The following is a 144179-nucleotide window of genomic DNA, read 5'->3' as shown; positions in this document are numbered from 1 at the left end:
GTGAGTGGTCTCAGCATGGTGGTGGCTGGTCCTGGAGGTCTTCGGCTGCCGGAGCCCTGGTCGGGGCGGGGAGGAAAGCTCAACCCGCTCCCCTCCAAGGGACTCCGGGAAGGAACACCCAGGCGTGGGGGCAGAGACTGCACTGTTCTCGTCCGGGATCTGGATTTTATAGTCTCTGAGTCTTGGCCGCTGATGGGATTACACGGCGCCAGGGGGCCAGGTGGTGGGTGTGACCCCCGCCTACTGGAATTTGGAGGATCTGGGTGGAGGATGCTCGGCCCAAATCCGAGTAGGCTTGGAGATCTCGGCCCCGGAACCCGCGTGACTTTGTCCCTCTGCCAGTACCTTCATGTGTGCGGAGAGTGGTCTCAGCACGGTGGTGGCTGGTCCTGGAGGTCTTTAGCACTCTCTGCACACATGAAGGTACTGGCAGAGGGACAAAGTCACGTGGGTTCCAGGGCCGAGATCTCCAAGCCTACTCGGATTTGGGCCGAGCATCCTCCACCCAGATCCTCCAAATTCCAGTAGGCAGGGGTCACACCCACCAACTGGCCCCCTGGCGCCGTGTAATCCCATTAGCAGCCAAGACTCAGAGACTATAAAAACCAGCTCCCGGCAGAAGAACAATGCAGTCTCCTGCCCCCACGCCTGACTGTCCTCGCCGCTGGGGCCCCTTGGAGGGAAGCGGGTTGAGCTTTCCTCCCCGCCCCGACCAGGGCTCCGGCAGCCAAAGACCTCCAGGACCAGCAGCCAAAGATGTCCATTTTTCTTTTTTTTTTTTAATTTCTTCATTGAATCACCATAAATTACAGAGTTGCAAAGTTACTCATGCTTGAGTTTCAGGCCTACAATGTTCTGTAGGTGTTAAATATACAAATCCCTTCACCAGTGTCCAATTTCCCACACCAATGTCCTCAGTTTTTCTACCCCATCCTCCATCCTCTGTGAAAGGCACTTCTTTCTCTTTTATTTTTTTCCCCTTTTAAGCACTGTGGTTTACAATAATGTTACAGATAGGGCATTATGCATGTTTACCTCCTTTTAGCACCTAATCTTGGTCCAGAGTGACCACTTTTAATAAAAAGCACCCTCCATCTTGACAGCATAGAAAGAGTCCAGTGTCACATCTCCAGAAGAATATGACACAACCAAATCTTCCCCAGGTAGATTGGTCCAGACTGAGAACTCTGGACCTTCTCGGAATAGTGGTAAACCAATTCCCTTTCTTCCTCAAGACAGAGCAGCCCAGTCACACCTGACACCCTCTGACATAGAAACGACCTAGGCACAGAACTGAGCCTCATCAAACTACTAAGCCACCAAATTGTTCTAGATCTCTAGCTCCTAGACCATGTGGTGCTTGGTCTGGTTCAAGAGTTGTCATGGCAATTTGAGGCCATTGCTCAAGCATATTACAGCTTACATTTCCAAATCTCATACAGAAAGGGCAATTGTGATATGAACTGTTGTTAGCTACATGTTTGGAACACGCATCTTAGTTACAAGTAATAATTGAAAGTATTAGTTATCATATAACTCTAAATAAAAATGATGTCTCCAAATTTTATAATACTCTCTGCCCAGTAGGATCATATCAAATCTATAGAAAAGTTATGTAGAAGCCCACCAAGATCAATGAACCTAAACAGTTACACAGAAGGCTCAACTAGCACTAACCAGCATGGTAGGTCCTCAGACAATGACTTAAGTAACATCGCTGTGAGACATAACAATTATCACAAATTGACTATTACTGATTTAAGATTTTATCATTCCATTTTCCTTTGTGTTATAACAAACAATATGAAGTAAATTTGCTTGTGCCTGCAAAGGGGCAGGCTGGGGTGGTGGGTGGGCAACTGGGGGCATAGTGGAGGGAAGGTCACAGTGGTGATACAATTAGTGTTAGAACATTTAATACCTAAAATAACTGTATTATGAACAACTTGGCAAATCACAACATTATAATAAAAAAACTTGATTTGAAAAGATAAAGCTGCCAAGAGTTATATCTTCATGGAGAAAAATGGCTCTAAAATTTAGCCAGTTTTTAATAGACAATTTTGAAATGTACATTTGTGTTGGAGAGTTTAAGTACTTAAGTATCATTGGTCTGACCGAGACAAGAAGGCACGAATCTCACCATGCCGTTTTCAACACCGGAGAAGAATTGTTCCTCGGAACATGCGATAAAAGAGGTGTTGGAGGCGTTGGTGTCCTTGTCAACACAAACTTGGCCAAGAGCATTGATTCATTCGAATGCCTAACAACCCAAATCGGACGTTTACATTTGAATAGATGTGGCTCACTGCCTGCAGTTTCTATCTTTGTTGTCTACGCACCAACATCTCATTATGATGAAAGAGAAATCGAGAAGTTCTACATGGAGCTAGAGAAGTTCTATAAAGAAGACCACACCTTCTACAAGATCATTGTGGGTGATTTTAATGCCAAGATAGGACCGAGAAGATCAGCTGAAGAACTTCACATCGGGACCCATGGCCTAGAATGGAACGAACAGGGTGAGAGACTGTCTGAGTTCATCATGTCGACCAAGACCATTCATAGTAACTCACAGTTCCAGAAGGCAGAATCTAAACGATGGACATGGGAGTCTCCCGGTGGACGATTCCACAACGAAATAGACCACATCATATTCAATCGACGGTTTTGCCTGACTGATGTCGCTGTTGTCCCAAAATTTCGAACGGGATCGGACCACCGTCTCCTTCGTGCAAAATTCTACTTCACAGAGCGGGGAGAAAGGGCTGCAAAGTTCAAAAAGAGAACTCCCAGAATGACCACCAACTGGGAACTCTTTGGTACTATTGCGGCAACATGGGAAGATGCCATTGTTGACAACATTGACGAGGAATACGATCGACTGCTTCAGCACCTCCATGAATGTGCGAGGAACGCCAAGAGAGAGATAGCCACAAAAAGTCGCCTATCTTCGAAAACTCTTGAGCTAATTCGCCAGTGTGGTTTGGCGCATGCCTCAGGCAACCGCAAGCTAACGTCCGAGCTCACAAAGCAGTGCAGAGATGCGATCAAGGAAGACATAGAAAAGTAAGAAGGAAGATTAAAAAAGTTGTTGATACATATAAAAATAGTTTAAGAGAGAAAAATAATAATAGCATACACTATATAGCTTGGTATATGTGCTTACTACTTCATAGAACTGCTAAAACAGTATACAACAAACAATAAAAATTGGTTGGTGACTTAAACAATAAAAATTTATTATAAAACAATCCTGGAGAATAGAAATCTGATATCAAGGAGTCATTGGGTCTCTTTCCTTCTGAACGGTGCATGAAAATCTGTTACACTCCTTTCCCCTAGGATATTTGTGATTATTGGCATTTCTTGATTTGTAGAAATATTCCAAATCTTTGCCTTGATATATACATGGTATTCTATCTGTGTGTGTGTCTTTAAATATTCCTTTACTATTCCTCATCATATTGAGTTAAGGTCCACCCTAATGAATTCATCTTAATTTCATTCCCTTTGTAATGATCCCATCTCTAAATAAGTATGCATTATGTGAGTACTGGGGATTAGGAATTCAACATGTAAATTTGGAAGGCAAGAGAAAAAAATCTCAACCTTTACACTTGGACTAAGATAAACTAAAATAATTGTATTAGAAGAGAATGAAGAAGAAAAGATGATTTGTGCGTGCACATGTGCACATGTGTAACAGTGTACAAGTGAAGAAATAGATAATTTAAAGTTTTAAATCCAAATATTCCATAAGAGAAAAGAGTATTTGAATAAGGAAAGTTTAATATGGAGGATTATTAAGCAAAATAGGGAACTGAAGTAATGAGGAGTTGGCTAGTAAGGGGTTGAGAACTTCTTGGAGTGGAGCAACAACACAATGCTGCACGCTGCTGACCCAGCACCACTTACGGTCTCCCAAGCCCACCAGGAGTGATCCCTGAACACAGGGCCTGGGTTAAGCCTGAGCACCAATGGGTGTGACCACACACACACACACAAACACACACACATACACAAGATAGAGAAAATTCTAAAGAATGCAAAAATAGCATATATAAGGTATAGCCACCATTGCCAAGGCTGATACAGTGTACCCCAGAAAGGACACTCCTTCCACTCAGAATCTCAGACTGCTGGGAAGACAAAGGTGTGGCTCACTGAACAATGGGTAAGCTGGGCTGAGGTGTTGTGCCATGAAATATGCTCTCTGCCAATGCTGGAGGAGCTGTCCATGGAGGGAAGTGTCTTCTCAGTATCAAGGAAGCTCTGGCCTGTAGTTACTACAGGTGGTTGCCAGCTGTCCTTAAAAAAATTTTTTTTAATAAAAAAGTAAACAGAGCTGACATCTGAAAAAGAAAAAAAAGAATTGAACAGGTAGAGACTCAAACCAGGAGTCAGAGAGATAGTACAAAGGATAGGGTGCTTTCCTTGCACACAGCTGACCCAAGTTCATATGGTCTCCTGAGCCTGCCAGGAGTGACCACTGAATTCAGTCAGAAGTAAGCCCGGAGCACTGCTAGGTATGATCTGCCCCAAGTAATAGACCTTAAGCCACAGCACAGTTCTGAGAAAATTTAAGCAAATTTAAGCCCAATCTCTAGAGAGGCTCCATATCCAATGTTGCCCTGGACTCACACATCAGGCCTGTATAGCCTGTGTAGCAACTGACGACTCTGTGGTCAGATCATGATGATGCAGAGGTGGGACATAGGCAAGTGTCCATCAGTTCTGGTCCTAGCAGGCGATTTTGACAGGACACAGACACAAAGAATATTCTTTGCTGTGTTGTATGTGCAAGCAATAGTGTAGTCATCTTCCAGGATTCATGAAAAGGAGGATAGATATATAGATAATCCTAGCATAGGTATATAAAACATATCATTTAGTAGCACTGACTGTAGCACTGTCCTCCCATTGTTCATTGATTTGCTCGAATGGGCACTAGTAAAGTCTCCATTGTGAGACTTGTTGTTACTATTTTTAGCATATCAAATACACCACAGGGAGCGTGCCAGGCTCTCCCATGCGGGCAGAATACTCTCTGTAGCTTGCCGGGCTCTCTGAGAGGGATGAAGGCATCGAACCTGGGTCAGCTGCATGCAAGGCAAAAGCCCTACCTGCTGTGCTATTGTTCCAAAAAAAAATGTGTTGCAGAATGCCTCTTTCTTCATGATCACAAATTAGTAAAACCATTATTTTTCATTACTTACTACATATAATAGAACTCTCATAAATTTTCTATCATTTTTCTGATTTTTAGGTATGTTCTTAAATAGTGCCCATTTTAAGTAAGTAATGTTCTTGTTGCCTTCAGCAAATCCAAGAATTGATTAGCTGATTTATTTTTCATCATTGCTCGAGCGGGCCCAGTAACGTCTCCATTGGAGACTTTGTTGTTACTGTGTCTGGCATATCGAATACTCTCGGTAGCTTGCCAGGCTCTCCAAGAGGGGCGGAGGAATCGAACTCGGGTCGGCCATGTTGGCCGCGTGCAAGGCAGACGCCCTACCCGCTGTGCTTTTCTACAATATCTTTCTCAATCATGGTTTGCCCTAGGCCTTTGAAAACACACATCTGTAGACGTTTGTATCTTTTACAAAAAGGAACAGCCTTTGCAAAACAAACAAACAAATAAATAAATAAATAATGGCCTTTTTCTGTTTCGGTTTTTGTGTCCTGGCTTCCCCCTTTGAAATCTTATCCATGGGAAACTTAGAGCATTTTGCCCTAAGAACAAGATATTTATATTCTTTTTCAGTCATTTTGGTTTGGGGGCACACCCATTGGTTCTCAGGGCTTACTTCTGGCTCAGCACTCAGGAATCACTCCTCTCAGGGCTCAGGGTGCCAAGGATTGATCCCAGGTTTGCTGTGTGCAAGACAAACTGCCCACTCTACTATCTCTCTGACTCCAATATTCAAACGATGGAGCTGAAAAATCCTAAAAGAATTTGAGGAATTGCCACCGGCACCATATAATCTCACCAATAGTTAAGATCTAGAGACTGAAATAAAGCTCCCAGAAGAAACCAACACAGAACGTCCTGGAGCGCACAGACGCAAATGTGGCTGCTGCAACCTCTTATACTCGAGCCCACTGATGTACCAAAAGTAGCACACATTTGTCTGGGTTTAACATACATCCTTGTAATCTCTTATGCAAGGGCTTAAATGGCTTCAGGATGAAATACAACAATCTTGATACACTTTCCTCTTATGGTGGTGGGAAGGTGCACGGTGGTGGGATTGGTGTTTAAACATTATTTGTAGTGAACTATTCTGAATAACTTTATAAAAATAGAATAAATTTGAGGGACTGTGGGTAGGGCATTTGTCTTGCTCATGACCAAGCTGGGTAGGATCCCCAGAACCCTTTAATGGTTCCCGGAGCCCACCAGGAGTGATCACTGAACACAGAACAAGGAGTGAACCCTGAACACCGCAATGTGTGTCCCAAACACAAAAGAAAGCGCGTGTGCATGCGCGCAATAGAAAGAGAGAAAGAGAGAGAGAGAGAGAGAGACTTTTAATATCTTTTAGGGTCCCTCAACTCCATAATATTTTTCTCATTTGCAAAACACAACATATTAAATATTGGTGATATTTTTTGTTTACTTGCTTGGCTTTCCAATTAACCTTCAAGAAATTTTTCTAGATCTCCCTTCTATTTGATTAGTTCCTGCCACACTTTCCCTTCACCTCCTACCTTGACCAATTTTACACATCTCCATAGTTGATGTGTAAATCTGGCTGAAGCATGTGTTCAAGAACTAGAGTCATTTTAAACTTACAGTGAATCATGGATAATAACAGCACAGGCCCTGAGGTCAGACCTCCATGGGTTCACATCCTGGCTTTACTACTTACTAGCTGAATGATTTCAGCCAAGTTTGTTAACCACACCTCACCTGAAAAGAAAAACCATAATAATAACTATCCACCCAAAGAGTCTTGCAAAGATTGAATGACAAAAATTCATGAAAACTGTGTAGAAAACTTCAACTGACCAACTAGCTATAGAAATAATTTTTAATAGTACCAGACATTAATACCTAAATTACAAGGAGTGGGCCTGGTGGAAAAGAAGAAAGAACTTTGCATTCTTTAAAGGAAAAAGAGTTGGTCTCTTTATTTAGGAATAAGCACTGGGAACTTTTCCAGACACCTGCAAAGTGACCAAATTCTAGTTCTTAGATTTGTCCAGACCTGGACGGAGTTAAGAGAACCGTGACTCAGCAGAGTGACGCGACTCTGCCAAGTCAGAATGTCACCATTACCAAATCTCAGCAGGAAACAGAATCCAGGGTGCCTGGAATCCAAGAATTCCAAGTAATTAAAATCAAGAGCAAAGGACCAGGAGTTCAACATAACATGTTTGTAACGTGTGTAACTGAAATGGTTCGTCTGCTTACAGGCACCATAAATAGTTCTGTCATTTCCCAATTTCCAGCTCTCACATTTTAAAAAGGCTTTGCTAAGATCAAAACAATAAAAACAGAAAGATCAGAAGATGATCTATGACAGGATGCTAAGCAACGATGAATGACCTTTCAATACACACACTCACTTAGTCACTGCTCTCAGATGGTCAGCCTTTCAAGTTGGAATTACAAATAATTCCTTCCGTCAGCAAGGCACAAACAACCCACTTATCAAAAATTGTCAAATAAATCCATCACTCATTAGAGGTTACAAGGCATTTGTAAATGTGGCCGACTTCCCAAAGTAACAAGCCCCCCAACGCCCTTGACTGTCTCTCAGGAGGAGAAAAAGGAAACGATTGAACAGTTGCCGGAGACTTGGAGATTTCCAGAGACTGATGTGGCAGCCAAGGGGTCGACAGAAGCCAGGGAGGCCAGCTGCATGCTGCAGGCTCAGCACTTGGCCAACACACATAGAGACTGTTTATTCTCAGGACCCACCTGTCAGGCTGCCTGTGCAGGTGCTGACTGAACAGTGGCTTTGCCCTTCTGGCCCCTCTATTATTCCTAAAGAGAGAAGGCAAAAAAAAAAAGAAAAGGAAGAACAAGAACAGTCACCTCGAGTCAAGGACTCATTGAACCTGTAACTAGAAACAGTCTTAAGGACCATCAAACCCACCCTTCTACATTTAGTTCAGTGACCCCCTGGGAAGATTTCAGGATTGGCCTGAGATTCAGAAAGGCAGAACCAGACAGACTCTAGACTTCCTAAGGCCAGTCATCTACTGGACACTGTTAGAGAGAGCAAAGCCAAGGAAGAGGCAACCCACCTATGGTTCAGTATGAAGGGCCTATTATATATTGCATGCTCTGAAAAAGACAGTGCCCACCTATCAATCAGCTAAAATATTATGTGGTGAATTATCAGATAATATTTTGCCAATTTCTATCAATAATTGATAATTTATCAATTAATAATTGATTAATTACCATTTAACAATTACAAAGGCAATTTTGAAATCATTAACTCACACTTGTAAAGCCCCCCAAAAATCATTAAATGGAAACAAACTATCAAATCTTTAGATCCATTTATAGAATATTTTTTTAATTCTCATATCTTCTGAAAGAGAAAGTTTCTAATTTGGATATTCCATAACAAATGTTAACATAACCAGTCCAACCAAAAGCATTCCAGAGAAAGTACTTGCCATTAGAAATTGCCTTACATAGACTTCTTGCCTGAAACACATTTTCAAAATCCTCCTACTCATAGGTCCCTAATGCATTTTTCTTCTTGTGAAAGTCTCATAAGATTATATGATATAATCATTCCCTTTTCCCAATCACCACTCCCTCATCTAGAGGGAAGTTTTATTGTATGTCTACTAAAGCTCAGGGTCAAATCCAATCATTCAGATCCAGTTTTCCCTCTACTAGTCTTAAGTGAGTTATTTAAAGTCTTCATTTTTTCCTCTAAAATTTTATGGAAATAAAATTTATTCTTAAGACTAATACGAAGAGTAAATTAAAATAATACAACCAAATATCTGAACATTTATTATGTGCCTAGCATTTGCTAGACTTTAGGAATCCAGTAAGGGTGAATGATAATAGAGGTCCTCATTACAAAGCTTAGAAGAGGAGAAAGCTGTAACCCCAAAGTATGACAGAAATAAAAACAACTTGTGTCCCTAGGGGCAAAACAAATGAAAAGGAAGAAGGAAGTCTTGCAAATTTGCAGAAGTGCGCTAAAGCAGAGGGAACAAAAGATCTCCATTTCCTTCCTCATGATGCTTTCAATAGGAGAGTCAGTACTCTGGTGCGACCCAATGCTATGGATGGATTGTAACAGAATCCCAGGATCACATGCCAACTCGTCCCAGGAAGGTGATCAAGAATACCGCCAAAATGGAACATCTTTTTGTTATTTTATTAAAGCACCATGATTTACAAAGTTATTCATAGTTGGATTTCAGACATACTATGTTCTTGCACCAATTCCACAACCAGTGTCTTCTTCCTTCCACCGGAGGTTCCCTCCTATTCAACCCCTCCATCCACAGCCCACCACCTTGACGTGCATGTTCTTTTAAGTTGGGTTGTTAAAGTCTGGATCACTTGTTTTCACTTTTTGATTCTGGTTTGCATATTTAGCTATACCATTGCTTCACAGCACCTACGGAGTTGAATCCTTGACCCCTGCTGCCCCTAGTTTCCCGTCTATGTCTTCTTCCTCCCACAATTTCTCTCCTCTATCCTCTTCCCTATACTCTGGGGGTGAGGGTGAGCTAGGCATCCCCTCTTCAAATATTGCTTTCCCATGCCCGGTTCTTCTATATACCACATATAAGTGAGATCATCCTGTGTCTGTCCTTCTCAAAGAGGAACATCTTGATGAGCTGATACCTGGTCCTGTGTCACAAAAAAAAAACAGGTCTCCCAGTCCTGCCTGGCCCTTAGTGGAGGGGTTATGCACCTAAAGGATATATGCTGGGGTAACCTACAATTCCTTTTTTTTTCTTGACTTGAGGTGGATGCAACAGGAAAAATGACATGTGTCCAGAGCATGAAGGAGGGTGGGGATGATAGGGTCATTTGGGGGCCTCCCAGGCTATTTGCTTTGGGAAAGGGAGTCCAAGCAGAATTATAAGGAACTCTGTCAGGGCTTCAAGGAAAACCTCACCAGGAGGGGCTTGTCAAAAGAGAAAATTCCAGTGGGTTTTTTTTAATTTTTGACCTATTCCACTTTGTTTTTAAAAACTATTAGATTTAACTTTTAAAAATAAAATATAACCAAATGAAAGAGAACTTTTATTCAACTGCTGGGGAAGCAGGGGGTGAGAAGCTGGGAGCTTATTTAGAGCCAAATATCTTGCCATGTCTCTTTCTGTTTCTAATTTCTCAGCTTTAGGACCAGGAAATGTGTCCATCCCTTAGAAGACCCCATTCGAGAGAATTCCCTGGCAGCCAGCTTGCAGGCGCTGACTTTGGAGGTCAACCAGGCTTCTGCAGCTGCTCTCCAAGGCCCACAGGCATCGAGCGAGGAAAGGTCAGGCAAAGAGGGAGGCTTGTGGCATTGCCTTATGTTGGCATGGCTCTGGGTACAGATAACGTCCAGCCGTCCAGCAGGGGCAAATCCTCTGAGCCCAGATCCCAGAACATGTGTTTTCCCAATGGTTCCTGTCAACTCCTTTTCAACTGGCAGGATGCATGTTTCTGATGACTGGAAGACAGCCAGTGCTGGGTCAACTGTGTGTGTGTGTGTGTGTGTGTATGTGTGTGTGTGTGTGTGTGTGTGTAAGGGGGAGGGAGCAACCTGAAATAAAGCAGACCCAATGCTGATCTTTTACAAATGTCAGGTTATAAGACATGGAGGTGAATCACAAAACACACAAAACTTGCCTTGCATGCAGCCAATCTAGTTCCAACTCCAGTAATCCATATGTTTCCCGCCCCCCCCCCCCCCCAGAACACCAACAGTGTTCCCTGAGCACAGAGCCAGGAGTAAATCCTGAACACCACTGGGTGAGGCCCAAAATTTCAAAGGAGGGGGAAGAGAAGAACATATAAGTTGTCATTTCGATGAATGGCGGATGACTGAGTGTCAATTTGCATGACTATAAGAAATTTCTTCTGTAAGCAATTGTGCTGCAAATAAAACAGACTTGCTTAAGATAATTTGGCCATAATAAAAGAAAACAACAAAAAGTAAAAGAAGAACATTCCAAAGAACACTAGGAAACAAGAAAAATGGTAAAATACAAAACATTTGAATGTGAATCAATATTCTATATGTATAATTTTCGTTTACAGCCTCGTTCCTGACGCCCCATTCGCTCTCAACGGAACGAACATCTCTGAATGCAACAGCTATGTGTACCTAGGTCGAGAGGTCAACATGACAAATGACCTGGCACCCGAGCTGCGCAGGAGGAAGAGAGCGGCTTGGAACGCCTTCAAGAACGTCGAAGAAATAGCTAAGAGGACGAAGAACCTCCGGCTCCGGGCACATCTCTTTGATTCCACTGTTCTTCCTGCATTAACATATGCCTCAGACACCTGGGCCCTACGCAAACAAGATGAGAACGCTATTCAGGTCTCCCAAAGAAGAATAGAAAGAGCTATGCTTGGAATATCACGTTTCACTCAAATGAGAGAAAGAATCCGGAGTTCTGACATCCGTCGACGATCAAGGATCAGGGACGCTGTCTCATTTGCCAAAGTGTCGAAAATCAGATGGGCTGGTCACATAATGAGATTTAAAGATGACCGTTGGACTAGAGCTGTTACTGATTGGATTCCATGGGATGTCAAGAGACCGCGTGGCCGCCCACCTACCAAATGGTCAGACTTCTTCGTCAAGATCATGAACGATCGGTTTGAGGCCCTTCATGTTCCCGGAGTGAACAGATGCCATTGGGCTACACTAGCACGCGACAGGGACAAATGGAGACGTTACTGGCGCCCGCTCGAGCAAATCGACGACTAACAGGAAGTTAAGTGATTAAGTGATTAATTTTCATTGAGATAGCATTAGTTTTTGAGTTAGAATGTTTGCATTTTGGGAGCCAGAGCAATAGTACAGTGGGTAGGGAGTTTGTCTTGCACATGGCCAACCTAGGTTCAATCCCTGGCCTTCCCCTAGGTCCCCCAAGCACTGCCAGGTGTAATTCTTGAGTACATAGCCAGGAGTAACCCCTGAGCATAGCTGGGTGTGACCCAAAAAGCAAAAAAAGTAGGGCTGGAGCGATAGCACAGCGGGTAGGGCGTTCACCTTACAAGCGGCCAACATGGCCGACCCGAGTTCGATTCCTCTGCCCCTCTCGGAGAGCCCGGCAAGCTACTGAGAGTATTCGATATGCCAGACACAGTAACAACAAAGTCTCCAATGGAGATGTTACTGGGCCCGCTCGAGCAAATCGACGATCAACGGGAGGCCCTTTACCTTACCTTACCTTACAAGTTTGCATTTTTTTAGGGGTCACCACCAAAGTGGCCAACATCTGTTTCCCATGGTCCATAGACCCTTTCCCACTTATACCCCTATTTTTTGTATATTTTGTGTGTCTGCTTTGTTCTACACAAAGTAATGCTCTTCTCTCCTGGGCTGTGCCTGAGCAAATGTTATCTGGCTATTCCATTAGCTCATAGTATCATACCTTGTGGTTTTTGATCATTAAGCTTACTGCAAGTCTAAAATCAGAGAGTATAAAGCCAGAAAACATATCTCTGTACTAGGAAATTATAACACCAGTATACAAATGATATTGAACTGTCGACATGTTGTTCTCTCTCATATGGAAAAGCTACCTTAAAACCAATCTGTTATGTGGGAAATATCTGTTGTGTAATAATTACAATGGAACTGATTACAATAAATATTTTGCAACAAAGCTACGCTACCAGACAAGACAATCATTTGTGGGGTGGTGTGGAGGGTTGAGCACCATACTTTCATGAGATTTTCCTTGCAGGCATCCCTGTTAAGAATCTGAGAGTGGGTGGAGCGATAGCACAGTGGGTAGGGTGTTTGCCTTGCATGCGGCTGACCTGGGTTCGATTCCCAGCATCTCATATGGTCCCCTGAACACCGCCATGAGTAATTCCTGAGTGCAGAGACAGGAGTAACCCCTGTGCATTGCCGGGTGTGACCGAAAAAAGAAAAAAAAAGAATCTGAGAATGATTTAGTGGTTAGTGGCTCTGGGTGGTGAAGGGAAGGGTAGGGATAGAGAAACGCATTAAGTACCTTTGCCATAACAGGAGCTTGCTCTCTAGAAGACATGGCCAGAAGTGAATGCAAGGATGATTCACTATACTCAGATCAATTAATGACATATTCTATATCCACAAAAGCAAAGATCAGGATCATAGGGTCATATCTATGGATGCAGAGAAGACTTTTGACAAGATTCTACACCAATTCATCATTTTTAAAAAATGAAAATAAAATAGGCATTGAAGAAGGAAAATACCTCAAAATATAAACACCATCTACAACAAACCCACAAACAACATTATACTGAATGGTGAAAAACAGACAGGCTTTCCTCTACAATCAGGTGTGAGGTAAGGATGTCTGCTTTCTCCACTTTTGTTCAAACAGTTTTTGAAAGACTTTGCCAAAGCACTCAACAAAAAAAATGAAATTAAAGGAATCCAAAATGAGGGGGGAAGTGCTGAACTATACTATTTGTAGATAATAAAACATTAAAAAAACCCTAAGACTTCACAGTAAAACTCTTTTTTGAAAGAATAAACCAATACATTAAGGCAGCAGGCTAACACAAGAAAATCTTTGGCAGTTCTGTATGTAAAGAAGTGTTTTTAAAAAGACAACTCCATTCAAAATAGTTTCTAGTAACCAGAGCAAGAGTATAGCCAAAATAGGCCACTTGCCTTGCACACTGCCAGCCTGGGCTCAATCTCCAGCTCCACATATGTTCCCCTGAGCTCCACCAGAAGTGACCCCTTAGTGCAGAGCCAGGAATAAAGTCTGAGCACTGCTGAGTGTGGTCCAAAACCACAAACCATAGGGGAAAAAAAAGGTTTTTAGAAACATCAAATATGCAGTACCTAGGAATCAACAAGAGCTATGACAAAAACTAAGTAACTACTGAAAATAATAGAAAAGAACCACAGTAAATGGAAAAATAGCCCATGTTCATGGAATGGAAGAATTAACATTGTTAAAATAACCATCCTATCCAAAGGTCTATATATATTCAATGCAGTCCCCCTTAAAATTCTTCAAGTACTTAGAAAAAAATCTACTGAGCTTTATATAGAACTATAAGTCTCCTTAAATGATTATTCTGGGTTAAGGCACTCTGAGAAAAAATACATATATATTTAATATATACATACATTTTATATTTTATGTCTTTATATTTATATTTAAATGTATAAACATATTGTAGGTATTGCATTCCCTGACTTTAAGCTATGCTATAAAATTTAATTATAATTATGCTATAACAATCAAAACAACGAAAAAAAAATGGCTCACAAAAAAAATGGAACAGAATACACATGGCTGCTTCTTCCTAAAGGAAGCATAAAATGAGACCCACCGGACTCGGCACCAGGCTGTTTTCACTCAGAACACCCCAGAGGGGGGGTAGGCGAGAGCCCTCCCTGCCCCAAGGGACCCAGCCCCAGCAGCCAACCTCCACAACCAACCACCACCCTGCTCCAGGCCGCTCCCTACCCGCTCAGGCTGAGCCTCACATATGAGTGAAAATATTCTTGGACTATGTGGCCGCAAAAGCGGCTGCACAACACATCATAAGACACTCCCTACCCATTCTCCATAATTACTACACCATATTTGATGGATGGGGTTCAGACAGTAGGCAATAAATCATAGAGGGAAATATATATGTGTATACACATATTTTCAGATATATATACCAAAGCTCACATCACCCAAACTTTAACAACATGTTAGTGATATCCTATAGAATGTCTTAATGGCTCCTGCAAAAATAGAACAATCTTCATACTGTTTCCTATATGAACACTTTTTTGTAAGCATGTTCAGCAGTTCTTCATAACAGACAATACACAATATATTATTTCAGTTGTGTTTTGGGACAGGGATTGGGGCTTGGGATGGAAACATCCCGAATTTGGTGGTGGGAAGGTGTAATGGTGGTGGGATTGGTGTTTGAATAATAAATGTAATCAAATGTTGTGAACTGTCACTGTCACTGTCACTGTCCTCCCGTTCTTCATCGATTTGCTTGAGTGCGCCCAGTAACATTGTGAAACTTGTTGTTACTGTGTTTGGCATATCGAATACGTCACTGGTAGCTTGCCAGGCTTTGCTGTTCGGGCTAGATACTCTCAGTAGCTTGCCGGGCTCTCTGAGAGGGACAGAGGAATCGAATTTGGGTCGACCAGGTCAGCCTCATGCAAGGCAAACGCCCTACCTGCTGTGCTATCGCTCCAGCCCATTGTGAACTAACTTATAAAATTAAAAAATTAAAAAGAAAAAATTGGAAGAGAATTAAAAATCCAGAGATAAACACACACTCATTGACAGCTCCTCTGTGACAAAGGATCAGGTCCTTGAAGTGGGGCAAGGAAGTCTCTTTCATCAACTGTTGGGGAAACTGAATAGCTAAATGTAAAAACAGTAGAAAGTAGAACAATATTCACCAAAAAGTTCATTCAAAATGAATTTAAAGACCTTGATATTACCATATGACAATCAATATTGAGCAAAACTCTCCAGGATATGAGCCTCAGAAGTGTCATCAGTTATTTGATTCCAGAGTCAAATGCAACAAAACCAAAAATAAGCAGATTGGACTACATCTAAGTAATACAGTGTTGAATAGCAAAAGAAACTGAAATAAAAGACATCGGCAGTTAAGATAAAGAAGGGACCAGTATGACGATAATACTTGGAAATGATTATGCTGGATAAGAACTGAGTGTTGAAAGAAAGTAAAGGGATATACGTGATAATCTGTCAGTGCCTGTATTGCAAACCATAATCTCCAAAGAAGAGACAGGAGAGAAGAAAAAAAAGAAAAGCGCAAAAGTGCCTGCTGTGGTGGATGCAGGTGAGTTGTGGAGGCGGAGGGGGGGGAGGGGAAGGGTGATTGGGAGGGAAACTGAGTGGACCAAAAGATAAGAACTTTAAAAGAAAAAAATCTATTTGTGGCTCTTCCCATCATGTTATCAATCTATAGTGCTGTATTTTCTAGGATAAATTAAGGACTATAACAAGTAGTACCTACATATCAGTTACTTTAACACACACCAAAAAAGGGCTCGTCTATTTCATGTAAATTCCAAAACATGTGTTTCCTATCATTGAGCAACTGTCCTCCAATAAATGATTCAGAGTCAGAGGGCAGTCCACCACACCATCTCTGCAATCTTCAGGATCTAGCCTCAAAAAGGAGTGGTCTCCATTCCAGCCAGACATTTAAAAGGTGGAAGGGGAGAAGCATAATGAGAAGATACTGGCGCCAGAACAATAGTACAGCATGTAGGGTGCTGGCCTTGCACACCCAGGTTCGATCGCTGGCATCTCATATGGTTTCCCCAGCACCGCCAGGAACAATTCCTGAGTGCAGAGCCAGGAGTAACCCCTGGGTGTGTCCCAAAAAGAAAAAAAAAGAGGAGATACTGACCTAGTTAGCATCGTTTCCATTCACCTTCTGTTCACTAAACCAATTTCAACGCACCCTGAACTGGAATGGAGACTGTGAAATTCAGTTTTAGTCATGTACCCAGGAGAAGAGAAGATGCAAGAAATAGCTATGTTTGTCACTCACCGTTACACTAGCCTCTGTCTTCACCTCGTTCACTTGTTGAATGATTGTTAAAGACTTTCTTTTGGGCTTCTCACTCATCACCAATACCTCTACTATGAATTGAATCATGTCCCCGTAGAATTTGCATTCACACAGAACCTCAAACAAATATGACCATATTTGACAAATATGACCAATAGGGCAAATTAGAGTAACAAGTATATTGTCCTCAAATCCCTAAAACTCCCCTTTTTCAATTCAATTTAAATTTTATTAAGCATCTGTTTTGAACAGAGAAATTTAGATGCTCAATATGAGAAGGAAAACAACTAAAGTAATGAGATATCAGTGACAATATGCAACTAAAGCAAGGACTCAATCACTTAGAAAGGAAAAACTGCCCTTTAGCTTAAATATGAACACATTTATGTTCTGAATGGAGTGAATTCAAACCCAGTCGGGAAGGAGTGGAAAGAAATGAGGTATATCTGATTAAGCAAACATGACAACACTGACACCTAGTGGGAACTTTGTGATAAAGCATATCAAGTAGCTATCCAGAAATACTGCATATAGAATACAAGCTCTGAAATCTACCATTAATAAACATTTTTTTCATAGATGAACGGTATTTCATTCTGTAAGTGTTATGTTATAGAGAAAGAAAGAGAGAGTTCAGGCAGTCCTGTAGGTTCATGCTTTCATTCGGCACTTGGCTACTGTGAGCAATGCTACAGTAAACGTGAATGTGCATATATCTTTTCAAATTGGTGTCTTTATTTTCGTGAGATAAATGTTCATGGTATTTTTGGATTGTAGCCAATTTATATTGGCTACACCAATTTAAATACTCACCAACAATAAGCCTGGGTTCCTCTATCTCCACATCCTGGCCAACACTTGTTTTTCTAGTTTTTTTGACAATAGCCATTCCCACAGGCAATCAGTGATGTCTTAGAGTGGTTTTGATATACATTTCTCTGATCATTAGTGCTGCTATACATCCTTTCAAGTACCCATGCACCACCTGTGCCTATTCATAGCCTATACCCATTTGCTACCAGTTTCTTGGAGGGGTTGGTTTGTTTTGTTCACTGTTGTTTTCTAATGAGTTCTTTTTTTCTGTTTGACTTTTAGGCATTGATAGATCTTTGGATATTCACTCCTTATATGATTTACAAATATTTTCCCATTCTGCCATTCTGTAGGCTGCTTATCAATTTCATATCACAATGATATCTTTTGCTGTGCAGACATTTTTGTGCTTGATGTTGTTTCCCCTTAATTACTTTTGTTGCCTTTGCTTTTGGAACCAGAGCCATAAAAGTATCACTAATGATTATTATCTAGCAATGTTTGTTATTTAGCAATTTCGTAGATGTACCATTTTAATGGCTATGTCCTCTTATTAACTAGAATTATAAGCTCCTTGGCATTAGGAGAACTCTGATTAATACACCTTTAAACCTCTTCAACAAACAACCTGATAGTTCCAGGTAGTAAGCAAATAACCACTGACTCACAGAAATATATTTACATTAATTCTTTAAGTGGGATGGGATGGGGGCTGGAGCAATAGCACAGCGGGTGGGGCATTTGCCTTGAATACGTTCGGCCTGGGTTCAATTCCCAGCATCCCATATGGTTCCCCGAGCTCCGCGAGGAGTAATTCCTGAGTGCATGAGCCAGGAGTAACCCCTGCGCATCGCCGGGAGTGACCCAAAAAGCAAAAAAAAAAAAATGGGATGAGATAATTATTCAGATAGTACATACTTGAAATTCTATTAGTTTCAAAAGTATTTTATGTATATTTTCCATGTATAAATAAAATGATTGACATGATTTATATCCAGATATTAACAAAGTCATCATTTCTATATAATGGACTATTGGGTCTGTGTGTGTCTTTGTCTGTGTGAGCTTTGTTTTTATTTTAGTTTTCACTTTTTTGATTTTGGAGCCAAATCCAGCAGTGCTTGGGGCTTACTCCTGGCTCTGTGTTCAGGGATCACTCCTGGTGAGACTTGGAGGATATTGACCTTAATCAAACCCTAGTCAGTCACATGCAAGATAAGTGCCTTAAGCCCTGAACTATCTCTCCAGTCCTATGTGACTGATTTTTAACTAAAAGAGTTTCAAAAAGGAGACCGAAGAGATAGTACAGCAGGTTAGGCACTTGCCTTGAATGCAGCTGACTGGAGTTCAATCCCCAATACCCCATGTGATCCCCCAAAACCCCACCAGGAGTGAACCCTAAACACAGAGCCAGGAGCAAGCCCTGAGCACTGCCAAGTATGATCAAAAGAAAAGGGGGAAAAAAGGAGTTTCAAAGACTCACTAGGTGGCAGGTATGAGGTGCTGAATTCTCACTTACATCTTTCCATCAGCTACTCAAGGTGTCAAGAGTCCAGTAACAATCTCACTTGGAAACGAGCTAATAGAAGCTTCTCAAATCCAGAATTGTACTTGTTAATACCTTCTGTCCACCGTCTTCTAGTTTGGTCTTAAGTTGCTGGACTGAAGGCATCTCCTTCCAGTGAAATTATAAAATTCCTTCCTGTTTCCTTTGCGTGTCAGCAGAGGATTGCCTGAGAGATATGAAGGTAGTTTGACTTTTATTTGAACACTCCCCCCAATAGAAGGTTAACAGTGCTGGTAGTGCTGTGATAATAAACAGTGAGGTGCAATGACAATGAGGGCATTCTGGTGCAAAGTCTGCCACACCAGGGTGTGATTGCCAGGGTTGACTAGGCTGATGCATCTGGCTCATGGTGGATGGGGGTGTTCTCTTCATCCCTCACCATTCCCTCTGTGTCCCTCCTAAAGCTGCATGCCTTGCTCTTAGAGAGATCCTGGTAGCTGTTCCAAGTTCAACTTCCCCTGATAGAACTTCAAAAAAACATTCAAGAGCAATGTGCCACGTGGGGGCGCCCGGTTCAATATCATCTACCATCATGAAACTTATGATAGAAGAAAATGTATTTTAAAAGCAAGTCTTGCCCCCGCTCCACCAAAACCATGAGTTCCCCCCCCCCACGAGCAGCTCTCCAGCATGGCCATGGCTCCAGAGGCACACGGACTTAATTCGGAACCCAGCAGCTTTTGACAGAAATGTCAATGGACTATGCATTAAGCTATGGTGCCATGCCCCCCACCCCGGGAAGGGAAAGAGTGTCTGTCTCTTCCACCTCTTCCCCCCACCCGCCCCAGGGCAGGGTGGCCGCTGCCTCAGAACTTATTGGACAGCCAGGTATGAGCCGCCAGTGACAGGGCAACTGCGGCCTCATGGGATGGGGACAGAACCAGCATGTCCTTCCTGCCCCCACCAAGACCACAAGTTGCCCCCCATGAGCGGCTCTCTGGCACAGCCATGGACCCAGAGGCACACAAACCAGTCTCGGAACTATGCAGCTTTTGGCAGAAATCTCTCCAGACGAAATTAGTAAAATATCACTGTCACTGTCACTATCACTGTCATCCCGTTGTTCATCGATTTGCTCGAGCGGGCCCAGTAATGTCTCCATTGTAAGACTTGTTGTTACTGTTTTTGGCATATGAAATACGCCAAGGGGAGCTTTCCAGTTTCTGTCATGTGGGCAGAATACTCTCGGTAGCTTGCCAGGTTCTCCGAGAGGGGCTAAGGAATCGAAACCAGGCCAGACACATGCAAGACAAACACCCTACCTGCTGTGCTATCGCTGGGCTGGGATGGAGCCATAAACAGTCACAACAAGTCTCACAATGGAGACGTTGCTGGTGCCTGCTCGAGCAAATCGATGAACAATGGGAGGACAGTGATACAGTGCTACTATATATATATACATAAAGCATACAAGGCTCAACCTTTAAGAACATGTTAGTGATCTCTTACAGAAGGACTGAATAGCCCCTGGGTGAAATACAACAATCTCCTCACCCTTTCCTCTAAAGATACTTTTCTGTAGCATTTTCAGTGGTTTTTCATAACAAACAATACAAAATATATTATTTTGGTTCTGCTTTGGGGCAGGGATTTGGGTTCTGGATGGAAACATATGAAATATGGTGGTGGGAAGGTGTAATGGTGGTGGGATTGGTGTTTGAATATTAAATCTAATGAAAAATTGTGAACTACTTTATAAAATAAAAATAAATAAATAAATAAATAAAGGCAAGTCTTTTGATAAATGCATTTTTATGTGGTCCCCTGAGCACTGCCAGGGGTAATTCCTGAGTGCAGAGCCAGGAGTAAGCCCTGTGCATCACCAGGTGTGACCCAAAAAGAAAAAAATAAAATCTGAAAATAAATTGCAAGATATTTCAATCTGAGTCCAGCCAAGCATCAGGGTGCTGAGAATATTCTTTTTTCAGCATTTCTTTTTGTTCTTTGGTAATCCTACCTACCTCTGGGACATCTGGCATAGAATAGCTACAGAAATCTGTACAAGTATTATTAAAGTCTTTTCTTAATCTGTTTATAAAAGATATTCCTTAGGGCCAAAGGGATAGAACAGATGTTAACACACTTTCCTCACATACACACCTAACTCAGATCATTCCTGGGCACCATATTTAATCCCCAGGACACCATTAGGATGACCTCTGAGCATAAAGCCAGGAATAAGCTTTGAGCACAACCAGTTGTGACACTCCACCCTCATCCCCCCAAAATAACCAAGCTGCTAGTATTTTTCATTGAAAGTTTTAATGGGCTCAAAGTCAGGAATCTTGCACAATAGTTTTCAAACCTTTTAGACCTGCAGCCTGGCACTAATATTTAGTCCTAACCAGTAAAAACCATTGATATAAGCCCACGGGTGTAACTCAGAAGTAGAGTCCTTGCTTTATATGCGTGGCACTCTGGGTACTAGATCCTCACCCAGTCAAAAAATAATATTTTTTTCAGTGAAAATCACTAAGAGAATCTGATTTTTTTATCATTTCACAAGCATCTTTTCAGTGTCTACTATGTGACAAGTCCTAAGGACACTATTTTGTTTTCTTTAACATTTCATAAACTCTTTAATGAAATTGAGGGACGAGAGCCAGAGCAATAGAACAGCAGGTAGGGTTTTTGTCTTGCATGCATCAGATCGGGGTTTTATCCCAAGAATCCCATATGGTCCTCTGAGCACCACTAGAAGTGATCCCTGAATGTAGAGCCAGGAAGAACCCTTGAGTATCATCGGGTGTGATCCCCTCAAAGGACAATCAGAAAAAATGAAATTGAGGGAGGAGCACACACAATTTGAAAGAACCAAAGAGGGGAAAGACCCAAAAAGACAGGTTTGGGGGCCTAGGAGTTGGGCACAAGGTGAAAAGGGCAGTGTTTCTCCTCTTCCTTGCAGCATTGCCCCAAACATCCCCGTGGCAGGGGACAAGTTCTTCATTTCATTTTGTTTTGTTTTTATTGAGGCCATACAGCGTTCATGGAATGTCTTCTAGACCCCACTTCCAGAGAGGGTCTGGTTGCAAAGGGAAAAGATCTAGGAGAGTGAGTTGGAACTTCCATCCTTACTCCTCACCTCTGAAAGAGCAAAAGGATTAGGTAATGAATCAGTCTTGAGGGTCAATAATTGAATAATTATTCAATCATACCTACATAGGGCAAGGCTCAGGGTTGGTGAGCACGTAGGAGCTGGGGAGTGGCACCTGGACAAGACATACCTTCTCCCCAGATTTCACCTTATGCACCTTTCAGCTGGCTGTCCCTGAGTTAGGCCTTGCTATAATCAATAGATGAACGGGCATGTTCTGTAAGTCACACTAGCAAACGAATGGGAAAGAAGGAGGGAGTCATAGGAATCCCTAGTTCATGCTGAGTTCAACAGGAGACAAGCTAAACTTACAATTGGTGTCTGAAGCAGAGGAAGAAGAGGTAGGCACCTCTGGTAGCACTGAGCCCTGTGTCTGCTGGACCAGGAGCTTTCTCTGGGCAGAGAGTGTCAAACCAAGCTGAACTGTAAGATTGAACTGTCAGTGAACCCAGCATTGTTTAGTGGAGTGTGAGTAGGGAGAGGGTTGGGGAGGAGTCACAAAAATGCAACACAAATATTGAATGGTATTCAGAACCTTCTTAATCTGATAAAGCACTGAACACTGTACACTTTATACAAGAAAATTTCTAAAAATATTATTAATAATAATAATAATAATAGAATTTCTTTGTATATATTTCTGGAGGGAACAATACCTGAAACAATTTTCCTAGCAAGAAATTTCTTCAGCCATATCAAAACTTTACACTTTTGCACACAATTACAAAATATGAGCAAATTTTGCAAATGGCGAGGGAAAGGAGACAATTCAAAATAGCAAACCTGATGGGTTATAATCAATGTTGATCCAAAAAGAGAAAACTTGCAATCATGTTAAGTATTGTGGAAATGTATATAACCCCAGTATATTGCCTGAAGACTCAGGCAGTGTATTTAATTTTTTTTAACAAAAATTATTTTGCTTCCCTTTCTGCCTATTGACACAGAAGGAAGGAGGAAGAGGAGTATTTTCCCTTTCCTTGATGAAAATCTGGGCCATTTTCATGAGACATTGGGATTCTCTTAAATCATGAAAAGTGCCCCCAACTCCACTAATCACTTCTTTACTAATCATAGTAAAGATAAAGATCTCAATGCCCGAGAACAGATGACTGGTTAAAGAAACTTTGGTACATCTACACAATGGAGTATTATGTAGCTGTTAGAAAGGATGAAGACATGAAATTTACATACAAGTGATACTACGTGAAAAGTATCATGCTAAGCGAAATGAGTCAGAAAGAGAGGGACAGACATAGAAAGATTGCATTCAACTGGGGAACATAAAGTAACAAAATAGGAGACTAACACCCAAGAATAGCCAAGATAAGTACCAGGAGGTTTACTCCATGGCTTGGAGGCCAGCCGCACACTCTAGGGGTAAAGGCAGCTCAGATAGAGAAGGGAGCACCAAATAAAGGGTGTTGGGAAGATCTGCCCAGGATGGGAGATGCATGCTGAAAGTAGACTATAGACTGAACATGTTTGCCACTCAATTCCTCTTTTGCAAACCACAGCACCCAAAAGGAGAGAGAGAACAAAAGGGAATGCCCTGCCACAGAGGCAGGGTGGGATGGGGGAAGGAGGGTGGGAGGGATACTGGGATCAGTGGTGGTGGAGAATGGGCTCTGGTGGAGGGATGGGTACTCGATCAATGTATAACTGAAACCCAAGTACAAAAACTTGTAAGTCCACAACTGTACCTCATGGTGTTACACTAATAAAAGTTTTTAAAAAAAGAATAAGATCTCATAAAACACTGACCAGTTCTATTTGATCATTTAAATGTCAATCTTCCTTAACAATAATCTCTCTCAACGTCAATAGTCTAAACTCACCAATTAAGAGACACAGAGTGGCAAAATGGATTCAGAGACAGAACCCAACATTCTGCTGCCTACAAGAAACTCATGTGAACAGTCAGAGAAAACATAGACTCAAAGTTAAAGGATGGAAAACAATCCTGCAAGCAAACAGCTCCCTCAAAAAAGCTAAGGTGGCTATGCTAGTATCTGACAACATAAACTTCAGGTTGAAAAAGATTAGAAGGGACAGCAAAGGCCATTTTCTATTCATCAAGGGATACATACAGCAGGAAGAAATCACACACTTAAATGTATATGCACCTAATGAGGGAACAGATAAATATTTAAAACAACTGCTAACAGATTTTTAGGAGGATATTGCTAGCAACACAATAGTAGCTGAGACTTCAGCATCACCTGATCACCTCTGGATAGATTAAGAAGAACAAAACTCAGCAAGGAAACAATGGCTTTGAAGGAAGAAATAGGAGAGAGCTTATAGACCTATACAGGGCTTTACACCCCAAAAGGAAAGAATACACATTCTTCTCCAGTGCACACGAAACATTTTCCAAAATAGACGATGTGCTAGGACACAAAACGTACCTCAATAGAATCAGGAAGATAGAAATAGCATCAACAATTTTTTCAAACCATGATGCACTGAAGATAGAAGCAAATCACAGACAGACACAAAGAACCAAATCAAACACCTGGAAATTAAACAACTCAGTATTGAACAATGAGTGGGTCAGGAAGGAAGTCAAGGAAGAAATCAAAAGATACCTGGAAACAAATGAGAATGAAGACACGAGCTACCAGAACCTCTGGGACACAGCTAAAGCCATGTTAAGGGGAAAATTTATAGCTCTACAAGCATTTCTCAGGAAGGAAGAAAGGGCCCACATAAACAACTTGACTTCACAGCTCAAGATCTTAGAAAAGGACCAATCAAAGGAGCCCAAACCAGGAAGAAGGAAAGAGATCATAATACTTAGAGCAGAAATCAATGACATGGAAACCCAAAAAACAAACCAAAAGATCAATGAATCCAAGAATTGGTTCTTTGTGAAAATAAACAAACAAGAGAGATAAACCACTAGCAAGCTTCATAAAGAGAGAGAGAAACTTCTGCACCTCCAAAGAAACAGTGACCAAAATACAAAGACAGTCTACAGAATTGGAAAGGGTATTTGCCTAATACCCATCTGACAAGGGGTTGATATCAAGCATATACAAAGCACTGGTTGAACTCCACAAGAAGAAAACATCCTACCCCATCAAAAAATGGGGCGGAGAAATGAACAGAAACTCTCTCAAAGAAGAAATCTGAATGGCTAAAAGGCACATGAGAAAATGCTCTACATCACTAATCATCAGGGAGATGCAGATCAAAACAACAATGAGATACCATCTCACACCACAGAGACTGGCCCACATCCAAAAGACCAAAAGCAACCGGTGTTGGTACAGATGTGGCGAGAAAGGAACCCTCCTTCACTGCTGGTGGGAATGCCGACTGGTTCAGCCCTTTTGGAAAAACAGTATGGACAATTCTCAAAAAATTAGAAATTGAGCTCTCATTTGACCCAGAAATACCACTTCTGGGAATATATCCTGGAGAGAAAAAAAGTAATCGAAATGACATCTGCACTCCTATGTTCATTGCTGCACTATTCACAATAGCCAAGATTTGGAAAAAACCCTAGTGCCCGAGAACAGATGACTGGTTAAAGAAAGTTTGGTACATCTACACAATGGAATACTATGCAACTGTTAGAAAAGATGAAGTCATGAAATTTACATACAAGTGGTTCTACATGGAAAGTATCATGCTAAGTGAAATGAGCCAGAAATAGAGGGACAGACATAGAAAGACTGCACTCCTCTGGAGAATATAAAGTAACAGAATGGGAGTCAAACACCCAAAAATAGTTGAGATAAGTACCAGGAGGTCTGCTCCACAGCTTGGAAGCTGGCAGCACATGCCGGGGGAAAAGGCAACTCAGATAAAAAGGGAACACCAAGTAAAGGAGGACTTGCTCGGGATGTGAGATGCCTGCTGAAAGTAGACCATAGACAGAACACAATGGCTACTCAATACCTCTATTGCAAACTACAATACCCTAAAGGAAAGAGAGAGCAAAAGGGAATGCCCTGCCACCGAGGTGGGGTGGGGCGGGAGGGATAGGGTGAAGAAGTAGGAGGGCTACTGGGATCATTAGTGGTGGAGAATGGGTACTGGTGGAGGTATCATTGTATAACTGAAACCCAAGCACGAAAGTTTGTGAGTCTACAAGTGTACCTCATGTTGTTTCACTAATAAAAAAAAAAAAATCTTGGGTCCTGGTGGCTCAGCAGTTAAGTGCATACCTTGCATGAATAAGAACTGGGTTTAGTCACCAATACTGAAAACTAAAGATAAAGGAAAAGAAAACAGAATCACACAAGATGAGTTGTTTCTAATTTAAGATTATATCTACGTGACATGTTTATGTGCATGTCTGTAAGTGTACATATTTCCCAGGAATCAGTATTGCCTAAATCTATGTTTGCAGACTCTTAAACTTAATGCTGTGACTGAGAAATAATTGTACATATGTTTCTAGAGCTAATTCTTAATTGCTGATTTAGACATCACCTGTGAACTTTCAGTTCTTTTTGTCTTGTTTTTGGGCCACACTCAGCAGAGCTCAGGACTTACTCCTGGCTCTACACTCAGAAATCACTCCTGGAAGGCTCAGGTGACATATGGGATGCCAGGGATCCAACTTGGGTGGACCGTGTGCAAGGCAAGCACCCTACCTGCTCTACTATCGCTCTGGTTCCTGTGGACTTTCGGTTCTAGTAAATGAGTATTTATTACTCTCACACAGCTCCCACCTTCTAATATAGATGCATATATTTTATTTTAGCTCTCTTGGCTACTTTGTTTCTTCATCTCATCTTCTAATAAGAGGCTCCTAGCACCTCTAACATTCGCCTTTGTCTTTTTTCCCTTTCATCCTAAATTCTGATACTCGGCCTTATTTTTGCGTTTGTGAGATTGACTAAAGGATTTTTTTCACCCACCTAAGTCCCTGATTTTCTAAAACAGAGTGTCCTTCTATTCAATTCTGACACTTACTACCTAACTTTAGCAGCAGATTTCATAGGTACCAGGGTTTGGTCCCACAAGGTTGGTCCCACATTTTACGCATCAGTTGTAATAATCGGATCTCCAGGTTAGCTGTTCTCTGCTAGACTTAGCTACAAAGTCAGAGGCTCCCACAAACACTCAGTTCTTAAGTTTTGATAATTTGCTGGAGATGGTCGGACTTCTTCATCAAGACACTGAAAGAACGGTTTGATGCTCTTCATGTTCCTGGAGCAAGCACATACCATTGGGCCACACTAGCACACGACAGGGACAAATGAAGACATTACTGGCACCCACTCAAGAAAATCGATGAGCAGCAGATAACAAGTGATACAAGTGATACAAGTGATTCAGCTCAAGAAAACATGGCATTTCTTGTATCAATTAATTATACAGGAGACAAGAAAGAGTCCACTGAAGAGGTCCAGAGGGTTCCCAGAACAGGAGTTTGTCCACCTGAAAACGGGATGATCATACTCCTAGCTTGTGGGTGTATTCACCAATTTAAATGCCCCACAATCCCATCTTTAAAAGGATTTTTATAGAGGTTTTGTCACATGAGTATGATTGTAACAGGTAGTGATTAGCTTAATCTCTAGACTCACTCATCTCCCTAGAGAAAAGGGGTTGGCATGAAATTTTCAGCATTGTAATCAGAGCTGGTTTTTCTGACCACCAAACCCCATCCATATACTCTCTTGGGGACCCACCAACATTCACTATATCACCACATAAGGACATTACTGTAACCCTGATCACTGAGGAAATTCGGAAAGTTTTAGGAATGTTATGCTAGGAACTGAAAAAAAAAACAGTATCTTTCTTACTAAACACACTGATCAAGTTTGTATCCTGTATTATAACCATATTTTAGTCTTATTTGCTTTGTTTGTCAGTTAATTTTCTATTGAAATATGATTGACATTATTTTAGTTTCAGATAGAGGCAACTGTGTACACCAAGGCCATAAATGTAAACACTATCTTAAATGTAATTTTTAATTTTTAATTAAAAATAAATGCTTTGGGTGGAGAGAGTACAAAGGGTAAGGTGCTTGCCTTGCCCAACTCAGATTCAATTCTCAGCACCCCATATGGCCTCCTGAGCACGACCAGGAGTAATTTCTCGGTGCAGATCCAGGAGTAACCATGAGTTACTCAATAAACCCCTGAGTTACTCAATAACCCCGGGTGTAACCCAATAAACAATAAATATACTTTGTTACTAAAAAGTGCTATCTACCAAAAATTTATAGATATAAACACTATAACTACCTTCATCATCTTAGGAATTTAATCTTTTTTTTAAAATGCATTATCTGAAGGATGCAAGACATGTGGGTACAAGAAAACCAGGTGCACCTCATACCAGAAAGACTGGCAACAGCCTGTGTTGTTGATGATGTGGAACCACATAAAAGAAGAACCTAGAAGAAATGGATAAATTTTTGAATTTATATAACCTTCCAAGCCTGAATCAAGATGAAACAGAGAAACTGAAGAGACTAATTACTATCAAAGAAATTGAAAGGTAATTAAAATTCTCCACAAAAACAAATGCCCATACGGGTAGGGCGTTCGCCTTACAAGCGGCCAACATGGCCGACCCGAGTTCGATTCCTCCGCCCCTCTCGGAGAGCCCGGCAAGCTACCGAGAGTATTCGATATGCCAGACACAGTAACAACAAAGTCTCCAATGGAGACGTTACTGGGCCCGCTCGAGCAAATCGACGATCAACGGGAGGGCCTTTACCTTTACCTTTACCATCCAAACCTTAAAGAAGACCTTCTCCCAATCTTTTTCAGGCTCTTTCAGAAAGCTGAAGAAACAGGGATCCTCCAAAATAGCTTTTATGAGTAAAACATCATCCTGATACCAAAATCAGAAAGTTCACAAGCAAACAAACAAACAAAAACAGAAAACTACAGATCAATAGCTCTGATAATACAGGTATAAAGATCTTCAAAAAATTTTTAACAAACTGAATCCAACAACAAATCAAAAATATCATGCATCATGACCAAGTATGATTCATCCTGGGAATGCAAGGATAGTTTAATATACACAGGTCAATCAATGTAGCACATCACATAAATACAAGAAAAAATAAAAATTACATGATGATATAAATAAATGCAGAGAAAGCATTTGACAAGATTCAACAACCATTCATGATAAAATCTCTCTCATCAATGTGGGGGTCAAAGGAACTTTCCTCAACATAATAAAGCCATTTGCCACAATGAATATAATATTCACAATAAACATCATATTCAATTACCAAAAAAGTAAGGCTTTCTCTCTAAGATCAAGCATAATATAAGTGTTCCCACTCTCATCACTACTATTCAATACAGTATTGACATTCTTTGCCATGATGATTAATTAGGCAAGAGAGACGGTAAGGGCAACCAGATCAGAAAAGAAGTTAAACTACTTGCAGACATAATACTTAACCTTAGAAACTCCTAAAGACTCTAGCAGAAAAACTTCTAGAAGTAGTAAGCTTGTACAGCAAAGAGGCAGCCTATAAAACCAATGCTCAAAAATCCATAGCTTTTCTTTATGCAAATAATTAAATAGAGGAGAGAGAAATTTACAAAACAATCCCATTTACAATTATGCCCCCAGAAAATCAAATGCCTAGAAATCAGTTTAACAAAAGAAACAAAAGAAAGACATACAAAGAAAGCTATAATACCCTACTAAAATAAAGAGGACACAAGGAAATGAGAACAACTTCTCTGTTTATGGATTGGAAAGAATAATGTTGCCAAAATAAGAATCTTCCCGAAACATTATATAGATTCAATGCAATCACTATTTAAAAAATACCTGTGACATTTTTAAAACCATAAATCAAACAATGTTGATATTTATATGGAGTAATAAAAACTCCCAAGTAGATTAATACCCAAGATATATAAGGCACTTTACCAAAAAATAAAATCCAATCCCATCAAAACATGAGAAGAAATAAACAGATACTTTTTCAAAGAAGAAATTCAGGAGCTGGAGAGATAGTACAGTAGATAGGGCGTTTGCCTTGCACTCAACCAACTTGGGTTCGATTCCCAGCATCTCATATGGTCCCCTGAGCAATGCCAGAAGTAATTCCTGAGTGCAGAGCCAGGAGTAACCCCTGTGCATCGCTCAGGATGCACAGGGTGGGATGTCAACTGGTCTAGCCTTTTTAGAAAACGATATGGACATTTCTCAAAAAACTAGAAGAAGAATAAAAAGGAGAAGGAGAAGGAGAAGGAGGAGGAGGAGGAGGGAGGAGGAGGAGGAGGAGGAGGAGGAAGAAGAAAAAGAGGAGGAGGAATTGGAGGAATAGGAGGAATAGGAGGAGGAGGAGGAGGAGGAGGAGAAGAAGAAGGAGAAGGAGAAGGAGAAGGAGAAGGAGAAGGAGAAGGAGGAGGAGAAGGAGAAGGAGGAGGAGGAGGAGGAGGAGGAGGAGGAGGAGAAGAAGAAGAAGAAGAAGAAGAAGAAGAAGAAGAAGAAGAAGAAGAAGAAGAAGAAGAAGAAGAAGAAGAAGAAGAAGAAGATTCAAATTGCCAAATGGCCAAAAGGCACATGAAAAAATGCTCTACAAGAAGTAAAGTGCCTCCCATAGAGAGAGGCTGGAGTGGTGGGGAGGGTGTTGAGGGATGGTGGGAGGGAAACAGGGGACATTGGTGGTGGGAAATGTACACTGGTGGAGGAATGGGTGCTAGATCATTGTATGACTGGAACCCAATTATGAACAGTTTTGTAATGGTCTATCTTACAGTAAATCAACTAAAAGTAATTTTTTAAGTAATGTGGAGTTCATGCCCAATTGAATCAGCTTAATTAATGGCTGAATAAAAAGCAGTACTCCTACATTTAAAAAAGTGTTCTACATCACTAATCATTAGGGAGATGCAAATCAAAACAACAATGATATATTATCTCACACCACAGAGACTTGCACACAACAAAAAGAATAAGAACAACCAGTGCTGGCATGGATGCAGGGAGAAAGGAATGCATTCATTGTTGGTGGGATGTCAACTGGTCTAGCCTTTTTAGAAAACGATATGGACATTTCTCAAAAAACTAGAAATTGGTCTTTCATTTGACCCAGCACTAGCACTTCTGGGAATATACCCTAGGGTTCCAAAAATAAACAGCAGACATACCATCTGCATTTCTAATTTCATTGCAACACTATTCGCAATAGTCAGAATCTGGAAACAACCCAAGTGCCCGAGAACAGACAACCGGATAAAGAAACTATGATACATCTACACAACAGAATACTATGCATCTGTTAGTAAAAATGAGGTCATGAAATTTACTTATAAATGGATGGACATGGAGAGTATCATGCTGCGTGAAATGAGTCAGGAGAGGGACAGATATAGAATGGTTGCACTCATTTGTGGGATATGAAAAAAGTATGAGATTAATATCCAAGGCCAGGAAAAACAGGGGCCAAGAGGATGGGTCAATGGTTGGAAGCTTCCACAAGTTGAGTTGGTGAGGGTGAGGGGCTAATGGGAAGTCAGAATAGAAAAGGGAATAGTAGGAAAAATAATAGAAATGGTGACTCTGTACAAGATGATCACTCTGGACAAGAACAGAGTGTTGAAAGTAGGTAAAGGAATAACTGTTTATCTCACTGTGATTCAATAAACAAATTTTTTCACAAACCCTCAAATAGCCAAAGCAGTTGTAGGGGGAAAAATATGGGCAAATTCTCTTTTCCCAACTTCAAATTATATAATAAAGCTGTAGTACTTAAAACAGTCTGATTCTGGAAATAAGGAAATAAAATCCCAGACCAATAGAACAGAATAAGAGTCCAGAACCAGATCCTCAGGTATATAAATAAAATCTCAGGTAAATAAAATCTCAGGTATATAAATAAAATCTCAGGTAAATAAAATCTCAGACCAATAGAACAGAATAAGAGTCCAGAACCAGATCCTCAGGTACATAAATAAAATCTCAGGTAAATAAAATCTCAGGTATATAAATAAAATCTCAGGTAAATAAAATCTCAGACCAATAGAACAGAATAAGAGTCCAGAACCAGATCCTCAGGTATATGGACAGTTAATTTTCAATACAAAAAATATATAAAACAAAGTTAAGGAAACTTCTTCAACAAATGATGGAAAAACTGGTCAGTCGCACACACACACACACACACACACACACACACACACACACACAAATATAACTCAGACTACTTTCTAATACCATGCACAAAAGACAAATCAAAATGTATTAAAGACTCATCTATACGATGAAATACTATGAAGCTTTTAGAAAAGATGAAGTCATGAAATTTGCATATAAGTGAATCAACATGGAAAGTATCATGTTAAGTGAAATGAGCCAGAAAGAGAGGGACAGGCATAGAAAGATTGCACACATCTGTGGAATATAAAGTAACAGAATGGGAGACTAACACCCAAGAGTAGTAGAGATAAGGACCAGGAGGTCTGCTCCACAGCTTGGAAGCTGGCAGCACATGCTGGGGGGAAAGGCAGCTCAGATAGATAAGGGGCCACCAAGTAAAGGATGTTGGGAGGACCAATTTGGGTTGAAAGATGTGTGCCGAAAGTAGACTATAGACCAAACATGATGACCACTCAATACCTCTATTGCAAATCACAACACCCAAAAGGAGAGAGAACTAAAGGGAATGCCCTGCCCCACAGGTGGGGTGGGGTGATGTGGGATGGAGAGGGGGTGATGGGAGGGATTCTGGGAACACTGGTGAAGGAGAATGGGCACTGGTGGAGGAATGGGTAAATGATCGTTTTGTATGACTGAAGTGCAAACAAAAAAATTCCTAAGTTTGTAACTGTACCTCACAGTGATTCGATCACGATCACAACGATCATGACCATCCTGTTATTCATCAATTGCCTCGAGCAGGCCCCAGTAAAGTCTCCTTCATCCTAGCCCTGAGATATTTTAAAAAGTGCCATATTCAAGGCTCTTTCAGAGTTAGGAGAATAAGACCCATCATTGTTACTGGTATTTGGCATATTGGGTACGCCACGGGGAGTTTGCCAGACTCTGCCATGTGGGCAGGTTACATTCGGTAGCCTGCCAGTTTGTCCAAAGTAGGAATGAGATAATAAGATGTTGTGCAGCTGCAAATGCGGCCGCGCGCGCTTCCGGGAGCTGGGTTTTATAGTCTCTAAGTCTTGGCCGTTGATGGGATTACATGGCGCCAGGGGGCCAGTTGGTGGGTGTGACCCCCGCCTACTGGGATTTGGCGGATCTGGGTGGAGGATGCTCAGCCCCGATTCTAGTAGGCTTGGAGATCTCAGCCCCAGGAACCGCATGCCGGTACCTTCATGCATGTGGAGAGTGGTCTCAGCATGGTGGTGGCTGGTTCTGGAGGTCTTCGGCTGCTGGAGCCTTGGTCAGGGCGGGGAGGGAAACTCAAACCGCTCCCCTCCAAGGGGCCCCGGCGAGGACAGCCAGGCGTGGGGGTAGGAGACTCTGTGATTCACTAATGAAAAACTAAAAAATTTTAAAAATGAAACTTAAAAAAATGTATTAAAGTCTTCAATATTACACTTAACTCCATAAATTATACTGAGAAAAACATAGGTATACTTCATGACAATGAATCTAGACACATCTTCAGTGATTTGATCATGCAATGGAAACAAAGATAAGCAAATGGGACTATATCAAATGAAGAAATGTGTGCACCACAAGGGAAACAATGCCAGAACTACATGACACTCACAGACTTGGAGAGAATATTTACCCACCACTCATCTGACAAATGGCTAACACTCAAGATATATAAAATTGGTTTTTTTTAATCTCTTTAGGAGTTCAAAATTCATTTTGTTGCTGCTCTCATTCTCAATGTGACCTTGAGCAGTCACCAGCAAGGTCTCTTCCTTCACTGTGCTCTTCCTCTTTCCTCATCTGTTGCCTATAGATGCATCCGGACACACCCTCTCCACCGTTACAAGAAGAAATTTTAGAACTTGTCTGGGCATAGAAAGCACTCATTATCCACCCAGTTGGAAAATAGGGTGTAGCTATAATAGGCACACTCTGCTTCTTTGTGCTAAACAGAAACTGTTTTCCACATAATGTGAGCAGAGCACCTGAGGTTCAAGAACTCCAAAAATTTAAAAATACATTTTAGGTGCCTGTTTCCACTTCTTAGTGGCACAACTTTCAGTGTGGTTGTTAGATGGAATCCTTAATAAATACCATTTCAGTATCTATAATACAAGACATAATAAAGATACAGAATGTTAGGGAAAACACTGTTTTAGAAGCATCAAAGAAGAAAAATCTGCCTCTCTCTTCCTTCCAAGACCCTTGCCATTTTATCTGTTAGCTATAGAAGCCAACTAAAGAACTTTTGAGGACTCTTTTAGTAGAAATGAGAAGGCATTAGAGGTATAATATCACCCATGTTTGGTAAATTAAAACAACGTGGGACTTTCAAAGGCTCTTTAATTCGTTTACTTCTGATCAGCAATGTTGAACATCACCCCATCATTCAGTAATCTATCATGTCTCACGTGATCATGTAGATATGACCCACTTAACTTTTTTCTATGCTTAATGTATATTTACATTTTTTTTAATTTGAAGCACTGTGATTTACAATACTGTTAATGATAGGGTTCATGAGTACAACGTTCTAACTACCAGACAACACACCCTCTGCCAGAAAGATTGTCTCTGGAGTCCCTCCCAGTCATTCCCCACAACCCCACCCACTCATCTCCTCCCCACCCTGCATTAGCCACATTCTGTAAACCAGTTGTCAAGTTCTATTGTCTTTGATCTCTTGTTATTCCTTTAACTATATTTCTTTATATACAACCTATGAGCATAAGCACTGTCAAACACTGTCCTCCCGTTGTTCATCGATTTGCTCGAGCAGGCCCAGTAACTTCTCCATTTTGAGACTTGTTGTTACTGTGTTTGGCATATTGAATATGTCAACGGGGAGCTTGCCAGGCTTTGCCATGTGGGCGAGATACTCTCGGTAGCTTTCCGGGCTCTCCGAGAGGGGTGGAGGAATCGAACCCGGCTTGGCCAGACTGACTGCGCACAAAGCAAACGCCCTACCGCTGTGCTATCTCTCCAGCCCATATGAGCATGATCATTTTTTTTCTGTCCCTTTCTAACTTCACTCAGCATGAATCCCTCCAGTTGCATCCACACAGAGTAAAATTGTGGTGCCATTGTGTATATATTCCACAATTTCTTTAACAGGTCATCTGTTCGGGGACACTCTGGGGAAGTGAGCAGATATTGGCTGGTTCGTTTCCAGATCTTGGCTACTGTGAATAGTGCTGCAATAGACAGAGGACTGCACAGATCTTTTGCCCTAATACTTTTGGGGTATATGCCAAGAATTGGAACTCTACCTTAAACTTTAGAGGACACATATTCCCAGATCAATTTTTTAGTAATAGGTATTAGATATGCCAAACACAGTAACAAGTCTCACAATGGAGACATTACTGAGCCCGCTTGAGCAAATCGATGAACAACGGGAGAACAGTGCTACATTGCTACAGGTACCCGATAATAGTTATTGTGTTCCAGCATTTGTACCACAAACATACAAAACTTTGAACTCAGGAAATAGAGCTGCTCTTTATCCTCTACTTTCTACTAAGGCACAATAGCTATCTGCAACTTTTTTTTTTTTTTTGCTTTTGCTTTGGGGTCACACCCAGCGATGCTCAGGGGTTACTCCTGGCTCTGCACTCAGGAATCACTCCTGGCAGTGCTTGGGGAACCATAGGGGATGCTGAAATCGAACCTGGGTGGGCTGCTTGCAAGGCAAACACTCTACCCACTGTGCTATCGCTCCAGCCCCACTATCTGCAACTTTTAAAAAATTTTTCAGTTTTCAGGAGACTACAGTTTATTATAAGCAACTATCAGACTCCTATCCAGTATGTCAAATTATTTCTCATTCATCACCTCCTAGACCAAGAGAGGGAGAGGAGAGAGAGAGAGAGAGAGAGAGAGAGAGAGAGAGCTCCAAGGGTCAGAGGGCAAGCCTTCCATGTAGAGGACCAGCACTGCATGGTCCTCTGAGCATTGCTGGGAGATGTTGGTGTCACCAGCACTGTCAGGCAGAACACATTGCATTGCTAAACCTGAACGCTGATGCTTGGTCCGAGTGCGACAGTGGAAGTAAGAGAGGCAGGCACCTCTACAGAGACCCTAACTGAGCAGACGTCATAAAGTCGATCTTATTGGTCTTCCGATTGATCGGTTTTCAAACCCTTTTGTGTATTGGGCATAACCAATCAGGCAACAGAAGCAGTGATCTGTGCAGTACGTAAGCACAAGTCAGGAGTTACAAACACTCTTGTCCTGCAAGAAACTGCTCCAGATGGAAAGTGCCTGGGGGACTGAGCCGCTGGAGAATTTCCGCATTTGGCTTGCTCACTTATTCACAAAACCCAAGTACCCAGGAACCCAGAAGTTAGATGTCTTGTAACTCTAAGATGCCGTGAGCATTGTTCAGAAAGTCCCACACACACAAAACTTACCTCCTTGGGGCTGGAGCGATAGCACAGCAGGTAGGGCATTTACCTTGCACGTGGCCCACCCGAGTTTGATTCCCAGCATCCCATCTGGTTCCCCGAGCACCTCCAGGAGTGATTCCTGATTGCATGAGCCAGCAGTAACCCCTGTGCATTGCCAAAAATGCATAGCTAAAAAGTCAAAAAACTAAAAAAAAAAAAAAACCCAACTTACCTCCTTTCTGAAGCTGTTCTCTTATATTCCATCTTGCTGGAATATAAGAGAACAGGTGTCCTACAGACAGCAGAAACAAAATATCTCTTTTCTGTCTTTCTTAGCATCAGAGTTACACACTTTGATTATAAAATCTGTGCCTTGTTTTTGTTTTTGTTTTTGCTTTTTGGGTCACACCTGGCGATGCACAGGGGTTACTCCTGACTGCACTCAGGAGTTACTCCTGGTGGTGCTCAGGGGGATCATATGGGATGCTGGGAATCAAACCCGGGTCGGCCGCCTGCAAGGCAAACGCCCTACCCGCTGTGCTATCTCTCCAGCCCAGTCTGTGCCTTGTTAATCTGAGTATTTTTATATTATAGGGCTGGAGCGATAGCACAGCGGTAGGGCGGTTGCCTTGCACGCAGCCAACATGGCCGACCCGAGTTCGATTCCTCCACCCCTCTCGGAGAGCCCGGCAAGCTACAGAGAGTATCTCGCCCGCACGGCAGGGCCTGGCAAGCTCCCCGTGACGTATTCAATATGCCAGACACAGTAACAACAAAGTCTCCAATGGAGACGTTACTGGGTCCGCTCGAGCAAATCGACGATCAACGGGAGGGCCTTTACCTTACCTTTTATTACCATGTCCAGCTTGTAATAACTCAGTGACACTAGGTAACACTAAGTGAATTCATTAAGTGAATGGGTTTATTATCTGATTGTTTTACATGTAAGTTGATTAATTAAATATATGACTCAAAATGTTGACTCACCGAAGGGGGTAGGGTGAGTTACACTTCCTCATTCTAAGAAAAAAAAAAGCAGAATCAACACTTTAACTCACATATTTTACATATTAAATCACATATATATGGAATTTTGAAGTCCAAACTACACTTTGTAATACACTTCTAACTCAGGACTTTAGGTATGGGTTGAACCTATGTTATAAGAATAAGAATAACCATGTAGTGAGAAAAATTTAAATAAAAAACCTAGGAGATACACTACAAAGAAAACTCAAGCAATGTTGCACAAAAGGAGCCAGGCACAAAAGAGTGCTTGTCTCCCAGTTCCATGAACACTCCATCAAAGATGTTAGAAATCAGGACACCATCTTTTTTTTTTCTTTTTTTATTTTATGGAATCACCATGAGATACACTTACAAGCTTTAATGTTTGAGTTACAATCATACAATGATCAAACACCCATCCCTCCACCAGTGCACATTCCCCACCACCAATATTCCAAGTATACGCCCTATTTCCCACCCTCCCCATTCCTCCATGGCAGACAATTTCCCCCCATACTCTCTCTCTACTTTGGGGCATTATGGTTTGCAATACAGATACTGAGAGGTTATCATCTACTTTCAGCACACATCTCCCATCCAGACCGATCCCTACAACTATCAATTTCTTAATGATCCCTTCTCTATTCCAGCTGCCTTCTCCCCCAGCTCATGACGCAGGCTTCCAACTAAGGAACAATATTCCTGGCCCTTGTGTCTACTGTCCTTGGGTGTCAATCTCATGTTATGTTATTTTATACTCCACAAAATAGTGCAGTCCTTCTATATCTGTCCCTCTCTTTCTAATTCGTTTCATTTAGCATGATACAATCCATGTCTATCCACTTATAAGCAAATTTCATGACTTCATGTCGCCTAACAACTGCATAGTATTCCGTTGTGTAGATGTACCAAAGCTTCTTTAACCAGTCGTCTGTTCTAAGCAGTCAGGTTGTTTCCAGATTCTGGCTATTGTGAACAGTGTTGCAATGAACACACAAGTATAGATATCATTTCTACTGTGCTTTTTTTTTGCACCCTCAGAATATATTCTCAGAAGTGGTATTGCAGGTTCATATGGAAACTCAATTTCTAGTTTTTGAAGAAATGTCCATATTGTTTTCCAGAAAGGCTGGACTAGTGGGCATTCCCACCAACAGTGAAAGAGCATCCCTTTTTCCCCACATCCACACCAGCATTGGTTGCTTTTGTTCTTTTGAATGTGTGCCAGTCTCTGTGATGTAAGATGATATCTCATTGTTGTTTTTATTTGCATCTCCCTAATGGCTAGCAATGTGGAGCATTTTTGTCATGTGCCTTTTGGCCATTTGTATTTTTTTAGGAAGCTTCTGTTCATTTTTCTCCCCATTTTTTGATGGGGTTAGAGGTTTTTTTCTTGTACAATTCTACTAGAGGACACCATCTTTCACACTCACCATTGATAGAGGTGATATTAACAGAAGGGGAGCTAAGAAGATTCTAGGGAATTGTTATCTCATGTAAGAGGAACTCTGTGATCTTGGACTCCAGGCTCAATGGGACCCACGAGCAGAAATCCTCTGCCTGCTTCCACCAATCTCCTGCAACCCAGGGATTAAACCCAGAAGCACCGTCCTACATTGTCCTACCTGTTTCCACCAATCTCCGGTGACCCAGGGATTACACACAGAAGACCCACCCTACCAGTACCAGATAAATACCTCATCGGCAGACCTCCACTATCTCCACTACCTCCACTACCCAGCCGCCGCCATGCTCCAGGCTACTTTCCGGACACATCATAAGACACTTAATACCATCTTCCAAGATTACCGCACCATATTTGATGGGGTTCAAATATGGTTTGAACCATGGGAACACCTGCAAGGGTGATTAGAGGCTGCCCTAAAAGCCTCTTTCCCTCACTGAGAGCCTGGCAAGCTACTGAGAGTATCTCGCCCACACAGCAGAGCCTGGCAAGCTATTCGTGGCATATTCGGTACGCCAAAACCATGGGTCTCATTCCCCTGACCCTGAAAAAAGCCACCAATATGGCAGCGTTAAGATGGATGAGGAAGAAGAGGCTGATAAAATCTCAAGGCCAAATTAGGCTGCAAAAATGAAGGACAAAAATGACTGTACTTTCAATGCATGTACACTGTCATCAGACGGATCCATCGAGGACCTGATGGTGCAAGTGGGAAAGATCAAGTACTACATCATTGGTCTGACCAAGACGAGAAGGCTTCAATCACATCATGCCGTTTCCGACACTGGAGAAGAACTATTCCTCAGAACATGCGACAAAAGAGCCGTCGGAGGTGTCGATGTCCTTGTCAACACACTTGGCCATGAGCATTAATTCATTTGAATGCCTAACAACCTGAACCGATTACAACTTGAATAGATGTGGTTCACTGCCAGCAGTTTCTGTCTTCATTGTCTATGCACCAATATCCAATTATGATGAAGAAGAAATTGAGAAGTTCTACATGGAGCTGGAGAAGTTCTAGAAAGAAGACCACACCTTCTACAAGATTATCGTGGGTGATTTTAATGCCAAGATAGGACCAAGAAGATCAACCAAAGAACTCCACATGGCCTAGAATGGAACAAACAGGGTCAGAGACTATCTGAGTTCATCATGTCAGCCAAGACCATCCATGGTAACTCACAGTTCCAGAAGGCCAAATCTAAACGTTGGCCATGGGAGTCTCCTGGTGGATGTTTCCACAACGAAACTGATCACATCATATTCAATCAACAGTTTTGTCGATGTCGCTGTTTTCCCTAAATTCCAAACAGAATCAGACCACCATCTCCTTTGTGCAAAATTCTACTTCACAGAGCGGGGAGAAAGGGCTGCAAAGTTTAAAAAGAGAACTCCCAGAACGACCACCAACTGGGAGCTCTTTGGCACTAATGCGGCAACATGGGAAGATGCCATTGTTGACAACATTGACAAGGAATACGATCAACTGGTTCAGCACCTCCATGATTGTGCGAGGAACACCAAGAGAGAGATAGCCACAAAAAAACGCCTGTCGTTGAAAAATCTTGAGCTCATTCGCCAATGTGGCTTGGCGCAAGCCTCAGGTAACCGCAAGTGAACCTCTGAGCTTGCAAAACAGTGCAGAGATGCGATAAAGGAAGACCTCAAAGAGAGAAGAGCAGCAGTGCTGGCAGATGTGGCAGAAGCTGGGGAAAGCATTAGAAATGCCCGCCTGTCCTTCACCAACTACAAGACCAAGATGACTGCCCTCCAACGTCCTGATGGATCTATCACATCTTCCAGAAAGGCAATGGAGAAGATTATCCATGACTTCTACTCAGATCTCTTCAATAGCAAAGTCCACCTGCCCACATACCAAACTCCGTAGGATGGATATGTCGTTCACAACATTCTCCCTTTTGAAATCCAACCAACTCCACTTCACTGATGACATCGTTCTAATAACACCAAACATTAGCCAAGCAGCACAAATGCTGGCCGACTTTGACCGTGAGTGTGGAAAGGTCAGACTGCAGCTGAATCTCACGAAGACAATGTTTATGAGAAACGGTCTCGTTCCTGGCATCCCATTCACTCTCAACGGAATAAACATCTCCGAATGCAACAGTTATGTGTACCTAGGTTAAGAAGTCAACATGACAAATGACCTGGCACCTGAGTTGCACAGGAGGAAGAGAGCAGCTTGGAATGCCTTCAAGAGCATCAAAGAAATAGCTAAGAGGACGAAAAAACTCTGACTCCGGGCACATCTCTTCAATTCCACTGTCTACCTGCATTAACATACGCCTCAGAGACCTGGACCCTATGAAAACAGAATGAGAATGGTATTCAGGTCTCCCAAAGAGGAACCAAAAGAGCTATGCTTGGAGTATCATGCTTCACTCAAGTGAGAGAAAGAATCCTGAGTTCTTACCTCCATTGACAATCAAGAATCAGAGATGCTGTCTCATTTGCAAAGGCGTCAAAAATCAGATGGGCTGGACACATAATGCAATTTGGAGGCGACCATTGGACTAGAGCTGTTGCCGACTAGATTCCAAGGATATCAAAAGATCGCATGGCCGCCCACCTACGAGATGGTCAGACTTCTTCATCAAGACCCTGAACGATCGGTTTGAGGCTCTTAGTGTTCCTGGAGCAAGCAGATGCTATTGGGCTACAATAGCACCTGACAGGGACAAATGGAGACATTACTGGTGCTGCCTCAAGCAAATCAATGAGTAACGGGATGTCAAGTGATCAAGTCATCTCATTTGTGTGTTTGTTCATTTTTGCAGTGTAGTTGATCAAACTCATACTATATGCAGAGCATATAGTCTACATTGAGTCAAATGTCCATGCTTATAAATGGAAAAGTTAATAAAGAGAAGTTTACCATCACCACCATCCCTTAACCTGCATATACATTACATAGTTGTGTTCTATATGTGAAAACTCACCAGCTCAATATTCATTATTTTTGCTCATGAATATAAATGGGTAGAAATGGGACTCCGTGGCAAGCTGTGAGGCGGATGAGAGCCCTCCCCATCCCAAGGGACCCAGCCCTGGCAGCCCACCTCCAATACCCAACCACTTCCACACTCCAGACCACTTTCAGGACACTCAGGCTGAGCCTCACGCATGAATAAAGTCCCACGGAACCCAGATAATGCGGAACTTTGTGATCTTGGACTCTGGAACTTTGTGACCTTGGACTCTGGACTCAATACACTATAAGACACTTCCTACCCATTTTCCACTAATTACTACACCAGATCTGATGGGGTTCAGACAGTAGGCAACAAACCATAGAGAGAAATATATAAATATAAGCCTCTCGGAGAGCCCAGCAAGCTACCGAGAGCATCTCACCCACACGGGCAAGCCTGGCAAGCTCCCCATGGTGTATTCAATATGCCAAATACAGTAACGACAACAGGTCTTACTCTCCTAACCCTGAAAGAGCCTCCAATTGTTTGGAAAAGACAAGTAAGAAGAAGCTGCTAAAATTTCAGGGCTGGGAGGAATAGAGACATTACTGGTGCCTGCTCGAATAATTCGACGATCAATGGGATGACAGTGATACAGTGAATATAAAGAGCACAGTAGCACTGTAGCACTGTCCTCCTTTTGTTCATCGATTTGCTCAAGCAGACATCAGTAACGTCTCCATTGTGAGACTTCTTGTTACTGTTTTTGGCATATTGAATACGCCACGGGGAGCTTGCCAGGTTCTGCTGTGTGGGTAGGATACTCTCAGTAGCTTGCCAGTCTCTCCAAGAGAGATGGAGGAATTGAACCTGGGTCAGCCGCATGCAAGGCAAATGCCCTACCCGCTGTGTTATTGCTCCAGCCCAATGAATATAAGTAAGGTAAAGGTAAAGGCCCTCCCGTTGATCGTCGATTTGCTCGAGCGGGCCCAGTAACGTCTCCATTGGAGACTTTGTTGTTACTGTGTCTGGCATATCGAATACTCTCGGTAGCTTGCCGGGCTCTCCGAGAGGGGCGGAGGAATCGAACTCGGGTCGGCCATGTTGGCCGCTTGTAAGGCAAGCGCCCTACCCGCTGTGCTATCGTATATAATTAAGGTTACTGAAATATAAGTAAATATATATATAAAATAAAACATACAAATAAAATTCACTGTATCACTGTCATCCTGTTGTTCATCGATTACCTCGAGCAGGCACCAGTAACGTCTCCTTCATCCTAGCCCTGAGATTTTAGAAAGTGCCACATTCGAGGCTCTTTCAGGGTCAGAAGAATGAGACCATCATTGTTACTGGTTTTTGGCATATTGAATACGCCACGGGGACTTTGCCAGACTCTGCCATGTGGGCAGGATACTTTTGGTAGCCTGCCAGGTTCTCCAGAGTAAGAACTAGATAATAAGATGCCGCAAAGCCTCGAATGCGGCTGCATGCTCCGGGGAGCTGGGTTTTATAGTCTCTGGATCTTGGCCGTTGATGGGATTACACAGCACCCGGGGCAGTTGGTGGGTGTAACGCCTACATACTGGAAGATGGGGGATCTGGGTGGAGGAGGCCCAGTCCCAATCCGAGCAGGCTTGGAGATCTCAGCCCCGGGTCCCGCACACCTGGGTTCTTCTGCCAATTCCTTCATTCGTGAGGCTCGTCCAAACAAACGTGTGGAGAGAAGTCTTAAGCATGGCTGTGGCTGAAACCAGAGTCTCCTGCCTCCGCGCCTGGCTGTCCTCACTGGGGCCACTCGAAGGAGGGTGGGTTGAGTTTTCCTCCCCACCCCGAGCAGAGCCCCAGCAGCTGAAGACAAATATAATTAAAAGCTAAAAAAAAATAATGGAGTCTGGGGCTAAAGTAATGTAGAGTGCTTGCCTTGCATGTGACCTACCTGAGTTTGATCCCTGGCATCCCATATGGTCCCTCAAGCCCACCAAGAGTGATTCCTGAGCATAGAGCCAGGAGTAACCCCTGAGTACCGCCATCTGTGGCCCAAAGGCAAATAAATAAATAACCAGGCCAAAAAGAAAGCTCAAAACTAGTTTTTGGTTTGGTGATGGTTTTTGTTTATTTGTTTGTTTATTTGTTTGGCTTTGTTTGTTTTGGGGTTTTCTGGTTTGGTTTTAAGACAACACCCTGCAGTACTCAGGGGTTCCTTCTGACTCTGCACTTAGGAATCACTTTTGGCATGCTCAAGGGATCATACAGAATGCTGGGGATTGAACCCAGGTAGGCCACATGCATGGCAATTTGCTATTACTACCCACTTTGCTATTACTCCAGTCTACCCAAAACTCACTCAATTCTTTAGCATAATCAAAATACTTTTTACTATAAAATGATAAAACAGGACAGAGAGGTTATATGAAGATTAAGATACTTACCTTACAAATATCCAGCACTCTAAGTGGTCCCCTGAGGCCTTCCAGGTGAGATCCCAGAGCACAGAGCCAGGAGTAAGCCCTGAGCACAGCCAGGTGTGTCTCAAAACAAAAATGCGGGAAAAAAACTAAAAATTAACTAAGAAATCAATGTGGGATTGATGAAGCATTACTTCTCTGAGCTGACAGAGGTGTTACTGCAGCCCATCTGTGCTGTGATCTGCCAGGAGCATCTCCCAGAAGGAGATTCAGATCCTTTCTGCCCTACACAAGAGCATCTTTTCTCAGTGTTGCTTGGAGAAAAGGAAGAGCAGAGACGGTTGAATTTTCAAATTTAGTTGCCAAACTACCAATTTACTAAATTTAGATGCAAATCTCTGTATGACATTACTGGGGCCTGCTCGAGGCAATCGACAAATAACAGGATGGTTGTGAATGTGATTGTGAGATGCAAATATTTGGGGGGGGGCTTTGTTTATTTTTTATTTGGGGGTTGGTTTGGGGGCCAAACCTGGCAGTATTCAGGAAGTACTTCTGTCTCTGCATGCACAAATCACTTCTGCTGTTTCTCAGGGGTCGATGAAATGCCAGAGATCAAACCTGGGTTGGTGCAAGCAAGGCAAGCTCCTTACCCGCTGTACTGTCTCTACGCACCCCGAGATTATTTTCATTATAAAACCCCATATTTACTGCCAGTGGTCCGGCTCACCTTTTAAATTTAAATGTAAAATATGTTCAAAACTAAATAAAGGTTACATGTCATATTGGGCACACACACCTAACTGTGGTACCACCCACCCAACAGTGCTGTCTGGGGAGGGGGCAGGAGTCGCAGTCATTAGAGATGATGCTCCCTGGGGCAGCGAGTTGGGTGTCACACACTTGGTCAGGCACCGTGGGTTCCAAACAGTAACACCGCAGTGCAGGCACTGAGAATGGGGCTAAACTGGGGGGTCACAAGGCAGGAACTTTGGTCTCAGAGCCATCCCAGCCTTCTAAAATGTTCTTACGTGAACAGTTGTTCACTGCAAATTGGATGTACTTGATGTTCTTTTCTCAAGCCCATGGGATGCTGCAGAAAATTCTACCATGGAATGGGGTAGAGTTTTACGCAGAATAGAGCCCAGAGGGGCGTTCCTATCTGACCCATTTTAGAGACGAGCAATCAATCATCTCCATGCCCGCTTTAGTAACCAGGGTCTCCGGGTCTCCCAGGTACTCAGCTCCAGACCTGGCATGTCGCCTTCATCAAGTGTCAATAAACAGACCTTAAGTCAACTACTCAAGGTCGCCCTCGCTTCCGGGTTTGTGGCTTTGTTTTGAAGTCCACCCGTTCAGGAAGGTGACCAGGTGGCTCGGGTGGGGTGGTGAGTGGACGCTGAGCCACCCCTAGCTTCCGTTGGGGGCGCCCAGGGTCTTCCAGGATGAGTGTAGCGCCTCGCCCTTCCGAGGACCAGCCTCGCCCTCTTACTCAGAGCTGAACCGTTTTTGCAGATCCGCGCTATTGCTGGCTGTTTAAAAGGGGTGGCGGCTGTGCTCGTCTGGAGCTGGGACTGCTGGGCATACCTGGAGGGCAGGGCAAGTGACAGGACTTGAAGCACCACCACCCCCCCCCCCCCCCACACACACACACACACACACACCCGCTGGCTAGTTGGCTGAGCGCAGACGAGAATCCAGAAAACCCTGCAGACAGCCGGGCCGGGGACCGACAGCGGCGCGTCCGCCCCCGCGCCTTCTCCCAGCCCAGATGCAATGCTGCCCAGCGGCCACCTGGCCAGCCAGCCTGCCCCGCCGCTGAGCTAGACCGAGCAGGCCCGGGGCTGAGCGTGCTCCTGCCTGCCCAAGGCGCTCGGCGGCGCAGGGCGGAGACAGCGCGCACCCACCGCGCCACCGCGCCCGCCTGGGGGCGGCCGTCGAGCCTCTGCCGGAGGTCGCGGGACGGAGCCTCCTCTGACAGCTGCTGCCGCGCCCCCTCGACGCCGGCGCCGGCCACCCGCCGTGTACTCCCCCACCACCACCCCCCGGCTCGCCCCGGGTGGCCACTGCTGGGTCCCCAGGGGCGCCGTCCTCCACGCGCCCGGGTGCGCGGCTGCACGCTTCAGATCCGGGGAAGGAAGGTAGGTGCTAAGGCGCTGGACGGCTGCAGAAGGCGGGGAGGGGAGCTGTCGGGGCCCCGCTGATCCCGACGACCCTCACCCTCTTCCCTTCTGCAGCCCTTGCTGCAGAACCCAGAAAGAAATCTGCTGGGTTTCGAATACGGTGCTCTGCAAGGGCCCTGCGCTTCTGGCCGCGCAAAGGGGACGCTGCCTTTGTCGGGTAAAGGACAGATTGGTCTCCGCGCAGACGCGCCCGGCCGGGCACCCGGATCCTGCAAGCTGGCAGGAGACTAGAAGACCGTGGGCTGTGAGAACTCTCAGGATCTCCCAGGGAAAGCGACTGGAGCTAATTCACCCCATCCTTTTGTCCCACGTAGAACGTTCTGTCTTCTCTTTTTTCGGTCTTTCTTGCACTTTCTATAAAGCACCCGAGTAGGTGCTTCACCGAGCTCAGGCCAATCGGCCGGGCACACTTTGCTTCTCGCTCTGGTCTCCGTAGCTGCGCGTTCCGAGTGGAAGTTTGTTGCTCTCTTCAACAAGTAACTGCTTGCTGCAGTTGAGTTTATTTTAAAATGAAGGCTCAGAAGGAGAGGAGAGGAATGTAGGGAAACCAGAATGTCTAATTTTAGCCTGAATTTCGTTGTGCGGTGGAGGCAATCACCTTCTATTATTGCCTGTATGAAAAGTATCTTGATTGCCCAGGTTCGGAAAAAGAATAGACTTTTGTGTTTGATTGCTCAGGAAATAAGCAAGTAAGAAGTCACCTTAAGGTTAGATTCTTTGCTTTCAAAATGTGTTAAAGAGCCTCAGATCAAAGCATTTTAGAAATGATAATGATCCTAAAGTTCAGTGGTCCAATGTGATGTCACCAGTTTGACTATGAGTAGGTATTTTGTTTGTCTCTTCCTTCTTCAGAAAGGTGGGTGTAGATTGAAATGCCTGTGATGGTTATTAAGATTTTAGTTCACGTGACTTAAAGAGTCCGTTTCCTATGGGCATTGCAACATTATCGAGCACACGTTCAGGTGTGGTGAATAAGAGTTTGGAATAGACCTAAATTTCTGTCTGGGTGCTATAATCTCAGCTTCTGTGTGACTTCCAACAAGTTACCTAACCTTTCTGAGTTTGTGTTTCCTCGTATCTCAATAGGGTTGCTGAGAGGATGAAGGTAACAGAGGATAGTAGTAAACACACACCACATCTTACAGTAAGCCAATCCATAATAAAAGATGATGAGAGTGAAGCTTGAGGCTGATAATGACAGTCAATCAAGAGGTAGCACTGTAGCACTGTCCTCCCGTTGTTCATCGATTTGTTCAAGCGGGCACCAGTATAGTCTCCATTGTGAGACATGTTGTTACTGTTTTTAGCTGGAAATAATCTCTGCACTGTATTCAAAACCCAGCAGATGAAATAACCCTTATTGGTAGTGAGCCTCACTGCCCAGCAAAAGAGCTCTCTGTGCACTGAAATCCTCTAAGCCATAAAAATAACATTAGGAGCAACTTCTGAACTCTGGAATTTTATTTGAGCATATAAAATCTGTCCTAAACCTGTTCGGATATGCTGTGTTCACTCTGTTTATGTTGTGGTCCCATTAGGCATACAAATTTGAGCACAATAAAACACAAAAATGGCGTGATGCTGGCATTTTAATTATTGCATATTATTTAAAAAATGCTCAGATGTCAGCACAGTTCCTGACTTAAATTGATCTGGGTTGATTGTAGACAGGAACTGAGTCTTACAGCTTATTGTTCAATTGTCTATTTGGACTTCTACATGCCAGCATCAGTTGGAGTGTGATATAAATTCAGGGCCTGTAGCTCCATCCTACACCTGCTAAATAAAGCCTGAGCGTTTCTCCAGGGAACATATCCTGAGCACTTTTCTTCAGTCTCCTTTCCCTTTCATTGTTGTTGCTGCAGTGACCTGAGTCATACCCATGGTTAAAGTGCTCATGCACTCTTGGTCAAACACAGGTTATGATGCTACTATTATGATATCAGGAACCACAACCAGAGTGCTGCCCAGACTGCATGCAGTTTACAGGGTGGTGCTGGGAACCAAACTCTCAGCCTAGGGCTTGCAAAAGACACGTGATCTCGCACAAACTCATTCCCAGACCCCCTGTACACCTACAGTTAGAGAAGCCTTTGCTTAGGCATTGGGCGGGATGCTGATGTTTCTCCAGGAGCAGACCCAAGAAAACATGGATTTCTCATAAATTTGGTGTTTACATGGTAAAAGGAGAAACATTTGATATCACTTAAATGGTTGCTTTCTAATCAAAAAGTCAAAAGATAGTGTGATTTGCTCTTCATTTAAAGGTAAAAGAAGGTCATAGAGATATGATAAGATTTAGGCACTTGCCTTGCCTGAGGCTAACCTGAGTTCTATCCCTGACATCATGTGGCCCCCAAACTCCACCAGGAGCAAACCCTGGAACACAAAGCTTGGTTGAAATGTCTGTGATGGTTATTAAGAGTTTAGCTCATGTGGCTTAGAGCTTGTTTCCTATGGGCTTGCAACATTATAGCCCTGAATTCCACTAGGGGTATCCACCAAATACCCTCCGAAATGAAAAAAATCTAAAAATAGAAGAGCATTATCCAGGGATGTAACTTATTGGTAGTGAGCCTGCCTTGCATATGAAGCCCTGGATTTGATCCCTAGATTCTCATACGGTCCCCTGAACACTACCAGGAAGAATCCCTAAGCAGGAAGAAGCCCTGATCACTATCAGGTATGCCCAAAACCCAAAATTAATTTTAAAAGTTTAAAAATAAGAGAGTAGGCCAGGGATATAGTTTATCGCCTGCATTGCAGGTGAGGCCTTGAAGTTGACCCCAACAATGCAAATTAATAATAATGATAATAATAATAATAATATAAAATTAAAGCGAGGTTTATGGAAGGTGGGAGTTGGGAGATGCCATGGCAGGGACTGAACTCAGAGCCTGGAACATAAAAGGTATGCACGCTAACCCTTAGAACAACTCCCCAACCCACCCCCCATTCCTACACTCACACTACTGTTTTTGCTTGAGGGGTGCAATGTCACAACTCTTCAAAGTATACATCACTGCACCACAAACACCATCCAAGCATCCATCTCTCTCTATCCCACTCCACAGGACTTTTTGTCTTTTAAGATGCTAAGTATCAAAGGGATATACATGATAACCTTTCAGTACCTGTATTGTAAACCATGATCCCCAGAAGGAGACAGAGAGAGAAAGAGAGAGAGAGAGAGAGAGAAAGAGAGAAGGAAGGAAGGAAGGGAGGGAGGGAGGGAGGGAGGGAGGGAAGTAAGGAAGGAAGGAAGGAAGGATGGAAGGAAGGAAGGAAGGAAGGAAGGAAGGAAGGAGGGAGGGAGGGAGGGAGGGAGGGAGGAAGGGGAAGAAGAGGAAGAAGAAGGAAATGAAAGAGAAAGAAAGAAAGAAAGAAAGAAAGAAAGAAAGAAAGAAAGAAGTGGGGAAAGTAGTTATCAGGAGGATAACTGTGACACTGGTGGAGGGAAATGTACACTATTGAAGGGAGGTGTTGGAATAATGTATGACTGAAACCCAATCATGAACAACTTTCTTTGTAATTGTGTTTCTCACAGTGATCCAATTAAAGAAAATTCCATACACACACGCACACACACATAAAGGATGCTGACTATCAGCAGGTTATGAAGAGAACACTCCACAAACAGAAGCAGGAAAAGTAAGCTGCTCAGTGTCTGCCAGAAAGCCTCCAGTTCCAGCTCCTCTTCTAATTCACATCTTCTCATTCAGTGACCACGTGCCTTTGCCACCATGTTGTCCTCCAGCGACTTTGTTTCGGCCTCTTGGGAGCTTGTGATACGAGTAGACAACTCTCACGGAGAGGAACCGAACCCTGTCTCACTGAGAGTGTCTGGAGACCTGCACGTGGGAGGAGTGATGCTCAAGTTAGTAGAAAAGATCAGTAAGTTACTGGCTCTTTGTGATTTCTCTATATTTGGGGGGTCTGGGAGCTACCCATCAGTACTAGGGGAGCACCCCTGGCAGTGCTTGAGGTCTAACCAGAGCCTACTACATGACAAGTATGCATGCTTCTGAATCACCACCCCCGCCCTTCCAGGCCAAGTTTTCTCTCAATTTTGTTTTTGTTTGGGGATCACACCCAGCAATGCTCAGGGGTTACTCTTGGCTCTGCACTCAGGAATCACTCCTGCTGGTGCTCAGGAGACTATATGGGATATCAGGGATCAAACCCAGTTAGACCACATGCAGGCAAACACCTTAACCACTGTACTCTGTCTCCAGCCCCTGGTTTTTCTCAATTTTAAACCTTTGCAACGGCTGGTCTAGGTCATATGATCAGCAGTTTTCTGATAAAATTTCCTTTGGTGGTGCCCTTCTTTGAGAAAGAAGAGAAATAGAGTCTCTGAAAGACTCAAAAACCTTGGAAAGTTAGACTCTTCCTTGGCTGACTGAAACTTTCCAGTTGATATAATGCCATATCCCCACAAGAACTAACCCATTGCACTGAACAGTAACTCTTGGCCTCATTCTGACTAAGGTCCCCTTCTGCCTTGATTTCTTCCTGTACCCTCCCCCACTCCTTCCAATCCATTGGCCCTCTAATTTCATACCATGCCCCTATCCCTGTTTATGCTGTTTTCACCCCTAACCTTCTTGGAAGGTGAAAACATAGCCTGGTGGCCCACAGTGGGCCCTCTTTTCCCCGGGGTTGAGAATAGTAACTATAGGTGCCAGGACATTGGGTGCCAGGGCATTGGGTTACAGTGTTGATTTTGCTCAGTAAAACAAGTAGCTTGGTGCTATTGTGTCTTTCAATTATTTACCATTTCCTACTCATCCTGTTTAAACAAAATAGAAAGACCAAGATATCACACTTTATTCTGGAATTACCCACATCCCAGTTTGGCGTCCATAATTTCTCTTACTTTATGAAACATTCTCTCTCTCTTTCTCTCTCTCTCAAATCTTGATCTTGAATACAGGAAGTCAAATGTGCCTGATCTTCCTAGACCCATGCCATGGGGACTAGAACTTGAAAATGTTACCATGAATAAGATATGTTTCTGCACCTGACCCAGAGTTTAGATAGAAGGTTTCAGTCTCTGTGTTCTACCTGAGCCACTTTAGAGACTCTGAAGAGAAGTCAAGGATGCTTGAGCCTGGGGTTGCTGCTCAGGATGAGCAGCTTCCTTCTGATTTCACTCAAATTGACTCTAGGAGGCATATTCCAGAGTGTGCTTCATCGCATCTGTCATTTGTGCAGACATATCCCAAGACTGGTCAGATTTTGCCCTTTGGTGGGAACAGAAGCGCTGCTGGCTTCTGAAAACACACTGGACACTGGACAAGTATGGAGTCCAGGCGGATGCAAAGCTACTCTTCACCCCTCAGCATAAGATGCTTCGCCTCCGCCTGCCAAATGTGAAGACGGTGAGATTGCGAGTCAGCTTCTCTGCCGTGGTTTTTAAAGCTGTCAGTGATATCTGCAAAACCCTAAGTGAGTACCTTGAGAGGGATGGCATCAAGGGAGTGTGTGTGTGGGGGGGGGGGGGTGCTGTGCTCTTTGAACTTCCAGCATATGAAGACAAAAAAAAATTTATGTTTGTGTTTGGTCCACATCCAGCAATGCTCAGGGCTTACTCCTGGCTCTGCACTCAGAAATTACTCCCGGCAGTTCTCAGGGATGGGATGCTGGGGAATCAAACCTGGGTCAGCCTCATGCAAGGCAAAAGCCTTACCCACTATACTGTGACTCCAGCCCCAGGACAAAGAAATTATGCATGCTTTCTGCCAGTGTCAAGCTGTGGTCTTGACAGAACACTTCTTGGGAAGTATGCATTTCTTTTGGAGGCAGAGGAGGGAGAACCTTCCCAGCAGGATACAAGGACCACCTAACAGTGTTCAGAGACCATCAACAGTATTCAGGGACCAGATGCTCAAAATCAGGACCAACATTCAAGGCATATACTCTAGCGCTTGGAGCTATCACTCCAACCGAAAAAAAGGTCCCAAGCTCAGCATAGGGACCTTTATCCATTTAAGTAAAAGTTGAACCAAATGGAACATTACTGAAATAATGAAATAATGTGTGGCCACAGAACTAGTAGAGAGGGTAAGGTGCTTGCCTGCAGCCAGCCAACTGGGGTTCAATCCCTGAGATCTGAGCACTGCTGGCTATGGTCCAAATTTTCCCCCACTATAATAAATAAACAATGTAACTGTTTCCCACCAAATTTTTTCTTTATCCTTAGATATTAGAAGATCAGAAGAACTTTCCTTGTTAAAACCTTCTGATGACTATTTTAAAAAGAAGAAGAAGAAAGACAAAAATAATAAAGAGCCCATCATTGAAGACGTGTTGAACCTGGAGTGTTCTTCAATAAGTTCAGGTTCACCGGGTGAGATTTGTGACCAATGTTTTGTTGTACCTATTCATGAATATGGACTGTTTTAAATTCTCATATCCCCCAAAGTTTCCCTTCCTTCTGTTCCTCCTTTTCTGTCCCTTTCTCCTTCTCTCCCCCAAACAATGTCTAAAATTGCAGGATTCCTCTGATTAAGAAAGGTTTTAGACTCATTTTATAAACTATCATTTTTAACAGGATATGTCTACTAGCAATTCTTTTCATTGTATGTAATATGTGCTGATGAATGCAAAATTTGAGTAGAACAGGAATGAAGTCAGTGAGAAAAGAGACTCCTTGAGTCACTCACATAAAATAAAATCTTTGTCTGATTTTATCTACATGTGACTTTACTGAATTTAATATAAATTTTGAATTGGCCATGCAGGGGCAGGTAAAAATTTTGCAAAAGTATTATTTGTTTAATATAAAAATAAATTAATCTATGGTTTGCTTGCAACATTGAGCAAGTATAGTATTTAGCAATATAAAAAAGGAATTATTTTTACTTCCCTTATGCAAATAAGATCTAGATCATTTGTAAACCACTCATAAGCTGAATTCTTTATTTTTATTTTTATTTTGTTGAATCATCGTGAGATAGTTACGATGTTCTTGTTTCATGTTTGGGTTACAATGACACAATGATCAAATACCCATCCCTCCACCAGCGCACAGTCCCCACCACCAACATCCCCGGTATACCCCCCTACTACCCCCCTTTTCCACCCTCCCCCTGCCTCCATGGCAGATAATATTCCCCATACTCTCTCTCTACTTTTGGGTTTTATGGTTTGCAATACAGACACTGAGAGGTTATCATGTTTGGTCCTTTATCTACTTTCAGTACACATCTCTCATACAGACCAGTTCCTGAAGCCATCATTTTCTTAGTGATCCCGTCTCTATTCCAGCTGCCTTCTCCCCTTTGCTCATGAGGCAGGTTTCCAGCTATGGAGCAATCTTCCTGTCCCGTGTATCTACTATCCTTAGCAGTCAGCCTCATGTTATGTTGTTTTATCCTCCACAAATGAGTGCAGTCCTTCTATGTCTGTCCCTCTCTTTCTCAATCATTTCACTTAGTATGATACTTTCCATATCTATCCGTTTATAAGCAAAGTTCATGACTTCATCTCTCCTAATAGCTGCATAGTATTCCATTGTGTAGATGTACCAAAGTTTCTTTAACCAGTCATCTGTTCTAAGGCACTTGGGTTGTTTCCAGGTTTTGGCTATTGTGAACAGTGCTGCAATGAACATATAGGTACAGATGTCATTTCTACTGTGCTTTTTTGCATCCTTGGGATATATACCCTGAAGTGATATTGTGGGGTCATATGGAAGCTCAATTTCTAGTTTTTGAAGGACTGTCCATATTGTTTTCCAGAAAGGCTTTCACTATTGATGGGAATGCCCACTAGTCCAGCCTTTCTGGAAAACATGAGCTGAATTCTTACAAGTGGAAAATACTGCTGATTTGTTCCAAGTGTATATTTGCACTCAATTTACGAGGTCTTCAGTTCTCTAATAACTCACATCTTAAAAGGAAAAGATTCAATAATTGATAAGGAGATAATTCCTACTATTTGTCAATGTTAGCTTTGAAATTTTTACATTGTTTTCATATCAAAACTTTCAGGAGATAAATATTGAGGCTAGAGCATTGCCTGTGTACAATTTCTCTCCCATAGATCATCACTCATCTAATGAGTTTTAATGTTACGCACATTCACATTAAAAACCCATTTCACTGAACAGAAACTTTCTCAAAGAAGAAATCTGAATGGCAAAAAAGCACATGAGAAAATGCTCTACATCATTAATCATCAGGGAGATGCAGATCAAAATCACAATGAGATTCCATCTCACACCTCAGAGACTGGCCCACATTCAAAAGAACAAAAGCAACCAATGCTGGCGTGGATGTGGCGAGAAAGGGACACTCCTTCACTGTTGGTGGGAATGTCCACTGGTTCAGCCCTTCTGGAAAACAGTATGGACGATTCTCAAAAAATTAGAAATTGAGCTCCCATTTGACCCAGCAATACCACTCCTGGGAATATATCCCAGAGAGGCAAAAATGTATAGTCGAAGTGACATCTGCACTTGTTTGTTCATTGCAGCACTCTTTACAATAGCCAGAAACTGGAAGAAACCTGAATGCCCACGAACAGATGACTGGTTAAAGAAACTTTGGTACATCTACACAATGGAGTACTATGTAGCTCTTAGAAAAGATGAAGTCATGAAATTTACATACAAGTGGTACAATATGGAAAGTATCATGCTAAGTGAAATGAGTCAGAAAGAGAGGGATAGACATAGAAAGATTGCATTCATCTGGGGGATATAAAGTAACAAAGTATGAGATTAATACCCAAGAATAGCTGAGATCAGCACCAGGAGGATTACTCCATAACTTAGAGGCCAGCCGGGTATCCTAGAGGAAAGGGCAGTTCAGATAGAGAAGGGAGCACCAAATAAAGGATGTTTGGAGGATCCTCCCAGGAGGGGAGATGCATGTCGAAAGTAGACTATGGACTGAACATGTTTGCCACTCAATACCTCTTTTGCAGACCACAACACCCAAAAGGAGAGAGAGAACACAGGGGATTGCCCTGCCACAGAGACAGGGGGGATGGGGGGATGGGGGTGGGGGGATATTATCCATGGTGGTGGAAAATGGGCACTGGTGGAGGGATGGGTATCTGATCATTGTATAATCGAAACCCAAGCACAAAAAATTGTAAATCTACAACTGTAAAAAAATAAAATAAAATAAAGGGAAAAAATTTTTAAAAAAACCATTTCACTGTAAGCAATGTTAGGACTTATTTTCCCAATATTTTACCCCCAAATCTTAGAGTGCCTTCTTTCTTTGCCTTGCAGTTAGTCCCGGTTTATACAGTAAAACCATGACTCCCACATATGACCCTGTCAACGGAACACCAGCATCATCCACCATGACGTGGTTCAGTGATAGTCCCTTGACAGAACAGAACTGCAGCATCCTTGCATTCAGCCAACCCCCCCAGTCTCCAGAAGCTCTTGCTGAAATGTACCAGCCTCGGTCTCTCATTGACAAAGCCAAGCTTAATGCTGGGTAAGAACATGAACCCATTGGCCTTCTCTGAACTGATGTTGATCAAATAATGGTGATGCCACAGAGATGGGAGAGTGGAGTGTTTAGTGTTTAAGTCGGCATGCCCAAGGATTGTATTCTATCAGCAGAAGACAGTGCACATTGTAGCGACAAAAGGAGAAACCCACAACCTTTGATGGTTTCAGTACATTGAACACCTGACAGCATGTATGTGTTCAGGTAGCAGCTCAGTGGGTCACCCTACATGAATACTACTCTTTACCTCTATATGTATTCAAAGTATACTTTATTACAGTAGAGCAGATAATACATGAGTTAGCTCCCATGCGTCAGTGAAGAGATCCCAGGTGGCCCTTTTTGTGAACTCCACTTCTCTCTGGGTGTTCTAATACACAAGTCCTTCAGCTTGGTTTGGTGTGGACTCAGAAAATATACTCAGAATATTTCTCAAACCACCATTTTTTCCATGCCTTGTTGTTCACCAAATAAAGAGAAATTTATTATATATGTTCAACTCTGAGAATGTACCTCAGCTGTCTAAGTCTCTCCTGTATTCTTCCTGTTTTTCATGCCCACTAGCCCCAAGACCCTTACCTTCTCACCCTGTGGTCCATCCCTGGCTTGACCTTTTAATCCCAACCACATACTGTCTCCTTCTCAGATATCACCACTCAACCCCAGTCACTTCCTTGAAGTTCATTCTAACAGTTTGGTCATTCCCTCATTATGATAATTGTTAATCTGCCCCTGAACTGCCAGTTCCTTTAGGATAGAGAATACAGTTAGGTTATCCTTATTCTCCTGTGTGGCTTTATTTAAGAGGCTTGTAAGCCTTTCACATGCACAGTATTCTATAGTCTTCATCTGTCCTCATTTTGTTACTTTTCATCTCTACCTCTTCACCAAATACCATTCTCTAATTTTAATTTTTCAACTCTACATCTGGTCCTGGAGCCAAGAATGTACATGGAGATATTTACATTTGAATTTAAACCTTTAGCATGTCAACATGTGGCTACTGGTACTCTCTTGGGCAGGCCAAATAGAATATTCCATCAGAAAGTACTAGGCAATCAGGTAGAGTGAACTTTGCTTGGGCCCCCAAGTTGTAAAGAAGAGGGCATGTGGATATTCAGTAAACACAGATTATTCTCATTCTGGTCCCACCACCAAGCATGTTACCTCTAATACCAACTAATGTCACTGAGATTTTGTTTCTTTATCTGTAAAATGGAGAACTGTCCTGGTTCCTACTCGGGGTTACTTTTTTTTTTTTTGCTTTTTTGGGGGGTTATATCCAGCGATGCTCAGGGGTTACTCCTGGCTCTGCACTCAGGAATTACTCCTGGCGGTGCTTGGGGGACCACAGGATGCTGGGGAACGAACCCAGGTAGACCACATGCAAGGCAAACACCCTATACACTGTACTACCACTCTGGCCCCCCTACTCTGGGTTACTTTAATGTGTCTATGAAAAAATAATATATACAGTAGTCCTTACGACAATCCATAAGTTCTTGGAAAGTGACTTTAACAAAATTTGTGTTTTACCCAAAACAGGGGGAGCGATAGCACAGCGGGTAAGGCGTTTGCCTTGCATGCAGCCAACATGGCTGACCTGAGTTCAATTCCTCCGCCCCTCTCGGAGAGCCCAGCAAGCTACCAAGAGTATCTCGCCCGCACGGCAAAGCCTGGCAAGCTACCCGTGATGTATTCAATATGCCAAAGACAATAACAATTAAGTCTCACAATGGAGACATTACTGGGCCCACTTGAGCAAATCGATGAACAATGGGAGAACCGTGACTGTGACCATACCCAAAACAATGCATACCAAAACCAAGTCCTCAGATTAAGTTGTGTTCATTATTGGTTAGGATTTTATTTTCTTATCAACACTGAAAAAAAAAAACCAATGTTTTCTGAGGAACTTCTCTATGTGAAAAAGCAAAGCACTTAGAAGTTGTGAAAGCTACAAGATAAAATGTAAATGAAAGCTGTGATTAAGCTCTCTTCCCTAATTGGTTGTTGGTTATATTGCTTACTGGAATTTCTTATGGGTATAAGGTGTGTTACATGTATAAAACTGAGTGACTTTTATAACTTATTCTGTTGCTTTCTAGCTGGCTGGACTCCTCACGTTCCCTTATGGAACAAGGCATCCAGGAGGACGAACAGCTTCTGTTACGATTTAAATACTACACCTTCTTTGACTTGAATCCCAAAGTAAGAAAATTTTACTCTTTTCCTAAGCTGTGTGCATGGAAGTGGATTATGCGTCATTTCTTTATGGTGGTCAGAATTAATTTTAATAACCTTCAATTTAGCTCTGCAGGCTCAGAGCAATAAATATTTTCTGGCCTCTGGAATTTCATCTTTTGGTCTTGGGAGGCTCTAGTAAGCTGCCCCGGAGTTATCAGCATCTCTTCAGGTCTTTTGCCCACCTTGGGCACATTAGGTGGGCTCTGTCTATCTCCGTTCACAGGAATGAGGGACAAAGGAAAAGAGAGGCTCAGAGGCCACAAACTTTAATATGCAGAAGCGAAAGAGTTGTCCAGGAAGGTTATGCACAGTTTCTCATGAACAAGCCAGGACCCCAGGTTGGCCTGGTCAGACTTGTCACTTCAGGGCTAATGAAGTCCTTTGTCATGAGAAATGGACACTGCTATAGGATTAAGCACTTCATTAGGTTGCCAACTCGCCATCTGCAGTTTATTAGGATAACTGAGTGGTGAAATAGGACCCCTGAGCTTCTGCACCTTCCTGGCTCCTAATTCACCCTTCTGCAGAGTTATGTGTCGGCCTTCAGTGGCCAAGTGTAGAAACTCTAACAGGGTTTCCAGACCAGTGCCACTGGGGTGGGGGGTGAAGGGGCTTCTCCATTGCTGTATAGTTTGTTCACAGTCTCCTGCTTGGTCATCATTCCACTTACACTGAGCCCTTGCTTGAAGGATATGACCCTGCTTCCTTTCAATGCAAATCCTGTAGTAGAATCTCTGTTCCTTCTGTCTTGACCTTAGTTCAGGCTCTTCTTAGTTCCCTCCACTTCCCTAGCTGGCATCTTCTTCAAAGAAAACCTCACCCCTTGTCATTTCTAAGGAGCTTCTGTGTGGTCGTTGGCTTAGACACTATTGACTGCCCAAGAACCTCACTTGAGTTCCAAGTGAATAATTTCTACTGAATCATGACCAAAAAAAAATGTTGACTCTGCTAAACCCTTCAGGAGAAATTACTGTCATGCTCCTCCTAAATAATTGTCTTTGTTCTAAGGCACTGTGAATTATGTTGTGCTCCAGATATTTTTTTCTGTATGGCTTTACTAGGTTCAAATTCATACATTTCCTATGATTTCATATTAAGTTTCATTCCTAATTCAACTTTCTTCTTTTCTTGCTGCATTCCTAGTTTAACTTAGGTTATCTTGTGCACTAACCATTCCTTTAAACCACCTCCACTTTTTTTCTGAAATTAGATTAGACATAAGCCATACAATTCTGGGCATATTCTATTTGCAAAGTCACTAGTTTGGTCCCAACCTTTCTACTCAGAGTGGCCCTGTTGTTTATTTACAGTAATACTGAATGAAGCCATTCTGTGGAACTTATAATTACCAAAATCTTTTTCAAAATGTGTAGAATAGTATTTGTGTTTACTAAATTGATAATAAGATCTAGTCATATGGCTCATAACTACATACTTTTTTATTTAATTTTTATTAGTGAAAAACCATGAGGTACAGTTGTAGACTTACAAATTTTGTGCTTGGGTTTCAATTATACAATGATTAAATACCCATCCCTCCACCAGTGCCCATTTTCCACCACCACCAGTCCCAGTATCCCTCCCACCCCCCAACCCCCCACCCCACCCTGCCTCTGTGGCAGGGCATTCCCTTTTGTTCTCTCTCTCCTTTCGGGTGTTGTGGTTTGCAAAAGAGGCATTGAGTGGCAATCATGTTTGGTCTATAGTCTACTTTCAGCATGCTTCTCCCATCATAACTACATGGTTTTTAACAAAATGGAACTTGTTGGCATCCTTTGAAAATAGCAACAAGGATACAATAGGGGAAAATCTGTGATTCAGTAGTTACCAATCCACATGTCCTCTGTATTAGGGTAACTTCTTGCCTACATTAATTATTGAAGATAATGCTCAATTTCCACTAGAATTGGGTGCAAATAGAGATGTAGATTCTCCTCAACCAAGTCATGATTCCCCTGTGTTTGACCCCTAAGTCCAAGAACCCAGCCCTGAACCTTGGCCCTTTTCCAAGTCAAGTCAAACAGTTCTTTGAAAGACTATTGGTAGGGCAGAAGTCACCTACATTTACAAATGGATGCTGACAAAAAACTGACAGAGAACAAAGATGTGACAAACAACCACAGATGAAGCCCAGTGCTCATGGAGGGCCCAGGGCTCTCTGGGAGACCAGCAGAGCTTCTCTCTGTAGACTTGCTCACATTCCCACTGAGGACCTGGAACTTCACCCTGATGTTTCCCTAGTAGCTGAGGGACAACTTTCAGTAGGGTTCAGGTCTCTCGTTAAAACCAATGTGTCAAAAAAAGAAAAAACTATGACAATGATACTTGGAAGTGATCACTCTGGACAAGAACTGAGTGCTGAAAGGAGGTAAAAGTTATACATGACAATCTTTCAGTACCTATATTGAAAACTGCAATGCCCAAAAGAAAGAGAGAGAGAGAGAGAGAGAGAGAGAGAGAGAGAGAGAGAGAGAGAGAAGCAGCTTGTGTGTATGAGACACGGAGGGAGGGAGGGAGAGAGAGAGAGAGTTATCTGCCATAGAGGCAGGCTGTTTGAATTGTTTGAATGGTAGGGGGAGGGAAAGTGTGGAACAAGGGTGGTGGGAAAGGTAAAGGGATGGGTGTTGGAACATTGTATGACTGAAACCTCATAATAAACAACTTTGTAACTGTGTATCTCATGGAGATTCAAAGAAAAAAGAAAAAAAGAAAGAAAGAAAAACAAATGAGGCGGAAGAAATGGTATGCAGGCTAAGGCACTTGCTTTGCATGTGACTGACCTGGGTTCATTCCTTGGCATCTCATATGGTCTCCTGAGTGTGGAGAAGAGTAATTCTTGAAGGCAGAGCCAGGAAGGAAGGGAGGAAGGAAGGAGGGAGGGAGGGAAGAAGGGAGGGAAGAAGGGAGGGAAGGAAGGAAGGAAGGAAGGAAGGAAGGAAGGAAGGAAGGAAGGGAGGGAGGGAGGGAGGGAGGGAGGGAGGGAGGGAGGGAGGGAGGGAGGAAGAGGGAGGGATGGACGGACGGACGGATGGACGGACGGACAGATGGACGGAGGGACTGAGGGGGAGGGAGGGAGAAAAGTCAATTATCCACCCCTGAAAATTTTATCAGGGATATATTAGTGGCTTCCTATTCAAAGATTCCAGACATAAGGGCTGGAGCGATAGTATAGTGGGGAGGGCATTTGCCTTGCACACAGCCAACCCGGGTTCAATTCCCAGCATCCCATATGGTCCCCTGAGCACTGCCAGGAGTAATTCCTGAGTGCATAAGCCAGGATTAACTGCTGTGCATCGCCAGGTGTGACCCAAAAAGCCAAAGATTCCAGACATAACACATTAACAATATAAACATCAAGTGTACATGGATATAGTTCGGTATCTGTCTAAAAAGTGGGGAGAGAAAACTAAAATGTATAAGAGTCTTAAATATATTTTTAATTATAAAAATAAAAATATTTTTTAAATTTTGCAAATGCAAAAATTCTTTGGACTGGAGATATAGTATAACAGGTAGGGCACTTGTCTTGCACAGAGCTGACCCAGGTTTGAGCCCTGGCACCCTGGGTCCCTCAAACCCACCAGCATCGATCCCTGAGCACCAAGCCGGAAATAAGCCCTGACCACTGCCAGGTGTGACCCCAAAAGAAAACAAAAAATAAAAGTCAACAATAAAAAGGATGTGAGAAAATAGTTCATAGAAAGAGAAAGAGAGCAACATGGCTCTTAGCCTTCTATTGTTCTAGTGAGAATTGGGGCAAATCAGCTTTCTCATGCACTGTTTGGAGCCAAAGTACAAGTCATTTAGCCTCCTTGGAAGGCATTTTGGCAATATCTATCAGAATTACAATTCTAAATACCTTTGAGTAAGCAAATCCACCCCATGGTACTTATCCCAGCTATGCTCACATGTGTGAGTTGCTATCTCTATCCCTAAGAACAAAGGCTACATTATTTGTTTTAGGAGGCGATTGGAAACCACCTAAACATTCATCACAGGGAATTAGTTAAGTGCATTATAATCTGTCCAGATAGTGTTAAAATTAGGAAGAATAGTGAAACTACTTTCTTTTTATGTAGAACATACTTGTGATGATATTATTGAATGAAAAAGAACAAGATCTAAGATGATCCAAAGGAAAATGACACTGTCTCATGAGCAACAAGAAGGGGAGGGTGGCTCACTTTGGAATATACATTTTTGTGTCCCTTTTGAATCTATGCAAAAGGAAGATCCTCACTGCTTTTGCTGTTGCTCCTCTACAAAAATATTCAAAGCAATATGAATCTTTTAAATTGTATGATTATAATTACAGTAGTTTGTAGTGTTTTATAAACACTTATAGAGAAAAAGGCACTTTTTTTTGTTTGTATCACACATTTCAATGCTCAGGGGTTACTCCTGGCTCTTCCCTCAAGAATTACTCCTCCCCACACTCAGGAGACCATATGAGATGCCAGGGAATGAACCTAGGTCAGTCGTATGAAAAGCAAGTGCCTTAGCCTGCATACTATCTCTTTGGCCTCGTTTGGTTTTCTTTCTTTCTTTTTTTCTTTTTTCTTTGAATCACTATGAGATACACAGTTACAAAGTTGTTTATGATGGGTTTTCTGTCATACAATGTTCCAACACCCTTCCCTTTACCAAGGTACCTTTCCCACCACCCTTGTCCCCCACTTTCCCTCACCACCCCACTCATCCCAGCCTGACTCTATGGCAGATACCTCTTCTCTCTCCCTCCCTCCCTCCTTCACTCCTTCTCTCTCTCTCTCTCTCTCTCTCTCTCTCTCTCTCTGTCTCTCTCACACAAGCTGCTTCTCTCTCTTTTCTTTTGGGCAATGCATTTTTCAATATAGGTGCTGAAAGATTGTCATTTATAACCTTTATCTCCTTTCAGCACTCAGCTCTTGTCCAGAGTGATCATTTCCAACTGTCATTTTCATAGTTTTTTTTTCCCTTTTTTGACACATCTGTTTTAACAAAAGACCTGAACCCTACTGAAAGTTGTCCCTCAGCTACTAGGGAAATACCAGGGTGAGGTTCCAGGTCCTCAGTAGGAATGTGAGCAAGTCTACAGAGAGAAGTTCTGCTGGTCTCCCAAAGAGCCCTGGGCCCTCTATGAGCACTGGGCTTCATCTGTAGCTGTTCGTCACATCTTTGTTCTCCATTAGATTTTTTGCCAGCATCCATTTATAAATGTAGGTGACTTCTGCCCTACCAATAGTCTTTCAAAGAACTGTTTTATGGGGCTAGAGCAATAGCACAGTGGTTTAGGCATTTGCCTTGCACACGGCCAACCCAGGTTTGATTCCCAGCATCCCATATGGTCCCCTGAGCACCTCCAGGAGTAAGCCCTGTGCATCACCAAATGTGACGCCCCCTGCCCCCAAAAAAAAGAACTATTTGCTTTGACTTGGAAAAGAGGTGTGTTTAAGCGTGGAAACTCTTACATGTTTTAAAGATGCAATGACTGTGTCTAAGAGAGAAAAGCTTTACTGGACAACTTCACTTACTCTCACTCAAAATCCTCCAGAGTTAAGAGTGTGAACAGCCAGGGCCAGAGGGATAGTACAGTGAGTCGAGCATTTGCCTTGCATGTGGCTGATGCGGGTTCAGTCCCTGCCATCTCATATGGTCACCTGAGCTCACTCCGAGTAATTCCTGAGTGCGGAGGCAGGAATAACTCCTAAGTACCACAGGCCGTGGACCAAAAACTAAAACAAAATTTTTAAAAAGGGCATTCATGACCATGACTCACCAGCAGACAAAGAGACAGACAAATAGACGCAATAGTTTGTCAGCTCAATTCAAATTTCAACAGCTGCACAGATTACTTGGATTTTTTTTTCTTAAAACTGCGAGTTAAAGGGGCCGGAGTGATAGTACAGCAGGTAGGATGTTTACCTTACACGCGGCCAACCTGGGTTCAATCCCCAGCATCCCATATGGTCCCTCGAGTACCGCCAAGAGTAATTCCTGAGTGTAGAGCCAGGAGTAACCCCTGAGTATCGCTGGGTGTGACCCAAAAAGAAAGAAAAAAAAACCTGTGAGTTAAAGCAGGAGCAGCAGTGAGGCTGGGGTCAATTGCTTGTCTTCTGGTGTATTTTGTGTGCACGATTCACTTGCTTTTCTGCACCACTGGTGACCTTTCTCACGTATCTTACAGAAACAATGTTGGCTGGTCTCAGTTTACTTCCAGTTTTCATAGCCCCTATTCAGCTGTCATGTCTTTTGCTTGCAGTGTAACTTGCAGGCCCCCATATTCACCTGTTCTAAGTGCACAGTATAATATTCTTAATACATTTCTCATGGTTTTACAGCTCTCAAAACAATCCGATTTGAAAATACTTTATCACCCAAGAGTTTCCTCAGACCCAGTCAGTCCTGCCTCCAGTTCCAGATTCATAAAACTGCTGGTCTGTGCTCTCTCTCTTAACATTTGCCTTTTGGAGAAATGTCATAGAGGAGGCATCTTACAGTATGCAGTCTCTCATGCTCTGTTCTATTTGCCCAGCTTGAAGTTGTTTGAGGCTTATTTTGCGCTGCTGCAGGATCAGTGCTGTGATCTTCCTGATGAAGTGTAGCTCACTGGCTGGGTGGGCCATGTTTCATTTCTCCACTTGCCCACTCAGGGACATTAGGTAATTTCCAATTTGAGGGCTATGATGAGGACAGAGCAGAGGGGTGCTGCTATGAATACTCTCCGGTGTGTTGTGTTTTCTGCTGGATGATTTGGGAACCACCTCCTGAGGTAGTCCCTTGACACTTGACAAGAGTTAACAAAATATGGGCTGGGATGATAGTACAGAAGGTAGGGCATTTGCCTTGCATATGGCCAACCTGGGTTCAATCTCCAGCACCATGGTTGGTCCCCTGAGACCCTCCAGGAGTGATCCCTGAGCACAGAGCTAGGAGTAAACCCTAAGCACAGCCAGGTGTGGCCAAAATCTAAAAAATTGCCTTTGAGTTCAGAGCAATAGTATAGCAGGTAGAGCATTTGCCTTGTATGTGGCCAACCTGGATTAAGTCTATGGTCCCCCAAGCCCCCCTAGGAATGATCTCTAAGTGCAGAGCCAGGAGTAAGCCCTGACCACAGCCATATGTGGCTAAAAAACTAAAAAAAATTACCCTTGAGATCACAGCAATAGTATAACAGGTAGAGCATTTGCTTTGCATGTGGCCAAACTGGATTAATTCCCCCAACACCCCATATGGTCCTCCAAACTCCCCTAGGAACGATTCCTAAGTGCAGAGCCAGGAGTAAGCCCTGAGCACAATCCAATAACAAAACAAAAGGGAAAAACTGAGTTCACAAAATAAGAACAGATTTTCTCTACATTTTCCATTATTCGATCTTCTTAATATCCCCTCACTTGGCTATGCATGTGCCTTTTTTTGCCAGCAGCTTTCAAATGTCTGAGAAACATGAAATTTCTACCTACTGGTCACCTTGTCCACTTATCTTACAGAAGCAATATTTGCTGGTCTCAGTTTACTTCCAGTTTTCATAATCCCTATCCTATTTTTCCTTAGTATGCATAAGGTTACAGTGGAAGGAAAAATAAACTAATGCTAATCCACTTCTGATCAAGTCCATCTTTCTATTCCTCCTCCACATTTTCTTGAACATACTGGTAAAAAGATGCTCACTGTAAAATAAAAATCAATTAAGCCTAGAAGTTGGGCTGGAGTGATAGCACAGAGGGTAGCGCATTTGCCTTACAAGCAGCCAACATGGCCGGCCTGAGTTCGATTCCTCCGCCCCTCTCGCAGAGCCCGGCAAGCTACCAAGAGTCTCTCGCCCCCACGGCAAAGCCTGGCAAGCTACCCGTGACGTATTCGATATGCCAAACACAGTAACAGTTGTCAAAATGGAGACATTACTGGACCCACTCGAGCAAATCGATGAACAATGAGAGGACAGTGACAGTGACATAGAAGTTATTTTATAAATACAGACTTTGGGTTTTGCAAGAAGCAAAGTTCTAGAGCAAGATGCTGGCCATGATCATGCAACAATGTGAGCAGACCTCACAGCCCCGGACTGCACACCTTGCAGGGGAGGTGGGGGGATGAGGGGGGGTGCCGAGAACGAGAAGGAGAAAGCGAATTTTATGTTCGACATACCGTACCACAGTCAGCGCTCCTCTTTTTTGGGGGGGTGCACACCCAGAAATGTTCAGGGGTTACTCCTCGCACTACACTTAGAAATAATCATTCCTGGTAGTCCTTGAGGGACCATATCAGATGCCAGGGATCAAACTCAGGTCAGCTGCATGCCAAGTAAACACCTTACCGACTGTGCTATCATTTCAGTCCCAAAGCTCATTTCAAAAAGTCAAACTTACTGGGGACATTGGCATTGGAAAATGTGCACTGGTGGAGGGGGTAGGTGTTCAATCATTGTATGACTGGAACTCAAACATCAAAGCTTTGTAACTGGAGTTCACAGTGACTCAATATTAAAAAAAAAAAAGTTTTAGAAAAAAATAAGTAGAATAAAAAGTCAAACTTATAGGACTGAAAGATAGTACAGGAATGCCGGAGTTTGCCTTCCACGAGGATGACCCCAGTTCAAATCCCCAGCACCATATATGCTCCCAAGCATCACCAGGAGTCACTCCTGAGCACTGTCAGGGACAAGCCCTGAGCACTGCTGGGTGTGGTCCAACAGCCCCTAAACAAAGAGAACAAACAATTTCTACAGTTTTTTATTAAGATGGTGCTGAGTTTGAGCTCAGAATGGGCTCTTCTTTATACTTCTGTTCATAAACCACTACTATTTTTTCCTATCCATAGAAGTGTGCTCAAAGAGAGGGGAGGAGACCATAGAAATAGTACAGAGCTTAAAGCACTTGGCATGCATGCAGGGGACCCCAGTTCAAATCCCAGGCTCCATGTATGGTTCCTCGGGTACTACCAGGGGTCACCCCTGAGCACAGAACCAGGAAAAGCTCCTGAGCACTGTCTAATGTGGCCCACCCTTCCCCTCAAAATAAAAGAGAAAATAATTGACTCTAAGATGAGTTAGCATGGCTCCTTAAAGAGACCCTAGAAATATTTTGCAAAAGGAAGTTCTGAATTTGTAAGCAAAATGCACTGGGGCAGTTGGAAAGATCAAGTGTTTCTTTTCGTTCCCTGATCCCAAGTTGACTGAGGAACAGGGAAGGACTTCTGTTATTCCAGAATTTTTGCAGTGAGAAATAGAATTCCACCCCCCTCTCACCTATGCACACTGCACACTGTTTCTTTCCCTAGTATGACGCCGTCCGAATAAACCAACTCTATGAGCAAGCACGGTGGGCCATTGTCTTGGAAGAAATTGACTGCACAGAAGAAGAGATGCTGATCTTTGCGGCACTGCAGGTACATGGTCTTCATTGCCTCTACTCCACCAGGAAACAGAACCACCTATTTTGTTTCCTTCCTACTGCCTTGTGTTTAAAAGAACTAAGCAGGGGGCAGAGAGATGGTGTCCTAGGTGGGGTGCTCACCTTGCATGAAGCCAACCCAGGTTCAATCCCCAGCATCCCGGATGGACCTCCAAGCCCTGCCAGGATGAACCCTGAGTGCAGAGCCAGGAGCAAAACCTGAGAACTGCCAGTTGTAGCCCAAAACACCAAAACGAATATTTTTAAAAAATTGAAAGAACAAAATAAAAACTAAGCAGAGGAAAAACATTTCCATCGAAATGCATCTCAGGAGCTGGAGCTATAGCACAGCAGGTAAGGCATTTGCCTTGCACATGGCTGACCCTGGTTGGTTTCCCAGCATCCCATATGGTCCCCTGAGCACCGGCAGGAGTAATTCCTGAGTGCATGAGCCAGGAGTAACCCCTATAGCAACAATGGGTGTGACCCAAAAATTAAAAAAAAGCATCTCACATGGCCAGAACAATTATATAGAGGGTAGGGTGTTTGCCTTGCATGTGGTTGACCCGGGTTGAATCCCCAGCATCCCATATGGTCCCCTGAGCACCACCAGGAGTAATTCCTGAGTGAAGAGCCAGGAATAAGCCCTGAACACCACCAGGTGTGGGCCCAAAACAACAACAAATATTTATTTTGTAGTTGAATCTTATTGCAGTGATTATCACATATTCCCTGTCTTGCTTCTTTTCTCTTCCCATGGCAAGCTCAACCTGGGAATGAGCAGAACTGAGTTTGAGCTTAACTAACCCTGAGTCTCCAAACGTGTCCAACTAAAGTGCTTCCTCTCAGGCAGGATATCTTCTTCAGGGAGAAGGTTGATATTACAGGAAAATATTTTCACAGAAGAAATAGCTAAAACAGACTTTCTCCACCCACTTTGCAACCTTATCCTGCTAGTCTCCCCAGTCTCAGACAGTGGTCCCCCACTTACACAGTTTTCACCTGTGGTCCTGCCTTTGGAATTTCCTGAGAACCTACGGGTTGCAAAACACTGGGCTGATTCGTGTGTGTTTATGCTGTTTCTAAAACCTGTTTCATTGTAGTACCACATCAGCAAACTGTCCATGTCAGCAGAAACACAGGATTTCACCCAAGAGCCTGAGGTTGATGAAGTGGAAGCGGCGCTCTCTAACTTGGAAGTGGCCCTGGAAGGCGGCAAAGCAGACAGTGCTTTGGTAAGAACATATCCTCTCACTCGGGATTATTATTCAGTTCTCCAGACAGACAGACAAGAGCTTCTTTAAAAATTAATAATAAAGAGAATTTTTCAGGGCCAGAGAGATAGTACAGTGGGTAGGGCATTTACCTTACATGCAGCTGGCCTAGTTTCAATCCCTGGTATTGCATATGATCCTCCTAGCTTGTCAGGAGTGATTCCTGAGCACAGAATCAGGAGTAACTCCTGAGCATCACTGTTGTGACCAAAGATTTAGAGAAAGGGAGAAAGAGAGAGAGAGAAAGAGAAATTTTTACATAATTTGTAGAAAAGGAAAATACTCCCTTCATCTGACAAATTTAACCCTAGAAAGAGCTGGTTAGATCTGTAAAATGTTTCCATTATTACAAATGATCATTCTTGGACTGAAGAGATATTACAGTAGGAAAGACACTTGCCTTGCACATAGTTAACCAGGATTTTATCCCTGGCACCACATATAGTTCTGTGAGCCTATCGGGAGCAAGCCCTGAGTGCACAACCAGGAGGAAGCCCTGAGCAGAGTCAAGTATGATCCCCCCACCCCCCACCCCCAAAAAAATCATTCTTAGTGTGTTGCTTCTAGGATAAGTTGTATGGTGTGAAGGAAAGACTACTAAGGACTCAATTTTTCTAGTATAGAATGGGTCCCTTAAGAAAGAAGTACCAAGACTGAGAGATAGTACAGTGGTTAATGCACATGCCAGGTGCATCTGATCTGGGTTCAAATTCTGGCATCACATGGTCTCCTGAGCACTGCTGGGTGCATCCCTGAAGACACCCCAGCACTACTGGGGTAACCTGAGTATCCATAGTACTGCATCCTCAGGCCCAAACATTGAAACAGATTTAATAAGGTCAGACTGACTAATAATTACTGATAGGGACCTCAGGCCTCCTGAGCACTGCTTGGTGAAAGAAGGGATGAAGGAAGGAAGGAAGGAAGGAAGGAAGGAAGGAAGGAAGGGAGGGAGGGAGGGAGGGAGGGAGGGAGGGAGGGAATGGAGGGCAGGAGGGACCATAGATACAACCATAGATACACCTTGACCCTCTTACCTACTTTCTCCCCTAAACGAACACAATGAGAAAGTGATTCTCTTCTTATATACAAACATTTCCCTCCTCCCTTCCTCAAAATATAGTTGTGGGGGCACAGAGGGAGGGAGGGAGGGAGGGAGGGAGGGAGGGAGGGAGGGAGGGAGGGAGGAACTAAGTCAGATCAGAATTTAAAGCACTTACCTTGCCTGCAGTCAATTTCAGTTCAATTCCTATGAGTCCCCTGAGTATGCTGGCAGTGACCCTTGAGCACAAAGCCAGTAGTAGCCCCTGTGCACCACCAGATGTGGCCCCCAAAACAAAAAGGAACCAGTTCATTGCTTGATGTAGCCATGAAAACAAAGAAACTTTAAAGAATCAATGTTTTACAATGCCCCAGGTCGTACATCTTCAAACTGGGCACAGTTGGTTGAAGTGAGGCTCTTTTTCTGGGACATTGTGAAATATTCTTAGCCCTTTGATTTGAGAAATACATGAAAACTCTCACATAACACCTAAAGGAATATAACTATTACATTATCCTTTATTCCTTATCTATGAAATGTGACTGAACGTGGGCTTTATCACTTGAATGCCCCTCCTGTTTGACTCATTCTCTGGGTACCACCCTTTATTGAATTTTAAAAAGTACTGTATGAATAGTAGTAGATAAAAATGGGTCACTATGTTCTGAATAATTTAGTATGTATTCTCTTATGATTAAATTCCTTATAGAAGGAAAAGAATGTCATATAAAACCAGATACCCCATTCAAACTTAATCCCAAGACTCTGTGAAGGTCCAAAACCCTCTTACCTGGGCTGGAATGATAGCACAGTGGGTAGGGTGTTTGCCTTGTACGCAGCTGGCCTGGGTTCAATTCCCAGCATCCCATATAGTCCCCTGAGCACCACCAGGAGTAATTCCTGAGTGCAGAGCCAGGAGTAACGCCTGTGCATCGCTGAGTGTGACCCAAAAAGAAAAAAAAAACTCTCTTCCTCCCCTAAATTGACACAATGAGAGAGTGATTCTCTTCTTATTTCCCTCCTTCCTTCCTCAAAATATAGTTGTGGGGGTGTAGAGTTTTCGCCACACCCAGTGGTGTTTGGGGGCTCCTCTCAGCTCTGTACTCAGGGGCCACACCCACTGCCATCAAGAGACCATGCAGTACCGGGGATCAAAACTGGACCTGCAGGTTGGAAGCATGCACTCTAGCTCTTGGAGAGATCTCCCCAGCAGTCCCCATGAATATTTAGAGACTGTACTCAACAAACACCAACCAACACTGCAGAATTTACTTTAAACCAGATTCCTTTTGCGACTGTAATTAGAGAAAAGGGATCAGCAAAAGTTCCTCACTCTGCAGTAAATGTTGTGTTAAGTTTTGCTTGAGCATAAATGATCAGAGTTTCTTCACCAAAAGGTTGAACTTATGGAGCCAGAGTGATTGTACAGCAGGTTCGGCATCTGCCTTGTATGTGGCCGACCGAGACTCAATCCCCAGCATTTCATATTCTCATATGGTCCCCTGAGCACTACGAGGAGTAATTACTGAGTGCAGAGCCAGGAGTAACCCCTGAGGTTCACCAGGTGTCACCCCAAAATTTTTTTAAATTGTAACTCAGTAGACACAGGGAGTGCTTGATCAATTGTTTTCATCTCTTTTTCATTTGTGTAATATATAATGCATAGATACACCTGGACACATGATAACTCAATTCAAAAAATGCTTCAATTAGAGACTGAAGCAATACTACAATGGATAGGGTGTTTGCTTCGCAAATGATTGACTCTTGTTTGATTCTAGCAACCCATAATTAGTCCTCTGAAAACTGCCAGGAGTACTTCCTGTGCACAGAGCCTGAAGTAAGCCCTGAGCATTGCTGAGTGTGACCCAAAAACTAAAAAAAAAAGCATCACATCACAATCAATAAAGACAACTCTGCCAACTAGACATGTGGCTAGTGGTGACTGGGGAGCTTGGTTTTATATCTTTTGTTTGTTTGGTTTTGGTCCACACCCATCAGGGCTTACTCGTGATTCTGCATTCATAGACTGAACCAGGGTAGACTGAGTAAGGCAAGCACTTTACCTGCTGTGCTATCTCTCCCGCCCAGTTTTATCTCATTTTAATAAGCTCAGATGTAACCAACTGCCCCTCACAAATGACAACAGTTTGAACATTTTCTGTTTTTTTCTTTAGGAGGACATTACTGACATTCCTACACTTGCAGATAATCTCAGATTATTTAGGTAAGCCACCCTGAAAGAGGAAAGAATCTTTGCAGGTAAAAAGACTCAAGGAGTTTCCACTGCACATCCCTTAGACACATTCCTGGTTCCAAGGTGAAGTATGAGCTTTGAGATCTGACAATGAATCGAATCGTAGCTCCATGGCATATACTAACTGGGTGACCTTGGGTAATGTCCTTATATTTCTGAACCTCAGTTTCTTAATCTACAAAATGAATTGATACCACCTCTTGGGAAGGATTAAATTAATTAATACATGTAAAGCAGTTAGCAGGTGTCTGGCTCATAGTCTACGCTCAAGCACCTGGGCTAGAGAGATGATAGTACAGGGATTAAGGTAAGTGTCTCGCATGCAACTGACCCTGGTTTGATTACTGGTCACCACCATATGGTCATTTGAGCATCCCCAGGAGTGATCCTCGAGATGGGAGAAGGCCCTGAACATAGCCAGTGTGGCAGAAAAAGAAAAACAAAAAGAAATGGTTCATCCTCAGTGATGAATGAATATGCCAGGCTGAGCTTCTCTGAAAGTTCATCTAGGAAACTCAGGATTCTTGATGCCATGTGGCAGCTCTTTCACAGTTTAACTGTCACTTACCTCTTGTCCTTTGATCCTAGACTTGGAGGGTTTCTTCTTAGCTTATCTACCTTATCCTGTTCAAGTGTTGCTAGTACACTTAACTCAGGTCAATCTGAAACTACTGAAAGCCAAGGAAGATTGTTTCTCTGTTTAGTAGAAAGAAAGGACTGTCACAGTGCCAAGGGGTGTGAGAATGAAAGGAACAAGGCTCCTTTGAAGTTTTATGACTTGATTAAGGCACTTTATGGTTTGTTGACTTTTCCTAACAAACCAACTCTTGGCTGGGTGAGTTGACTTGAAAAGAAACACAGTTGCTTTTGATAGTACATGATACAGAGAAAAAGTCAGAAAGAATGAACAATGGTTTAGTTATTAAACCAGAAACAATCTCCCCAAGGTACTTATCATTGAGTATCTACTGGGGTTGGTTGGTTGGTTGGTTGGTTGGTTGGTTGGTTGGTTGTTTGGTTGGTTGGTTGATTTTCAGGTGGAATGGGAAGATATGGGCTGGAACAATAGAGGCATTAGTTTAATTTCTGTCACTTTTGTAATTGTAATAACATGCTGCAATAATCAGCGCTACAAAAAATGGAATAATCTAAAAATCTAAATCTACAAAATATCTTTTTTGGAAGGAGGCCACACCCCATAATGCTCAAGTCCTATTTGTGACTCTGTGCTCCTGGTTCCTCCCAACAGTGCTTGAGAGACCATGTGGTGCTGGGGCTCAAACCCAAGCCTCCCACATGCGAACTATGTAGTCGGTCTGTTGCATTCTCTCTCTAGCCCACTGGAAATATCCTTTATAGGGACTGGGGAAATAGTCTGGGAGTCAGGACTGTATGTCTTGTATGCCCTGGCCCCAGAACCTCTGACTCTTATTCTATAAATAAGACCTAAATGGGGACTGAGAGATTTCAGATTGTAGGAAACAAAGAGGGGAACTAGTTAGAAATGAAGTTTCCGCTGCACAGAGGATGGGAGCTATGGATAGAGATTTGCAAAGCTGGAGCGAGCCAGAGCAATAGTACAGTGGGTAGGATGTTTGCCTTGCACACAGCCAACACGGGTTCGATCCCCAGCACCCTAAATGGCCCCCTGAGCACCACCAGAAATAATTCCTGAGTGGAGAGCAGGAGTAATCCCTGAGCACTGCCATATGTTGCCAAAAAATGACACAGAGAGAGAGAAGGGGGGGGAGAGAGAGAGAGAGAGAGAGAGAGAGAGGAGAGAGAGAGAGAGAGAGATTCTCAAGGGTTAGGCAATCTATGGTTACAGTAGCAGAAGTTGAACCCAATCCTCACAGGGGGAAGGTATGCTCTCCACCACTGAGCCACATCTTGGGGTCTAGAATTCTAATCCTCATACAAGGAGAGGAAATAAAGATTTAGAGTCTACATAAGGCAGGGAGCTAGGAGAGAAGCTCTCACCAAAGGCAGAAGTTTCCTGTTCATAAATATCCTGGTTCATAAGTAACTATGAACGTATTCTAGTTCCTATTCATAATTAACTAGACATAAAAAAAAATAAAGTCTAGTTACAGTGCTTGCCAGGGTCACACCCACCTGACTTTAGTGCAGTTGGATACTGCACCTGGCTAGAAACACAGGCAGAAGAGCTGCCAAGATCCCACCTGGCTTATGTGGGATTCAGGGATTTGAACTCATAACCCTACACTTGCAAGGCCAATGCTATAAACCACTACATGATTCTGCCAGGCCAGTGGTTTTTGGTTTGACTTTTTATTGTTGCCTTTTATATGATGCCAGGTATCAAACTCGGGGCCTCATACATTCAAGATTTGAATTGTATCCCCAGCCTCTAGTTTTGTCTTAAACAAGCATTCCAGACTTGAGACCACGCTATGGTGTCGAGCACTCATGATTAGAAGCCTCCAGTTGCTTTCAAGTGAACAAATGCACTTACTTTTTTAGAGGATACCTCGGGCCCCAAAGCAATGCTCAGAGGCCCCAGGGCCACTTCCAGTAATACTTGTCAGCTGGGTAGGATGGTTCGATGCTAGGATCCAGAGATTCAGCATTCCTTAGGTTCAGCCGGGACACAAGAGCCACACACAGCTAAACAGGGCTTGGGATTAAACTCTGGTTCCTGCATTTGTGCCCCTGAGTCCTGTCTCCCCAGCTCCAATACCCTTAATCTTAAAGAGAACTTGTTTCGTTTGGGGGCTACAGGCAGTGGTGTGTGGGAGCTACTCCCAGTGTGCTCAAGAGTCCCTCATGATGGCCCTGAGGGAAACTGGGGTGCTGAGGATTGACCCCCAGCTCCCACATGCAAATCATACCTTCACTTTGGGCAATCTCTCTGACTCCAGAGAGAGTTTTATTTTTAATTGATTGAAGTTCTGTGACTTATAATACTGTTAATGATGGTTTTGGTGCAACCATCACCAGTGTACCTCCCTTCCTCCCAAGGTCCCCAAGTTCCCTCCTTTTAAATCCCCCCACCCCTAGCCACCAGGCTCAGTAGTGTGGATCATTTCGCCCACCATGTTGTATTTGGCCCTTTGTTGCTATCCTGATAGTATCTTTAAGTCACACATATGAGAGACATCATTCTGTATCTGTTCCTTTCCCTTTGGCTGGCTTCACTCAGCATGATATCCTCAAGTTCCATCCATGCTGTGGCAAGTCGCATGATTTTGTTATTTCCAATGAGAGGTTTTTGAAAACTCTGGAAATGTTTCCATCACAAGTGTCACCAATAATGACACTGGCTGATTAGGACACACACAGTATTATCTGTGCACCTGTAACACTTGGAAACAGAGTTATTCTGTGTATCGTGCACTGTGAGAATCAGTGTGTTTTCAACCTGATGCTGCAAATTCATGCTAATTAAGCCATAACCAAGTGTGAGCCATCAGTGGCAGGTGCTTGCATCAATGTGTTAGTCTAGTGTGTCTCCAACTCTTGGAAGCCACCTAAGGAAGCTTACTTAAGTTCCAGGCGTCTACATCTTCCTCTGCACCTGATGGTCCCACTCAGAGCTGAAGCCCTGCTTGGGGATCTCCAAGAAGCTTCCTCCATGCAAAAGAGCCCCTTTATCTTGCTGTTTCTAGGGGGCGGAGTTGGTGCTAGCCATTCTAACTGATGTGTGAGACAAGTGGTTTCAAATTGCATTTCCCTGGTGGTTGGTGATGCTCAGGCATCTTCTTCATGTACTTCTTAGCCATCTCTATGGACACCATACCCCACCTCACCCACATTTTCTGTGGAATAATGTCTCTTCAAATATCAGTGGTTTCTCATAAAGATCAAGAAGTACTGACAGCCTAAAGATTTCTCACTTTTATCTGTTTTACGTCTGATAACATTAAGATTGTCTATATAGACCGGTATTATTTTCTTAGGGGAGTGGTGTTTGGGGATACACCTGACTGTGTTCAGGACTTGCTCCTGGCTCTGTGCCCAGGGATTGTTCCTGGTAGTGCTCAACTGGTAGTGCCAGGGATCAAATGAGGATCAGTGGCAAATGTCTCAACCCCTGTCCTATCTCTATAGCCCCTAGATGACTTTTATGCAAAGAGTAAAGTAAAGTAAAGGCCCTCCTGTTGATCATCGATTTGCTCGAGCGGGCCCAGTAACGTCACCATTGGAGACTTTGTTGTTACTGTTTTGGCATATCGAATACATCACGGGGAGCTTGCCAGACCCTGCTGTGCAGGCGAGATACTCTTAGTAGCTTGCCAGGCTCTCCGAGAGCGGCGGAGGAATCGAACTCGGGTCGGCCATGTTGGCTGCATGCAAGGCAAACACCCTACCGCTGTGCTATCGCTCCAGCCCTTATACAAAGAAATAGACTGAAATGACTAATATCACCAGATCCATAATATCTCTCACATATACAACCAAAATAATGTATTGACTATTTGTGCTGTGTGGAGTGTTTTCTTCTTTCTAGCCTCACAAAAGCCGTCAGTTGGAAAACTCACCACTCAGCATCACACAGAGGTAGCTCATGCCAGGCTGCTGAGACTGTGGTGTCCTTCTGGGGCCATGTGTGTAGGCAGAAGCATGACCAAAGTGTGGTCTGGGTGGTCTCACTCCTGAGTGTCTGCATTGAACTTCTCTGTTACTTATCAGAACCCTATTTGTAGTTTTTAGAAACAGGCTTGCTATTGGAAAATCATTGTTAAAAACAAAGCAGGTGGGGCTGGGGGGAGGGAAACTGAGGGCAAGGGTGGAGGCAAGTTGAGGGAAGTTGACACCTGTGGTGGGACTGGTGCTAGAATATAGAATCTCTAAAACTCAACCATGAATCAATCACTTTGTAAATTAGCGTGTTAACAGTAAATAAATTCGACGTTGATAGAGAGAGCCTCTAGAAAAGAGGATTTCAACTACCAGTCCTCAGACCCATGCCTGAAAGTTTGAACACTTTTGGTCACTGCCTTGGTTATAACTGCCTTGTCTTGGGAAGGTCTGAATCTAGGTGTCAGTCGGCAGATGTAGAACACTAGGGAACGTTGCTCTAGGACCTCATAACCCACTATGATGTTTTCTACAGTTTGGGATGGTTGTTTAAACCCTATTTTTCATTTGCAGGCCCAAGAAGCTAATATTAAAAACATTCAAACAATATTGGTTCGTCTTTAAAGACACATCCATTGCCTACTTTAAAAATAAGGAGCTTGAACAAGGAGAACCCATAGAGAAACTAAATCTTAGAGGTAAGGCAGTCCTACAACTTTCCACGGCTTCCCTTGGCCAAGCATGCAGATCAAAACCAAGACTCCTATTCGAAGCAATGTTTGCTTCAAAGGAAACTATAAATTACTGATGTCAAAACAGAACCTTCCTATAATCCCTTCTCCCCAGTTACTTTATGTCTTTGAAGGGGTCTTCATTTGTATCATTATAATACACAGGTCTGGTGAGATGCTGAAAAATCTTCTGAATTTCAGAACAGCTAGGGATTGTTGTCATCGTTGTGATTGTGGTTGTGGTCTTTGGACCTCACTGGCAATGCTAGGGCCCTGCTCCTAGTGCTATGCCCAGTAGTGACCCCTGGCCATGCTTGGGGGACCATATGTGGTGCCAGACATTCAAACTGGAGTTTGAAGAGGTGCAAAGCTAGTACTGTCTCTCAATCCCCAGAATATTTATGCTTAACTCAGTGTTTCTTTATCACATGCTTTAATTTATGATAATGACTGCTGGTAACTCAGTTAAAGGAAACATTGACCAGTATATTCCGTTCCCTTATCTTTGCGGCAATCAGAGGATTCCCTCTACTTTGATTTGTTTTCAAGTTAATATTCATAATCAGTATGGATTAGAGTAGTCAAATAAACCTGAAAATTCAATTCAATTGATAAATTTAAGGAAATTGCCAAAGCAATTGTTCATCCTTTTCATGTTCATTGTTCATGTGGTATTGCCTAGTAATCTTTTAATTAGTGTTTTCGACTCACTCCTTTATTTTTTTAAATTTTTTAAAAACTTTTTTAATTTTTTTATTAGTGAAACACCATGAGGTAGTTATAAACTTACAAATTTTTGTGCTTGGGTTTCAGTTATACAATGATCAAGTACCCATCCCTCCACCGGTGCCCATCCTCCACCACCACGGGTCCCAGCATCCCTCCCACTCCCCCCACCCCACCCCCCCGTCCCACTCTGCCTCTGTGGCAGGGCATTCCCCCTTGTTCTCTCTCTCTTCTTTTGGGTACTGTGGTTTGCAAGAAAGGCATTGCTCACTCCTTTATTTTTAAGAAGAAAACCAAATCAGGGGGACTTAAGTTCAAAGTCTTCATTGGCACACCTGACATATAGGTTACAGTTCTCAAAACTCAGTTTTGTTCTCTTTTAGGCTGTGAAGTTGTGCCAGATGTGAATGTATCAGGGAGAAAATTTGGGATCAAATTATTAATCCCTGTTGCTGATGGCATGAATGAAGTTTGTCTCAGATGTGACCATGTAAGTAAGACCACAAAAAAATGTTGTCTCACCTTTTATTTATCTTGATGATCAAAAAGTAAAATTAAATCCCAAAAACAAATAAGGTGCTTTCCCAAATTAGAGCACTAGTGTGTCAGTCAATTATTGCTCTGCAACACAAAGCACAAAATCATAATAGCAAACACATGTTGTTTCTGCAGGAAATTTATGTTGCTCAGCAGGGACTGTTGACGGTTAAGTGATCTGAAGGAAGACCTGTTTTAAGCCATAGGTTAACCCAGCTTGCATACTTGCTGCAGGTTAAGCTCATTGTATTTAGTCTAGGTCCTCTCTAAATACCTTCTTGGGAAGGTTCGTCTACTGATGGCAGAAGTGAGGGAAGGCAACTGAAGCATGTACGACCCCCTCACACTTTGGCTTGCAATTGCCTCCCCAGCATTTCCACACACATTCTACTGACCAAAGCAAGTCCAGTGCTTGGGCCCAGAAACAAAAGGGAAGAAAGCATGCTCTGCTCGGAAGGACTGTAAAATTAAATGGCAATGGTCTGGGTATGCAGAGAAGGCTGGGGTCAGTTATTCAATGAGGCACACCTGCTCTGGCTATGAATTCCACTCTCCCCACTGCAGGCCTCCAGCGTCTGTCTTCTCCCTTCACTCCCAATGATAAAAGATGGCCACAGGTCTCAGAGAGATAGTTTGATGGGGAAGATGCTTGCCTTGCTTGTGGCTGACCCAGGTTCCATTTCCGACACCACATATGGACCCCCAAACCCACCAAGGGTAATTCCTAAATACAGAGCCAGGAGTATGCCCTGAGCACCAAACAAACAAATACAAAAATAGACATAAAGAATAGTAGGAGTCACCCTGTCTGGGTCAGATTCCACCAATTTACAAGATATGCTGTGGGGCTGGAGTGATTGCACAGCAGGTAGAGCATTTGCCTTGCAAGCGGCCGACCCGAATTCAATTCCCAGCATCCCATATGGTCCCCCGAGCAGTGCCAGGAGTAATTCCTGAGTGCATGAGCCAGGAGTAACCCCTGTGCATTGCTGAGTGTGTCCCAAAAAGGAAAAAAAAAATTAAAAGATATGCCATGAAAGTCAGCTGATCTGCTAAGGATGGGACTGGGAGAAATAATACAAAATGTTCCACTCATTTTCTGCTGTCATAGAGATTAGATGTGGCATGAGAATGAAAATGCATATCAGGAATGACGTCTAGGAGTTTAGGGCACACTGTCTGTGTCCAGGACACTGCTTTGTACCCTTGGTTGATCTTTAAGTGCAAAGTTCTTAGTGCACAATTTGCCAACGCATGTATTTCTATTGTCTAGCTCCTTAGCATCTGGAAATTCACAAAAGACTCAGAATTTTTGGTTGGGTATTAAATTAGGAAGTTAGCACCTGCCCAGAATATGTGCCAGTTCACATCTACCTTTGCTGGGAGTGCAAGAGGTTTGTTTCATACAGATCAAAGCGCTAGTCCTTCTCTGTCCCCAGCAGAGTGTGGCTGTGCCTTTCAACTGGCTTCTCCGCCGTCTGCTATTTGTTGCAGGAGGATCAGTATGCCCAGTGGATGGCTGCCTGCATCTTGGCCTCAAAGGGCAAGACCATGGCAGACAGCTCCTACCAGCCAGAGGTCCTCAACATCCTCTCCTTTCTAAAGATGAAAAACCGGAACTCCACATCTCAGGTGACATCCAGTCTCGAAAACCTGGACATTAACCCAGAATGCTTTGTGTCGCCCCGGTGTGCCAAGAAACACAAGTCTAAACAGGTACTGCTAATCGTGCTGGGGATGATTATTGAATTTGGTGAACTCTGTGCTCTCTGAAATATGATGAAGAATTAAAATGGTTATGAAATCATGAAAAACTATCACTAAAAATCAGCTTATTAAAATAGGCAAAGGGATATACATGATAACCTTTTAGTATCTGTACCGCAAACCATAATGCCCAAAAGGAAAGAAAGTGAGAGAGGGAGGGAGAGAAAGAGAGAGAGAGAGAGAGAGAGAAGAAAAGTGCCTGCTATAGAGGCAGACTGCAGATGGGGGTGGGAGGAGGGAAACTGGGGGTATTAGTGGTGGGAAATGTACTTGGGTAAAGGGTAAAGGGATGGGTGTTGGAGAGTGTTGGAACATGGTATGATTATGATTGAAACCAAATCATGGACAACTTTGTAACTGTGTGTCTCACAGTGGTTTAATTTAAAAAAAAATTAACAACTGGGGGGATAAAGGTAAAGGTAAAGGCCCTCCCGTTGATCGTCGATTTGCTCGAGCGGGCCCAGTAACGTCTCCATTGGAGACTTTGTTGTTACTGTGTCTGGCATATCGAATACTCTCGGTAGCTTGCCGGGCTCTCCGAGAGGGGCGGAGGAATCGAACTCGGGTCGGCCATGTTGGCCACGTGTAAGGCAAACGCCCTACCCGCTGTGCTGATACTAAACTATTAAGTGGTTACAAAATCATGAAAAATCAGCTGAAGGGGGATTGGATTATTATCAGATGACATTATTGTTGATTTGGTTAAGGGTGAGCAAACCGCCTCCTGAACCTGGCAACATATGGAATTTTACTTTTAATTGAAATGATCCCCCCCAAAAGAAAACATTTAGTTCCTACATATTAACAACTTTAAATTGTGTGCCATAAGAGCAGGTTAAAAGTCACATAAATGAACTGATTCAATCAGAGCCATTATGCACAAACACTCCATGGACCTCTAAAATTCTAGAGGCTCTAGAATTCAGAGCTAAAGGAATAAAATCCTAAAATTCTACAGTTCTAGAATTTAGAACTCTTCATCCACATGAAACTTAGAAGCCTTGATGTTGGCTGCTCTTGGTCCTGATTCACCTCACTTGCATAGAAAGAGGATATTTTCATGTTAGTGGGGAAAATCATCTTTCATAAAAAAAAAAAAGAATGAGTGAATCAAGGAATTAATGAATGGCCATGCATCAGCTCTCCAGAACTGCAGTTGTGGTCGTGCTCACGGGATGGTCCCAGAATCATCAGTGCCTTCTAAGGAGGGTGGTTGTGTCTCTGTTTCTGCAGCTGGCAGCCCGGATTCTGGAAGCCCACCAGAACGTGGCCCAGATGCCACTGGTCGAAGCCAAGTTACGATTCATCCAAGCGTGGCAGTCTCTACCCGAGTTCGGCCTCACCTACTACCTCGTCAGGTGATGAAAATGTTCCCTCTCACAGGGCTGGAGCAATACCACATCAGGTAGGGCATTTGCCCTGCATGCAGCTGGCCCAGGTTTGATTCCCAGAATCCCATATGGTCCGCCGAGCACCGCCAGGAGTAATTCCTGAGTGCATGAGCCAGGAGTATCCCCTGTGCATCGCTGGGTGTGACCCAAGAAGAAAAACATAATAATAATAAATTTTAAAAATGTTCCCTCTCCCTTTCCTTGGGGCCCAGTCTCTTCTCGATTCATCTGGAATGGAAAACACTTTTCATTTTAGAAAACCAGTCTTTCTTTCACAAAGGACCAGATCCTTTTTGTCTGTGCACAAAAATCCTCCAGACCTCAGCTCTTAATGCCAGAACCCTTGCAAGCTAGCTAAAGACAGGTTTTACTTTCCAAAGATTTGGTCCTAGGGGCCAGAGAGATAGTTCAGCATGTAGATCACTTGCACACAGCTCACCTAGGTTCAATCCTCAGCACCTCACATGGTCTGCAGAACCCAGCCAGGAGTGGTCCCTAAATACAGAGCCAGGATCAAACCCTGAGTATTGCTAGGTATGACCCAAAACAAAAATCATGTTATTTGATTAATAAGCAGATTCTGTCAACAGTCCTTGAGCTCTGAGCCAGGAATAGTTCCCAACCATCATCACATTTTAGCCCCAAAACAAAACAAATCATAGTTGACAAATGAATACACCATACTATAGGAATCAGATGCTTTTTTGTTGTTGTTTTTTGTTTCATAGTACCAGAAATCAAACCCAGCCTCTCACACATTTGAAGCATGGGTTTTGCCACTAAGCATCACCTCCAGCTCTAGCTATTCCTTTTAATTAATGGGAGCTTTTTTATTTCTGTTTCAGATTTAAAGGAAGTAAGAAAGATGACATTCTAGGAGTTTCCTATAACAGATTGATAAGAATTGACGCTGTCACTGGAATTCCAATTACAACCTGGAGATTCACCAACATGAAACAGTGGAATGTAAACTGGGAAATCCGGCAGGTAAACTGAATGTCTAGGGTGGTGAGTGTCGAGTCTAGAAATAAATGTGGGCTCCCTCAGCAGCACAGAGTTTTCTGATCTAAAAAAGGGTGCTCGTATCTTTAGAAGTAAGAAACCAGAAGAAGGTGGTAATTGCTAAAATGACTGCTTACTCTTCTGGGCAGTTTCCTGACAAGTACAGGCCCAATGTTCTAAACTGATCCCACAACTCAGTTTAGTCTCCCGACTTTTCCAGAGAGACAGACACAGAAATTGCCGAGCAATTTCATTTCCTTGAGCCAGCATAGAATTCTCTCAAATGTAGGCTCTGAATTACTTAGACTCTCCCTGAGATGTAACTCAATCAAAAGGGACCTCCAATGACTGACTTCCGGGAGATCTACCCATTGAGGCTCTAGAGGCCTGCCTCCCCCTTGCTCCCCTTCCTCCCTAGAGTGCCTTCCATCCCAAAGGGAGAAGAACACTGTAGTGTGGCAAGTGCAGGACCCAGGTCCCCCATCTGAGTTCGGTCTAAGGGTCTGTCTCTTAGTCCTCACCGGCCTACCCATGATGTTGGTCTGTAGGATAGGAAGGTTGGAAACAACTGGTCTACCCGCTCGGTTCTGGGGGTCTGTGGCCTTACCTCTTATCCACAGGTAAGAGAAGATTGGTGTGAATGCTCATATATCCCAAGTGACTCTAAAGAATTTGCAGGTGACTTGTTTTGGTCTTTCAAGCATACCCAGCAAAGCTCAGAGAAATCCCCAACTCTCTGTTCACCTCTGAGGCACTAGGTAGTGTGAGGGATTTAACTCAGGCTTCCCATTTGCACAGCATTGGTTCCAGACCCTGAGCTAAGGCTCTCTCTCTGTCACTCTCTCCTCTCTCCTGTCTCTCTCTGTCTCTCTCTCCCTCTCTGTCTATCATTCTCTCCTCTCTCTCCCTTTCTCTCCCTCTTTCTCTCTCCCTATCTCTCTCTTCTCCCTTCCCTGCTCTCTTCTCTTTCTCCCTCTCTGTTTCTCTCTCTCCCTCTCTCTCCTTCTGTCTCTTCTCTCCTCTCTCTCTCACTTTCTCTCTCTCTGACTTCAGGATTCTGCAAGTGGTACAGAGTCTCTTCTCCCTCTGCAAGAAGCCCTTCATGTAAGGGATGGTCACTGCTCCTCCCCTTTTCCAAGAAATGTGGATCCCTCTCAGCAGTCTGATTACCCATATAGGCACTTGTGGGTATAATGAAGGTCCAGGATTAAACAAGCTCCTAAATTGTGGCTCTGAAACCTATATTCGTGTCACACAGAGAGTTTTAAGATACCCCATCTCAAGTGCTATCACTCCAGCCCTCTGGAAGGTATAACTTTTAACTGGAAAATATGGCTGTAAGAAATTTGAGGGGATGGAGCGATTGTACAGCGAGTAGGGCATTTCCCCTTGCACGCGGCCAATCTGGGTTCAATTCTCAGCATCCATATGGCCCCCTGAGCACCGCCAGGAGTAATTCCTGAGTACAGAGCCAGGAGTGACCCCTGTGCATTTCCGGGTGTGACCCAAAATACAGAAAAAAAATTTTGAGTCGGGATTTTGATCGTCCGTTTAAAATTCTGCAAAACACCCTGCCACTGGACCCGGGGAGCAGGTGGGAAATCTCCCATCTCAGCAAAGCGCAGAAAAGAATCTCCTAGAATAGAGATGTTTTGCCAGGTGCGCTTTTACAGTACTGCCACCAGAGGGCGCCGACAGCGCGCGCATAGGTGTTCCCCGGCGGGTTCGGGGCGGCCAGGGGCTCCCTGACCACGCGGCCACCAGCTCCCGGACGGGTCCCCCGCGGAGCCCAGCTCAGCCGTGCCTGCCTCTTGCAGGTGGCCATCGAGTTCGACCAGAACGTCTCCATCGCCTTCACCTGCCTGAGCGCCGACTGCAAGGTGGTGCACGAGTACATCGGGGGCTACATCTTCCTGTCCACGCGCTCCAAGGACCAGAATGAAACGCTGGATGAGGACCTGTTCCACAAGCTGACCGGAGGCCAGGAGTGAAGCTGAGCCCACCTGCCGGGGCCTGTTCGGAGAGGCCGAGCCAATAGGCACCGTGATCCGGGACGGCCAGGACCGGGTTCCCGCCCAGTGTGGACCCCACAGCTCCGTTTCCCCCCGGACCCCCGCCCCTAGATCCTCGCCTGACTTCAAGCACACCCACGGGGACACCGTTTTCTTACTTTGCTTGAAAAGGGGGGCGCCGATGCCTCTTCTGTCAAGTGGGGGTGCAGAGAAAGCCCAGCCCTCTGAGCATCCCGAGGCCCCACAGGACCGTGCTCTCTGCTCTGTGGCTGGACGCTGGAAGAGAAGCAGAGGCCGGGAGGGCGCTGGGTCCACCAACGCTGGTCGCAAGGACAAGCGGTCTCCTCTTCACAGCCCCGCTTCCTTCTGTTTCCTCTGACACACACTTTCTTACCGGAGACCCAAGTCTGGGGCACAGCAGCGCGCAGAGGTGGGGTTACCTGCTACCAGTTGGTAGGAAGGGGTCCCCGGCTCGCCCCTCCCCCCATGTCATCAACCCACAATGCCATTTATCCAGCTGACCCCCTGACCCATCCTGGTCTCAGACATGGTTCCTTGGCCGTTACTGTCACCTACACAGTAACATTTCTGAAATTCTGAGTCACTTGGATGTCCCTGAATACATGGATAACAAGGAAATTCAGTCTCCTCCACTCAAGTCCACTTCTCCCTGCCTCTCCTGGGATGGGTCAGGGACAGACCCTGTTCACTTAAAAAAAAAAAAAAAAAAAAAAAAAAGGTCTTCCCATCATTTAGGCCTCCAGTGAGCAGGGGAGGCAGGAGACCCATGTTCAAGGTCCGAGGTTTTCCCTCAGGTTTCCGTGTTCTCCTCCAGGGACAGGGAAGGTGGCTCGGGGCCAGAGCATTTACCTTGCTTGCATGAAGCCTTGGGTTTCAACCCCAGCACCAAAAACAAAACAAATAGCACAACAAATAAAGCCCAGTGTGCTCCTGGCAACTGGAGCGATAGCACAGAAGGTGGGGTGTTTGCCTTGCTCGGGGCTGACCCAGGTTCAATTCCCAGCATCCCATGTGGTCCCGTGAGTACTGCCAGGAGTAATTCCTGAGTGCAGAGCCAGGAGTAACTAAACCCTGTGCATTGCAAGGTGTGACCCGAAAAGAAAAAAAAAAAGCTGATAGGGGGGCTGGAGAAGTAGTTTAAGAATCAAGGCATTTGGGGCTGGAGCAATAGCACAGCAGGTAGGGCACTTGCCTTGCACGCTGCAGACCCAGGTTTGATTCCCAGCATCCCATATGGTCCCCCGAGCACTGCCAGGAGAGATTTCTGAGTGCATGAACCAGGAGTAACTCCTGTGCACCGCTGGGTGTGACCCAAAAAAGAAAAAAAAAAGAATCAAGGCATTTGCCTTGCATACAGCTGACCAGTTTGGTCCCCTGCACTGCACGTGGTCCACTGAGTTCAGAGCCAGAAGTGATCTCCAAGCACCACTGGGTGTCACACACACACACACACACACACACACACACACACACACACACACCATAAACTTTGTTCTTCTCTTTGCTAGATCACCCCTGCCTTGAGACTTACATGTGGACCCATCAACAGTTGCCTCGGGTCACTTTGTTTGGGTTTGTCAGCGTCAAGAACAGGGGTTTAAGCATCTACAGAAAGCAGTGAGAGCTGGAGGGAAAGAGCAGGTGGGGTCCATGAAAGTTTTACAAACGTTCTCCTCCTGCCATCTGGTGGAGTCAGAGAAAGGTTCCCTTTCCTTTGGGGGGATTCTTTTAGGATACTGAGTTCCGAGGCGTGACACAGCTGCTGTGTCTCTTTCCTGACAAACCCTTTTGAGAAGAGACATTTCTGCAGTGTCGGGAACCACTTAAAGACAGTCCTGGACAGGGGCCGCCAGCATCCCCCACCCCACTCCCAACCCCTGCCAGCCCCAGCCTGAAGCTGTGCTGGAAATTCCCCCTTTCAGCAGACACTTTCAGGAGGAGGGTTAACAATCACACACACACACACACACACACACACACACACACACACACACACACACATACCAGGCCCCAGGTACCAGCTGAGAGTTCGCTTCGTGCTCTGAGGTCCTTCGGTCATGGGGGAGCCAAGCAGTATTCCCATCACAAAGAATTTAGTGTGGAATCTTTTTTGAGGGTTGAAGCCACACCTGGAGGTGCTCAGGGCTTATTTCTGGCACTGTGCTCAGAGGTTCCTCCTGGCAGGCTCTGGGAAACATACGGGGTTGACCATGTGTAAGGCAAATCCTCTATCCACTGTACTATCAGTTCAGCCTCATTCATGTGAAACATTTTATATAGAAAACATCCCTGAGTGCCCTGTGTTCAACTCAATGTCAGGCATTTCTGCATAGCGCAGGGCTCCATTATTTTGGATCTCATAAGGGCCCAGCCCTAAAAATATGTCCCTTGGGGTCACACTGTACCTATACCAAGTGTTAGTCTCTGCTGAATGCATGAAAACTCAGCCCCTTCTTTAGCTTTCCACAATTGTCTGACATTTTCATGAAAACGCTCCAAAGTTGGAGCCAGAGTAGTAGTCCAGCAGAGAGGGTGTGTGCCTTGCACACCCAAGTTTAGTCCCTGGCAACCATATGGTTCCCTGAGTCCACCAAGAGTGATCCCTGAGCACAGATCCAGGAGTAAGTCCTGAGTACCACTAGTGTGGCGCCAAAACAGAAAAAGAAAAAGAAAAAAGAAAATGCTCCAAGGAGGTGACGCTTTGACCAAACATTCAGCAGAACAATTCTTCCACACTCCAAAGGAATAATCTTGGGTGCCAAGGAAGGCTTAAATGCTGCTATTCCAAAAAGCAATTTAAGGACTTTGTGTTGATTTTTGGTTTGTTTCATTTATTTACATTGGTGCAAAAGGTCATCTGACTTCTATGATGAAATTATAACCTAATTTGTGCCTTTCAGCCCATTTGCTACTTAATCTACCCGCAGTGGGGAAGTGCATATTTTTTTACTGTGTTACATGACTTTTTTCATTAAAAATGTCTATGGATTTGCATACCATCTTTAGCTTCCTTCTCTAAAGGGGGGAATCTTTTCTCTATTATGCAAAAAGAGGCAACTTGTTGGTGTAGCATGTGCTTCTCCTCATGAGTCCAAGATTCTGGCTTTTTCTCCTACGAGAGATTGACCTGGCCAGAGAGGTAACACAGCAGGTAAGGTTTTGCATGCTTCTAACCCTGGTATGATCCCTGGCACTGCGTATGGTCCCCAAGAGTGACCACTGAGTACCACCAGGTGTGCCCTCCCCCCAAAATATTGTGAATGAAACCACTGACTTAAAACCCTCAGTTACCCTGAGTCCAACTTTTTTCTCATGGACTGCACTGTCACAGTCGGCCTTATTGTGAGCTTGCTTGTTCCCTTTCCACACCTACCTTGAGGAGAGCAGGGAAAGAAGCAGCAGAAAATAAAGTTACCCAAAGGTCAAAGAAGGCCTTGGACGGTGGCCAAATGCTGAAGATTCGGAATTGAGTGAATGTGAGATGGTCTCCACGAGTTGCTTCATGTACTTCTTTCATCCACACATAGGGGGCAGGCTCGGTCTGCTTTCTTCTTGGAGTTCTCTCATCCACACATAGGGGGCATGCGGCCGGCCGGCTTCTCTCCTAACACAGTAAATTCAGTACGTCTTACCTGAGTAAGCAATAGCTCCAGGATTCAAAGACAAGTTTGTCTACGCCCCAGAGACCAGAGCTGGAGCAATAGCACCTCAGGTAGGGCATTTGCCTTGAAAGCGCTGACCCAGGTTCGATTCCTAGCATCCCATATGGTCCCATGAGCATCGCCAGGACTAATTCCTGAGTGCACAGCCACGAGTAAACCCTGTGCATCGCAAGGTGAGACCCAAAAAGCAAAAGCAAACAAACAAAAAACCCAGAGACCACTAAACTTAAAGTAGCAGAACTATCTTTTCATTTCCAGCTCTGCTCAGCCTAGAAATACCTCCACCGCTGTTGGAAAGGCCCCAGGCTGTCCAGGAGGGAATGGGTATGTGTGTTGGGGGCATGAGGTAGAAAGAGGGGTATATATTGGAGAGGTCTGGGGGCAGAGGCATGAATTGCCTGTTGAGTAATGTGGGTTTTGATGCTTCTTGTTGTTGTCATTGTTGTTGTTGCTTTATGGATCACACCTGGCGATGCTCAGGGGTTACTCCTGGCTTTGAACTCAGGAGTCATGCCTAGCAGGGTCGGGGGACCATATAGGATGCCGGAGATCGAACCCAGGTCAGCCGTGTAGAAGGCAAACGCCCTACTCTCTGTACTATCGCTATAGCCCAAGTAAGGTAGTTTTGATCCTGGTGAGCAAGTTTTAGTTTAAGTCCCAGAATCCCCAAAGTAAGCAAATGTGCCTCCTTTGAAAACAGTTCTTTCTGTTGCCAGCCCTAAGAGGAATCTTGCCATATTTATCTTCTGCAATTTTGCTCACTTATCAGTCAAGATTGCCCGTAGGAGCACGCAGCCTCTCTCTCAACATAAACATGTTTTGCTAATTTTCCCACGTGGAATCTGGCCTCCTCCCTGGTCCCCTCACTATCACCCTAAAATCTCTGAGTGAAGAGCATCCTTTTTTCCTAGTTTTGCCCCTCTTGCCTCAATCCTGGTCCTTCCCAGGGTCCTTGAGTCATGGAAGGTGAAGGTCAGACTCTGGCCTTTGTGAATGTCTGTCCCCGTTGTCTTTCTCAAGAGCTTGATTCTGGCTGCAGCCCACTGGAAACTCTGAGATTTCTCAAAACTCCTGCCTGAGCTCTCTCTTTGCCCCTCACAAATGCCCATCCTGGGGACGACGGTGTCGACCTTTTTTTTTTTTTTTTGCTTTTTGGGGTCACATCGGCAATGCTCAGAGGTTATTCCTCTTGGATCTTTACTCAGGAATTACTCCTGGAGGTAGTTGGGGGACCATATGGGATGCTGGGGATCAAACCCAGGTTGGCTGGGTGCAAGGCAAACACTATATCCACTGTATTATTGCTCCAGCCCCAAGAGTTAGCCTTCTTGAGAGCAGAAGCCTTCCTTCTAAATAAAGGGTCAGAGCTGGTTAAGGAGCCGGAACTGAGTTCCAGGGATGCCAGTTCGAGTAACAGCTGATTCAGACTTTGGAAAATGCCTCCAGGACACCTCCAGAAACATCCCCAAGGCTAGCTTCCGCGTGCCAAGTCCATGTGCCATGGAAACTCAATTGCAACAGAAAAGCCCCAATAAAATACACACAAACAGTATGGGATGAAGATGAGTCTTGTTTTCTTTCTTTTTTTAATACAATTTTTTCTTTTTTTTTCTTTTTATTTCATTTTTTTAAATTATTGAATCACTGTGAGACCACAAATACAAAGCTGTTCATGATTGGGTTTTAGTCATACAATGTTCCAACACCCACCAGTGTACATTTTCCACCACCAACTCGGGTTGTTCCAATTTCTGGCTATTGTGAACAGTGCTGCAATGAACACAGAAGTGCAGATGGTGTTTCTGCTTTGTGTTTTTGAGCTCCTGGGTATATTCCCAGAAGTGGCATTGTTGGGTCATATTGACCTCAATTTTTAGTTTTTTTAGGAATACCACATTGCTTTCCTAAAAGGTTGGACCAGTCAACATTCCCACCAACAATGAATGAGAGTCCCTTTCTCCCTGCATCCATGCCAGTACTGTCTATCAGCAGGAAAAATGAAGTTACGAAATTCTATGAATGGAGAGGGGTCTTTCTACACTCACCTATGCTCTTGGCTTACAAGTTTGGAAACTATGCATCCAATAATACAGCCTGAGTTCTGTCTACAGACCTTGAAGACCCAGGCCCGATGTGTTCAGTTGTTACAAAGAGAAAATGATCCTTAAGGGGTGGTCCAGGCTCCCAGATGCTGCCCTGGACCTGAACAGCCAGTGAAGGTTGGGAGGGGAGGTCCGAGGTGACTCCGATATCCTTAAGGGGCAGGAGTATGCCCTGGGGAGGAGAAAGAGCCCTTGAAGAGGAGCCCAATAGGGTGCAAAACTCCCAGATGGTGTCTTTAAATGCAGGAGCTAAGTCATCAGGGGCCTCAAACCATGAGAGTTTACCAAAAATGATAGAAAAGGTGTGGGCTGGAGAGATGGTATAGCAAGTAGGGTATTTGGCTTGCACGATGCTGAACCAGGTTCGATTCTCAGCTCCCCATATAGTCCCTGAACACTGCCAGGTGAGGGAATGAAGGAGGGAGGGAGGGAGGGAGGGAGGGAGGGAGGGAGGGAGGGAGGGAGGGAGAAGAGAAAAGGAGAAAGGGAGAGAGGGAGAAAGGGAGAAAGGGAGAAAGGGGGAGGGAGGGAGGAGAGAGGTGAGAAAAGAAGAGAGAGGGAGAGAAAGGAAGGGAGGGTGGAGTGAGGGGTGAGAGAGGTAAGAGAAGAAAAGGAGGGATGGAGGGAGGGAGGGAGGAAGGGAGGGAGGAAGGGAGGGAAAGGAGAGACTGAGAAGGAAGGAAATAGAGGAGGCAGGAGGGAAGAAGTGGGGAAAGGAAGGAAGAAATAAATGAGAAAAAAAGAAAGAGGTTAAGACTGAACCAAAAGCCAGAACTCAACACAGGCACAAGGGCTGACAATGGGAAGCTGGATTGTGTTGGATATTAACCCTATTTTAGACTTTATCAATGAATTTCCCCTTTTCCTCCTCCCAGAGAAACTTAAAGAGTGCTCTTGTGAGTACCTCAATCCCCTGAGTTTATCTTTAACCTGTACTTTGTGCTTTACCTCTCATTGTTATATTCCCTAGATCAGTCTTAGTTACTTACAAGCCAAAATGTCTGATGATTCTGGACTTTGTATTTCACGTGAATTACTTGCTTTTCTATTTTCCCCAAAGTCTTTTCATATTTTACTGTAGAGCAATGATCTTTGCACAAACACGGAAAGACTGTTAATGCTGTGCTCCTAATATTTGGGATTTGATTGACTTTGGGATATATCGACACATCTTGGACATTTGTCACAATTACTTGACTCAGGTTTTGGTTGCAACAGTTCCTAATACAAAGGGAGGTCCTGCCATGGGACTGGGATGGACTTAGGGCTAGCAGCAAAGTGAATGCAGCATCAAAATGGGATAATCTAGAAAGCATAAAGGCATGGTCTTGATGCAACAAGCTGTTAGGACTTAAGAGAAAGGAAGGACCCCCATGGGAAGGACAAGCTGGACCGGCCTGAGGACCTAATCTGGAATTTGCAGTAAAAGCCTTGCTTGCCCTCAAACCCCAGAAAACTAAGTGTTGGAAACTACATCCAAATGACTGCAATTATTAATAAAAAGTAAAATTAATTGCTTAATATGTACAACTAAAGGAAAAGAGAAAAGCAATATAGATTTCCCTGAGAGACAAAGCATCTCCTTGAGTTAATCACCCAAGAGAATTGCCTCCACCGAAACGTTTTACCTCTGTAAATGATCAATCATACCTATGTGCAGTTTGATACTTCAAACCCCTTTAGATGTTCTGTAAGTATGCTAACAGCTCTGCATTAAACAGATAATTTTCACCATCAGTCTGTGGTTCCCTTCCACCCTCCAACCCCTGTCTCTTTGTTCCTCTACTGGGGAGGCCCGGGGGGGACAGTTCTTACAACACCCCTACCACAACCACAACTACACACACACACACACACACACACACACACACACACAGGCTTGGTCCTTGAACTTGGCGTGGACTAATGAAGAAAATTCTATCTGGGCCAGAGAGACAGGAAAGGAGATAAGAGATAAGACATTTCTCTGGCATGCAGCCAATCTTGGTTCAATCCCCAGCACTGCATTTGGTCCCCAGAGAACTGACAGGAGTGATCTCTGAGCACATAGCCAGGAGTAAGACCTGAACACCACTGGGTGTGACCCACAAACCCCCCAAAAAATTTTTTTTAGTTTAACCAAGAAAAACAAGCTCCATTTGTATTTGCTGTGATGGTTAGGAAAGAGCAAAGATGCTCTCGTAGCCTGTGCTGTGGAAGGTTCCGGAGCCAGGATGATTAATAGTGGGGGATTCCAGAGTACAGAAAGGCCTGGGGCTGGAGGTCTATGAGGTGTTTACAATAGGGCACCTTTCTTGGATCACTGGGCTACCACTGACTTACTGGAAAGTTCTCAAAAGTCAGAGGCTTCAAACCAGGAAAGGTTCCAGAAAAAAAAAAAAAGCATAGAAAAGGTGTGGGCTGGAGAGATGACACAGCAGGTGACACCTGCCTTGCAAGTCGCTGAACCAGGTTCAATGGGCAGGCCAGCCTAATGATCCAGTAGAATCTGAAATAAAGCAGTAAATTGAGAACCCCAGAGAGCTGAGCACAGATTTTGCAAGTGGGAGTCCCTGGCTGAATCCCCAGGACTGTCTGGTCCTCTGGGCACTGCCAGTTGGTGCCCCTGAGTACTGTACTAGGAATAGCCTCCTCCGAGCATACTGTGTGACCCCCAAATCTAAGGTTAAAAAAGAAACAAATCCAGAGTGGGTTTTACCCTCTCACAGTCACAAAGCCCACAATACCAGATTCAAAATAGGAAACACATACCTGGAGACCAAGAGTTCAACTCCCGGGCATTAAGCCCACAGGGCCTGGAGAGCTATACAGGAACTAAAGCACTTGCCTTGTACACAGCTGGCTCTGGTTTGATCCCTGGCACCACATATAGTCCCCTGAGCACCCCCTGGAGTGACCCCTGAGCACAGAGCCAGAAAAAAACCCTTGAGCACTGATGGGCATGACCCAAAGACATAACCCTCTTGACCCAAGACCTTTAGATTGTCCTGATTCATGATTTCCCTAAGGAGACCATTCCCAGAACATTGGTTGGTAGGCAGTTTTGTCCTACAATGACTTTACATTTGATATGAAATGTCGAAATAGTGAGAATTTTCATAAGAAAATGCTTTAGACACCACTTGCTGACCCACTTGTTCAGTAGGATATTAATTTACAAATCTGGGTCAGAGGTGAACTTCAGCAGGGAATGGAGGAGTCTGCCAACAACATTCCCCATGGAGAAAACATTAAGCCGTGACCAGGAATAATCCCACCCAGGCCCTGCCCATGACTGCTTGGCCCAACTCTTGCCTTGGCTGTGAGTGATCCAGGCCAGTTCCAGGGAGGTTTTTTTTGGGGGGGTGGGGACACTTTTCCTCAGGGGCCGAGCTCTGGCTTTGAAAGCTGAGTGAAGTATTTTTATTTGACCTTTCCTTCCCTTTCTAGATGGTACTTGGACTCAGATAGGCATCAGGAGAGCAAAGGGCAGCTAAACATTTGGCCAGAAGCTGTGATAACCTATTGCTTCTAAAGCAAACCAAGTTCCCTCAAGAAGAGGGGTAACAAAAGCAAGGACTTTCAGGGGGAGGCAATGTACCTGGACATAGTCGGTCAGATAGGAGTTCACAGAGCACAGGCATGTGTGAACCTGTGTCTCAAAAAGATGTGAACACTGGACTAGGAGAAGGTGCAGGAGGAAAGGCGCAAACTAGGCATGGATCTGTTCTGACTTTAACGACAAGATCCCCAAGCAGCATCGCCAGGCATCCCTGGTACCCCCCAAGCTCTGCAGGAATGACCCAGGTCATCATTATTACCAGGGTACCAAAGCAGCACCACATCCTAGAACCCTAACCATGGCCCCTGAACCTTCTGAGCATCACCTGTAGCCCCCAAATGTAAATACCTGTCTAATATATCTGGAAACAGTGTGGCCCATGGGTCAACAGCTGCCCATTCAAGCAAGAGTTCCACCAATTCTAATTCATCCAACTCAGTTAAACATACACATATTTTTAATGCTTATCATGTATATAATTCACAGGATTTAATTTATGTATCGGCTATCTTAATTAGAGTTAGTTATGAATGTATTACAACTTAGCTACAAGTAACAGAAAATTAAAATTAGTAACTCAAACAAGAGCAAACTTTCTCTCTTCTACCCAAAACTCCTATCACAAGTCTAAAGCTGTCAAGCATTCTATACCACATCAACGGTCCAACCTTTTGTTGTTTTAGTTAGTTAGTTAGTTCATTTTGGGGCAACTCCTGGCAGTGCCCAGGGTTACTTCTGACTCTGCACTCAGGAATCATTCTTGGTGGTGCTCAGGGACCATATGGGATGCCCAGGGATCAAACCCAGGTAGGTAACGTGCAAGGCAAGTGCCATACCCTCTGTATTATCACCCCAGCCCCAACTTTTGCTATTTTGTGCCTCTCTGGACATACTACTTCTACTCACAAAGTCACCTCTTGGTCCAACATGGCAGCTTTAGCTCCAGCATCAAATCACAAGCCTTTTTCAGTTAGCTCAGCAGAAAGTTATTAAAATTAGCCATTGACACCACTTAAAGTCAGGTCCTTTATTTGATAAAGAAGGTGCGAATAAGGCCAGAAAAACAGTACAACAGGTAAGGCATTATTTGCCTGGCACGTCAGATTCAGGTTCAGTTCCAGTCACCTCAGGTGGTCTCCCAACCACTGTAAAAGTGGTCACTGAACACAGAACCAAGAGCAAGCCCTAACACCACCAGGTGTGTCCCCCTCCAAAAAAAAAAAGGTGGATGTGGACATAGATATTGGAAGACAAGTAGCCCCTCTGCCATAAGCTCTTCCTATGTGCTAGTCACTCTATTCACTGCTAAGGGTACAATAACAGAGTTTATGATCAAGCAAAAGATAGCTGTATGAATGAATAACTAGTGAAATATAAATATTAATCCTAGTTTATAAAAAAAAAGACCTTAGGGAAATAAAACTAAATAAAAATGAGGAGGGGTAATGAATCTTGTTCAGACCATAGGGAAACTGAGTCAGCGTCTCCCTGAGGAGGACACATGTAGACTTGGCCTTGAAGGTGAGTGAATTTGCTGAATGGGGAGAAGGACAGAAGCGAAGTCAAGCCTGGCAGCGAGGCAAGCAGAGCGAGGGCCAGTGTGTGCTCTTGTCCTTGAGTTGCCAGAATCAGACTTGCAATTTATTTTATTGTGTGCTTGTTTTAGGACCACACCCAGCAGTGCTCAGAGCTCACTCCTAGCTCTGGGCTCAGGTATCACTCCTGAGAGGACTTGGGAGTGTTGGGAATTGAACCTTGGTAGGCCAAGTGCAAAGCCAGCGACCCTAGCCCTGTACTATCTCTCCGGCCCCACAGACTTGCATTTTAGAAGTACAGGCCTGGGGGGCTGGAGCAATAGCACAGTGGGTAGGATGTTTGCCTTGCACGCGGCCGACCCAAATTTGATTCCCAACATCCCACATGGCCCCCTGAGCACTGCTAGGAGTAATTCCTGAGTGCAGATCCAGGAGTAAACCCAGTGCATTGCCAGGTGTGACCCCAAAAAAAAGCAAAAAAAAAAAAAAGAAGAAGAAGTACATGCCTGGGAGTAGATGGAAACTGGATGTCAGGGACCGCACTGGAAGTGGGACAGTGCATTTAGAGGCAATGGTGTTAGCCTGGTTAAAAGCAGCTAAAGACTCAGAGTGTGACCCAAGAGTGGCCGAGATTAGTACCAGGAATTTTGCTCCATGGCTTGGAGGCCAGCCACACATGCTAGGGGAAAAGGAAGCTCAGATAGAGAAGGGAGGACCAAATAAAGGGTGTTGGGAGGATCCTCCCAGGATGGGAGATGCATGCTGAAAGTAGACTATAGACCAAACATGATTGCCACTCAATGACTCTTTTGCAAACCACAACACCCAAAAGGAGAGAGAGAACAAAGGGGAATGCCCTGTCACAGAGCCAGGGTGGGAGGGGAGGATGGGGGGTGGGAGGGATACTGGGACCCGTGGTGGTGGAAAATGGGCACTGGTGGAGGGATAGGTACTTGATCGTTGTATAACTGAAACCCAAGCACAAAAAATTTGTAAGTCTACAACTGTACCTCATGGTGTTTCACTAATAAAAATTTAAAAAAAAGAAAAGACTCGGAGTGTGAGCCAATGCTCTATGGGCTGGAGCACATGCTTTGCCCAGAGAAGATTCCTGGCACCCTATGGTCCCCTAGCAGTACTGAGAGTGACCCCCAAGCAGTTAGGAGCAGTTCCTGAGCACTGTTAGCTGTCTCTCCCAAAATAAAGGAAGACTGTACCAAAGCCTCTTGAAAGATAGAAGGGAGATTGGAGAGCTGCCTCACGACAAAAAGCAGCAGATTTTACAACCGTGGCCAACACCATAATTTACCTACCCAAACCATTTTTCCTTCTTCCTTGATAACACAACTTGACTTTGACTGGATCTATGTGTCTATGCAGTGTTAGATCTTTATTCCATACTAGTGGTTTTCAGCTGTTAGTTCACAGAACAGCAGTGGTCCACAGAAATTTCCAACAGAAATTCCCATGTAAAAGTTATTGCCAAGGGGCTGGAGTGATAGTACAGCGGGTTGGGCATTTGCCTTGCACACGGCTGACCCGGGATCGATTCCCAGCATCCCATATGGTCCCCGGGGCACTGCCAGGGGTAATTCCTGAGTGTATGAGCCAGGAGTAACCCCTGTGCATTGCCGGGTGTGACCCAAAAAGCAAAAAAAAAAAAAAAAAGTTATTGCCAGTCCACGGAGAGAGTTTATCAGGTAGGGTAAGCACTTCCAGGACCCCTGAGCACCTTCAGGTGTGGACCCTAAGCAAAAATAAAACAAAGCAAAAAAGTTATTGTCACTTACAACTAATAATTTTTAACTGCTGCTTCATGAACCTGTAATGAAATGGAGGTATTGTGGTGTTGGAAGCAGAGATAATGAAATGGGTAAGGCGTTTGCCTTGCACGACATAGCTAACAAGGGTTTGATCCCCAGCATCTAATATGGTTCCCCAAGCACCATCAGAAGTGATCCCTGAGTGCAGAGCCAGGAGTAACGCTTAAGCTTTGCTGGACATGGTCACAAAACAAAACAAAAACAAAATGACACCACCTACCTACTCTTTGAAAGTATTTTTTCCAGATAATGTTTTTATTGAACCAACTCTAGGATTCAGTGGTCCAAATAGCTTCCAAGTCATACAAGCAGGTATTTTCTATTTTCTCAATACTTCTTTAAAAAAGGAAGTGGTGGGGGCCGGAGTGATAGCACAGCGGATAGGGCATTTGCCTTGCATGCATCCCAGGTTCGATCCCTGACATCACATATGGTCCCCCGAGCACCGCCAGGAGTAATTCCTGAGTGCAGAGCCAGGAGTAACCCCTGAGCATCGCAGGGTATTACGCAAAAAGCAAAATAAATAAATAAATAAAAAGGAAGTGGTGTCAGAGTTCTAATCTTGTGTTCTTACTCAGACTTCTTAAAAACGATAGCATGGTGTCGCCCATCTCAAAGGAATGTAGGCAGCAAGAATAGGTGAGCAACTTCCTAAAATGTAGACTATATCTCTCATAGATTCCATCCATTTCTGGCATAATGAATCATCACAAATTTTGTTAATCATGACCTTGCAACTTATATTATGTTCAACATAGACAGAAAAAAATACTGTTCAAAATGGCTCTTCAAAACCATCTCTAACATTGCAGTTCTCTAAATTGACTCTTGAGTTGAAAGTAGGTAAAGAGATATACATGATTACCTTTCAGTATCTGTATTGCAAACCATAATGCCCAAAAGGAAAGAGAGAGAGAAAGAGAGAAGGAAGAAGAGAAGAGAGAGAGAGAGAGAGAGAGAGAGAGAGAGAGGAGAGAAGAAAGGTGCCCACCATAGAGGCAGGTTGGGGGGGAGTGGCAGGTAGGAGGGTAACTGGGGTCATTGGTGGTGGGAAATGTACACTGGTGATGAGACTGGTGTTGGAACATTGTATAACTGGAACCCAATCATGAAAAACCTCATAAGAGTGTATCTAACTTTGATTCAAAAAAAAATTAAAAGAGATAAATAAAATGACTCTTGATAATTTTCTTTCCCAACCATCATCAACACCTACCCTCAACTGATGAACTCTCTTCTTCCTGACTCAGCTGAGCAAGGTCACTAAAGGGAAGAGTTTCTTCTTTCCCTTTGACATCTGTCCTCACAATGTCCTTCTTTCCTCCTATCTCCAGTACCTGAGATCCAGCTCTGTTAGTACTTTCCCTCTGTGGCCTCTGAAGGACTTAATTCCCCTAAGTTCCTCTTGTCTGGTGCATTCCTACCCAGCCTGTAAACATGCTCTGTATCTGAGGTGGCTTTAAAACATGGTTGTAAATTCTTTGACTGTTTTCCCATTAAGAAGTGTTGAAGGCAGGTGAGATAGTACAGCACGTAAAGCGCTTGACTTGCACATGGCTAACTCCACTTCATCACATAGTCCCTGGCACCACATAGTCCTAAGCAGAGCCAGGAATCATCCCTGAACAGAGCCAGGAGTAAGCCCTGAGCACTGCCATGAGTAACTCAAAAAATGACAACATATTTTTTGAAAAGAATGAAAGAGCCCGGATAGAAGGCTCAAAGAGCTAGAGCACATGCTTTGCATGCCAGAGGCCTGGGTTTGAAACCCAGCACCTCTATAGTCTTTGGAACACTGCCAGTTGTGGAAAAGAGAGAGAGTTTACATTTCTTCCCTCCCCTAAAATCCATATGGGTCTGTACCTGGTTTGACCTGTACAGAACAGCTTAAGTGATGCTAGATGACTTCCAAAGGTAAAGTCATAGAATGTCATGCAGCATCCTCACAGCATCTTCCTCGAGACCACTCCCTCTTGGAGCCCATCCTAGAGAGTCCACAGTAGGCTCGAGAGCATATAATCCCATCATAGTACCAGTGACTTAGTTGATTCTCTTTGGACAAAAGAATTACTCAGCCGAGCTCTAACCAATTTTCTGGCCTCCAAGTCCTAGATTCAAATCTAATAATAACCACCACCACCTACTAAAGACAAATGAACCTTTTCTTATATCTTTGACCTGGGCCCCTCTCTACCCATTAAACCCTGTTCTTGTGCAGGTCATACATGTTCTCCCTTATTCAGTATCTCAAATCCTGCTCAATGGGGTTATCTCCTCAATGAGATCCTGGGGTCCTAAATGCTCACAGTTCCAAACTTTGCTGGGTTTTCTTCACCTCCTGGTGATGCCTCTTGGCTGGCAAGGCTGATTTCTCTTCTGTTATACCATGAGGTGTTGGCTTAATTCTCTTCTTCTTCTACACAATTTCCCCAGATGAACGCAGCCAGTCTTTGGACTGGAAACACCAGCAATATGGGGACAATTTTCAGATGAAGTCTCCACTTCTGACAGCTTTCTGGAATTGCAGAGTTGATGATCACACATCCCCTGGGGAGGTCTTAGTGGGCATCTCAAAACTAATATGAACAAAACAGATTTGCTTCTCCCAAATATGTTGCTGTCTCAGGCTTCTCCTCTCCAGTCCAGCATCTCAATCTCATTCCATCCATGGGCCTAAAAGCCTTAGTGTCTTCCTTTCTGTCATCTCTCAAGTATTCTGCCACACCTGGAAGTGCACAGGAGAGGCTCACAGCTCTGTGTATCCACTTCCCTCTCTCAAAGGACCCAACACCCCTCCCTCTCAACCCCCCACATTCCCAATTCAAAAACCAAGAAGGTGGATGAAGAGAAAGTGAAAGAGGAGGAGGAGGGAGGAGGAGGAGGATGAGGAGGAGGAAGAGGAGGAAGGAGGAGGACTATGAGGAGGAGGAAGAAGGAGGAGGAGGAGGAGGAAGAGGAGGAGGAGAAGGAGAAAAAGAAGAAGAAGAAGGAGAAGGAGAAGAGGAGAAGGAGAAGGAGAAGGAGGAGGAGGAGGAGGAGGAGGAGGAGAAGAAGGAGAAGAAGAAGAAGAAGAAGAAGAAGAAGAAGAAGAAGAAGAAGAAGAAGAAGAAGAAGAAGAAGAAGAAGAAGAAACCATTTTACTATTTTTTTCAATGCTTTTAAAAACAGAAAGATGTGTTGGACCCGGAGCCATAATATGGGGTCCACCAAGCACTGCTGGGAGTAATTTCTGAGTGCAGAGGCAGGAGTAACCCCTAAGAAACACTGTGTATGGCCCAAAAATAAAAAAGAGAGAGAAAGAGAGGAGAGAGAGAGGGTGTGTCCTCATATTAATAACTATTTATTTATTGTTTTGGTTTGGGGGCCATAACCTGCAGTGCTCAGAACTTCTTCCTGGTTCTTTGCTCAGGGATCAATCCTGGCAGGACTTGGGGGACTGTATGCGGTGCTGGAAATTAAATCTGGGTGGGCCACTTGCAAGGCAAGCACCCTACCCACTGGGCTATGGCTCCAGCCCCTTAAATAACTCTCTATCCAGGATAGCCACTGGCCCATCAACCTAGCTCCTGAACTGCTTCTGTGCATGTGTCAGCATCAAACAACCCACTTTCTCCTCCAGTCTCTCTCTCCCATATACATCTCTTTCCTGCCCACTCTCCCTGGGACTCACACATCCTGCCATTCCCCCAGCGCCAGCAGAAATTCTACAGCTCTGAGGTGATGACGCCTCAGTAGGAAAATCAACCCAAGTCCCAACCCACTTGGACTCTATTTCCTCCAGACATTCTCCTCCCAGGCTGCTCAGCCTGTAGTCAGTGGCATCCGCTTCAATATCTCGGTCCCCACCACTTGAAAGCCCCCTTTCCGCATGCCATTCCCTGAGAACTGGCCTCGCGGAGACTTAGCAGCCTGGTACCATATCCTCCCACAGCCCCCTCTCTGCCTCCAGCTTATCTCCAGCGTCAGGAAAGAATGTAGCTGCGAGCCTCCACATTCCAGCCTCGGCATCTCTGCATTAGCCCTTGGCAGAGCCAGCTGCACTCCAGAGAGGGGCAATCACCTGACACAAAGTCAGTACCATCACTAGAGCTAGACAGGAATCCCTTGGAGAGTAGCAATTTTGGGTCTCTGGGGCAGAGGCCTGTGATCCTGTGATGGGGGTATTTCTTTCTGGAGCTCTGGGGTGATAGAGACCACAGATATCAGATCCCAGAGCTCTGCCCGGTGACGCTGTTCATCAGGTGTGTTTACTTGATAAGATCTATGACAAAGGCCCCCATAGCTAATGCCACAAGAGACAAGACTCACTGATGGTGCAAATAAACAAACCCAGGTCCAGCATAGAAGAAAATTAGGTCACCTCTCCTCTTGCTGGATAATTGAGCCGGGACTCTCTTAATGGAATCTCAGATGAGTCAATTTCCCTCTTGTGGTTCAGTTGTCTATGAAAATGAACAGAGAGAGCCAGAATTAGACAAGTTCTCAGGTCACTTCTTCGGCCAAAGCAACACAGCTCTGGTGGTGATCTAAATCCAGACTGGAAGTTGGTCAAGTAGATCACTGCTATTGATTTACAAAGAACCACACCCTTGGCAGGGGATGAGTTTACTAACACTCTAATCTGTGGTCTTCCCCCTTCCATAGAGTGTAGGAATCTGGAAAATTCTTTTTTTTTTTTTTGCCTTTTGGGTCACACCTGGCAATGCACAGAGGTTACTCCTGGTTCTGCACTCAGGAGTTTCTCCTGGAGGTGCTCAGGGGACCATATGGGATGCTGGGAATCAAACCCGGGTCGGCTGCATGCAAGGCAAGTGCCCTACCTGCTGTGCTATCTCTCCAGCCCTGTCTGAAAAATTCTTGTTGTAGGCCAAAGATATGGTACAGGGGTTTAGGATGGGGTGAGATATGGTGGGATGCAGTGGAGTGGGTGAGACATGGTAGGAAGGAGTGAGTGGGGTGGGATGAGGTAGGATGAGATGGGTGGGACACAGTGGGATGGGGTGCTCATTAGCATGTCCATGGTACCTTCTCCTCTCTTCAATGTTTCTTCTCTATAGTCCTCAAATAAACCATCTGTACCACAAGTCTTTACTTCAGAGCCATTTTTTGAGGGGATAGAGAAGTGACCATTATGACAAAGACAGTTGTAAATAATCACTCTAGATAAGAACAACTTATTGAAAATAGGTAAAGGAACAAACATGTTGTGTATGTATGTGTGTGTGTGAGAGAGACGGGGGGGGGGGGGAGAGAGAGAGAGAGAGAGAGAAGTGCCTGCCACAGAGACAGGAGGAAAACTGGGGACATTGGTGGTAGAAAATGTACACTGGTGGAGGATGGGTGTTGGAACACTGTATGACTGAAACCTGACCATGAACAGCTTTGTAACTGTGTATCTCACAGTGATTCAATTAAAAAAGAAAAAAATCCAACCCTTCTCTACCTCCCCAAAAACCTACACATGGAAGAATGAGCTAACATGAAAAGGTGGTCCAGGGAGTGTCGGCAGAGGGTAAAGAGATGAAGGGCCCAGTGTGGATTGCACTGGGTGAGGCGTGTCACCTGGAGACATGGTCTCACTGGTCCCAGTGCATCCTAGTCTGCAGGGCACCAAGCCTTCCTTCAGTCTATTTTTCCTGGATTCCCAGAAGAGCTGGAGGAGAAGTTTCTGGAGAAGATGGCCAGACTCCCTGAGAAGGGCCAGAGTCTCTTTTTCCTGACTGCCGCGTACCCCTGGGCCCACTGAGGCCCGAAAAGTTCATCCTCAGAATGAGCTGCTCAACTCTGAAATCTCTCGACTTCCCCAGGCTCACGTGATTTGGGTCCATGTTTACTGGGGAAAGGTTTACAATGTAAACCAACAGTTTAAAGCAACAGAAAGTGGTGACTAAGCATGAAGGACAATTAGCTGGGTTTCCCTTTCTGGAGCCTGGGAATAGTAACTACCTGGTGAGGATGTCATGAGCTAATGCCCACCTGTGGTATTAGACTCTGACAGAAGCAAGTGCTTGGTGTGGATTTGTTTGTTGTTTTGGTTTGGTTTGGGAGCCAAATCTGGCAGTGCGCAGGGGCTATTCCTGGTTCTGTACTCAGGAACGATGCTCAGAGGACCATATATGGTGTCTAGGACTATTGAAACCATGGCTGGCTTCATGCAACTTTGCCTCCTGTATCATCTTTCCAGCCCAATGTTGTTTGTTTGTTTTTGGGTTTTGAAGCCGTACAAGTAGTGCTCAGTGATCACTCCTGGCTCAGAGGACCACATGGTGTCAAGGATCAAACCCAGGCCTCCTGCACACACTTAGCTCATTGAACTGTTTCTCTGGCCCAGAGCTTTAAAGGGGGGATAATGGTGATAAGCAGAGTTCACCCCTCAATCAACCATGTCAGGGAGACTGACCAGTATGTAAATATGGCCCTGTGGCCACCAGCAAGCCCTCCTGGTCTGAAGGCCACATGAGCAGTCCCCAGGAGCGAGCCTGCTTAGGCTGTGTCAGCCCATGGCAAACAGCAGTTCAAAGACCGAAATCAGACATAGGTCAGGGGTCCCAGACAGATGTTTGTCAGCCCTGGTGAGCCAGCCAGCAAGCTTTAGAGATATGGGGTTGCCTCACAAGTCTGGGGCTCCAGAGGCCAGAGCAATAGACAGCGGGCAGGGCACTTGCCTTGTACATAGCCAACCCAGTTTTCATCCCTGGCATCCCTTATGGTCTCCCAGGCCCACCAGGAGTGATTCCTGACTGCAGAGCCAAGAGTCAGGTGTAGCCCAAAAACAAATGAAAGAAAGAAAGAAAGAAAGAAAGAAAGAGAAGAAGGAAGGAAGGAAGGAAGGAAGGAAGGAAGGAAGGAAGGAAGAGAGAGAGAGAAAGAAAGAGGGAAAGAAAGAAAGAAAGAAAGAAAGAAAGAAAGAAAGAGAGAGAGAAAGAGGGAAAGAAAGAGAGAAAGAAAGAAAGAAAGAAAGAAAGAAAGAAAGAAAGAAAGAAAGAAAGAGAGAGAAAGAGGGAAAGAAAGAGAGAAAGAAAGAAAGAAAGAAAGAAAGAAGAGAGGAAGGAAGGAAGGAAGGAAGGAAGGAAGAAAGAGAGAGAGAAAGAAAGAGGGAAAGAAAGAAAGAAAGAGAGAGAGAAAGAGGGAAAGAAAGAAAGAAAGAAAGAAAGAAAGAAAGAAAGAAAGAGGGAAAGAAAGAAAGAGAGAGGAAGGAGAGTGGGAGGAAAGGAAGGAAGGAAGGAAGATAAAAGGGCTGGGACTTGAGAAAAATGAAAAGGAATGACCTTGAAAGCTGTCAAGGATGGGTTTCCCCCTTGGGGTCTCTCTCAAGCTTTGCTTAATTGTATACAAAGAAGAATCTCAATATTCTCTTGCCACCCACTACTGGTACCTAACCTCTTCCCTGCTCAGTGGATTCGACCCCTCATCAAGACAGCCCAGCCCAAGCTTCCCAAATCCCATGAGGTCTCAGGCTGTCCACCAAGGTACCCCTGGCTAATCTGATAAAAGCTGGGCAGGAGATGGCTATAAGCTGAGAACCTCACAGAATGGAGCGAAGGGCTCCCTGAGGCGCCAAAGGGCAGGGCTGCACCTATCACCCCCCTGCCTGTCCCTCCTCCTGGCCTCCTGGGTTTTCAAGGCTCAGGGCTTGTTTGCAGGACCTGGAGCCTGACAGGTCTCTCCCGCCCAGCAAGGCGCCAGGCGCACTTCCACAAAAAGGGTGTGTCTGAGGCTGGCTGGGAGAAGATCCTCCCTCCCCCAGATTCCCAGTCATTCAGCCAGTCCCCGCAGGTCAGTTCTGAGGTGTCCTGGGGTTCCTGGGGCTGCCTAGATAAGGACTGACAGCAAGAAGGAGCCCGGTGGCGGTGGTGCTGGTCTGTGTGGGCAGAGCCTCAGGCTCTCAGGCAGTTCCCAGAGGGGCTGGCCCAAAGGCTTTTGCAGATCAAAGGCCCTGGGATGAAATGACCAAACTCAGCCCCTCTCATCTAAACACAGTTCTTCTAGCTTTGTTCTGCCCCTGCAGAAAGACCTGGGGGTCCTAAAAACTGGGATCCATCATCCCGGCCACTAAGGCAGGATTACTGTCACTGCATTTCAAACTGAGTCCCAGAGAGGCCCCCTTCTCAGGGCTCCTGCATCCGGTTCCCAGACTCCTCTGAGCACACCTTTCCCCTCCCTCAGTTTTTCCTGAAAATCGCTGCAAGCCTAATTGCAGATTGGGGCACTGGGGTCTGTCTCTCCTTTGGGAAAAGGAGCTTCCCCCTCACAGCGGCCTCAGGCACCCTAGCAAATGAAATCCATGTGTCAGGAGGATGGGCTCCTAGGAGGCATTGACCTTTGTGACTCACCTTGACCCACAGAACTGACTCCCTTTAGTTTTCAGACCCTGAAGGTCCCGGGAAGGGAGGTGAAGCTAGGGGAGGGCGGGGAGGAGGTGTCAGGCTTGGAAAAAGGCAGGCTCAGGCTGGGAGGAGTGGGTGTTGGCTAAAGACCACAGCTTCAGTGCGGGGAGGAGGGGCTTCAGGGACTAGGGAATCTCGGAGGAGGGTGGGGTCAGGCAAACAGGCCTGCTGAGATTTCAGAGCTGAGCTGCTCTCTAAGTCACCGGATCCTGGACTCTAAGACAAGCTTGAGGACCGCTAAGGGAGTCCAGGGTAACTGCACTCCAGGAGGACAACTTCCGGGTGAGTCTGGCTGGCTGTGATCCCATGGGTTCCTTCCTGATCACCATTTCCTGACTATTTCTCACTTCCTTGACTCCCCCCCCCCCCACCCCAGTTAGTAAGAGGGATGTTTTTCCCCTGCGGCCTCAGTAGCTGCTCAGAGACCAGGACAGAAACACACACGAGGCCAAGGCTCCCAGATCAGTCCTGGCTGCCTGATCAATCCCAACAGGTCTCTGGACACCAACCCTAGGCTACTCCAGAAACTGTATGGGAATCTGTAGCCATTTCTCCTGGGCAGGGCTAATCTCATGAGCTCTGGCTTTTGTGGGGAGCAGGGTGGAACTGTGGAAGGCTGGCTTCTGGGTCCCCAAGACTCTCAACTGCCTGGAGTGCCTTTCTTCCATGAAGGCTACATTGAGTTACATCCCCCACAAAGAAAACTCAGTACCCTTTTTTGGGGGGCTGGGGCGGGGGGGCACATCTAAGGATGCTTAGGAGTTATTCCTGGCTCTGCACTCAGATCACTCCTGATGGTCCTAGGTGACTATATGGAATGCCGGGGATCGAACCCGTCAACTGCATGCAAGGCAAGCACCTTACCTGCTGTTTAGTACTTTTTTTAAAAAGATGACCCATTAGACTAGAGGGATAAGCGAAATGATTAAGACACTTTTATCTTGCATGGCATTGACCCAGGTTCAAATCCGGCACCACACTTAGCATCCTTAACGGTACTATGTGTCGTCCAAAACCACAATAACAATAATAACAATAATAATAATATGTCAAGCATACAGGTCAGCGACAAACCAGCCTCACGGAAGTCCTAAGGGAAAAAGTCGGGCCACTAAGTTTCCTTGGAAGTGACACAATCTTTGTCTAAGTCCCTTGATCTTTTCCAGCAAAGCTGCTTCTCCGCTGAGCCCATTCTCTAGACCCTTAATGGAGTGTAGAGGCAGCTCCTGAACGCCTGGGGAGAACTGACAGCAAGAAAAGACAGGCTCTGGGGCTCCTAGGACAGTGGGTTGGTGGGGGGACTTGCTTTGCTCTCAGTCGATCAGGGTCGACATCCAGCGCCCCATATGGTTCCCCCTGAGTACCCCCGGGAGTAACTCCTGAGTGCAGAAGTGGACTAAGCCCTGAGCATCACTAGGTGTGACCCCAAAACCAAAGCCAGGAAGGAAGGAAATAAAGAACAAGTGGGTGTTCTCCAACCTCGAGAGAAGATCAGACAGGAGCAAGGGCACTACGCTTGTCAGGTGATTCTAGGGTACAGTCCCGCTGCCTTAGGGAACTCCCCAGCCCCTGTGCCGCCCAGGAGCGCTGCGTCTGACCGACGGCTCCTGCTGTTCTCTCCGCAGGCGCGGGGCCATGAGGTGCCTCCTCCTGCTGCTGCTGCTACTGCAACTGCAGCCGCTGCTGCGGGGCGGGGCCGAGCGCCCCCGGGAGCAGGCCCCGGTCTTCTGGCTCACGCAGCAGGGCCCCTTGGAGGAGACTGAGCCCGGCAACGCCACGGCGTCGCCCTGCGAGGGGCTGCCCGCCGCGGGGGTGGCGGCCTGGACGCTCGCGAATCGCAGCCTGGAGCTCCTGCCGCGCTGCCTGCCGCGCGAGCTGCAAACCCTCGACGCCAGCCACAACCTGCTGCGCGCCCTGGGCGCCGCGGACCTCGGGCACCTGCCGCAGCTGCGGGTGCTGTCGCTGCGCCACAACCGCGTGGAGGCGCTGAGCTGGGGCCCCGGCGAGCCCGCGGCGCTGCACACGCTGGACCTCGCCGACAACCGCCTGGTCGAGCTGCCGTCGTGCGGCGGTCCCGCAGCCCGCAGCGGCCTCCGCACGCTGTCGCTCGCCGGCAACCCGCTGCGGGCGCTGCGGCCCGGGGCCTTCTCCTGCTTCCCCGCGCTGCGCCTGCTCAACCTCTCCTCCACCGCCCTGGGCCGGGGCGCGCGCGGGGACCTCCCCGACGGCGCCTTCACCGCGGCGGGCGGCGCGGCCCTGGCGGCGCTCGAGGTCCTGGATCTCAGCGGCACGTTCCTGGAGCAGAGTGAGTGCCGGGAGCCCCCTCCCCCACGGGGGATGCAGAGCCGGGCTGGGCGCGCGCTCCCGGAGCCGGGCCTGGACCTGCGTCCAGTCCTGGCGGAGCTTCACCGCGCGTCTCCGCAGTAACTGCACCTGGATCGCCCGCTGATGCGGTCGAAGCAGACCTGGAGCAACCGCTTGGGCCCCGGAGGTGGAAAGTGCTGTTATCTGCTTTGCACCCAGGAATCCGATCAGGCACAGAGCGGGTGGACGCGCTCATGGTGCCTCCAAACCCGAGGCTACAGTTTCTAGAACCCAAAGCCCACCTCTTTCTAGGTCCAGAACCCACACTCTGAACACTCATGAGTGACCCGTGTCCGTGCTGAGGGGCCATATGCAATGCCGGGGTGAACCAAGAGGATAAAGTGTTTGCCTTTCACGCTGCTCACCCGGCTTCAGTGCTCGGCACCCTATGTGGTCCCCGAAGCACTGCCAGACGCGACCCTGAGTGTAGAGCCAGGGGTAAGCCCTGAGCTTTGCTAGGTGTTTCTTCCAAACCTCATAAAAACAAGCCAAGAACCCTCACTCTGTTCTGCTACTTCCCGTCGGGAAGACTTTATGGAGGGGCTGGAGGTGTGGGGAGTGGAGGCATTTCTTGGGGATCATCTAACATCGTACTTACAGTTAATATGAGCAACTGATGCGCAGAGGTGAATATGCTGTTTTTCCCACTGGGTTAGTTAAAGTTGCTTCTGTGAACGCGGACCATTCTAACAGGACCCAGGAGGCGGGTGAAAGTCCAGTTCTTCTGTACCGTGGTGAACTCCTCTGATCCCCAAGGCTGGTTTTTCTTTGTTTTATTATTTTATTTATTTTTATCTATTGGGGCCCACCTGGCATTACTCAGGGACTACTCCCACTCCTAACTCGGCTGCTCCTGGGACCCTCTGTGGAAACAAATCCAGGTTAACTGAATGCAAAGCAATGTGGTGCCAGGTATTGAATCTGGCCTCCTGTGTGTTAGGACCGCTTTGGGGGCACTCAGTCCTTCTTTCAAAGTATCTCCCCAGCCCTGGACATTATTATTATTATTATTAATTATAACTAGGGGGCTTAAAGTCACACCCAGCAATGCTCAGTGCTCCTGACTCTGTGCTCATGAGTAACCGTGTCCATGCTGGGGGACCATATGCAATGCTGGGGTCGGCCAAGCACAAAGCAAGTGCCTTTCCCACTATAATATCTCTCCAGCTCTAATTTTATTTTTCCAAAGTACTTTATGTGTCTATAATGATCCATTCCTACTGTAAGGGGTGGGGGGAGAGGGAATTTTCTCCATCTATTAATTTTCCCACCACCACTCAAACCTTCCAGAAAGGCAGTGCTAGACAATTTGTTTTGAATTGCTCGTTATGAATAGCATATAATGCCACATGGCCGTGTGCTCTTGGAATTCTAAAATTTTAATAATTAGGGTCTGGAGATATCTCTGCAGCAAGCTGCTCATTTCCAAGATTTGTTTGTGTGTCTCTGGATCGTAGCCATTTAGGAGCTTAGTGAGTAGCCGAGGGCAATTCATGAGCATCATCTCAGAGTCCCATAGGGGTGGGGTGAGGAGAAGGACCAGCTCCTCCCCTGTCCTGTGGGGCCTGGTGTTTGCCACTACTACTGCTGCTTACTTGGGCTTCTCATTGGGTTCTCACAATTTATTTTTTAATTAGCAATCTTAATCTTACCATTCACTTTGGGTTTTTAACTATAAAAACCAAGTCATTTTTTTAATATTACATTTGGGCTTTTTGTGCATTTTATCAGTTCTTTTGCTTTCCAAAATAAATACACCCTTCTGAGCTTGTCTAGAGACATACTAAAAATTAATCCAAATATTGTTGTTAATTAACCTTTCTATGGGCTGGAGCGATAGCACAGTGGGTAAGGTGTTTGCCTTGCACACGGCAGACCTGGGTTTGATTCCTCCGTCCCTCTCGGAGAGCCCAGCAAGCCACTGAGAGTATCCTGCCCGCAAGGCAGAGCCTCGCAAGCTCCCCGTGGCATATTCAATATGCCAAAAACAGTAACAAAAAGTCTTTCAATGGAGATGTTACTGGTGCCTGCTTGAGCAAACCAATGAACAACGGGAGGACAGTGCTGCAGTGCTATTAAAGTAAGCACAAAATTCGGTCCTAGATCAACTCCAGGTTCCTCCTCTCCTCTTTACTTCCTTCCTCAAAATCCCCACTCCCTCCGCTGAGCACCGAGCCAGGAGGGGCCCTCAAGCACCCCCAAGTGTGGCCCTCAGGCCCCCCAAATCCCCATTCCCAGTCACCATCACAGTGAAATTCACTGTATTTCTGTGTGAAATTTAATGGCCAGCAGGTGGGGGCAGAGTCCTGGACAGAGTCCTTCCTCTGTCCCTTCCCAGCTGGTGACCTTAGGCTGATCATTGTCCACTCAGGGCCTTCTAGCCCTGGGTCTGTTGGGGCTAGAAGGATGAACTGCTTCTCCTTCCGACTGAACTGACCCCTGCATCTGAGTTTCCTCACGCTGCCCACTGTGCGTGGGGTCAGCACTGACCTTTTCCCGCCCCCTGTCACTCTTGTGTTTGCTAAGTGCTGTACTGACCTCCAGGATTGATTAGTCACCCCTCAGTCTCGACCCCTCTGTATTTCAGTTCGGTCCGGGTGGACCCGAGACCTGCCGAAGCTCACATATCTCTACCTGAGGAAGATGCCCAGACTGAGCAGCCTGGAGGGGGGCATTTTCCAGATGACCCCCAACCTGCGGCAGCTGGATTGCCAAGACTCACCGGCACTTTCTTCGGTGCACACAAAAATCTTTCAGGACACCCCTCAGCTCCAAGTCCTTCAGTTCCAGAAGTAAGTGTTTCTGAGACTCAGTCACACCATCAGTTTTGTCCAGTACTGATTATCCGCCCATGGCTCAGTCAGATCCTCTCTGGAGGTTTGTTCTCCCACATCCATTGAAGGAGACCCGCTGCTCCATCCATAACAATAGGCAACTTAGTCCAGTCTAGACTAATATTAAGACTTCAGACTTGGAGACTGGAGCGACAGTACAGTGAGTAGGGCATTTGCCTTGCACATGGCCGACCTGGTTTGATTCCCAGCATCCCATATGGTCCCCGGAGCACTGCCAGGAGTAATTCCTGAGTGCAGAGCCAGGAGTAACCCCTGTGCATTGCCAGGTGGGACCCAAAAAGCAAAAAAAAAAACAAAAACAAAAAACCTTCAGACTTGGGGCCAAGGAGATAGAAGAGCAGCTAGGTCGCTTGCCTTGCATGCATTTGACCCGGATTTGATACCTGGCACTACATGTGGTCCCCTGAGCACCTCCAGAAATGATCCCTGAGCACAGAGCCAGAAGTAAACCCTGAGCATAGCCAGCTGTGGCCTAAAAACATATTCCAGACTCTCCTGCTTATCAAATTTCCATTATACTCAGACTAAAATATTTGCAGCAGGAAGAGGAGATGAAACCATCAGGGTTTTCTATATTTCTGGGTCTACCTGTTTGCCTAGAGATTTGTGCAAATCAGCCTTTATCAGGGTTTGAGTGGGCTGGAGGGTAGAAAGTTCAACTTTTGGTAGTGGTCAGGGTTGGTGGCTTGTGGCCCAGTGCTGTCCAAAGTGTCCCTGTATCTCTTCTCCCAAAAGGCAGCTTTGTCCCTGAATTCTCTAGTGAAACAGCATCGGGGGCTATCTCTGCTCCCAGGGAGTAGACGCCTTTGCCCCATGGTCACTACCAGTAGGGAACTTCTCTCCTTTATTTTACTTTATTATTTTTTTCTTTTTGGGTCACACCCAGCAATGCACAGGGGTTACTCCTGGCTCGTGCACTCAGGAATTACTCCTGGGGGTGCTCAGGGGACCATATGGGATGCTGGGAATCAAACCCGGGTTGGCTGTGTGCAAGACAAACACTCTACCCTCTGTGCTATCGCTCCAGCCCCTATTTTACTTAATTTAATTTTTATTGAATCACCATGAGACATACACACACTAGCAGGTGTGGCCCCCAGACAAACAAAAAAGAGTGTGGTTGGTCAGCCAGGAGATAATGGTGACCTGGAACCCAGGAGGCAAGAGCATGTAGGGAAGGAAAGAGTGGCTGAACAAGCTGAAGGTCACTGGGAGATTGCTCAGCTAGGGACCTAGAGGGACCAGAAGCTCTGGCCAGAATGCACTGTGTGGGTGACACTTTCTTTAATCATCATTTTAATTGTATCACCGTGAATTACAGAGTTACAAAGTTATTCATTATTAAGTTTCAGGTGTACAGTGTTCTAACACCAATCCCTTCACCAGTGTCCACGTTCTTCCACCGATGTCCCCTGTTCCATCCCTCAACCCTGCTTCCTCGACCCTCCCCCAACCCTTTTTCCCTTCCCTCATTGTCCCTTCTCTAACATCACCCCCTGCTTTGCCTTGGTGGCAAGCTTCTTGCTGAAGACCAGTTTCAGTAAGACAAGCTTCTTACTGAAGACAAGTTCTTCATTTCTATGGCCTTTGGGAATTTGATATTCCCCTACTAGTTAGTTAGTTAGTTAGTTAGTTAGTTAGTCCTCCCGTTGTTCATCGATTTGCTTGAGCGGGCCAAGTATCGTCTCCATTGTGAGACTTCTTGTTACTGTGTTTGGCATACTGAATAATATTGAATACTCTCAGTAGCTTGCCAGGCTCTCCGAGAGGGGGCAGAGGAATCAAACCCGGTTCGGCTGGGCTGGCTGCGTGCAAGGCAAATGCCCTACCACTGTGCTATCACTCCAGCCCATCTCAAATATGAGCAAGATCATTCTGTATCTGATTTGTCTCACTCCAGATCTGTCCATGTATCCGCAAATTGTATGACCTCATCTTTACTTATGGCCGAGTGGTATTCCACTGAGTGTAGGGTGACATTTTTGATCCAGATGGGAGTGAGAGAAAGAGTAATTTAGGCGTTGACAACGTTTAAGTTTGACTCTTGGGTCTCTGGGGCCAGTTCAACTCCTGTTCCCAAGAGCTCTGATGTCAGCACTGGCCCATTCACCCAGCCTCTCTAGTAGTTTTGACCCAATTTAAACAAAAAAGCTCAATTTAATTGATTTTCTGTGCATTTCAGTTGCAACTTGACTTCCTTCCCTCCGTGGACTCTGCATTCCTCCCAGGTCCTGTCCATCCATCTCTTTGGCAACCCTCTCACTTGCAGCTGTGAGTTATCCTGGCTCCTTGTGGATAGGAAGAGCACCGTTGTAAGCAGGTAACACGTTGGCAAAGGGGAGAGCTGAGGGATGAGGGTAAGGCTTTTGGAGCTGATGCTCCAATGGCTCATGACTTGCTTGGAGCAGGTTGGCAGTATTGGGCAGGGTGGTTGTTCGAGCCTAGTTATGGAAAATCATTCCTACCAGCCAGGACAGGATGGAGAGGAAGGAGGAGCACTTCTGCTCACATCCCATTGGCCAGAAGTTAATCATCAGGCCACGCCCATTGCAGAGGAAGCTGGGAAATGTGGTCTGTGTCCAGTAGAAAAAGAAATGAGGCTTATTGGGCCTGGAGAGATAGCACAGCAGGTAAGGTGTTTGCCTTGCACGTGGCCGTCCCAGGTTCGATTCCCAGCATCCCATATGGTCCCCTGAGCACTTCCAGGAATGACTCCTGAGTGCAGAGCCAGGAGTGGCCCCTGTGCATCTCCAGGTGTGATTCAAAAAGCAAGAAAAAAAAAAGAAAAAAGAAATGAGGCTTATTTAACTGCTGGATTGTGTTTGCCAGCTCAGTGCCATCTTCGCTTCATCTATTGGAAGTGCAGATTAGGACCCAAAGAGGGAATTTTCTTAGATCCAGGTAGAAGATGGATAGAGAAGGTTCCGTCTTCTAAAATTGGGCTCTTGGCTAGGGGCTGTATGTCAGCTATACTGTAATTGCTTTGCATGCTTAAAGCCCAGGGTTCAGTCTCAGACAAGGAAAATATTTTAAAATTAAACTGTGCTTTGGGGCTGGAGCGATAGCACAGTGGGTAGGGCATTTGCCTTGCACGCAGCCGACCTGGGTTCGATCCCCGGCATCCCATATGGTCCCCCAAGCACCGCCAGGAGTAATTCCTGAGTGCAAAGCCAGGAGTAACCCCTGAGCATTGCTGGGTGTGACCCAAAAAAGAAAAAAATAAATTAAATAAATTGACTTCTTTAAAAAAAAAAATTAAACCGTGCTTTTACTCTCTAGGCCCCACAAAGTCCCCACACCACAACAGAGGCTGGTTTTATAGAGTTCTCACAGACAGCAGGAAAGGAATCCCAAGGAGGACATCCCATTGACTGTTGGATATAGCCAGAGTTCTAATGTTTTGGAGAAGGGGTCTGGGGGAGGTGGGGAAGGGGGCTGGGCCACAACCGTTGTGAATCCTGCTAAACCGGTCCTACAAATCCATCAGGGCTGGCCACAGAAAATGAGATAAACAAACACACACACAAGGACTGTCCAAACTTTAGGGTCACCTGAGTATAAAGATCAGTGATCTCAGGGACAGGCCATTGGTTCAATGCCATATTGACAGATTAAGTTGACAGAGACCATAAGGAGAGTAAACACATGAATGTACAATAAATACTGGAAGAGCTGAGGCTGGAGTATTTACATAGCTGATCGGCAGGAACCCTTAAAGTATAAAAGATGGCTTCCTGTTCTGTTTTTCCCATGCTACCCCCTACATCCTAAAGACCTTAAACAGTTTTATTCTATTATTTGTAGCCAGCAGATATCATTGGCATCTATTCTTTCCCACTATTCCAGTCTGTCCTGGGTGCACACTTGCGAACCCTTTGTATGTGAAGACCTAAGTTGTTTTATCCCAGGGAATATTCCAGCTTTAGGGATTTATTGTTGTTGTTGTTGTTGTTGTTGTTAGGGAGATGATTTCCCATAAATCCTGTGTTGCTCAGGAGCTATTCCTGGCTCTGTGCTTAGGAGTGACCTCCTGACAGTGCTCAGGGACCATATGTAGTAGAGGAAGGAGACAGAACTGGGTAGGTGACATGCAAGGCAAGTGCCTTATCTCCTGTACTATCTGTCTGGCTTATCTGTGCAGTGGGGTTCTTTCTGCACCCTCCCCCACCCCAGCCTGCTTCCCAAAGGGAAGCAACCAGTCCCTGGGTTAGGAGTACAAGCCTCTTTATGCTGCTATTTCTAACAATATTACTGCTAATAGTGCCTTTATTTCCTCACCCCTAAAATGGAGCTAAGTAATGTGGATTTGGTCACCGGGGTTCCATCTGGGGGAGGCGAGATGCGGCGCCTACTCCATCTGGAACTTGCGGGTGAACTTGGCTCTTTTTGGAACCTGTTTTTTCTTTTTTTTTTTTTTCCTCCGGGATCCCGCACCCTCCATGTGTTCTTTCTCTTATCAGTAATGTGGATTAAGGTTGTTAAAATTGGGTTAGAGAGAGAGAGAGTAGGGGTTAAGGTGATTTTCTTGCACGTAGTTGACTACAGTTCAATCCCCAGGCACTTAATGTAGTCTTCTGTTGCTGAGGGGTCACTGCCAGCCAGGAGTGACTCCTGAGCTCAGAACCAGGAGGAAGTCCTGGGTACCACTGGATGTGGCCCCCCAAACAAAAACAAACTAGCAGAAAGATAGTCTTAGTACTTAAAGTGATGACAGCTCAGATCTACAAAATTAGAATCACAGGGGCAGAAATGATTCCTAGGGGCTTGCTTCTGTTTTTCTCCTAAGGCTTAGGTAAAGTGTGTATTTCTACCCCCACTGTTCAGGCAAGGTACTTTTTAAAAAACCTTGTTGATGCAATTAGGGGTCAGCAACAGTTTGTAGCACATGGCAAACACTCAGAGTAAGTAAGCTGGTGTGCATTCTTAACCAGTTCTCTCAGCCCTGAACCAACAGGAAAGTGCCAGTGGTTGGGAGAACTCTTAGAAAAAGGACTTTTCCTCCCAGTGCCCTGGGCCGTGGTATCTCAGCAGGGGGTTCCTCCTTCTGAGCTGCCACGTTCTTCTCAGCCCAGTGGGGATGATAAGGGCAGGAGGTGGGTTCTGTTTTTTTTTTCCTTCTTTTATGTAGGAGTACTGCTATTTATTCAGCCACTGATTAGATGATTGAATTGGGCATTAACTCCACCTTACTTTTTTTTTCATTTTTTTATAATTTTATTTATTGAATCACCATGAGAGCAGTTACAAAGCTTTCGGTTTAAGTCTCAGTCATACAATGAAACACCCGTACCTTCACCAGTGCCCATTCTCCACCACCAAAAGCCCCAGTATACCCCCATCCCACACCCTCCCCCTACCTGTGGGGCAGATGATTTCCACATTACTCTCTCTCTACTTGGATCAATCACATTCAATATTTCGACACCGGACCCACCATTATTATTTGAGATTTTACCCCAACACTCAGATCTGCTGAAAAGGCAACAGTAGACAATTTGTTTTCTATTGCTGGTTATGAATAACATGATGTCACGTGGCTGCAGTAGGGCCATGTGATTTTGAAATTCTGAAATTTTAACACCTAAATCTGGAGGAATTTCTGCTAAAAGCCGCTGGGTTTCGAGATTTGTTTCTGAGTCTCTGGGATCAAGACTGTTAAGCAGCTTGATCAGGAGCCAGAGAGTCTGTTCGTGGGCGATGACTTGAGGTCTCCTTGGAACGGGGAGGACAGGCCCGGCTCCACCCCCATCCCGTGAGGCACACCAAGTTTTGTCACTGCAGGCCCAGACCTGACTATCCAATGGCCTCTGGAGGATGACGGCCACCAAGCCGCCAGGGAGAAGCAGGTGGAGGGACAGCACCCTTTCCCCCCTGGGGTGACCCAGCAACAGTAACCTACTGAGGGGTCCAGACGCATTTCTGCCAAAAGCAGCTGGGTTTCGAGATTTGTTTCTGAATCTCTGGGATCATGGCCATTAAGCAGCTTGATCAGGAGCCAGAGAGGCCGTTCGTGGGCGATGACTTGGGGTCTCATTGGGGTGGGGAAGGACAGGCCCAGCTCCACCCCCATCCCATGAGGTCCAACAAGTTTCGTCACTGTGGGCCCAGACCTGGCTGTCCAATGGCCTTTGGAGGATGACAGCCACTGAGCCGCCAAGAGGGAGCAGGCGGAGGGACAACACCCTTTACCCCCTGGGGTGGCCCGGCGACAGTAACCTACTGCGTGGTCAGGACACATTTCTGCCAAAAGCCGCTGAGTTTCGAGATTTGTTTCTGAGTCTCTGGGATCATGGCCGTTAAGCAGCTTGATCAGGAGCCAGAGAGGCCATTCGTGGGTGATGACTTGGGGTCTCCTTGGGATGGGGAGGACAGGTCCGGCTCCCCCCATCCTGTGAGGCCCAACAAGTTTCGTCACTGCGGGCCCAAGCCTGACTGTCCAATGGCCTCTGGAGGATGAAGGCCACTGAGCCGCCAGGGAGAAGCAGGTGGAGCACCCTTTCCCCCCTGGGGTGGCCTGGCAACAGTAACCTACTGCGTGGTCAGGACTATTTCTGCCAAAAGCCGCTGGGTTTCGAGATTTGTTTCTGAGTCTCTGGGATCATGGCCATTAAGCAGTTCAATCAGTAACCAGAGAGACCATGCCTATAATTATATAGCTGAGCCGGAGGTGGTTTGTGGGTGTGTCTCCCACATACCTAACTTTTGGCTGTTTACTAGCTTGGTAAATTTTGCCACAAATTTTTGGGGTCTGGCCAAAGGCACAGCAGCAATTTTGGGGTATCTGGAAGTCCGAATGCACCATCAGGCTCCTGATGCACTCGCCTCACAGGTACAGATTGATCTGCTGGGGGCACCATACCCCCAGGTTCTGTTTTATTTACTTGATTGGGGGCTGCACCCAGTGCTACTCCTGGTGGTCTCTTCCTGACTGCTCAGGAGCGGCCTCTGGCGGTACTCGGAGGACTATACGTTGCAGGGGGAGCCAAACCCGGTGGAGCAAGTGCCTGCTGGCTCCTACTTTCTTCTGCTCCGGAGGATGGGTATGAATGAACTGCACAGGCAGGGACCCAAGTGTTCCAGGCAGGGCTGCTGACAAGACTTCACAAAGAGGGGAAGGTCTGCACCGATCACTCAGATCCTAGCACAGAAGCAGCCCTGTTGCCAACTTTCTAACGCGTTGGCTTTCCCTCCAGGCCTGCAGACACGTTGTGCGCCCCGGCTGATGGCACGAACCCCGGGGGAACCTTCTCAACCCCTCTTGCGCTCTCACAGCTGCCCGGAGTGTGCCAAGCGGAGCAAAGCACCACCCCGCGCGATGCCAGTCTCCCCTCGGTGGGAAGCTCCACGCACGCACCAGCTGCCAACATCCTCTCTGCCCCGCCGGGCCCAACCCGACAGAATGGCACCAAGCCCCCCACCGTCGCGGCAGATGCCCACAAGGATGCCAGGGAGCTGGCTGTTGGCTCCCCGACCCCCTGGACTACGGGTCCCAGCACCCCCCACCTCCCTTTCGGGGGGCCCGCGGTGACAGAGCGCCAAGAACTCGCGACCCAGCTCGGACCAAACCTCTCCGCTGCCACCGGGCCCACGGCCAGTAAACGGCCGAAACCCGGGAACTCCCGAAGGACGCGGCGCCCCCCGCCGGCTCCCGCGCAGACCCCGTCGGCGGGCGGCATCGGGGTCCTGCTGCTGGACGGGGACGCCAGCGAGGTTGGGGAGGGGACGGCGGCGGAGGTGCGGGGCCCAGCTTTGGCCGCGGCCTGCGACTACCAGCCCTGCAAGCATCTGCAGACCCCGTGCGCCGAGCTGCAGAGGCGCTTGCGGTGCCGGTGCCCAGGGCTCAGCGGGGACGACGCCCCGCCCGAGCCCCCCAAGCTGCTGGGGGTGTCGGAGATCCGCGACACGTCGGCGCTGCTCAGCTGGTGCGCCCCCAACTCGGTGGTGCGCGCGTACGAGATCCGCCTGTACCGCGACGACGGGAACCAGTCGTGGGCGGTGGAGGGCATCTACGCCACAGCGCGGCAGCATCCCCTGTACGGGCTGGCGCCGGGCACCGCGTACCGCGTGTGCGTGCTGGCGGCCAACCGCGCGGGCCGTAGCCCGCTGCAGGCGGTGGACGCGAGCGGGGCCTGCGGCGCCTTCCGCACCCAGCCCAGCTGGCCGCTGCTCCTGGCCGGCCTGGCCGCCGCCTCCGGCCTGCTGCTGCTCAGTACCCTGGTGCTGTCCGTATGCCTCTGCCGGCGGGCCCGCGCGCCCGGCCCGCGCCGCTGCGACACTCACCTGGTGGCCTACAAAAACCCCGCCTTCGACTACCCGCTCCGGCTCCAGACCTGGAATTAGCCCCGTTTCCCCAGCTCCAAGCGGACCCACTTTGGGGATGTTGCACAAAGGACGAGAACGGACGGTCTGAGACGCCCGCGTCAGCTTTGCGGGGCCTGGACCGCCTGGGAAATCAGCAAGCTGCGGGCACACGCGCCAGGCCCTTGCAGCTGCGCTGAGCATCTCATTCGATGGACTGCCTTCTCTTCCTAAAGTGTCAAAGTCTGTTCCCTGAAAGGACCTGTCTATACCAGCCCACTCCCATCGCTGCTGGGCATTTGTGTGTTTTAACTTTTTTTTTTTTAAATTTGAAGCTCCGTGATTAGATTTCCTGCATGCATACATCGTTCCAGCACCGCACCCACCGCCAGTGTCTGCTTCTCTTCACCTATGTTCCAAGGACCGCTCTTAGCCACCACCCTCAGATAAACTTATAACCAAAAAAATTCCGTCCAGAAATGGGGGAAAGAGATGAAAAGATTTCAAGTGGATAGATGGCCAGTGGATGTATGGGGGGAAAAAAGGCTCTTCACCACTTAGGGAAAATGCATATCAAAACAATCAGATTATCACCTCACACCAGTGAGACATCAAAAATAAAGGCAAAAGCTTGGCGTGAATGGGGGGGAAAAGGAACTTTCATCCACTGCTAGTGAGAATGTTGACAAGTTCAACCTCTGCGGCAAACAAAACGGACATTTCAAATGACTAGGAATTCAGCATCTGTATGACCCAGCAATTCCATTTCCGTGTCTCCTTCTTTTTTGGCCTTTTCAGCAGTCACTCCCCCACTCCCCCCACCCAGGACAATGATGTTGGAAGCAGAACTACAGAACACAGAAATCTCATGGTCCAACTGCTGCCACGTTAGTGATTAGAAGGAGGGACATCCTCAAGGAAGCTCCTCCTGGCCAAGCTCCAGTTAAGACGGTGATTACTCAAGAATTGGCTTGGGTGAATTTTTAATCTGAGACCTGGGGTGAGAGAGCAGAACTACAATGCTTCTTGAAGGCCTCAAGTTTTTTAATTCCATTTCAGGCTATGGGAGGAAATGTGCTTCTGGTTTTAGACGTTTGACTGTAACCTGTGAACACTTGTGAGACATACAAAAAGACTATTTTTTTAAAACTGGGGGAGGGGATGGGTACAACATATAATGCTCAGGGGACCATGCTGTCTGGGGATGAAAAGGAGGCCTCCTGTGTACAAAGCATGTGCCTGATCAGATGCAGCCTGTTGAACTATCTCTCCGATCCAACTTTTTTTTTTTTTGCTTTCTTTTTGGGTCACACCCGGCAATGCTTAGGGATTACTCCTGGCTCTGCACTCAGGAATTCTGTGGTGCTTGGGGGACCATGAGATGCCATGGATCGAACCCAAGTGGGCTGTGTGCAAGGTAAACACCCTATCTGCTTATTATAGCTCTAGTCCCATAACACTTTTTAAATTTTGGGTTTTTGGTTCACGTCAAAAATTAATCCTGGGGGGGGGGGGCTGGAGCACAGTGGATAGGGTGTTTGCCTTGCACTCGGCTAACCTGGGTTCGATTCCCAGCATCCCATATGGTCCCCTGAGCACCGCCAGGGGTGATTCCTGAGTGCAGAGCCAGGAGTAACCCATGTGCATTGCTAGGTGTGACCTAAAAAAAAAAAATAAATAAATACAATTAATCCTGGCTTGCTCTGGGGTCAATATGGGAAGGCGGAGATTGCACCTGGGTCAGCTGCATGCCAATTGCCTCACCTGCTTATTATTATCACTGCGGCTCCCACACTAAATATTTCTAAGTTTGGAAAAAGCTCCCCCAAATTCCAAGGTGAAGGGCTAGAGAACAGTGGGTAAAGCACTTGTTTTGCATGCAGTCAACCAGGGTTCAATCCCCGCACTGCCTAAGGTCCCCTGAGCAACCAAATTAATGATCCCTAAGTACAGAGCCAGGAGTAAGCCTGGAACGCTGGAACACAGCCAGGTGTAGTTTAAAAGAAGAAAAAAAAAAAGAAAAGAAAGAGAAAAATAAATCCAATGTGTGTGGATGTTTTGTCACTTAGATAACCAAGAGAATCAGAATAGGTGGTGTAAAAGGTATCTACCAGCTCCTAATTAAAATTGCAAGGCCAGGGGCTTAAGAGATTAATACAGAGGGTAAGGCACTTTACTAGCTTGCAACAAGGGTTCAATCCACTTCGGGGTAGTTTCCAGAGCACTTCCCAGGAGTAACCCCTGAACAGTCAGGTGTGGCTCAAAACAAACACAATAAAAATAATGAAAAAGGCCTTAGGGGTATGGATCAATGTTTCAATCCTGGGTACAACTTCAAGCACAATGTCCAGCATCTCTGGGCAAACCCAATACCACCACCACAACAAAAATAACTGCAAACAAAGACTTAATTTACATAGGAACAGTCAGAGGTGTAGTAATTAAATGTCGTTTTGCTGTTACACTGAAAGCAGCACAATGAATGTCATGCCATTCTGTGTATATGAAAATTACATGCTGAATTTTAATGTTTTGTAAACTAGCAGAATTTTTTTTAGAATATTCAAAACCTTGGTAGACTTGCATCATTTTTCTAAGAGTTGAAGTGGAGAAAGTATTAATAGCACTAGATTAAGAATTGAATACTAAAGCCTCTTGGTCCACGCCATCTATGCATCCGTGTCAATCCAAATAGCACTAAAGCATAAGCAAACACAAGACACAATTCTAATTTTCCCTATGAATACTTTCTCCCCTTTAAAAGTATTTCCAAGGGGTGGAGGGAAGGAGTTGGGGAGAGAGAACAAATGTTAAAGCATATGCCTAGCAAGTGCAAGGCTGAGTTTGAACCCCACTATCTGTGGCTCTACAATGCACCACCGGGTATGACCCTGGTGGCTCCTGAATACCAAAGTACCAAACACCCAAGGGCCTCAGGCCTAGGTCTGCCAGAAGGGGTCCTGGGAACCCCCAACATAGTATGGCTCCTATAAAAATTCTGTGTACTCATGCTTTGCTAGTGCTGATATTTACTGTACCACATGGAACTTCCAATTCCAGCCTCATGAGGCCTCCTTAAGTTCTGAGACTGTATGGAAGGTTCGAGAAGGAGAGAAGGGTGAGCCAGTCTCCACTCCTCCATTTCCTCACCACTTCCCAAGACAGTGACCCTGGCACCAGGCATCAGTATGTCCCAAGTTCTGGCAGACCCGCAAGCTGCAGGTTATTCTAATGCAAGGATGCAATTGTCAAGAGGCTTGAGTTTTGCTTCTGACCTACCTTTGTATTTCATCTTTGGAAGTCTCCCAAGCAGTGCTCAGGGAGCCCTGGGGTTACGCCTGGTGATATCTAGCCAGCTGGGCTGGTGATTCAGGGCTAGTGTCTGAGGATTCAATGCTGCTGGAGCCCTGTAATGCTGGAGGGCCCCCCAGGGCCATTCCTGGCAGTGCTCAGGGGCCTCCAGGGCTACACCTGGCGGGGCTACACGGGGTGTGTGAGCGGTTACAGGGATTGAACTGGAGTCCCTGGAACTCACTGGAGGCTTCCATGAGTGGCTGACCAATCCCTGGGACAGTGGGCGGCCAACAGTCCTCCCCGTTAAGAGGAAGAAGCCAGCTCACCGCTATCCTTGACTGACACTCCTAAACAAGAAGTAGTAAAAGGGCAGGCTTTCAGTGAGCCCAAACCAGTTCTTCATACAATATCACTGTCAGTGACATAGCTGTACAGATTTTGAAGCAGAAAAATCACACAATAAGCAAGGACTACAGAATGCCATAGAGTAACCCAAGCCAGAGTAATCCATTTTTTCCTCCCAGCTTTTATTGTTTCAACATTTTAACAAAAGATTCCCCCAAAGTTTAAAAAACTTTTGAAAAATATACAGTTTCATATTATTTACATACATGAGTGTAGGTTCCAATATCATACAAACATTGCTACTTTAAAAACAGTGTGAAGGCCTGGCGTAATGCACTGCCTGTTGGACGGTCCAGTGGCCGTGCTTCCTAGTCTACATCACTCATCCTGACACATAAACTTGGTACCTGAGAGGTTGGGAAACTACTAAATAGGAAACAATATCTTCTACTTCCAGCTTCTCATTTTCAAAACAATGCATTTTAAACCTCTTTATCAACCACAACTAAGCTAACCGTTACTGTCAATACCCTAAACGATCAAATATTAACCACGAGAACCATAAATGTGCACGTAAATCTAAAAACCAAACAAAAAATTGCATAGCCAAGCTGTGGGATGTATCTTTAAGCCCAGGAAATACCATAGTACTTCATGAAGAACCTAAATTCTACTGAAGGAGAAATGGCAACTCTTGAGTTTCCATGCCATGACTCTCTTTTTTCCCAATGTTTTAAAATGACAGATAATAACTGGTACCTTACAAATTAATCAATAAACCTAAGATTAAAAAAAAATTCTAAATTATAGTTTTATTTGTATTTAAAAATACATTGCAAATTTTGCATTTGCCCATGATCAAGCTGATTTTCAATGCACATTACTTAAATTTTGATGACATGGTTTGTTCTGACAAGTCCTTTTTCAAGCTGAACACCGAAATAGGAGAACTCCTGTAGATTACCACTGGCCCTGCTGCCGATGATGAATATTGCTTCCTTGTGAATGATGATGGCTAACTTTCATCTGCCTTTTATTACCTGAACAGTTTTCCGACCATAATGATAATAACTGTAAGCAGATGCAGCTGTGGTAAAAGCTGTAAAATACCTTTGGAAAAAAGGAAAGAAGGAAAACTTAGTTGTCAACTCTGAAAAACAGTCACCAAGGGAATCCATCTAAGCTGGGGCTGGAGAGACAGTACAGAGAGTAACTACAGCAGTGGCCAACTCAGGTTTGATCCTGAGCCCAGGGCTGAGGATGCCCGAGCTTGGCTCAGTCTCATCACCTCGAAATCACGTGCTCCTTCCACTATTCTGTGCCGCAGAGAGTGCTGACTTATCTTCTGCAGGTGGAGAATTCTGATATCCGAGGGATTTTAAAAATAATTTTAGTTCGTCCTTATTTTTTTCTTAGCCAAATTTCCAGATTACCCAAATTCTCTCTTGAAAATACATATATGATACTGCTCAAAGCCTGTTGAAAATTGGGCTGGAGGGATACTACAGCGGGTAGGGCCTTTTGCCTTGCATGTGGCCAACCCCAGTTTGATTTCCGGCATTCCATATGGTCCCTTGAGCATTGCCAGGTGTAATTCCTGAGTGCAGAGCCCGGATTAAGACTTGAGCATTGCGGGTGTCCAAAAAGCAAAAACAAAAAACAAAAAACAAAAACAAAACAAAAAACCCCAAACAAAACCACAAAACCTGCTGAACTTATAAAAAGATGGAAAGCAGAATTGCTTCTTTATTCAAGAAAGAAAACCTGGTGGCCAGAGTGATGGTACAAAATGTAGGGCACTGGTTCTGCAGGTAGCTGACCTAGTTTTGATCTCTGTCATCCTATATGGTCGATCAAGCCCTGCCAGGAGTGATTCCTGAGCACAGAGCCAGGAGTAAGCCCTGAGCATTGCTGGGAGGGTAAGGGAAAGAAAGGAAGGATAGAAGGAAGGAAGGGAAGGAGAGAGGAAACCCTATCCGATGAAGCTATTCAAAGGAAAGGGATTGGTCCTGCCACTCAGAACAAATGTACTTAAATGTATTTTCTGGTGGGGCTGCACACCTGGCAATGCTCAGAAACCATACAGGATGCCGGGGATTGAACCTGGGTCAGCAGTGTGCAAGACAAGCATCATAACTGTTGTACTCTCTCTCTCTGGCCCCTTAAATGTAGTTTTAGACAAAATGTTTATTATATGCATAATTTTTTAAGGTTTCTTGGATTTGATTTTGATTTAATCAACCATTTTGTGGTTCAGACTATATAAAGCAAGGTTTTAAGTACAGCGTAATTCAGACTCAGAAAGTCTGAATTTGACACATTTCCCAAGCCCATCCAAGAGTGATCCCTAAGTGCAGAGACAGGATAAGCCCTAAACAGTCAGATGTAACAAACAAAAAGGGGTGTGTGTGTGTGGTGGTGGTGGTGGGGGAGTTAAAAACAAAGCATATAGCTTCACCCAATCAATGCACAACAAAGTAATGCCATGCACTGTCACAGTATTTTTGTTGACAGTCTCAGAGAGTAATCCCAAATTTAGCTTACCACAGTATCTGAAGATAAATGCTGTCAGCATAATTGAAAACTGGAGCTGCCAAAGAAGCTGCCACCAAGATCAACTGCACTGCTGTGTTTACCTAAAAAAGAGCAGCAGAGTGAGGGGTGCCGCTTCAGGTTCATTAGTAAGACTTCCTTCACTCTCATCCACACAAAAATTCGTCTTGACAATGAAAGGCAGAGACAAAGGCACTGGCGCGCACAGAAACAGACCATCCCTCAGCAGGCCTGAGGTGTGGTCAGTTCTGCCTTGGAGGCTGGCATTCACTCAGAAGGGCCGTCAATGTCACTGAAGGCAGGTGAGGCGTCCAAAAGCACCCGTTCTGGCCTAAATTCTGCAGTCGAAGGGCAAAGACTACTTCATTTTAAGTTTACTAGAATTGCCAGGATTTCTTGTTGCAAGGATAAGAATTTGAGGTATTTGTCACAAAACCTCTTTAAGCCATTGCATTTGATACAAACATAAATCAGTTTTAATCTAAACCAAAAACTCTACGCAAATCCTCCTCAGGAAGTACTGTAGCATGAAAGTAACCTCCCTATTCTACAGATGACCAGCCTCCCTATGCTGTTAAGCTTCTAACACAGGGATGGAGTGAAGGAGTGAGTAGAGAAAACTATGAGGGCTGGTAGAACAGAGAAACAAATCTACCTCGAAAGGAACTAACAGTGACCTCTCTGCACTACGACAAGCAACAGTCATTGCCCTGGAAAAGGCTCGGGAAACAGGATGAATAACTCCAAGTAGCAGCTGTTCATTAGTAAGACTTCCTTCACTCCCATCCACACAAAAATTCGTCTTGACAATGAAAGGACTTCCATGGTAGCTTCACCGCAGGGAGCGGGGCAGAGGAGCCAGAAAGGACCCTTCATAGTCTCTCTGCGTCTCAAGCAAAGTGAAATTACAGTGTCACCCTCTATACCTTACTTAAGTGGCGACCTCAGTACCTCACTCAGACTAACGTGTGTGACCACTGACACAGAACACAATGCATTTAATGACCAATCCAAAAATCCTGGGAGGACAAAAGAACTGGGATGTGGTGGCTGAAGACCACAGGGGGTGAATGACCCTACTGCTTCCCACCTACAGTCAATGCATGCAAACCTGTCTCGTATTCAGAGCTCAGTGGCAGAGCACATGTTCTGCATGAAAGCCATGGGTTTGAAGCTCAACGCCACTCAATAAATGCACTGTGAGACAGAATGAATTAGTCTACCACACAGAGCAGAATCGAACAACCTATCACCTACACTTACTATAATAAAAATTGCTAAGAGGACAATCCCTCAAGAAGGTTACATGTCTCTTACCTTGCTGATGAAGGTTGGTTTTAATCTAGCAGTGGCATAGCAAGGATTGAAATACTTAGAAAGTGTTCGCTGTCAGAGGAGGAAAGAACAAAAATTTATATTTCAAATTTAAGACAAACATTCTGTTATACATAACAGTTACTGGGTACTAACCACATGTTTCATTCTATATTAGATAAGGCCTTTTGCAGTAAAAACAAAAACAAAAACCTATTCTATGAACAATATGTACATCCTTATAAAACAGATACAGGTTATCAGTTATTTTTTCAGTTTATATATAGTTGTTTTCACTTTCTATAAAATTTCAAACCAAAAGCTATCAAGTCGGCTTGATCATATCGTTTTACTAAAACTCCCTTACCACTGTTTTCTCTTATAGACTAAAAGCAAATCAACATGTTATTTTCACACACAAAACTGAGGTTATCATACCATGCTTCTAAGCTGAAATATGTTGAATAGACATATATATATATATAAAACATTCCATACTCATACAAATGAGGCTTAAAAGATCCATTCTAGGGAGAAGAAAAATAGCATGGCAGTAGGGTGCTTGTCCTTGCACACTGCCCACCAGGATTTGATCCCTGCCACCCCATATGGTCACCTGAGCCCCGAAGTGAGTGAGCCCTGAGCACAGCAGGGTATAGGCCGAAAAAACCAAATCAGAAACAACAACAAGACAGTAAAAAGATCCATTCTACAGCACCCACAGTGCAGGTTAATTAGAAAAAGAGGCTTGATTATGCAAAAACTACAAACAGATTTTGTTATTAGGGATGGGACTACTTGGTTTGTGGGTTTTTTTTCCCCTCAAAGTTTCCAGGCCACATCCAGCTGTGCTCAGGGCTTACTCCTGGCGGGGATCAGGAGACCATAGAGGGTGCCAGTGTGATAAAAACCACATGGGATAGCACCTGGGTTGGGTGCATGCAAGGCACGTGCCCTTTCCACAGTACTCTCTCTCCAACCCCTGGTCTGAGTTTTTATATGCCTAAGTTTTTATATGTTTTTATATGAACAAAGCTACCGAGAGTATTCGATATGCCAAACACAGTAACAACAAAGTCTCCAATGGAGACGTTACTGGGCCCGCTCGAGCAAATCGACGATCAACAGGAGGGCCTTTACCTTTTTATATGAACAATTAAGAGCAGCAGTTGAAAGATTTTTCACTTAAAAACAAAAACATGCTTTTTTTTCAATTTTCTGAACATGGACATAATATTCTATGGCCATTGAGCACAGCAAGATGACATACAGACACAATTTAAAAAAATTCTTAACAACTGGGAGTGTGTGGGGAGAAAAAAAAAATTCTTAACAACTGGATTAGAAAATAACTGTAATAAATTATTGCTATATAATGAAAGTTAGTATGCAATAGAAAGGTTTTATTTGAAGTTACACGTAGTATAAAAGAATTAAAAAAAAATAAACTCACCGGTGTTGGAAGAGTTCGGTATCTCACATAAAAAACAGCAGCAATCAACATTACATCTCTTGAAATTATCATATAAGTAAGTGAAACTGGAAATTAAATATAAAATAACTTTATTGGGATTTTTAAAATTAAGACATTACACCACATACAAATGACATTTCATTCAGTTACCATAAATTGCTACTTCACATAAGAAATATAGTAAACACTGAAGTGTATATTCTTCTCAAGCATGCTCTCAAAACAAAGCACAGATCACTACCTGTAAGTCTAATTCAGCTTTTCAAATTATTGATGCCTTTTGGAATACTGATGCACTCATTTTCCCTTGCTTGTTTTTAACTTGCTTATTAGCAGCCAGTGTAAGCTCTGCCCAGCCCCACTATCTCCTCTGTTACCTCAGAAAAAGCGTCACTACTCTCACATTCATTACATGGAAGACAAGGCCATGAGCTTGGAAGGGATGGCAGCAGACGCCAAGAGAAGCTAGGGAATCTGGCTGCTTTGCTTCTTTGCACTCAAGACAACTCCATGAACAGTACAGCTGGCTTTACATTTTTGTCTGGCCAATTCCTACATCTTCCTTCCTCACTGGGTCAATGAATTCTCATTAAACATGAATTCGGTCTGTTTTCTCCTAACTCCTCGGGTACCACAACATGACCCGACTGTGAGAGCCAATAAGATACTTTAGAGGGTTACCCAGAAAATTCTTGTACCCTAGTTGAAAGAGAACATGAGGGAAGAGGACTTGTTTCATTTTACTCCCTCCTGTCTAGTGCTACAAAAAGTTTTAACTATAAACATACACCGCTTTTATAATGGGGGAGAGGGGAAGAAAGACTTTAGAAAGGGGGAGGAAGCTTAAGGTCAACAGTATAAAACACTTTCATTACTAAAATAAATGATCATTACCATTCTATTCCCCCTTTCAAACAGCTCCTATATCACATATCTGTATCTACATGTACTTTCTGGTTCGACATTCTTTTGGCTCAGTAACTTGAACAAAATCTAATTATATACAGATTTAAAAATTAAATTCTCCACTGGGCACAGTCTTAAGTAAGGGTTTGGTCTTGCAGTGCAGGGATCAAGCCTAGGGCCTCACATATGCAAGTTAAGTAATCAACCAGTGACCAGCACCCTGGCCTACAGCTCTAAACTTTGAACCTTAACCTAGTCCTAAAGGACAGAGGAAAAAAAGACTGCTCCCAAGAGGAAATGCTTATCTGCTCAAGTGCTATCATTTTCAGCAGCAAAAACATAGCCATCAGCCAGAACAAAAGCAACCGACCATGACTTTTAGGAAGATTTATGTTTAAAACTAACTTTCCTGTAGTAATCAGCAAACTGATTACAACCACATTTTCAAATGCAGCAAATCATATACAATAAATGTCAACAGAGTGTAATAGAAAGCAGTTACTGTATATCATGTCCACAGGGGAAAAAATGAATAGGATTTAGTCCTAAGTAAGAGGTTTCTGTAGAAGGAACGAGCTTAATTCCATACAATATAACTGAGCCGCTCCTGGTTGCAGCTATTAACTACCAAGACTGCCATTTAATGAGCAGCTCGATTGTTCTAAGCATTTAAACAAGTCATTTAATTTTCAAATTAACTTTATCAATAGGGAACCATCATTATCACTGTTTTGCAAATAAGGAGCCTGGCCAAGGTCCCCAGAGACTAAACAGAACACCCAGGAGGGAAACCTCAGTTTCAGGCAGTAGTTTCCAACCTGTTGTACTTGCCAACTGACAACAGTCCAAGAACCTGAGGCAGAAAACCACTAGGATTTCACAACCTGAGCTCCAGGGATTGTCTCAAGCACTGACTCAGCAATTGCAGACTCAGATGTCTGATTCAGTTCCCCAAACCTCCCCTCTCAGGACCACTCTGGAACTGTGAAAGCCCAGACCCTCCCTGGGTGTGCCTGGAGGTGAAGGTGGAGACAGGAACCTGACTGTGACAGTCTCTAAGGATTTACACACTCTCACTTTGCTGTTTTGGGGGGTGGATGGCAGGGCATTTTATCCTATTCCCGTTTTGCATCTGCAAAATATTCCTATTTCCACTCCTGGCCAATCCTTCCCTCTTCCCCAGGGTTAAAAGAGCTCTCATTCTGCCTAACATAGTAAAGATGGATGGTGTAGGGATGGTCTCAAGGTTTTCTTCCTACTTGCTAGGACTGTCTGAAACATACATTTTCTATGTAGCTAATATCTGTACAAGGAAGAAAGTTATGGGCAAATTCATTTTTAGCACTAGAAGAAAGTAATTTTTAAAAAAATAAGTGACTTTGGGCTAGAGCGATAGCACAGCGGGTAGGGCGTTTGCCTTGCATGTGGCCAACCTGGCTGACCCGAGTTTGATTCCTCTGCCCCTCTCGGAGAGTCTGGCAAGCTACTGAGAGTATCTCGCCTACACGGCAAAGCCTGGCAAGCTACCCATGACGTATTCAATATGCCAAATACAGTAACAACAAAGTCTCACAATGGAGATGTTACTGGGCCTGCTCGAGAAAATCAATGAACAATGGGAGGACAGTGCTAAGTAACTTTTACAGATTAAAGTGATTTTCAACATCCTAGGTTATTGCATTGAGAATACATTAAAAAAGAGAGTTATCTTAGAAATTGATTTAAACCTGCAATTGAAATTTCCTTTATAGTAAGTCAGAAATAGTATGATGATATACCGGGGAAAAATATTGCATTTGGCAAATGTAACAGAAGAAATGCACATATACAAGCAGAAATTAACTTAGATTCACAACTTACACAGTTAGAAATATAACAAACCAGAATTTCTTTTTAATCCATCTCTCCTACCTACAAGGAGCAAAAAAAAGTACATTTACCACCCTAACTAATGAAGAAAGCAAATGTCTTACTCTTGAAGAAACAAGGCCATTCAAATAAAGGTGGATGAGGGGCTGGAGAGATAGCACAGTGGGTAGGGCATTTGCCTTGCACGCGGCCGACCCGGGTTCGATTCCCAGCATCCCACATGGTCCCCTGAGCACCGCCAGGAGTAACTCCTGAGTGCAGGGCCAGGAATAACCCCTGTGCATCGCCAGGGGTTAAAAAAAAAAAGTAAATAAATAAATAAATAAAAACAAATAAAGAGGGATGAAAACTTACAAAACTTCAGAACAAAAATAAGGTCAAGATTGCACACAGACACCTGACATCTGCCCTCAAATCCCTCCTATGATGAAAGTAAAGGGCTTAAAAATCACCCAGAGAATGGAGGGGTGGGGGAGGGAAGGAAATTTCCAGCTTTGACTTCTTGTTTAGCTCCCAGTCCCCAGCCTGGTGCCCTGCCTATGGAGTCCCCCAGGGCGTGGCTAGTTCTCTGGTATTGTGAACATAAGCAGATGGGCTCTGAAGCACTTGCCTTGCAAATCTGAGGTCCTGGGCTCCTTCCCATGCACCACAGAAAAAGGAAAAAGAAGAGGGGTATTGAGAAAATGAGGTCAAAGGAGTGTTGTTTCCCAAGATATGAAATTCGATCTCGTGTCCATCAGCAGAATTTAACTGCAGCAGAGCCATATTCATTCATCTCTATTTTTAGGGCTGTTTTCATAGTCTAATAGTAGCGATGAGCTAAGTGTAACAAAGTCCACATGGTCCGCAAAGCCAAACACAGTCTCTGGCCCTGAACTAAGCTTACCAACCCATCCTCTATGTTTCTCTCTGAAGCAGGGGACACTAGCAAAGTGCGGTCCAGGTCCAGGCATGGTCAGCATAATAAGACACAGACCGTCTCCGCCCATCGCCCAGTTCCCCCCATAGCTTAGCATCCAAAATGCTTTCTTCTCCAGAAGAGCCCTAAAGTTGTCAGGAATTCAGGATCATGGCTTCTTCTGCCTAATTAATTATTCCACAGGCATGCAACAAAACCCACCAATTACTGAAGGGTATCCCCACATATCAGAGTTGACAAGGATAACCAGATATTTCAGGTAAGTCTTTACCATAAGAGACTAAAATAACCAGAAAAAGAATAAGTTCAGAAAGAAATATATGAAATAAGATCTTTTACAGACATATTAAATGATAGTGATGAAAGAAAAAAAAATTTAAAGAGAACATTTAGAACATAACTGCTCTGGAAATTAAAAAAATTAGCAATAAATGCTGGAGATAGCACAGAGGGCATGGTGCCTGCCTTGCACACAGCAAAGCTGAGTTCAATTTTTGTTAGCCCATACGGCCCCCAAGCCTGCCAGGAGTGATCCCTGAGCACAGAGCCAGGAGTAATCTTGAGCACCACTAGGTGTGGTCCAAAAATAAAAATAAAAGCAAAACCAAAACACATTCTTTAATCTAACCAAGGGAGAAAAACAGAAATACAGTTAAGAAAGAAAATAAACTCAAGATGTACTGCAAAGCAAAGCAAAAGATCATGAAAATTTTTCATAAAGAATATCTACAAAATGCATAATTTATGATTTGAAACTGTGTATAAGTAATAAAAGTGCAACTGTATATACATCTTTTAAATTTCATAACTCTATTATGATTATATTAAGATGATATTCTTAGGAAAACAAGTTGTTTTCAAAAGCCTAGATACTAAGAATATATCATGACTTCCAAAGATTCTGGAATAATACAAATTGGCACTGTGAAATAATAGCTGCTCAACTTTAACTTAAACACTTTTACTAAGAAAGCAGTGGATTCTACTAGCATAACATGAACATAAATTTTAAATTAAAACAGCTTGACAAGCAAAACAGTTCAATAATTTAAAATTAGGGAAGAGGTTATACTGAAAAATGTATTTTTAGAACAAAAATTATTTGTCTCGATCAAGAGAAATCCTAAGTTGACTAACATTGTTCTTCCTTGTGCTATTTAAAAAAGACGCATTTTGGCGTTCTTACCTGGAATAAGATCTGCATAGGTCAAGCTAATATATAAGATACTGATAAGTATTTTATCAGCAAGTGGATCAAGAGCACTTCCCAAAGCTGATTTTTGATTGGCCCAGTTTCGAGCAATAAATCCATCCAACTGAAAATAGAAGTGTTTTCAGTAAATGTCATGACAGGTACAGAGTAGGTTATTTTGAGGTTAAGAAATGCCAGAATAATAACTATAATTTTTATAAAATGTATATAAAGTCTCTTTTGTGTATTTTCAAACTTCATTCTCACACTGGTAAATGTTAACTTCAAAAACAATTAAGTGGCCCGAAAATAATTTTGCTTTACTACAGTACTTTTCTTTCCCAGGGACTCAATGTATTCATAATGCCCCTCTGTGGTATTAATTTAGACACGATTTTATAGATTTGTAAAGAGCCCAAATAAAACATAGGGAAAGCATGACTAACTGAGCATAGACTGAGTTCTTTCAACTGAACTTTGGGCAATTTCAGTTCAGCCCAAACTATTGCTTTTACTTGCAAGGACTGGAGACTCACTCCTACCTACTTTTCTGTAATCTGATCCACTGCCTCCCTCCTTCTCCCTCCCCCCTCCCTCCCTCTCCTCCCTCTGCAGAGTTGGGGTTTCTCCCATGCAAGCCAATGTTCATCACTTTAACTTTAAAAACAAGAAAACCTAACTGAAAAAAAATATATATATACATTTATTTATTTTGGGTTACTGCACTCCCTGAGGTGCTGAAAGGCGACCAGGGTCACACCCAGTAGTGCTGGAGGTGAAACCTCGGCCTTGCACATTCAAGGTTTGAGCTCTTTCTGCCCTAAGTCCCATCCCAAAAATCAGTTAAAACTGTTAAGGACTAGACCCATAGTGCAGTGGGAGGGCACTTGCCTTGCACACAGCTAACCCAGGTTTGATTCCCAGCATCCCATATAATCCCACAAGTAATGCCAGCAGTGATCCCTGAGCAAAGAGCCAGGAGTAAGTCCTTAATACTTTTGGGCATGACCCAAAAACCAAAAATCAAATATGCCTTAACTGTTCCTATCTTTTTTTTTTTTTGCTGTTGCTTTTATTTAGTGCCACTATTAGGTCAATGTGAAAACTGTATTGATATGATCTATACTTAAACAACAATAAAAAACCAATTTGGGGCTAGAGAGATAGTAGTGGGTAGGGCATTTGCTTTGCATGCAGCTGACCCTAGTTTGATCCCTGGTAGCACATATGTTCCTCTAATTCCCCCATTACTAAGCCCTGAGCACCACCAGGTGTGATCCACCCCAAAACAAAAAACCCACCCAATTATCTGTATCTAGGTTACTAAAGATTTTAGATATAAAAATTAGATTATTCACTTTTCTTAGCAACAAATTACATTTTAAAGCAAAGATCTTATCTGGTTGCCAGTGGGCCAAATGGAGCCTGGAGGCTGGTGTGAATTGACTTACAGGAGCTTTTAAAAATATAACTTAGTTGTTGGGCCAGATCAATAGCACATCAGTTAGGGTACTTGCCTTGTAGAAGGCCAACACCTGGGTTTGATCTCTGGCACTACATATGGTCCCCCCAGCCCTGTGAAGAGTGATTCCCGAGTGCAGAGCCAGGAGTAAGCCCTGGGCACCACCGAGTGTGGGCCCCCAAAACTAAATAAATAAAAAGCAAAAATATAAATTAGTTGCTAACACTTAGATACCTAAAATACGTGTCTCAATAGTAAACACACATGTCTTGCATTCAGGAAATCAAAGACAACCCAGCTACTGCAAAAAAAAAATAGGTTAAAAAATACTGAAAATATAACTCTTTTTGATCATGTAAATCACACATTTAGGTCAAGTCCAGCTCTCCAGGCCCATTTGAGAAAAGCTTGGAGCCACAAAATGGACTAAAATGATCTATAACCTCTCCCCTTTAAGCAAAATTGACATTTTCTCGTTCTCCAAGGCCTACTTGGGCTTTTAGTAATTTCGCATTTCACTTCGAACTTCAATGAATGTTTGAATTTTCTAGTGCTAAGAAATCACTTTAGGTCTAATTCAACTTGGTATATTTTAAGTAAGTCCTCCTTACTATAAGTTCTCATAGTAAAGCTAGAAGAGACAGTAGCAGCACACAATGGTTAAGAAGTTTTTGTTTTAAAAAGAAAAAAAGGCAAACTAAAAAGTTCCTCTTTACGGAAGAACATATCTGGTTTAGTTCTGGCTCTGTCTCCTACTGTGCGACATCGCTATGCTTCAGTTCCCTCATCTGTAAAAGTGAGGTAAGATCACCTACCTCACAGGATTGGTATCCTCGGCAGAGCTGTGATTAATAATTGTTCAGCACTGGGTATGAACAGATTTCCACGACTGAAAATCTGTTCTCAAGATATTAAAGGCCTGTATGTCTGCCTAAAAGAACTAGAACTGGGAGTGGTCCAGAGGGCTCAGATTTCATTTCACACCCCTAATCTTTAATCCTGACTATTCCACTGACCCACATGAGATTCCAGGTTCATCACTGACTTTTTTACTCTTTTGCAAAATTCCTCACGTCACCATCTCTCCAACTGGTTAAAAACCATCCCTATGCTCCAGGCCCGCTCACCAGCGGCTGAACGTTGCTCAAAAGAAAACCACAAAAATGGGCTGACCTGTTGCACCACAAATTCATGATCAAAGACATCCTTGCAGGTAACCACTACTGCCTGGCAATCCTGCATCTGCCCACTGCCCTTCTTCTTTTTTCACTGTCTATGCTCACCTCCAACTGACTCCACTTTCCCCTGAGCCCTCACCTAAGGTTCATGACCATACTGCTATATTGGGTGCTCCTTGAAAAACAAAACAGATAATCTCGGACACCCTCAAAGCTCTACCTTCAAATCCACATCTTCCTGCATCCATTACTCTTCTCCACTTCTTTGATAATCCCACTCCAAATCTACACCTCTGAGCATTCATTCACACCCCCTTCCTTGATTTTAGGGTTTTTCACCTCCTAGAATCTGCCTCCTTTTTTCCCACCTCCCTTGAATCCTCATTTTCTCCCTTTCTACTTCATTATTTATCATCAACAACAAAAAGCTGTCATGTTTATATGTGCGTATCTCTGCTGGAGCGATAGCACAGCGGGTAGGGCGTTCGCCTTCCAAGCGGCCAACATGGCCGACCCGAGTTCGATTCCTCCGCCCCTCTCGGAGAGCCCGGCAAGCTACGGAGAGTATTTGATATGTCAAACACAGTAACAACAAAGTCTCCAATGGAGACGTTACTGGGCCCGCTCGAGCAAATCGATGATCAACGGGAGGGCCTTTACCTTTACCTTACCTTTATCTCTGCATGCATTTATGTTTACCTAAATCTTGAAAGCAGGATCAGAGAGATAGCACAGCAGGTGTACTAGACTTGCACACAGCCAACCAGGTTCAATCCCCAGTGCCCCAGTGGTCTCCTAGAACCACCAGGAGTGATTACCTGAGTGCAGAGCTAGGAGTAAGCTCTGAGCATTGTCAGGTATGGCTCCAAAACAAAACCAAAAATCTGAAAGCCACCCTTCATCACCCTATTTCCTTATAAAGTAAACTTCCTCAGAATGAGGTTACAACATTACCACCCCACACTTCCTTGTCTGTATTCTGCTAGATAAGGTGCTTACAAGGGTCACCAATGAATTCTGCATTTTCAGTTTACTCAACCCGAGTGAAAAAAAGCATTTTCTTCATCTAACTTCTGGGGCATCTTACTATCTCTAATTTTCTTCTCATCACCTTTTACTTCTTAGTGTCTTTTATTTGCTTTCTCCTTTGTTCAACTTACTGCTTATTTCTCTGGTCTTCTTTGACTAGAACCAAGATGATTTCTCACAGACTTGAGTATATATGTGCTGTAACTCTCAAATCTTATCTCTAATCATTACTTCATCTCCAAACTACAATATTCAACACCCAGTTTACCACTTCATGGATAGATACACAATTCTGGTTTTTTTCCCACAAGTCATGTCCCATCCTGATGCCTGGCCATTACAGAATCATGAATCTGTTTATTTAAAAAGACTAAGTCAGCACCCTACCAGTCTTATTTAATGCTTTCCTCTCATCCCATACATCTAATCCACCAATGTTATCAACTGTACTACAAAACTATCCCAAATCCATTTATTTCAACTCTATAAACTTCTAGCCCATGTTACTACAACTGCTCTGTGAGTCTTCTAACCAGACTCTTTCACACCTGCTTTACTATGAGTTACTTCCCAAGTCATAATAAATCACCCCTGCTTTCACCTTCATGAATCCAGGTGCTTCCCTGGCAATGAATCTAGAGGTATCAAACGGCTTTATGAAACAAACATGAAACATGGTGCCGATTAATTGAACTTTCCGCACACACTGTCATATGTTTTAAAAAATGTAAATGAGGGCCTTCCTCATTACAATCTCATGTGGAAGATAAAAAAAATTCTTATAATAAAAAAGCAAATTTAGTAACTGAAGATGATCTTTCCTGTATCATTAAAATCTCTATTATCAGTTGGCTTTTAACCGACTGATACACCAATTTAACAACAAATGGAGGTCTCTAAGCTTCAGAGATAAAAACAGATAAAAGCAGCAACTGAGAGCACAGAAAGGAATTGTGACAACAGGAGTCGAAACCCATCTTTATCTGCTACAAATTTGGAAATTTCATGTAACAGTCCTCCTTGAGCCTGCAATATCTTCAGCTAATTCTAGATTATTCACCAACACTACCTGGTGGGTGGAACTTTGTATCTATGAACTTCAAAGGGAACAGTTGAAGGTTTAAGAGTTATACAGTTTTTAATTATTTTTATACAATTATTAAAGGAAATGAAGTTTTTTCTTTATTCTTCACAAATAATAAGCAAAACTTCTAACCAGTCTGGAGAAGCACCAAATCATTATTGCCTATCTGGGCTATATAAATCTCAGTAAGTGTTAAAACAAGAATAATTTCTATTTCTCTACAATTTTGTTCACATTTTGAAATTATTTACACACCATCTCCCACGTCCTCAACTGTGTTTTTATAGGATGTGTAGTTCTGAAAGCCACTGCAAATCTTTTATGAAACAGAATCTTTTATAATCCAAGTAATATCATACCTAAAGATGACAGGCTTTCTTTCGTGAACCTAAAGTTCGAAAGTCTACTTATGCATAAAACACAGCCTTCATTAAAGAAATTATTTTCCAGGGTCAAGGAGAAAGTTCAAATAGTGAAATGCCTAGCATGTGTGAAACCCCGAACTTAATCCCTGGCACTTCCAACGATGTCCTCAAGGAATAACACAATGCAGTCCCCTATACACATATACATATGTAAGTAAATCTCTCAAATTCCAATTTTAAATAATCCAAATATATCCTCCTTCCCCCACAAAAGAAGGGCCTTTCCAGGGTAGGCCCTTCTGCCAGGTGGACAGGGGCATGGAGCAGAGTTCTGGCTTCTAAAAGTCCTGGTCACACCAACTGGCTCACCTTTTCTTTCCCCACCTCAAGACCAATTATTATATAGGTCAGAGTACTGCTAACACAACAGGAAAGAAAAACAGTCCCATAGAGGTTTTTAAATTCTTTCTTCTTTAAAAAAAAACCTGTTTGTTTGGGGGATAGCAGGTTGGGTCACACCTGGCAGTGTTCACTCCTGGCATGGTGGATCAAACCTAGGTCAACCACATGTAAGGCAAGCACCTCGCCGGCAGGCACCATCTCTCTGCCCCCTCTCTTTTATTTCTATCCCTAAAGCAAGTACTTCCCTATTTCAAAGGGTTTTTCTTTTATAACAAAGTTATAAACCAATATTGAAAAAGCTCCCTCTTGCAGGCTTCCTGTTACCCTCCACTTGCTTCTTTTGAGCACAGGAAGAATACCTGAATCCCTTTTCCTTCCAAGGAAAAGCAGATTAGGGCTGTACTAGGTCAATGTAGTAGAAATCCTGACATCTGGAAAGGGAACAAAACAGGGGAGGTCCGTCATAACTTACCAAATCAGTTAGCCCTGCTAAAGCAAAAACTCCTAGAGCAATATTAAAATCTTCTTCAATAATCAAATAGCCCAAAACTGGGGCCAAGCCAATTCTTGTCATTGACAACATATTTGGGATTGTCCACGGGTTTTCATACTGAAAAAGAAAAAAAAGGGGGGGGCAAAGTTAAAATTAATATAGGTCATACCTTAACTATGCAAGTTAGGAAAATACACTATTAACATATGATTTAAGCATAGTCACTGGAGTTTTTAAGTACACTATTTTTTTTTCTTTTTTGGATCACACCCGGTCATACACAGGGGTTACTCCTGGCTCTGCAATCAGGAATTACCCCTGGTGGTGCTCAGGGGACCGTATGTAATGCTAGGAATCCAACCCGGGTCAGCCGTGTGTAAGGCGAACGCCCCACTCTCTGTGCTATTGCTCCAGCCCCTACACTATTCTTCTTTGATACTGCTCTAAAACTAATTTGTCAATCATACAGAAGATCAAGTGTCTCCAGCCCAAACACAGATTAGACTATCTTCTATACAGAGGTTTTCTTCCTCAAGCTTATCTACTAACATTTAATTCAAATCGTTTTCAAGCTCTAATATAGGACTCGCCATTAGAAATCAAAACTTACACTACTTTGGTTGTTTGGTTTGCTTTTGGGGGTCACACCCAGAGGTATTCAGAAGAACTAAGAGGTCAGGGGATGGAAACAAGTAAACCATGCTCGAGGCCCTCCCGTAGATAGTCAATTTGCTCGAGCGGGCCCAGTAACGTCTCCATTGGAGACTTTGTTGTTACTGTGTCTGGCATATCGAATACTCTCGGTAGCTTGCCGGGCTCTCCGAGAGGGGCGGAGGAATCGAACTCGGGTCGGCCATGTTGGCCGCTTGTAAGGCGAACGCCCTACCCGCTGTGCTATCACTCCAGCGCCATAGGTTTGAGCTATCTCCCAAGTCCCTCAAACTCAGCTTTTTAAAATGTTGGTTCTAAGCACTTCTGCCTAAGGCCTCAAAAAGGTTGAGGGGCATAGTTCAACAGGCTGGGGTGCATGGTTTGTCTGCAGGAGGCTCAAGACATGATCCCAGTACCACTTGGTACCACCTGATACCAAGCACTAAGCCATGAGTTGATTCTAAGCACTTCTGCATAAGACCTCAAAAATAAAATCATGAAACTCTGAGAAGATCTTAGACTTCAAGTAGACAGTCGAGTGCCAGGGGGGTAAAAAAATATTAAATTATCAACCCCACGGATTTTGCTTAAAAAAATGCATTGCTAGTAACCTCTCCTTCACACTTCCATACACTTCAAAAGAACACTCCAGGCAATACAGCAAAAGGATACATGAAGGAGGAGGAGAAACAATTCTATAACCTCATCATTTACTGGTCAACTGCTGAAAGAAAATGGAGGTAGATATAGGAATTAAGATCCTTAGGAAATAAAGATACGTTTTGTAACTCTGTTCAAAATAGCTCTGCGGAAATGTTAAGATGCCCAGGGAGAAACTGAGGGTTCTCACTGCTCCCACGTGGAGCAGGCTTGGTAATTCCTTGAAACTCCATTCGGCGCCAGGCTGTGGAAGTTGGCACCAGTTAAAGGGCTCTGTGACAGCTGCTCTGAAGAATATTCCTTCCTTGCCAAACAAAATCTGTTTTATAAGAGTGTATTTTAATTCTGAATTCAAAGAAGGGGGAAAAATGTCTCCTTCTCAGCCCCTTGTATAAAGGGGGTACAGAAAAAATATGAATAGGTCACTCCCCAAAGCCAGGATCTTCCCCTCCAGGGTGAAGGCGGCCAACTCTACCCCACCAGGGTAACGCACATGGTCGACCCTATTTAACCTTTTAGCCGGTAACTAATTTGCCTGACCCTTAACTTTTATTCTGGATTAACATTTTCTAAAGAGACCTGTTAAAATTCCAGGAACAAACATGTAAGATAAGAAAAGGCACTTCCATTAAGATAGTAAACATGTACACGTGTATAAATAGAGCTCAGTGAGACAGGCTCCCCTCAGAATGGCAGTTAAGGGGCTTATTTGTCATTGGGGTCAAGGAACAGAATACTGTCCTGGAGGGCGACAGATACCTTCAAATTATCCAGGAAACAATCACCAGAAAAAAAAAAAAAAACAGGACAAGTCTCCACTCAGACCTTTTTTGGAAGTAGACACTACATTAGAGAATACAATGGAAACATTCTTGCAACATAAACCAAGTTCAAAGTTCAGAGTACAGAACGAAAAAACTGTAGCAACTACCGCGGTGGAGAATAAGTCGATACTGACCTAACAGAACCACTCGCAGGGGAGAGAAAAGAAATTTTTAAAAAAGCAAACAAACGGTCAGAGTAAAGCTGCCCCAGATGAATAAACTTTTCCTGCACAAAGCCAGAATTCATTCAGTGCCGTAATAGCGGGAGGTTTGAAGGTTGCTGGTACAGAGAATAGGGGTTCCTCTTTAGCATCCCATAAAACACGTCCCTAAGATCCTCAGACATTTCCAACCATTACAATCTGTAAAAGGTGCTAAAATAAAATTAAGCGAAGCTAATCTCGGATTACCCAACCAGATAACCTGTGGCATACTCGACCAACTACTGCCGTTCCGGAAAGGACTTCTTCAGACAGGACCTGGGGACCTCAAAGCGTCCAGCATCCAAAGTCCCGCATGCCCTATCAATTAGTGGAGCTGAGACCCCTGCCAGGATGTGGCCAGCCCAACCCATGCTGTACAACTGACAAAAGCAGGACACGGCCCCGCTGAAGACCTAACAATTGAAGATGTAATAATTGCATGAGGCTTTGCTAACGTGTCATCAGGTTTGCTCCCCCACCGCCCCTGTTCCGTGGCCTCGGGCTTCCGGCGAATCTCAAGGTGAGTGGACAAACACCCTTGACCCCAGGAAGAGGCTTTAAGTTCTTTCCTGTAAACTGAGGTTAAAGGATCTTTTTAGCTTATTATTCAAATAAATCTCATCCTTCAGCTCAGAAAGCGTCAGAGGGTCGGGGGGGTGGGGGGGGGGGGAAACAGGCGAGCCAAACTTGCACCAGCCAATAGGCCTGTGTGTATTCTTTCCTGAAGACGCCCCCGCCGCCCGGGTTTGCCTTGTACTTGTGAAATTAGTTTGCCAAACATTTAGGGGGGTGGGGGAATCGCCTAATTTGGGGGGCTGGAGGGAGAGTACAGCGGGTAAGGGGTTTGCCGAGCCGGGTTGGATCTCCAGCATCCCATATGGTCCCCCGCAGCCCTACCAGGAGGGATCCCTGAACACAGACAGAGCCAGGAGTGAGCCCTGAGCTCCTCCGGGTGTAGAACGGCCCCCACACGAAAAATCGCCCCGTTTTCACAAAACCGGCGAGAGATGCCAAGAGCCAAGAGGGTCCCAAAAGGGTGCGGGGAGAAAAAGCGTTTGGGCAAGAGGGGGTGGGGGGGGACTCGAGCCGGGTCGCCGGGACAGAAGGGGGGCCGGGCCGGTACTCCTGGAATTCCTCCCGAAGAGCCTCGCTACCGAACCTCCTCCCAGGCGCTCGGCCCGGCCGGACCCGGGGCGGGAGCCCCGAGTCCCGACCCGAGCCAGGCCGGACCGGTCCGCGCCCCCCTCGCTACCTACCAGGCTGGCGGCGCCCGGCGGGCCCCAGCGGCGGGCCCGAGCCTCGGCGGCGGCGGCGGCAGCGGCGGGTCCCGGGGCCGCCTTCCCCGAGCCCGAGCAGCGGCCCCGCGGGTCGGTCCCCGGCGGCCCCGGGCGCAGCCAGCAGGCAGGCGGCGGCGGCAGCAGCGCCTCGCGGGCGCGCCCCTTGCCCAGCCGCGCCCCCCGCAGCCACACGGCGCCGCGCAGAGCCGCCCACGGGCCGCGCGCCACGCGCGAAGCCAGCATGGCCCCGCGCCGGGAGGTTCAGCGGCCGGCGGCGCCCGCGAGCCGCGCGCCCGCCCAGCCCCCGCGCGCCGGCAGCGCCCCGGCCGCGTCCATACTGGCTGCCCGGCCCCGGCACACGCGCCGTTTATACCGGTGGCCCGGCGCCGCCAAGGACGGCGCGGCTTTGCGACGCTTTTACGACACTGTCGCGGCGGCGCCTTTCCAACGCCTCCGGCGGGCGGCGCGTGCCACTCGGCACGGAGGACTTCCGGGCGGCGCAGGTGAGCCACGCCGACTCCGGAGGGAAGGATGGGTAGAGCCCCGGGAGGACGCGAAAGCGGGTACCGCGGGGCACGGCCTGAACGCTTCCAAGGCAGTGACCTGCAGAAGGGGTGCCCGGCAGTGTGGGCGAGACCCGGGGCCAGGCGCGGGCCTGGTTGATGCAAACGTCTGGCCCTGAAGTCATTCTGTCCCTCTTTTGAGTTTTGCGTTTGCCAAAAACACGCGTTTTTTCCTTTTCCAGAAATGACATTTTTGGGCAAATGTTAATACCAGGCTACAGGGAGCCAGGTTCTAATCGTTTGATCTTGTCCCTATGTCTGAGATAGAATCCCCCCTCCCCTTTAGTTTTTTACAGATAAGGAAATTTAAGCCGACAGAAGAAACTTGCTTTTTAGAAGAAATATGCCATATAGTTTGTTGTTAATGAACATTATTTTATGTGAATTCGGCTGAGTATATTAACATTATTATACATGAGTCATCACAGTAATTATACTCAAGTTGTACAACATAGTTCTGTCCAAGTTACATTTGGTTA

At 44.7% G+C, this 144179-nt stretch overlaps 3 protein-coding genes across 3 annotated transcripts; 2 read left to right on the top strand and 1 right to left on the bottom strand.

The window, feature by feature from the left end:
• The first annotated feature begins 50423 nt into the window (after positions 1-50423).
• On the top strand, positions 50424-85034 carry FERMT1 (FERM domain containing kindlin 1). Its single transcript, XM_056121912.1, has 14 exons — positions 50424-50574; positions 51898-52131; positions 52886-53032; positions 55928-56141; positions 58265-58367; positions 67662-67769; positions 68878-69009; positions 72268-72317; positions 77463-77587; positions 78730-78836; positions 80378-80599; positions 81884-82008; positions 82887-83028; positions 84861-85034. Exons 1-14 carry the CDS (start codon positions 50424-50426, stop codon positions 85032-85034), a joined length of 2034 nt encoding a protein of 677 aa, XP_055977887.1.
• A 22727-nt stretch (positions 85035-107761) lies between these two features.
• On the top strand, positions 107762-119711 carry LRRN4 (leucine rich repeat neuronal 4). The gene is made up of 4 exons (XM_056121592.1): positions 107762-108431; positions 111078-111282; positions 113528-113665; positions 118539-119711. Exons 1-4 carry the CDS (start codon positions 107762-107764, stop codon positions 119683-119685), a joined length of 2160 nt encoding a protein of 719 aa, XP_055977567.1. The 3' UTR covers positions 119686-119711.
• A 3732-nt stretch (positions 119712-123443) lies between these two features.
• On the bottom strand, positions 123444-143482 carry CRLS1 (cardiolipin synthase 1). The gene is made up of 7 exons (XM_056121448.1): positions 143117-143482; positions 139502-139639; positions 133504-133633; positions 128603-128688; positions 127153-127221; positions 125827-125918; positions 123444-124392 (listed from the first exon to the last, which is right to left on the bottom strand). The coding sequence occupies exons 1-7, from the start codon at positions 143378-143380 to the stop codon at positions 124305-124307; spliced, it is 867 nt and encodes a 288-aa protein (XP_055977423.1). The 5' UTR covers positions 143381-143482; the 3' UTR covers positions 123444-124304.
• Positions 143483-144179: the final 697 nt, after the last annotated feature.

Source organism: Sorex fumeus, unplaced genomic scaffold (genome assembly GCF_029834395.1).
Source record: "Sorex fumeus unplaced genomic scaffold, SorFum_2.1 ptg000044l, whole genome shotgun sequence".
Classification (NCBI taxonomy): Eukaryota; Metazoa; Chordata; class Mammalia; order Eulipotyphla; family Soricidae; genus Sorex; species Sorex fumeus.
Note: the sequence above shows the minus strand (reverse complement) of the source record. Positions and strands in the feature narration are given on the sequence as shown.

What these genes read in the sequence shown, in the direction of transcription:
- FERMT1 (XM_056121912.1), top strand. Translation starts at nt 50,424, where the DNA reads ATGTTGTCCTCCAGCGACTTTGTTTCGGCCTCTTGGGAGCTTGTGATA. An exon ending in TCTTTGACTTGAATCCCAAA is followed by an intron (nt 58,368 to 67,661) that starts GTAAGAAAATTT and finishes TTCTTTCCCTAG; the next exon opens with TATGACGCCGTCCGAATAAA. An exon ending in AGAAACACAAGTCTAAACAG is followed by an intron (nt 80,600 to 81,883) that starts GTACTGCTAATC and finishes CTGTTTCTGCAG; the next exon opens with CTGGCAGCCCGGATTCTGGA.
- LRRN4 (XM_056121592.1), top strand. Translation starts at nt 107,762, where the DNA reads ATGAGGTGCCTCCTCCTGCTGCTGCTGCTACTGCAACTGCAGCCGCTG. An exon ending in CAAGTCCTTCAGTTCCAGAA is followed by an intron (nt 111,283 to 113,527) that starts GTAAGTGTTTCT and finishes TGTGCATTTCAG; the next exon opens with TTGCAACTTGACTTCCTTCC. An exon ending in AAGAGCACCGTTGTAAGCAG is followed by an intron (nt 113,666 to 118,538) that starts GTAACACGTTGG and finishes CTTTCCCTCCAG; the next exon opens with GCCTGCAGACACGTTGTGCG.
- CRLS1 (XM_056121448.1), bottom strand. Translation starts at nt 143,380, where the DNA reads ATGCTGGCTTCGCGCGTGGCGCGCGGCCCGTGGGCGGCTCTGCGCGGC. An exon ending in TAGCAGGGCTAACTGATTTG is followed by an intron (nt 133,634 to 139,501) that starts GTAAGTTATGAC and finishes TTCTATTTTCAG; the next exon opens with TTGGATGGATTTATTGCTCG. An exon ending in AACCAACCTTCATCAGCAAG is followed by an intron (nt 125,919 to 127,152) that starts GTAAGAGACATG and finishes GCTCTTTTTTAG; the next exon opens with GTAAACACAGCAGTGCAGTT.